Here is a 121,896-nt window from a genome sequence, read left to right on the forward strand (position 1 = left end):
CAACAACAATGGCAAGCCGTTGCCACTGCGCCACCACTAACCCTCCCCCCCCCCCCCCAGAGCTGACGGACAGGGGTAGTAATTAGTTTTACTGGGGCTGCCCAGAAAAGGGGCTGCCCTCTAGAAACTAGAGTTTTGGAGACAGGCAGCAACTGTCACAAATGCTTTGGCAAAGCAGGAGAGATGGGGGAAGAAAGGTCCAACCCTTCTCTCCTGCAAGTGCCTTCCATTGCACAAGTAGAAGCCAGTCTGCAAGGGAGCGTGGGTTATGCAGTGAGAGCTTCCCAGGACTTGTGCCAGGGCAGAAGAGAGCAGAGAAGCAGTGCGGGGGTGGGGATGAAAAATAATCAGCAGGACTTCCATAGCAAGAGGTACCTAGGTGGATTGGGATAGGCAAGAAGTGTCCAAGGATGAACCACGGATGCAGATATTGTGGAAGGACAGCAGTGTGTATCCTGCGTAAGGCCATTGGCACGTGGAATTGACAAGCAACAAACAAATCAGAAACAAGCTTATTGTTTTTGAGGAAAATACATTGCTGAAAGAAACCATAAGCCCGGTCTTGAAAACTTTTGATTGTAAAAATCTTCAAGCTTCCAACTTCTCAGAGGGCAGAGCTAGGGACTGCAGAAAACAATAGGCTAGGTCCAAGGTTTATTTCCTCCACTACCGAATAAGAGCTCCTCGCAAGACCCACCCGTCAGTACCCCATTCTTGCCACGGATCACTGCCTTCTGAGTTAGCCACACGTCCTTATTCCAAAGCGGAGCTTTTATCTGGACGTCCCATTTAGGTTTGTCCCTGGATGGTGAGCTAGGGGTGGGGTGACAAGGACCTGTTTTTTCTATATTCCCAATATTTCCCATCCATTTTGGATGGAAAGGACCCCATGTCAGAGATCCTGGCCTTAGAGATAGTAAGACAATACAGCGTTCAATATTAGCATTGTCTCCCTTTGGGAGGAAGGCAAGTGGAACTTTGGGGAACAGATAAGTGAAGAAGATTTTAGGCTCTGGCTGGTGTGGCTCAGTTGGTTCAACATCATCCCAGGCACCACAAGGTTGCCGGTTCCATTCTCGGTCAGGATACGTGCCCGGGTTGCAGGCTCGACCTCCGATAGGGGGCATGCAGGAGGCAGTTGATTAATGTTTTGCTCTTGAATTGATGTGGGTTTTTTTTTCCTCTCTCTCTCCCTCTCCCTTCCTCTCTAAGAAACCAATAAAAAAATCTTTAAAAAAGAGAGAACATTTTAGGAAGCTTTGCCCTATATTTTCTCAATCAATTCTCCTTTTTCTCCTCTTCAGGTCTCCAACAAACACTTAGAATATTTTTCAAAATGTTCAGAGATGGATTTCTCCCTTCCCCTAAACAAGAATAGGTTTCAAGGCAGGAAAAAAGGTTGAGAAAAACTGGGTTTACAGAGACATCACATTTATAAGAAATATACCATTAGTAAAGCAGTGTTTTAAAATGAGCATTATGGTGCAGGGTAGAATGGGTCAAGGGGGAAAAAGGGGACATCTGTAATACTTCCAACAATAAATATAAATTAAAATAAAATGAAATAAAAGATTTGACTCTGAGTCTGGATAGGAAATTATTTATCTCCCCCATGTTCTGCTTTCATGAATGAGCCCAGTTTACTCACTATATACATAGGTTATTATATTTATTTTTAACTCCAGGGTATTTACGTCATGTGCTGCAAAGCCAAAGAAAGCTCCAGTGTCCTCTTAGAAAATGCATGCTTGTCCTCTTGCACTTTGCTGATGAGGTGACCCACAGTTGCACTGGCTGAATCACGCCTGCACCTGGCAATCACTCGCTCTTCTGGAGACTGCATCCCATTAAGCATCAACGGAAAAAGAACTCTGGCCAAGTAAAAAGAGGGGCAGAAAATGCAATTCTGGTCTCTGGTAGTGAATGAACATAGATTATGCCAAATCTTTGCCTGGTGTCCCTGGATGTGAAACACGCACAGAAAAGTGGCCAAATGTGTAGCTCATTCTTCCTTCAGAACAAAACTGCAGTGCTTTTTTTCACTGCACAATTTATACATTGCAAGAATATGGGGCACAAAACTAGAGCTCGACGTTCCCCAGAGGAGGTGTAATACAATATGAGAAGTATCCTCCAATAGACAGTTTAGTGACAAAGAACTGGGTCATGAATGTCCCCATCCATGTTTTCTAAGAGTAGGAATACTCTCTCCTCCACTTAATCCCTCAACTGCCTACCTCATTTTGCCTCTTCTCCAAAAGGGCTCATTTAAGTAGATCCTTTCTGGAATCACAACATCACAGAATGTTGACATAGGAAAGCTCTATGAACAATTTTGCTTCATCCCCTTGTTTTAAGTACTGGAATGCTAAGCCCAAGAAGGGTGAAGGGATTCATCCAGGCTCAAATTGCTAAGTGTCAGACTCAGGACTAGAACCCCAGGCTTCCACCTGTCTCCTGGCCCAGCGCTTTTCTCTTATTTATAGATATTTTTCCATTTATATTCAGATTCCTGAATGTTGTGAGACACTTTATCAACCGAATTCAGTTGGTATTAAACTACAATTCTAGATTTGTAATGCTACAGAAAAGATTTGTAAGAGGCCACCTCAATGCTTTATTCATAGGGAAACAAATAGTGCTCCTTGGATTCTTTTATGCCTCGTATCCTTTATACTCATAGATCTTCCTCAAACAATGATTTGTTGCCTGATAGTCTGGAGTGAGATGTATTGACGTGCCAAAAGAAGGGATTTATCCTGAAGAGGGGGAAGTTAGCAATTGTAGGGCTCCACAAAAATGAAAGTAGTGTCATTTATGACTGTTAAGGTTGAAAACTATTCAATTAGTTAATTCATTCTTCAGTCATTTCATATCTATATATTTAGTGCCTGTGATGTTTGCAAGATATTGTTCTAAAATTCATAGAGAACACAAGGTAAGAAAGGCCACGTCTGCCCTCAGTGAGCTATCCTCTAGTCTCCTAAGAAGAACTAAGTAATTATATCAAATAGGGTATTTTGTTTGGGTGGAAGGGGAGAAACCTTAGATGTTTCTGAAGGAAAAGATTAGCTGGCACAGTTTCCCTACATAGCCATTTCAAAAAATAGCTTTATTGACATGTGATTGACAGACAATAAACCCATATGTTTAAAGAGAGCAATTTGATGCCTACATTTTGACATATGTAGGCATCCATGAACACATCACCACAGTGAAGATGGTGAACATAGCCACACCGTGCAAAATTTGCTAGTGCCCTCAATAATCCTACCTCTCATCCTTCCTTGACCTCATTCACCAATCCCCAGGAAACACTGACTGGTCTCTGTCACCATAGATTAGAGTACATTTTCTATGATTTTATGTAAGTGGAATCATAGAAATTTTTTTTGGCTTTTGTCATTCAACATAAGTATTTTGAGCTCCACCTACATTGTTGTGTGTATCAACAGTTAGTCATTTTCATCACTAAGTAATATTCCACTGAATAAATGAACATATATATATATATATCTCACAATTTGTTTATCCATTCATTTACTGTTGGGCTGTTCCCAATTTGGGGCTATTATAAATTAAACTATGAACAATCATGCAGGTCTTTATTTATATGGACATATATTTTCATTTACCTTCAGTAAATACCAAGGAATGGAATAGCTGGGTCATATGGTAAGTGAATGTTTAACTTTTTAAGAAACTGCCCAACTGTTTTCCAGAATGGCTGTACCATTTCGCGTTCTCACCAGCAATGTATGAGAATTCCAATTGCACTACCTTTGCCAACACTTGGTATGGTCCCTCTTTACATTTCGGGCATTCCAAAAGTATCCTTATCGGTCCATTTATGTCCACTGATTTATAGAGAGACTAGTAACCTCTTTAGAAAAAACCCATCTATCATTTGTGTTCAGACCGTAGGCAGAGACAAAACCCACCATCAGGAAAAACCCACCTTCATTTACCATGAAGGAAAAGGAGGTGTGCCAGAAAGAACCAGACTTATAAATGGAGTTGAAGAAGATTGTCAGTCTTGGAACTGTGTGGTAATAAAAGAATTCATCTTGCTCCAGTTTTGCTGGTCTTATATATATGCACAGGGGAGAGAGTTGTTACATCCCTGAAGCCTAAAGTGCTTGAAAGGTGCAAGCAACCATGTTAAGGGTCTCTTTTCTGCCCACATATCATACAAAGGTGTGCTGTTCTCTGTGGCTGAGTTGTTTCCATTCTACCAACATTGGGTGCAGTAGCTTCCCAGCTCCACCGGGTCCCAAGTGGTGGCAGTGGCATTGGTAACTAGAAATGTCCAAGCAGGTTAGTTACCTCCCTGATAGATACACAGATATTTCTAGGGCATGGCTTTTATTTGGCCCGTAGTCAATGCCCAACAGGCTAAACTGAGCCTGGACGTGTGCTCTCACATATAAATGGCACCAATGGTGACAACTGGGAAATGTACTTTGAATGCACACTCCTTAAAAAGGACCCAGGTTCCTGGTGGTAGAGGCTGGTCTCTCTTCTGGATAATAGAATATGTCTCAGGCATAGTATTGAGTTTGATCTGCATGTGGAAATTAGTGTATCTTAGACATTATATTTAATTTTATCTTCCTAAAGAAAATAGTGTAGAAAACCTCAGACAGGGCTAAGGTATAAATATTATATTTCTACCCTCCATTTCCCCTGGTGAATTTCCTATTTCTTAAAGTGAATTCAAATTATTTGCATCTTCTGAAACTCATAAGAATCTTGCAAGGTCAGCAGGGCTGGGTAAAGGGTTATTTTCCTTGTTTTGCACAGGAGGAAACGGAGACTCAGCCCTGAGTGTCCTGCATGAACCCATATGCATTTCAAGCTGCAGAGCCAAGGCCAGAATTCAGGCCCTCTGACTACAAGCCAGTTCCTTCTCAGCTCTGCCAGAGAGCAAATCAACGGGGAGGCTGCTGAACAGCTTCTGGGTTGTCAGAAAGCCGAGTTTGTAAGCGGCTTCTGGAACAGAACTGATGACAGCAGGTGAGACGGGACAGCTGCTTCTTATCAAGTTATAATTCTGTGTTAGGAGCTGCCACAGAACATCCTTCATCTGCCCCCGAGGAGGCCGCGAGACGCACCTCACTTTCACTCACAGGTGAGGTCTTTCAGGGGGCACAGTGTCAGGGCTGCGAGAATGGGCGCTTGTGCTGAGCAAAATGACTCCCCTGCGAGAAGTAACAAAGATAGTAAGGGAGACAAAAACAAAAGAAAGGCAGGCTCACTCACATTTTCATTCTAAGGGTTATTTAACCACCAGAGACCTATAGTCCCGAGTTAGGGATTAGAGACGCAAATAGGAGTAATAGGCCCCAAAGCTGAGGAGTTTGGATTCTGAGGAGTTCACAATCGACTGGGCAAGAGATGAGCACCTGTGACAGGCTCTGCTTTAGAAAGTTATGAATAAAGTGCAGTGAAAGACGAGGAAAGGGAAACGCTGCTTCATGTTTGGAGGGGTAACGTTTGAACTGGGCCTTGAAATGCGAGGAGCTTTTACCACTGAAACAGGAGACACAAGAGCCTAATGAACATGGAGACAAGATGACATCTGTCGTGGCCAGGGAATCTGAGGCAGTTGTATGTGGCTGGAACACGTGGTGCAGGGACTGGGGGTGGTCAGGCGAAGGAGGGGGTAGAGGTGGGGGGGGAAAGGAAAATGGGATCGGGTGTCAAGGCCGAAGGGAAGGGCTGAGGCCTTTGTGCCTTCCCTTGCAGGTGGAGGAGAGGGATTAATCAGGGGAGTTAGGTCTGATCAGGCCTGAGTCAGATCAGGTCTGAGTCAGAAACAATTCTGGAGGCCCCGTGGAGGTTAAACTGGGATGGGTGGGACAGAGTGGGCAGAAAAAGTAACTCAGCAAAAAAGGGCATGCTTCGTTGGTAGCAGAGCTCTTTTTGCATTTCCTTTCCCTTAAATTTGCCTCTGCTCTTTGATGTATTTTTTTTTTTCCAGTAGTTTCCAGGCATTCTGGAAATATTAGTGCTATTTCCCACCAGCCCAGGAGTTACCTCCATTGGTCAATGTGCATATCCATTCATCAGGGACCATAATAACGTTAACCGTGAGTCATCAAACACCAGCCTGAGTATTGGGGCGAACGCTGCCGAGGAGCTCACACACACAGTATTGGGGCGAACGCTGCCGAGGAGCTCACACACACGACGTGACTGCTTTGCAGCGTCCATGACCGGAGCCGCAGCCCTTTCAAGTACGGCTGAGTCTCTGGGCCCGTCACAGGCCACTCCGCTGCGGATGAAAACTGCGGATGAAAACCGCAGGCGCTGTCCCGTAAGATGGCAGCACTGGCTGGATAAAACAGAAAGTGAAAACCAGCAGCCCAAGGATTCTTGACAATTTTTTCTAGTGATGAGCCACAGATAATCAATATTCAAAGTTTCACATTAAGAAGTTGAGTTTCAGGTGGCCCTGGGAAAAGTAAAGATTAGTTATCTGCTTTAAAAAAAAGAAGAAAGGAGGGAGGTTGTTCCAGGAGGCCTGAAGATACCGGTTCAACCGGTTCTTTGGTCCTAATACCATCAATCCGACAGTGTGAGCAGAGAAAGAGAGAAAAGTCACTTGAACCAAAAACTTGGTTTCCATGATTTAGTGTCCTGGATTGAATGATTGGTCTCTGGCTAAAGTGTCCAGTCAGTTCAATGAAGAGCCAAGTTTCATATATAGCCCAAGGCAGAGAGAGGGCATCTGTGATACGTTCCACATAAGACAATGTCTTTTATATTTTTTGAAACAGATCGTGCTATAATTTCTTTCGCAGTTCTATTTTACTTAGAAATAAAATACTTGTTTTATTTATGTCCTTAAATCTACTTAGTCAAAGTTTCATTTCCACAATATCCTCCTGTGTCTACTCTCTAACCGTGTACTTTGGGTAGCGACAATCACAATCATTGCTAACATTTTGGCACTTACCAGTCATTATTCTAAGCATTTATTGTTTATTAATTTGTTTAACCTAAAAAGGTAGGTCTTCATAGAATATCGTAAAATTGGGGAACAGAGAGGTTAAGTAACCTACTGTGGTCACACTGCTATGCATGGCAGAGCTGGAATATAAAACCAGGTAATCAATCTGTCCTTAACTCTCAGAGCAGAGCCTGGTTGCAGGTTCATACAGCATGAGCATGAGAATTTAGTGGAGAATCAAATTATCTCAAGGGCAATGTGTTCCCCTTTTAATGTCCAATCTTATTTATTTATTTGATAATTCAACAGAAAAAATTTAAAGCCATTTTCCACTAGAGTGGAGAACCTGCCAGTTTGGTATTAAGATGTGTGAACAGGGCAACAGGCCAGTGTCCTTATCCCAGATGGCACGTGTGACAAAAAAGATGTCACAGCCAGTGGTGATTTTCATTAATTCTGTTTTACCTGTCTCTCCTCCATGCTTTGTTGCAAAAGATATCTGAGTGGATAGGCATTCAAATGCCACTCATTTAGAAATGTCCACCTTACATGCCATCCTAAATATCATTACAAAACATGAAAAGCTCCCCGTACTCTCTGAATAGCTACAGGAGAAAACAGTGGGGTTACACAATGTCTGTGTGCTCATCTGAGGTAGGGCTTACTTGAAAGTCTGGTAGTGAGGACACCTGTGTCTTAAGGGCCTCGCTTTCTTCCCTTCTGCGTCTAGGACTCTGGTATTCTGAGCCGTTATATTTCTGTGTGTGTGCCCAAGAATTGGAGGCCTGGGACAAGAATGCTTGAGATTAGAAACTAAGGAGGCTCTCTTTGTCTCCTCTCTCCCTACGCTGAGTCCAGTATAACTTGCTTTCTTATCTATTGCCTCATTTTTCAGACCTGAAATATATCTTCACTCAGTGGTTGATATATTAAGGCATTGATAGCTCGTGAAAGATGTGAAGAGGGGAGCTTATTTGGGCATCCAGATCCTAATTCCTTTTCCAGACTCTCTTGGAACTTGGAGGACACTGTCATGGACCACACAGCATCAGCTTGTCAAGAAGTGCGCTTTGGTAAGTTATTTAAAAAATATATAAATCCCTATTCAACATCCTGAGTGTCTGATTTACGCATGTTACATAAAAACCTGGTCTTGGTTCTTTTGCAAAGCATGAATAAGAATGTGAAATCTAGTAGGAAAGTACCACTCTGGCTCCTGTTCTTAACTCCCCACCCCCCCTCCCCCCTCCCCCCTCCCTCCTCAGCACAGCCGCATTCATCTCTCAGCAGACCTTCCCTCAGCTTGCCTCCTCCTGCGCCCTTCTGGGGTGTGCATGTCTTTGGCCACTTTCCTTCATCTGCCTACCCAGTTCTCCCGTTGATACAGCCTTCTATCAACCTTCTCTAATAGAATTACATAAGTAATGTTTTCCACATAATTGTTTGAAAATGTTTTCATTTAATGGAACAATAATTAAATTGAAAAGATAAGTCATATAAGTGGCTGCATTTTCAAGATGTGAAGGGTGGAAAAAATGGGAGCATTACAGGGTGAAAGCACTCTACCGGGCATTCATGGGTCTTGTGGGATATAACCGAATGGCTTTTTGTTGCCATGGTGGTTTTATTAATCATACAGTTCTCCCTTGCCTGCCTCCCTCTCTAAAGGCTAGAAAAGCCAAATACTTACTCAGTTTCTCTTGCAGATAGGGGTGGCCCCTGAACCACCTCTAGTCAGTAAAATATAAAGAAATTTCTGCTAGAAGATTCTAGGAGAGGTATTGGTCTCCCTGTTAAGAGAGAAGTGCAGGAGGAAAAAGGCTCTGTCCCACCACTTTCTACTTGGGAAGGTGGTGGTGTGAGAACATGATGGTGGGAGCTGCTGCAGCCACCTTGCAGCAAGGAGAAGGCCCAAGGAATTGCAGAGCCACTGACAGAGGGACTTGATATCATTACGCTGCCGAAGTAGTCATTCAGCCTCTATTTACTGAATCCTTATTAGGTATAGGCACTGTGCTAGTGCTGGGGATTCATATGCCCCTGCTTACAGGGAGCTTACATTTTAGCAGGAGGAAAGACAGCCAATATTAAATATGTCAGCTAGAGTTAAGAGCTATGGTAAAAATTAAGGATAAAAAAATCTGGAGAGTGATGAGGGTGTCATTTTATATAGGTTGATAATGAAAGGTATATCTGATAAAGTGACACTTGAGAGAGATGAAAGGAGTGAGGGAGCAAGTCATGCAGATATTGGGGCAGGGGGGGCAGTGGGAAGGAGTGTTCCAGGAAGAGGGAACAACACGTGCAAAGGCCCTGAGGGAAAGCATGTTCAGCATGTTCAAGGAGCTTCAGGAAGACCAGAGAGGCCAGAACTGAGCGAGCCACAGGGAAAATGTAAGGGAATGAGAGATCACAGGCTTCCAGATCATTTAGAAGCGTGAACACTATGGTAACTGTTTTAGATTTCATTCTGAAGGACATAAGAAATCGTTGGAGGATTTTGAGTAGAGGAGCAATGCATTACTTAAATTTTACTTTTTGGTACTTCAAAAAGCCTTTAAGGCTGCTGGATATAGAAAACGTTGAAGGAGAGCAAGGGAGGAGACAGGAGACAAGTGAGAAAAATACTGGGAGAGCCGATGATGGTTGGCCATAGTGGAAGTGGTGGAGGTAGAGAAAAACGTTAGATTCTAGATATATTTTAAAGGTCACACCACCAGGATTTGCTGATGGGTTTGATACTTGGTATCAGACGTCTTATGTTATGAAAAAAGTAAACTCTTGTTTAATCCACTATAAATGTGGTGCTCACTTACAGCTGAAAGTATTTTTGATATAGGTGGGAACAAAACTATTTCTTCACATGTTCTTTTCTTTCCAGTTTTACAAGTTCTAACTGAATCATTAGTCTTGAATCATTATAGAGTTTTTCTATAAAGTTTACTTAATTATTAAACTCCATTGAAATATAAGGACATCGAGGCACAGATGGCTTAAATGATTTGATTAAAAAGTCACAAAGCCAGTTAACGAGTATTGAGATTACAACTCAGAGTTCAGATTACAGTAATAATACCAGATGCTAATACAAAATAGCTTCAGCTGTTTCCACACGACTGGGCGGTGGCTAGGCCAGTTTCAACACAGGGCAGCCCCCTCTTCCTCGGTGCTGAGCTGGCTTTGTCTGGCACCGAGGGTGTTTTCCTGGCAAACTCTGGGTCCCGCGTGGACGGGCCTCACTGGGGTTCACGGGGCGGCGCATGGCCTCATTGCCTCTCTAGAAGCAAAGATAAAGGAGAAGAGGTTGGATCTGCTTACTGGGATTCTGCCATGGAGAACTGCAAGGGAGAAAAGGAGAGAAACCTGGCTCAGAACGAGAAGGCTAATTTGAAGCACTTCTTTCAAGTGAAGGCAATCAGAGCTCCTTCTTCTGGTGAAAAGCATGGTGGGTCAGTCACAAGACCGAGTGAGCCTCGCACACACTAAGTGATCAAAAGAGGCCCCTTTGGAGGACTTGGGAGAGTTTCACCAGAGCAGTGCAGGCCAATAGGGGCATAATGCCAGCCACATAGATAATTTTAAATATTTAATAAGCATATTAAAGATGAGGTTATAACACAAAGTATTCTTAAGAACCCATTATAATTTTGCTTGTTTTAACATATTTCAACTAACACACAGACCATTCTAAATCATTAAAATCTAGAATAATATTTGAGAAAGAATATTAAAGGAATATCAAAGACTCGGCAGTGGAAGTGAAAATGGGTAATGCCCATCAAGATTAATATAAGGACTAAATGAGATAACATATATATTTTACAAAATAGAGCATTGTGTGAATATGCCTCTCTGACTAGTATTACTTCTTTGTCTTATTAGAATATTAGTCCTTGTTATATAAAGACTTCAGATATCTGCAGGTGATTCTTTCCCTCCATGTGCTCTTTGCTTTTAAAGCCATTACACATTAGGAAACACTGACCACGAATACTTTATTTTATTTTATTTTTTATTTTTATATGTTTTTATTGATTTCAGAGAGAGGAAAGGAGAGGGGGAGAGAGATAGAAACATCAATGATGAGAAACATTGATCAACTGACTCCTACACGCCCCCTACTGGGGATGTAGCCGGTAACCCGGTCATGTGCCCTGACCAGGAATTGAACCGTGATCTTCTAGTTCATGGATCGACGCTCAACCCCTGAGTCATGCCAGCTGGGCGGGAATACTTTTTAATCCCAGGAATAATCAGTTTGATAAACTGGTGGCATTCTCTCCAAACATTTAAGGAATATATGGATCTGTACACACAGCAAATCTAGAGAGTTTTTAAATGTAGCAGCAAGTGTGGGGGGAGAGAGAAACACTGCTGGTTTCTCAAGCCTTTCTGAATAAAAATCTGATTTAACTCACTGTATTCTGAGAGATATAAGTACATGTAAATATATAAACATGTTCTTTTTCTCCCTAATGTCTGAGATTTCTGAATTTCTCTGTAATTACATTTAGCAGGGAAAACATCCATGCCTGTGATGAGCAGCCCCTGGCAATCTGTCAACCCTCAGAGCATAGTAACCACCAATCACTGGCCCAGCCCTTCAATAAATACTATAGGCCACATGCATGTACACTTATGAAACTTCATGGGTTTCCATGGCTACGGGAATTTTAGAGCTAAGGCACATTTACTATAGCTTTTCTTGTCACCAAGAGTCCTGTAAACACTTGTGCTTTAAGATTTTGTGCAGAAATTTAGCATTTTACGGAAGACCAAGTCAGAATTACCTTTTCCCAAATGCATTGTATAATTTTAGGGAAAAGTCCCTAAAACCATTTATATTTGTGGCCTTTTTTGTGTGATGTAGTTTTATTTATTGGACTAATAAAAGAAAATAAAGGTTTAACTATATTGTCAGTGTCACTTTTAAGTGACAGATATTTGTGCTATGTAAATGTTACAGCGCATAAATATGACAACTTACTGGGAATTTAAAATGGAAAGAGGCAAACATGGCCAGCAGAATAGAAATATTCTGTATATATTTAGCCATTTCTCTTCCTAAATATGGTGAAATGTAAGTGTAATTTCTAAGGATACCCTTGTGTTGTATCTATCAACCAATCATAGTTTGATTTTATTCTTTCTTTTTAAAATATTTTTTAGTAAATTTGTTCAGGTGACATTGGTTAACAAAATTATATAAGTTTCAAGTGTACAATTCTATAATACATCATCTGTATATTGTGTTGTGTGAATTTATTCTTTCTTATATATTACCCTTTTTGCATATTTAAAAGATGTTTTTACAAACCTGTGAAAATGGCAGGCTATTTTATTATTTTTCCCATTTTATACATGTCCCATGTGATGCAGCCAGCATGTGGCAGAAATGGGATTAGAACCCAAGACTCCTTACTTACTGTCCATGGCTTTTCCATTGTCTTTTCCCTGGGCAGAATGCAGGCAGCTTCTTCCACGGAAGGCATAGCCATTTCCTTCCTTTCTTGCCGAATGCTGATAGGTTTCTGTGCCCCTGACCTGGGCTCCATTAAGTCATTCTGCTCTCCATCTGTCCCCTTGACTGCTCCAGAGACTTGGATCGGCTTAATTTACCAAGCTGAGTAACTTTAAATGCACAGAACCATTGGGAAGCAGCAGTCACAGAGATATGACAGAGCCTGGATGTGCACTACATGAGAACTCTATAGGAAAACAGATTTCTAGTTCCAATCATATTGACCAAGAATGTACAAAGCAGATTGAATGGGAGGCTCAAGCAATTTGTACAAAAATCCAATTTGAGAAGACATGTTGCCTGGATAGTCCAGTTAAGAAAAAAGCTTTTACTTTAACAGCATGGATTTGGGGGGATGGGGTTGGAACTATTTGAATGACTGTCTCAACTCTCACTTACTATGCTCATATAGCCAACAGCCTCTGGCACCTCTGGATCATCTCAGCAAATATCTCTGTTAAAGCCTTGAGATCTTTACTATATATACATATGTATACATATATATATGTATATTTATTTATTTTTTGCACTAGGTCTCATTTACCTTGGTGCAGGTCCTTTGTTTTTGTGGGGTTTTTTTCCTTCTAAAATGAAGACTTTGCTTTTACAGTCTGATAAAAGAGGGAGTCTGGGTAGAAGAAGAGCTCTTGACTAAGAGGCTGGTCCTACCCCACAGACCCTGAGTGAGGAGCGCCATGGCTCACGACTCAGAGCAACTGCCAGGACTTGCGTAGTCATGAGTTTCTTGTGAGGCTCAAATGAGATAAAGGATATGAAAATACTTTGCTAACTGTAAAATGAGCACCCCCAAATAGGTTGGTTTTTTTTGAGGACTGTCTAACATTACACAATGCCAATTGGTTTTAGACTCCATGTGCTAAAAAAAAAGCAAAAAATGACTTGGCTTTCCCAGGGCTTTTATTGGAATGTGGACTTTACTCATTTAACAGCAAGTATGACTAAATCCTCTCTATTATGGTTACTTCAATGTTTCAACCCTCTCAACGCAATCAGGCAGCAGCTCAGAGTGCCACTCAGGTGATGCTTCACTTAATATGAAAGCCAAAATAACAGACACTGGTCATTTGCTTGTAATCTAACATTTCCTCCCATCACATACCATGTGCAGCCCTTGAGACCCCAGAATTACAGCTCTAGATTCGGACAAATTTGGCTATTACTGTCCAAGACTAATTCTTATTCTTTCTGAAGGGAAATGTTAATTCTGTGCTCTTCATCCATAGAGTACCTATGAGTGATTAACTTCTCTTCAATCTATAGAAATGTAGGGAGAACTCAGAGCTCTCCTGAACTGTAAAGCTTTGTCTGTTTCTCCTACAAATTTCATTCAGGCATCAAACTGAATTCACTTTTAATCAGATGCATTTTATCTATACCTGGCAAGGACCTAGGAGTAAAAATACAAGATTTATTTCATTTTAATTCTACTGTGATGCATTTAATCACAAATACCCCAAAATGAAAAGACAATTTATCATTTTGCCCTGACTGAGCAACCCTTTTCAGTTGATATTCCTGAATCCATAATGTAGGGAGGAGGCCAGATGATTAAGTGTCTGATTAGAGAAAGCAGATTAACCTGGCAAACATAATAAATTTAGCTCATAAGCAGAAAGGCTTTATAAGGGCTCACAATAAGTCTTCTGTATAAAAACACAAGCCACTTCTTTTAGTGATGACTATATTGAAACAGTTGGGGAACACAATGCAAAATGCATGTTTATGGCTTTCTCTTTGAGACGTCAAAGCAGTCTTGAAAGGCATATCTGATTCAGTCTATAACTAAAAATGTATTAAATAGGGAATGTGTAAGAAAAATAGAAACTCATAAAAAACAAAGCTATGACCTCTCAAGTGTTCTAGTTTCCACCTTACTAATAATTGTATCTAGATCTCACATGCTTTCAGTGTCTCTCTAGGTCCTCTGTTTCCAGCGGTGCCAAAGCCTGTCAGATACACCCTTAATCTTCATAACAGATTCCTTTATAAAAGCTGCTGCGTTTTTAGGTAGTTCTATCACATCATGACAAAACACATAAAATTAGTGAGCTATTTCAGCCTTTGAATTAGAAGGGGAAAAATGCCTTTCCTTTTAGCTGAGACTCCATTTACATCAGAGTAAAAATCTATGCTGGGACTTATTTGAAGAGAAGTCCTGTGCAGTGCTCCAAAAAGTGCACTTGGCAAGCCGGCTGCCTGGCTTCCTCACTTAGCCGGTTAGTGTTTCTGGCCTCCTTTTTTGAGCAATGAAGAAAAGGAAACTCTTCGTGCCCAGCTTTATTTTTAAACTCATGGCTGTACTTCTGGAGGCCCCTGGTCTGAAAGAGAGGCCCTGCTCTGTCACAGGCGCCCAAGCCACTCTGAAGAAGGGACTGCTGCTAGGGACAGGGCAGGGGAGGTGGGAAGGGGAAAGGGAAGGGGCTGCCTGAGAGTCTTGTCTTCAATGAAGGCCCCATCCAGAGCCAGGTGAATTTCCCACTGGGGGAAACTGGTACCTGGAGGTCTCGGGGTACCCTTTCTTTCTGCTTTCTCCCCTCTTCCCAGTCTGAAGTGGATCTGAGGTGGGAGGGCGGGGACAGGGAGGGGTCCCTGTGTGTCCTCACAGCCCCTGGGCGCTGCATCAGCTGACAAGCACATTCCTGCAGGGGCATGTGGTGGAAGCAGGGAGGTTTTGTTGTTTTGTTTTTAAGGCCAGTGCTTTGCCCGCCTTTGCTGAGTCAAAGGCTGAGATGTTTTCCTTGGGCGCAGGGACCAGGATTTTTCCCACTGCGGAGAAGGAGTCGGTGTGGAGCTAGGAGGGGGCGTACTCCCGGTGGGCGTAGCGCGTATTCCTGCTGCACATGGACACTTGTGGGCCGCACAGGCGGGTTAACCGCAGAGCCGCAGCCGTCCAAGTTAGTTGCGCGAGGGTCCCAGTGGCCGGGAGGGGTGTCCTTGGTCGAGTACGGTGCCGGGGCTGCTTTTTAACCCCCGGGTTTGTGGCCGGCTGTGCGTGCAGACTGGGGTGCGGCGCCAACGCTCCCGGGGTGGGGAGGGCGCCGCGTGGGCGGGTTGGGAGGGGGCGGGGGCGCGGCAGGGCCGCCGGTTGACCCGCGAAGGGGACCCCCCGCGGCGGCGCGTGCGCTGCGGAGTCGCCGGGCGGGCGTCTGGGCGCCGCGGGGCTGGCGTTGGCGCTGGAGGTGGCCCTGGGCGGCCGGGCCGCCGCTGTCGCCTGGCCCCCCGCGGGAGCAGAGGGAGTCCGTGGGCGGCCGGTCCGCCGCTGTCGCCGGGCCCCCCGCGGGAGCAGAGGGAGTCCGTGGGCGGCCGGGCCGCCGCTGTCGCCGGGCCCCCCGCGGGAGCAGAGGGAGTCCCTGGGCGGCCGCTAGCGGGAGGGCGCGGCTGCGAGGCGAGGCGAGGCGAGGCGAGGCGAGGCCGGCTACCCCGGGACCCCCGCAGCGCCGCCCGCGGGCGGAGGACCCGGCTCAGAGCGAGGTGCGCGGGGCCGGCAGGGGGGACCCCAGGCTCCCGGGGACACCCGCTGGAGCCGGCTGCAGCAGACAAGGCTCAGAGCCTGCACCTCCCTAACTAACCGCCCCCCTTGAATGGGAGAACAGAGCGCTCAGGCGGAGACTCGCTTCCCCAAGTCACACAGCTGCTAAATGGCAGAACAGGGACTGGAGACCCGGCCTGTTTCCCAAGGGTTTTGAAGCATGCTGTCCTCACTGAAGTGGAGATGAACAATAACACCAGTAGTTATTATTATAAAATGTTAGATTTGGGAAATATGGGTGGCGCTATTACTCGGATATTCAGGACTACGAATGTGATTTCATGCTGGAAGAAGCCAGCCACTCTGTCCCCCTTGGGCTTGATGGCCTGGACCCCTCATTCATGAAACATTTGCTGGGAAGCTTTCTGTGCCAGGCACTCTGCAGGAAACTGGAGGCAGAGAGAGAAACCAGAACAGCCCCCATAGCAAGCAGAAGGAGAAATTCCTCAGACACCAGTACCCGACGCAGGTGGAGGCAATGCAGGGGCCTCAGACAGGGCTCCTGGAGATGTCACCTCTGGCCGATTGCAGGGAAAACTCAGGGAGGGAGCGGCCCCTGACCTGGGTCTTTAAGAGCGGGTCATGTGGGGACATTTGGAAATGGGCAGTGTTAGCAACAACACCCCAGGTGAGTGAGAAAAAGAGTAGTTTGCTTTGCCTAGAATGTAGGGGTGAATTAGGAGGCCACACTATAGAGGGGACAAGGTGGGGCGTCGGTAGTGGGGAGCTTTGGCGGGATTCCAAGCAGAGAAGACAGTGCAGTGGCTGCCCATGGTTCATCTGGTTGGAGGCGAGCCCTCAGCTGGAGTGGGGGTGTTGCATCAGGATCCTGTGGCTCTGAGGGTCTGCGAATTGGCCAGCCTGGGAGCACAAGGCTTCAGGGCCACCTCAGTGTAGCAGGCCTGCGGCTGAAGCATGCGGCTGGAGTGGCACGGGGTCCAGCTGGAACCAGGAGACTGCTGGGCTGTGGGGATAGCCCGTGATAGTGTTTGTGACTTCCATAGCGTTCTCGGGAGTAGTTTGGGAAAAAGTGCCGTTAGTATTCCTGTAACACAGGTGGCCTCGTGGACACGAGCAGCAGTTAAGCAGCCTGTCTCTCTCTGTGCAGTGAGCAGTTATTTATCTATTTTTTGATGCATCCCCAGGGACCAACAGGGAGCTATAAACAGGGCAGCCTGTTTGGGCAGTTGAAAGGGGAAATTGGTTGTACAAAGATTACAGATTCACCTTCGTGCCACTCTTTATTATAAACTCTTCAAACAATTCTGTGCAGATGAACTGTTAAAATGAAGTAATTGTCTTACAGGTGAGACACACAGAGCGCACTAGAGGACTTTATAAATGTATCTTTAATTGGTTCAGTGTTATCTTTTATGAAGCACTCCATTACATAGTAGCGCCTGAATGCGATGGGTAGATGCGGTCCATGTAAATCAAATTACCCAAGCCAGGCACGTTATAGCCATTTCCCTAAGGTATGAGTCTGGGCATCTTCTAGATGCTTCTGGCCTCACCTTGACCCCTCACCTGCTGGAGAAGAGCAAGGATTCCCCAAGGCTCTACTTCTCATTACTCACTGGTTCCATATGTGAATGCTTAGAAACGTTCTGTGTGTTATATGAAATATATATTCTGTGTGCTTTGCAGCTTCTCTATCTAATGGGTATTTGGGAAGAGGGACAGGATGAAATACTGTTTCGTAGCAATTCCTTTGGTGAATGATGTTAATCAGTGGTATAAGGCAGGGACCTGCAGTCTGGAATAAGAAAACAGACCTGGAATTGAAATCTAGTTCCCTCACTAACTACTTGTGTGACTTTGGGTCTGACCCTTAACTCATCTGAGCTTCCGATTCTTCATCTGTGAAATGGTGATCATAACAAGCAGCTCGCAGTTGCTAAGCAGTCTAACAGCATGAGAGGAGGGCTGCAGAAATGTCGGCCAAGGAGGCTGTGGAGTGTATGGGGAGAAGCAGTTAGGATTAGGAGCCTGACCTTGGAGGTAGGCTAACCTGAGCCTAGGTGTGGGTTCTGCCCTTTCCCGCTGTGTGATTTTGGATGTGTTCCTGAACTGCTGCGAACATCAGGAAATAACCATATCTATTTTGTGTTGATTTGAGGATCATACCTAGCTCAGTTTCTGGACAATAGAACAAGAGAACATTATAATTGAAAGGGACTTAGAAGTCCTCATTACTCTAACACCACCCCACCCCCCATCCCTGCCATGGAAATTTTATTTTTATCAACCCTGACTGTGCTTAAATATTCCCAGTGACGGAAACTACAATCTGCACAAGGTGCTCCATTCCATTATTGCATCATCTTCAAGGAAAGAAAATAATCTTTCTATATGGCCCAAGGCTGCCTCAGTGTAACTTCCACATATTGGTCCTATTCTGTGCTCTGTGTTTTTTTAAAAAATAAAACATTGGTCTTTTTTAAAAAATATTTTTTTTTGAGGTAAGTGTAGATTCATATGCAGTGGTAAGAAATAATACAGAGATTCTTTGTACCTTTACCCAGTTTCCCCCAGTGGTAACAACTTGCAAAATTGCAATACAAGACCACAACCAGAAGACTGACATTGACCTGGTGGAGATGCAGGACATTCCCATCACCACCAGAATTCCCCATGTTGCCTTTTTATAGCCACACCCCTTCCCTCTCATCACTTCCTTAACCCCAGGCAATCACTACTTGTTCTCTATTTCTATAATTCTGTCATTTCAAAAATGTTACACAAATAGGATCATACATTATACAACCTTTGTCATTGTTTTTTTTTTCACTCAGCACAATTCTTTGGAGATTGATCCAGGTCCCTGCATGCATCAATAGTTTGTTCTTTTTAATTCCGTAGTAGTAGTAGCCCATAGTATGGCTCTACCATGATTTGTTTAACCGTTCACCTATGGAAGGCCATCTAGGTTGTTTCCAGTTTTGGGCTATTATGAATAAGCTGCTATAACATTTGTGTACAGATTTTTGAGGGAATATAAGTCTTCATTGTCTTCAATGTCTGGGATAAATGGCTAGGAGTGCGGTTTCTGGATCACATGGTAGTTGCAGGTGAAGTTTTCAGAGAAATCGAGACTTCTTCCAGAGTGATTGTGCCGTTTCGTATTCTCACCAGCAATTGATGAGTGATCCAGTCATCCTGCACCCTTGCCAGCATTTCGTGGTCACTGTTTTTTATTTTAGCTATTGTGATAGGCCTGTAGGGCTATCTCATCATGGTTTTAATCTGCATTTCCACAATGGCTGATGATGTTTAAGGTGGCTTCCTTCACATTTGTGTCTCTTCTTTGATAAAATGTGTCTTTGTGTGTTTTGTTCAAGTTCTAATTATATTCTCTGCTTTTATATTGACAAGTTTTGAGAGTTTGTTACATGTTCTCATACGAGTCCGTTCTTGGATATGTGGCTTGCAAATACTCTCTCCCACTTTGTAGTCTGTCTTTTTGTCTTTTTCACGGGTCTTGTACAGGGCAAAAGTGTTTAATTTCTGATTGTCCGTCTTTCCTTTTATGGGTAGTACTTTTGGTATCGAGTCTAAGAGCTCCATGCTCACTCTAGACCCTGAGGATGTCTCTCCTGTGTGTTTTTTGTCTGTGATTCATAGTTTTACATTTTACATCTAGGTTTCTGACCCACTTTGAATTAGTTTTTGTGCAAGGTGTGAGAATTAGGGCGAGGTTTTTTGTTTCTTTGCTTGTTCTTTCCCTGTGAAAGTCCAGTTGCTCCAGCAAAACGATTTGTTAAAAATCTTGTATAAAATAACATATAACCTTGGGCAAGACTAATTATGTACCCGGTTCTCTTTCCTCTGTCTTAAAAGTGAGGGGGTTGTATGAGGGCTGGATGGGTGTCATTCAGGATCCATTTCTGGAAGGCCTGGGGTCCCAAGAACCTGGGTAGCAGCAACAATAGAGCAGATGGGGCTCTCATGCCCCTCGCTGACTTCATTCAGGGCAGGGCTGCTTTCTATGTTTTATATTTTTAAGGGTCTATCTGATATTTGATTTGATAAGGGCCCCACTGCTCAAAATAAGATTGGAGAGCACTGAGTTAGATAAAATCTGAAGAACCTTTCCGAGTGTTCGGTGTGAGAAATCACTTTTCCCCTTACATATTAGCTTTCAGGCGCCACTCTGAGTTTCCTGAGTGCTTACTCATATGAAATGTTTTCCTTGTGATCCCGTCACCCCTCTTTCTAAATATGACAGGCTTCATGAAATCAGTGAAGTTACATTTCATACACCAGTTTACAAGTTGCATGTCAGAATTTAAAATGTGTTCAGTGTATTAAAATTGTACAGTAGAATCATCCACAGAATTATCATGGCTGAAAGAGAGGAAAGAAGCTAAAATCACACATAAGCCACGAACCATTCGACCTTTACAAACAGCTGGCCCTCTCCTGCCCTGCGCCTGCCTCGCTCTTGCCGGTTCACAAGCTCTGGCCAACAGCGCTCAGCCAGGTCCTGAAGGGTTATTCGCACGGCTTTTGGAGATCAGCAGTTCAGCCAGCGTTAGGCCTTCTTGTGCCTGACTTCAAAACCACGAACCTGAGACTCAGGCCCTTCGAGTGGCTTTCCCAAAGGAACAGAACTGGCAAGTAGAAGACCTGAGACGAGCTCGTATTTTTAACACCTAGTCCAGTTTTCCTCCCCTCTCTTTATTTTATCATATAAAGGCTTCAGTGGGTACTTTCCAAAAGTTGGCATTTTCTGACACTTTTTATCAGTAAAATGGGTTAATAACAAATGAACTCAAGATAGTTGGAGGTTTTTAAAAAATGAAATAGGATTAATTGAGTTAGAGCACTTTGAAAATAAAAGTTGCTCTGCAAAGTGCTCCCTGTTTAAATGATGGTGGTTATTGTGAGCTTGGCTAGGTCTCTGACTTCTAGCAGGCAGCTGCTGCGCTTGCCGATCCCCATTCATTGGAAATGTGTTTGTTGATATTGTAGCATATTATCTGTTTTTCTTTTTAGTACCCACGTGGCCAAATTGTGAACTGCCATATTAATAAGACTCAAACGTATTTGAGAGGGTGGTTAGACTTAATGGTTTCCATAAAGTTGTTTTCAATAGTTATTTTTCAACAGATGAGCAGCTGTAGGCCACATTTGTGTGCCAGTATGATGATTGAAGTTTTCAACAGATGGCACACAAATACTTGGGGAAACACCCTCCCAATATTAACTGTGGTATAAAAGACTTGAAGAGTGCCAGAAAAATGATAGTTTGTCTTCCCAAGTCCTTAACTTCTGCTATTGTCATTATAATTTGGATGATTTGGAAGTTTCCCTTTCTGGCACTTGGATTTATTTTGTAACTGAGTGAACATCTACGTTAGATGATGAAGGACCCTCTGTTGTCAATTCGATAGTCAACATGTATTTAGCATTAAATCTCCTTTTGATTATTGATGGATGTTCATAACTTCCTCTTGCTGAGTCATTCGACTTCTGTACCATACATAAAAACTGTAACCTTCCATAAAAATAAACTGTAAGAGACTTTTATGTTCTTTCTGAAAAGTATTGATTTATAAGGGAAAAAAAACCCTCATCAAACTTAGAATTTTCAGACATGCTCATCAATATGAAATCCCCGACCTTCCAAATTACCCCACTTCAATGCTGACCACTTTGTACTGGTTCTGGGCTCAGTAAGTGAGGAATCAGACAGTAAGCAGGGCAGGGGGTCAATGGGGGGGGGGAATCTGTGGGGGTGTTTGTGTTGTCACAATGACGAAGGGCATTTACTGATATATAGTGACTGCGGACCAGAGTGCCTAGATGTGCACAGCACAGTTTGACACAAGGGAAAATTGTCCTCTGTCCTACTAGATGCCTGAATTTCTGGCTGGACGCTCATCCGAGCCTGGAGATTATGTCTGCTTAAATTAGCTCATAGAGTAAGTTTTGCAATACTGTGTTTTTCTCCACAGAATATTAGCACCCACCCATACCTCTGCTCTTTGATTTTATTATGCTGTTGTATGAAAGATTGAAAGACTTCTCATCTTCTGGTTTTGAATCCTGACTTTTTCATGCTCGGTAAGTGCAAGAATATAGATAATTTATTATGTCTTTTTGTGTAGTTATTAACATGGTAAAACAGATATTAATATAAATGTCCTTCCCTTTTCTATTCCAAATTGGGCATCACATTAATATTTTTGAAATTTTGTCTATAGGTAAATAATCTGTGAATTTCTGGATTTAAAGAGAGAATTATAAGATGCTTATTATAATAAATGGGCTCTAGAGTTGCTTCAGAAAATGAAGCAAAGTCTTTCCCTACTTGTCCACTTTTACACACATAAGGCAGTGTTGGAGTCATTCAAAGAAACAGACAAGGGCATGAGTCTAAGACTTTAATAAGGAGTGAAATCCCAGTAAATTCTATCTCCCTTTGCTTCTATGGATGTCTTAAACTGATTTTCTTCTGGCAAGTAGTATCACCTAGATTTTCTTTATGTCTGTCATTACAGATGGCGTTTAATGGTTGCTTTAGTTTGAAGTATCCTGGCAACCCCCGGCCAGGAGACTTGATTGAAGTGTTTCGTCCTGGCTATCAGCACTGGGCCCTGTACTTGGGTGATGGTTATGTGATCAACATAGCACCTCTAGGTAACGTTTGATTCCAGCAGCTCCTGGGATCTTTTTAGTTTTTTTTATTACAAGAAAGAATCATGAGCGGAATCAGAAAATTCAACAAAATAAAATGTAGAAAATAGATAAATAAAGCTGATCTAGGCTCAGGGAAGAACATTTTAAGACCAAAGTGGCATTGAAAAAGTCACAGAGGCCAATTAACATTAAAATTTAATACTTCTGGTTAAAAAAAGAAATACAAGATTCCTGGTCAGGGCACATACCCAGCTTGTGGGGGTGGAGGATAGGGTGGGGGTGGGGAAAAAAGAAAAACACAATTAAAAAGTAAACAATCAGTTGGGAAAAATATTTGCCAAAAACATAACAAGAGTCACTGTTTTTATATAGTACACAAAAGAATTATTTCAATTCATTCAACATCTATTTATAGATTACCAAGTATGTGCCAAATGCTATTCTAAATGCTGGGGATACATAAACCAGTGCCTGCAGGGTAGAGCTTACCTTCGGGGGGGGGGGGGGTAGAGAAAGAGGGAGGGAGGGAAAGGAAAGAAGGGAGAGAAATAGAGGGAGAGAGCAGATAGCAATGTTAGAATAAAGGTAAGTAATATGGAAAAAAAAAATCATAGAAGCAAGATAGGAAGTGCTAGAGGGTTAGGGGCTACTATAATTTTAAATGAGGTGGTCAAGAAAATCTTGTAAGAAAGTAACATTTGAGAACTTGAAAGAGATGAGAAAACCAGGAAGATGATATTCAGGAAAAGAGTTTCTCAGGCCAAGTGCACAGCAGACACCCAAATCCCCCCAAAACCAAATAGGTAAAGAGTGATGAACAGTTTGTAGAAGAAGAAAGCAAAAGCCAATACCCAGCTTTAAAGGTTTTAACTTTTTAGTCATCTAAGAATTGTCAGGTAAAATGACAGATTTTATGCCTATCATATTAGCAAAGGTTAAGAAATGGTAACGGTCATTGTTGATAAAGGTATAATGAAATGAACACAAATATATTATTGATAGAAGTATAAACTGATAAAATATTTTGCAAAAACAATAATATGTGTTAAGAGTATTAAGAGAGTTCCCATGCTCTGACCCTATGACTGTACTTCTATGAATCTATTCTTGGGAAATATCTAAGAGATATAAACTAACATCTGTATAAGGGTGTTCACATCTATCTCACTTGTAATGGCTTAAAAAAGTAGACAATGGCTTAATGTTCAATAGGGCAATGGTTAAACAAATTATTATTTAGCCACAAAATATTAGGCATCTGTGTTTGGCAGTTGCAAGTGGAGGAAATCAATTTCAAATTAGCTTAAACAAAAAAGATAACTCATTGTTTCACAAGGGAGAGTAGAAAGGCAGAGATGGTGCTGGCCTCAGGGATGCTCAAGAGAGCTCTGAGCTCTACCAGGACTCTGCCTCACATCTGCCTTTTTTCCTACCTGTTGTCCTCATTCCCCACAGGCTATGTCTCTCTAAGAAGCCGAACTGATGACCATCAGCATCCTTAGGCTCTTATTCTTACAATCTTGTGACCCAACAGAAAAGACAGCTAATCCTTCGCTGTTGCAGTTAGAAAAATCATGGAGAATGACTCCAATTCATCCAGTGGGGGTTCCCTACCCCTTGCTGGACCACCACGATGCCCAGGAGAATGGGACACTCGTTGGCCTAGATAGTCTTTTCCAAAAAGAAAGAAGCAGTGATGAGATGAGTGGCTAGAACCAGACAGACAAAACAATAGCCACTATAAACCATTAAAGATCTCATTTCCGGACATGTTTAATTGCATGAGAGGTGATCCTCGTATGATATTTATTTGAAAATTCCAGATTAAAATGCAACATGTAATATAAAACCCAGTTTGCAAAAAAATAATATACACACACACATGAATACACACACATACATGCACCTCTACGTGTGTTAAGACATACGTATATCAAGATAATAGCAGTTATTTTGGGGTGGCAGAATGGATGATTTATGTTTATGTGTTTATGCTGTATTTTTCTATATTTTCTAAATGTTTAGAAATGAGCACAAATTAATTAGGAAAATATGCAGATAAGTAGCCTGGAGTATTTTTTTTACTCAAGATACCTTTGAAGAGAAGTGTTTATAGGCATAAGTCTTACTATCTTGAGAACTTTTAATGAAGTCATTTTTGCAATATTTTGAAATAGTTGCTGCTTGTTCTAGAATATTGAAAATAGAAATGGCAAATAAAATGACATTTGTGATCCAGAGCTGCTAGGTTCTGCAAAGGCTGGTGACTAACACTTAGCAACTCTTGACATTATTTCCGTGATTTTTACATCTGGAAAACAATATGAGATTTTGGTGCTGTTTCCTTATTTTCATGTCATAAGTTTCATATTAATGTGGTCCATGCACTGAACTATGGTTCTCTAGACTGAATCCCCGTTTATGTTGTTAACTACTCATGTGATATTTTGCAAGTCAGTTTACCTCTACAAGCTTCAATTTCCTCATCTGCAAATTGATTACATCTAACTAGTAAAAAAAAAAAGTTTAGTAATTCTAACTAGGAGATACATGCTCTAAGAACTTGTAGTATATAAGAACTTTCAATGTGTAAGATTTGGAAATGCTGCTCCAATGAATAGGAGGTTGGCAGATAGAAAAAAAGAAGAGTGGAAAAGAAAGTTTGCTTTCAGTCATCACTAAAAGGAAAAGAGTCTAAACACTGGTTATCTAGACACCCTTCCTCTCGTGATTTATTGGAACAATGGCCAGGCGTAGCCGTCTTGGACAGATAGAGAGGGACTGGAGGCTGGTGTTAGAGCTGAACACTGAGGAATTGCCTGTCCAGCCTCAGAGACTGACTGTGGCAGGCCAGGACACGAAGGTCCCTGGCAGTCTAGGCAAATACTTACCCATAGAGGCAGCTAAGACGTAGTGACAGGGGATGAGGCATTGTAACAGGTGGGTAAGCCACCGCATGAGGCCACATGTAGCAGACAGTCAGGTTCAGGTTTAGAACTTGGCCAAAGAAACTGGCAAAAAAAAAAGCAGTGACTCCACCTAACCCCAGCTCACCCCTCAGAGATTTCAAATTGGACCCAAACTGAAACCTGGTTGAAAGAATAAATGTAAAATAATGAAGTATGGGTAAGGAATGCAGCTTAGGCGCTAGGGCAGCCCTACTGACCATGATGCACTACTGCTAATGCCCAACAATATTAGTTGGGAAGGGTTCACATGCTGAAAAAGAGACTGATTTATAGAAAACACGGGCAAAGGTCCCATCTGTACCATGTTAGAGACATACACCAAGATATCTAATAATAATACCAATAATACCAACTGATAGAGAATTTATTACTCAAGAAGGGATACAGTTTTTGTACCCAATTTACTCTTGGGGAGATACAAATTTTCCAGTGTTTTCTTGCATTCTCATACAGTATTAAATAAGTGTATTGGTAAGTTACAATGAGTGCTTGAGGCTGGTAAGATTAAGTGATTTCTGGTTTAGGGATAAGTTGGGAACAGAGCCGGGTTCAGTTATCCCAGCGCTTTCAAAGTCTTCGGGTGGCCTTGGTGTTCACTGGGCTGGCTCACTACATCTTGCTAACCAGAATTCTCCTTCCAGGGGATGGCATTCCTGCATCATTTACAAGCGCCAAGTCTGTATTCAGCAGAAAGGCCCTGGTGAAGATGCAGCTCTTGAAGGATGTTGTGGGAAAGGACACATATAGAATAAACAATAAATATGATGAAACGCACCCTCCGCTCCCCATGGATGAAGTCATGCAACGGTCAGAGTTTGTTATTGGACAGGAGGTGGAGTATGATGTGCTGGTCAACAACTGCGAGCATTTCGTGACTTTGCTTCGCTATGGAGAAGGCGTTTCGGAGCAGGTGAGTTTTCTTTCAGTGCTATGTAAGGAGTTGCTTACATTGGGAAAGTAACTGTTGACTATGGTAAGGTTCCTAGGCCTCATACAAAATGACAAGAACAAGAAAATATGAGAACATTGATAGACAAAGCAGGGAATCGAGTTGTCCAAGGCCACGCAGCAAGTTAATGACCAAACTGAGACTAAACATGAATGTCATAAATTTGGGGTAGAAGGGACTTGAAACAGAATCAAGACCATAGTTTTCTGTTAGTCTGTTGCCTTTTGTCTTTCAATATTTCTCCCCATGATCCTGCCTTACATCAGACTTAAATCAGTAATCTTACATACTGAAAAGAATATGCTGAAAAGATGGGTGACTTTTTTGAGTGGGAATCCATTTGCCAAAAACAATGGTAATTGTAATAGTCTCTTTCATTACCTGTCAGAGGAGGCCAACTGATGACATACCTGGGTGGGTTTGTAAATGTTTTCTATCTCCTTGCAATACAAAGTTTCAAAGACATTTTTTGCTTTTAAGTCAATGCTGTGATTCATTGAGATTTCAGATTATTTTTAATGGAGTAACTGACCTTATTTTTAAAGTAGCTTGCAACTTTGTCATTTACCTCCACTATTTTGTGCTATGGCAAACTTCTAACTAAAAACATGCTTGATTCAATTGCCTTTTTTCTACCTATCATCCCACCAACTCAGTTCCATCATTGATATTTTAACCTAAAGGTTTTTTAAAGTGTAGAGAATGAATATAGAAAGGCTTCCCGTATCTTGAAATGGTGGTTCAGTTATATAAACATCTATTCTAAGGAATGACGTTAAAATTTTTCTCATGGAAGCTTAGGAAAATGGAAGATGAAACATAAGAAAGGGTACATTTGTTTTCATTAGGAAGTATTTAATTGGAAATTCATTTTTATTGGGAAATACATTAAGGTAATGAATGTATTGCCTACATGGAACAATAAATTGCTTCTGAGCCAGAACACAGAGTATATACACACAAATCACCTTTCATAGCCAGAACCAAGACCCATGAAAAAATTAATCATTCCTCAACAACTAGTAGAGTGCTGCTCAGTTCTGATGAAGATGGTGCAATGACAGCCTTCAGAACCTTCCTACGCTTTGCAGTCCTGCTGGCCTGAGATAGAACTCCATCTTCACCACTTACTAGCTGGGTGACTTTGGACACATTGTTTATCAGTTTCCTAATTTATAAACTGCAGTTGTTTTGTAAATTATAGGAGATATTTGAAATTTCTTAGCATTCTGTATTTTTTTATTTTGTTTTTTCCATCACCATTTACCCCCTCTATACCCCCACCCACTCCCCTCTACCCACAATCACCACACTGCTGTCCATGTCCATGAGTTCTTTTTTTCCCCTGAACATTCTGTATTACATATCATCCATATTAATAAATGCTGGATATTATTCTTAATTGACTATTTTAGGAAGTTTATAGATTATTGGCACTCTTTAATAAAATCTCTACTGATCTAACAGGAAATACAGCACTTGAATAATTATTTTTATTACTGTCAATAATCAATAGTCTTACTATTAGTAATAGCTACTCTTAGATTAGTTTTTTGAGCCCCCTTAAGCCTTAGGGGGTTTGAGTTTACAGTGGTTTCCTTGGGAAATGACTATGTATTTCCTCCAATTAAAAACACTTGTAAATGCATTTTTTTAACATGAGAAAGGTAGAAGGATTGCGGCCCTATCTTTTTCTTCTTTGTGCTTTTCTGGATATTATAACCTTGCAGGTCAGATCCCATTGCATACAAATCCAAGGGATTGTTCAAATTACATGGGATTTTACCATCTAGACTGCAACTTGAAATAAGTGTTTGGGATCTGGGGAAATGAGTGCACTGCCTAAGTGGCTTTAGTATTATAGTATCTGGCCTGTGCAATCTTTGGTTTTGGATCCCTTGGCCTCTTAGATTTATGGGATTTCTCTCACATGTTGTTTTTCTAAGTGGCTGAAAAATACCCAGTGAGTTAAGTCTGCATCTAGCTGGGGCCCCCCTTACCCACAGGACCCTGAGTTTTTCCAGGGCTGGACCCTGCTGTCATTTGACACCTCTGTTTAAAGACACCAATGTCACCTTCCTGTTTTTCATTGTCTGCTACGTTTCCCTGCATCAAACCTTTGGGGGGGCTGAGCATTTGCCTGGAATTGTATGAGGATAGGGCTTGATTTATCTATGATCCCTGTGTGATTATTGGTTCTGCCCGTCTTTGGAATTCTGTCCTGTACCTTGTGTCTCCCTGCTCCTTTTAGCACCCCATGTGCTATGTGGGTTGCTCTATGCTCTCTCCTGGAAAATAACTTAGGTAGCGACTAATTAAAAATTACAAATAAAATAACCAACCAGAAATAAAATTAGAATTGTAAACTAACATAGGATTTGTCCGTTGTTTGCCAGTACCATTCTCCCTGGCAACCAGGTGGCAGAGCAGGGAGTTACAATCTCAGGCCTTGTCCCTGCAGCCCTGAGGGTGGTGGCCTGCAGTGAACACTCCTGTCATGCACTTCTTTCCTGGCCCTGACTCTTTCTGCCTGTTCCCAGCTGGGAGGCTGCAGCTAGAGAGGCAGCCTGTGTGAGTACCGTAGGGGTGGCAGGCTCAGGGAGGGGGAGGCATGGGGTAGACTGGGCATGTGCAAGTGTGAGCTGGGTCAAGTTTTCCAGCATTGGGGCTGGTCTCCAGCGTCACTTGGGGAAAATATTTTGTCTGAGAGCCTGATTCTTAAATTCCAGAGAACAAGTGTTTTCAGAACACTTGATACTGAAGTATCCAATTGTGACCTTTGGGTCACAAAATTGCACTCAAACCCATGCAGATGGAAGACGATATTAGCGGAGTACCATGAAAACCATGAATATTCACTAGATCCCTCAAGATCATGATGATTAATACCCTTAAAACTATAACTGTCTGAACTCCTTTATGGACAATTGAACTTGAGAGTGGTTTATTTTAGTTTGTCTACATGGAAAATTAAGTTTTGACATGATAATTAACATCAGTATTGACTTCTTTTCAAGTTTATCAGAATACAAATGGTATCTACCAAATAAGAACTTACGGGTATCTAGCTCAGATCACATCTTGAATTATTTTGCTAACAGACATTCTTGAGTCAGGGAAAACACACACACACACACACACACACACACACTTCACCCTGGTATAGATCCAACCAAACCAGTGTGTGTATGGGGTAGTGTTGTGTAGAGGGTAAACATATGGTTCAAGAGTCAACTTATAGCTAAACATTCTGGCCTTAAGACCTCGGGCAAATCACTTCTAACTTCTCAAGTTTTGCAAAACAGGAGTAATGCTACCTCCAGGGATACTGTGATGATTAGTAGGGGTTGTGATAATGAGTTTATTAATGGGCAGGGGCTATAAAAATATGAGGATTATATATATGTGTGTGTGTGTATTCATCTATATCTTGTCATAATTATAAAAATTATAAATTTGTTCCTTCATCTTCAGTCAAAATTTAAATTTTGCTTCGAGCTTTAAATTTATCTGTTTACATTAAGATGGGTCTTCGGTTTAAGAGGCCACCTAAAGGTTGGGTTTAGGACACTGAGACGCCTTTAGAATGAAATGTGTTTTTTGTTTGCCTGTCATTTCTTTGTAGGCCAACAGAGCAATAAGCACCATTGGGTTTGTCACAGCCGCTGCTGGTGCCTTCTCGTTCCTGGGCCTGTTTTCAAAAAGACAAAGAGCAAAATACTATTAACAATTTACTGAAGAGATATTGGAACTGAAGACATTTGTGAGGAGGGAAAAGAAATCGCTGGGATAAATACTTATTTTCAATGCATCATTATTGTTTCAAACTCCAGTGATGGATGGCCAGCTCTTTAATAAATTGCTTACTGATATTATCTCATCACTGAGCCAAGGAAATGTTTTTCCCTACGAGCATAGATTTTCTGTGGCAGCTTGAACACGAAGCAGTAGCCTTTTGAGGGAGCCAGCGGAGGATCTTAACAAAATCACATTATATTTTATCTTCTACTATAAATATTATTTTCCTTTTCCCTAAGGGTGGCTATTTTGTATTTGCCAGAGGGAAGAACAGATTATATGTGATATTGAAAAAAAATGATAAGAGCTCCAAATTGTTAGGGCTGACATCTAAATTCATACTCCTTTTCTGGCCAGAAAAGAAACTGGTACATTCAGCATTTGGTTGGGCAGTTTGGGGAACCTGGGTTAACAAGGCATTTGAAGGTGCGCGGCCATCTCCCATGTCCTGTGGAGATGGGCGGGGAGAGGGATGGGTGGGAAAAGGGGCTCTTTGCTGCAGCGTTTCCGACCCAGTGATTTCCCTGGAAACAACTCATTTATCAGAAGTCTGTGACAAGCAAGAATGGGCTGTTACTTTTACCTACGTTGTTCCCTTTGGGTTTTGAAGTATTTCAAGGGTTTTAACCTTAGAAAGAGATCGTTAAAGTAGGTTCAAGGTGCCATATTTAGAAAACAATATCCCACATCACTTTTTAAAGGCTTTTACTGTAAGTCAAGGAGAGTTGTGATTTTATTGATTATATGTTGAATGAAACAAATTACTTTTTAATACCTTTCCAGTAGAATTCTTGTTGGCAGCGGGTGGAAGAAAATGGTTGCAGGTCTCTTTACCCTAAGATTTTATCAGACATTCTAACATTGCCCTACAAAAGACAGTAGCAGCCAATGACATCCTTCAGGTGACATCACTGAAAACATGGCATTAAGTAAAGGGAATGCTCAAGTAAATTTTGAGGGGTGTGTGCAACGAAGGAACTACGACTATGGTAGATAAGGGAACAGAAGACTCAAGGAAAGACTTGGACCTATTAATGCAGGGTGAAGAGTGACAGCAGAAGGGGTCGTGTACCCCAGCCAGGGCCAGTAGAGACCTTACCTCTCTTCCCAGTTCCCCGACTTTTCCTTTTGCTTTCTTATGGTGCCAGCTCGGCTTTCCAGATAACCCCAAACCCTCTCTTCTTCATCCCTGGACCTCTGAGGCGGTATGGGTGTCCCCTCCCAGACACCGTGATCCAAAAATACCCCTTTGTTCTGATTCTAAATTTAGTTAATTTAGTTTCCTGTTTCTTTTGTGTCCTGGTGTCAAGTAATAGTTTAAAAAATGAGCACTTTTCTAGTATTGTCAAATCAGTGTGAGATTGATGGCAGTTTAATGTGTTCTCTCTCCCAAGATGTCTTTACCTTTTAATAAAGGTGACTTCAGAGGGCAAATCTTAACCCAAAACTGGAGACTCGGGTGTGGTGGAATCACAGCAGTGGCTGATGGGGGCAGGAGCAGAATGGAGGAGAGACCTTTTGAGAGTCCTCATGTCAAACCTCTCTAAATAACTCTGGACTTCTCCACTCCAGAAGACAGTCCTCGCTGTGCTAGATAATATCACAGATGCACTTTAAAATTAAATTCATGGATTAATTTTTCACATACATAGTGTTCCAGGTTCCAGTAATTTTCACCCTTGAGGGTAAGCTCACAAAGTTAATCATCAGCGTTCCCATAGAAATGGCCACTCCTGCCCTGGCCGGTGTGTCTTAGTTGGTTGGGCGTCTTCCCATGTACCAGGGGGTCCCCTGTTTGATTCCCCATCAGGGCGCATGCGGGGTTGCTGGCTTGATTCCCAGTAGGGTGAATGCGGGAGGCAGCTGATCGATGTTTCTCTCTCTCCCTTCCTCTCTCTCTAAAAATCAATAAAAACATATATTTTTAAAAATTGCCATTCGTGTTGATGGTCAGCTTTAGTCAGTGAGTTTGTTTTTCTGTAGGTCAGCAATTTTCAACCAGTGTGCCGTAAGAATTTTTAAGACATGCACTACCTGACTATTTAGTCAGAGGAACTGACCTCTTTTCCCTTAGATTGTCAAATAAAATGACAATAGGCCGCACAATACCCGTCAGTGTGAATGAATGAAAATTATACTTTTTTTTTGTCAGAAAGGCAAAAATACATTTTTTGGTGTGCTGCAGAATTTGAGTAATTAGTTTATGTGTGCCATGAGATGAAAAGGTTGAAAATCGCTGCTGTAGGTGATCATTTGACACGTGGCCATGCTCACTGTGCTTTTATAGAATGTTTTTTCCAAGACTATTAAACCTTTCTCTGAGCAAATGTTCAGCAAAGTTAAGTATAGAGTTCAACTTAGTCATGTTCCACCTCCACAAAGGTATGTGAAATAAAGATTATCACCTATCAGACACCAAAAAGGTTGTTTGAAAAACTGGGGCAAAAAATAGGTGTACAATTATTAAATCAAGAATTTAAAAAACCTTTTAATGCTATCTAAATGTCACAGGCTATCAACTGACTCTTCTTGCTCCAAAGGTCAAATTCCTAAATACAGATATAACAGTTCAAGGTACCCAAGTTACATATTTTTTATGTTGGCATATTTTTTCATCATAAGATAAATCTTTTTATCCTTTATTAGGAGCCACTAAATTAGACACATTTTGAAAATTATCGCTCTCCAAGAGCTGTGCACACACACACAAAAAAAGTTAAAAAGCATATAAAATGTAAATATACAGGGTTTTTTAAAATAGAAATTTGTATTTATGCTGTTGGTTTGTGTAACAAAGTATATAACCCTATTTACAGAAACAAATTGCTGAAATGTTAAAAAAATTGTTTTCAATTCTAAAGGTTTCAGAATTGTAAATACATTATCGAAGCCATAGGTCACATTGTTCTGCACATTAATTGTCGCTCACCGATGGGACTGCTTACCTAATTGCTTACGAACTGTTAAAGGTCTGTTAAATTAGCAAAATTAGATCCGTTGTTACAAGTAGAGCCTAGTAGATAATATACAATATCCACTAGGGATAAATGTCCTCTCAAGGTCACAGTGCGGTTGATATGTACACTAAAGGTAATAATGTACACAGTATATTTGTAAAGGATGTACCCTTTCTTGTGGTTACTAATGTGCTTCAATAATTGATTTGGATAATGAAAAGATGAAGTGAAACTTAAGGTGGTTTAGTAGCCTGATAATTGTCATGCTGTAGATACAAACATTATGGGTCCCTCCTGTAGGACTGTGTTTTAAGATGAGCAATGTGGAGTTTGGGACACCTTTTAGAATTAAAAAACAAACAAAACTTGAGGATTTCACCTGTCAGTAATAAAGAGTAGATACAGGTGCTATGCTTCTTTTACTTAAAATAGTACATTTTAACAGTTTATTTCATTACCTTTGTGATCTACTCTGGATCTAGCTCATTGGCCCCCAAACAGTCTGTTTTGGGAGATGCCATCTTCAGTGGAGTTTGCTCAGACCCTAGCTGTGCCCAAGCCAAGGTTATATGCGATGAACAGAATCCTCCATCATTCCCTACTCCCACACAGCTCCAGCTTACTACACTTACAGCTGAATTTTCTGAAGTAAATGTCAATTTTGTTTCTCTATTACAACCATACAAAAAAAGCAAAAAGAGGAATTTTATGACCTTGGAAAAATATGTGTAAATAAATGTTCATTTCAAGTGAATATAAGGTTAAGTAAACTTGTGACAATTTATTGAGAGGTTTATTTTTTTTCAGATGCTTTTCTTTCTCTAGATGAAAATAAAAATATATATGTGAAACTTTCAAAGACCGAATTCTTTTGCAATTTCCCTTTTATTGATGTTCATGCTATTAATGTCACTACTGTGAAAAGTTGTGCATTTTAACCAAGATGATGCTATATAATGTGAATAAAGATTATTTTAAAAAAGATAATCTGGGCAATGTATTTTTCCTCAGTGGTAAAGGATAGGAAACAGTAAACATAAGCACATTTAAGTTCCTTTGTTGCAAAGCTCAATAGACTGAGAAATGTGCTTTGACTCCGCAGCTGGAGACAGAAAAGATAAAGGTAAACATTCTCACTTCCCCGCAGTGCTTAGGTTTCTGGGAAAAGGGGGAAGCTGTTAAGCATGTGCAACAACAATTCTGATTACAGTCTAGTCCAAAAATGCTGTTCTGGGGCCCCGCCTCCCCATCTGAGCTTTCCCCTTGGAATCTGCTCGGGGCTTTCGTAGCCTCGGTTGACGTAGGATCCATTTTTGCCATCGCCGGAATAGTCCGTCTTGTTTGTGGGAGGCCAGGTGCAGTCTTCTGCCAGCTTCTTTTGCCAGTTCCTATACTGACTTTTCGAATAGAATCCAAATTTTTTTTTGATCAATAGCCAGAGCTCTCGATTTTGAAGGATGACATCCTGGAAAATCGGTGGAAAAAAACCCCAACCATCACCCACTCCCCCCGCTGCCGCTCCCCCAGCCCCCCGAGACGGGCTCACTGCCGCGGCTGTGCTCACGCCTCCTCCCTGCAGGCCCAGGAAGCCTGGCCGGTCCCCTCCCTTTCCCTTGGGACGCAAGGGCGTACTTGTGTTCACAGAAATCTGCTGAGAGTACATTTCATTTCCACAGATTCCTAGTTGAATCCTGGCTGTTGATTCACTTAGAATTCTTTTACTGCCCGACTGAAATGCTAGCTAGGTACCGTACGCAGTACTGTACTCCAAACCAAGGAAAGGAGACAACCACGGCTACCTGCCCCACGTGCACAGAGGGGCCAGGTAAAGGTTTGTTGAATGAATGACTGAACTCTAGCAATCAAATGGAATTTGTTTTCCATTTGGGGGGCTCTCTTTTTTCTACGTTCACATGCACACAAGTTTTACACATAACAGAATTAGTCAAATTTTGCATCCCACTTTTGTTTATACTAGACTTTCATAGGCAATTCGTAGCTACAGTCTTCTTAATCTTTTTAATGATTGTATAACAATTCTTCAGATTGCTGTATAACTATCTAAATAAACAGCGTCTTTACTTTTGAACACTGGAGCTAGTCTAATATTTTACCACTGTAGTGGTAAGTACTATGATAATACCTTCATACACATAAGTTTTTTTTTCTCATTTGGGGTTTTTAAAAAATACAGTCTCAATGAGAATTCCTCAGTTAAAGGGTATGAGAAATTTTATACTGATTGTATTACACGGAAAGAATATATATATATAATTGGTTGATCCCTTTCCCAAGGAACTTAGAGTACATAAGTCTTTTTTAAAAAACCATCCTTTAAAAAAAAATAGTGCCTGAACCTTTCAGTGAGTAGGCAAAGTGATTTAGTGACACTAAGTAGAAGAGAAATGCTGTAGGAGAAGACCTTCCAGGGTAAGAATTGGCTAGAATGAACAACAGCTTCCCTTCTCTCCTAATTAAGGGAACCCTCCTGAAGACAGCGCTTCACTTTAAATGGCCTCATTGAATTTCTGGGCTGGAAGGTCACCTGGTCTACTCTCTAAGGGGTTATTGAGAACACTAGAAAAGTACAATGCAGCGCCTTCATGTGGAGCAAAGTTAGAGCTAATTTGATGTTTTGCTTTCTATGCTACAGATCCTGAGAGCATTTCTATGCAGCCTTCAAAGAATTTTAAATCACTCTCTAAGGAATTTCCCCAAAGGGTACATGGACAGTTTTTACAAACCCTTCATAACTATCACTAGTGGGGACAGAAGTATTGGCTCTAAAAAATGAGCATCTGTGAGAATGAGACCAGTTATTTGTTTATCTCCCTGGAGGAATAATAGGAACCATACGGAAACCACTTTACCTCTACAAAGAAGGCCACGCAGAACTGGATGAAGGCAGCCACCAAAATCCAAACCCTCCATGACGTTACGGTTGGGATGAACTGTGAAAAAAGAAATACTACTATGATACTTTTCATACCTTACACTTTGAAAAACATATTATTTTATTTAACATATATATTTGTAACAACTCTCTGAGGTTGGAGAGTAGGCATTATTTTCACCACTTTATAGATGAGAGGGTCAGTACCTTGCCCAAGGACTCAAAAGCCAATAAATAAAAGGCAGAACCAGAATTCAAACGAGAACTGCCTGCCTCTTGCCCAATGCTCCCTCCATGGCCTGATGACAGCCATGGAGTAAATGTGCCCTGGGTCGCAGACCTGAGACAGGACACTCTGAAGCCTGTGTGTCTCTTCATTTTTGTCTTTTCAAATAGAGGGAAGAGGGTATACGATTAAATCATTCATCTAATAATCTTATTATTTCTAATTCTCCCAAAGCAAAATCTACTTGAAATTCATTCTTTCAGTGAAATTAACCTATGGGTAAACATAAGAGGGACAGAAGTTTAAGTTTATTTTAATTGAAATGAAGGGAACGTTTTCTGAGCAGATCTTCGCAGCCCTAAATCCAATGGCTTGATGAAAGTCAAACCCACCCAACCCACCTCCTTTTAAGGGTACACTTGTTTACTGAATGAGAGAGCTACAATTTCCCATGGCTGCATCCAGAGCAAAACAACAACAAAAACCAAACCTACACAGCCCCATTTCTGACCCTAAATGGTAGGATATGGATGACTGTGCGTGAGCTGTCTTTAGGACTAAAACTATAGATCCTCCCCAGTGTCTCGACGCCCACCTCTAAATCTCATCTGTTCTCATAGGAGTTATTTCCCCAAGTGGAGGCAGCCTTTTTCTGGGCTGTGAAATGCAGCACCCTGAGTGCCAGGGCTGTCTGGAGAGGCTGTGAGATGCGGAATGAGTCAGATTACAGCGAAAGTCAAGGGCCAACCATTTTTTATTTCTCCCCCAATGCTGGGTCCAAGAAAGGGTTCGCTAACCACTTAATACATCTAACTTTAATCCACTGTGCCCTGGATCAAATGTTGTCCACTGAAATAAAACTCCCTACAGTCAATGTCCGACAGATGGAAAAGCGATTGGCCTCTAGTCTACCTTTTCTTCCTCCTCACAACTACATTATGAATGATTACTATATGTTTTTAAATATTAAAATTGAATTATTGTATTAGTGCATAAAATTTATTATACTAGTATAACATTGAAGAATAAAGTATCCAAACATAATATTTCAAGTGTGAACAGAATCGATGTACCCAATTGATAATACCAATAATATGAAAACAATCAGGGCCTAACCTACGGGAGATCTGTAAATGGGAATAAGTTCATGATATTCAGCAGTCACAGAGACTATGGTAACAACAGAATTTGAAATTACAACGCAAATATGGCCCCATTGAGCATGTGAGTCGTAACGGATGTGCAGATGAGTATCACTTACCTCCATTTCTCGGTATATATCTTCAGAATCAGAAAACAAAAGGAACACTGTGAGGCCCGAGGCAGATATCAGGAGAAATGAGAATATATCTGAAGAAACACCAAACATTATTCTTAGATGCTAAAGGGATGTTTCACATAATTTGGCACACATTGTGGAATCAATTATCACTGTTGGGCAAATACTGAATACATCTTCGGATGTTTTGATATAGCCTCATATGTTTTAAAATATGTTCTAATGCTTACAAGACAAAGGTGGTATCTTTTTTTTTTCTTGAAAAAAATTTTCAAATAGAGGGAAGAGGGTATACGATAGAGGTCTTTATTGATTTCAGAGAGAGGAAGGGAGAGGGAGAGAGAGAGAAACATCAATGATGAGAGTGTCATTGATCAGTTGCCTCCTGCACGCCCCCTACTGTGCGTTGAGTGGGAAACCTGGGCCTGTGCCCTGACCAGGAATCGAACCGCCATCTCCTGGATCATAGGCTGATGCTCAACCGCTGAGCCACGCTGGCCAGGCCAAAGGTGATATCTTAAAGTCTTTCCTTGAAAGGCTGGGTGTAGAAAGCTGCTGACAAATGTATTATAGTAACCTCAATAAAGGAGCTACCTCAGCTGAGGAGTCCTGGGGGGCTGGGACATCCTGCAGTGACCAGCCCATGTAAAGGGTCACAGAGAGGCCCTGGTGCTTCATCACCATGTATCTGTTGAGTCGTGCATGCATGGACAATTAGTCCCCTTGGTAGTACCTCATTCCCTGTGTAGATGATATTCTTACCCTCCTGGCAAGTTCCAATTTTTCAACAAAAGCCCAGTTCAAATGTTACTTCATCTTTAAAGACTTCCCAGTGATCTTTGCATGATTTTCATTTATGTATCAACGAGACTGTAACCATTTGAAAGTGACTTTGTTTCTGCTTCTCTGGGAGTCTGAATTGAAAGAGCAGATGAGAAACTAGCCTGCACATCTACTGGGTTCTCTCTCCCCAGCCTCCCGGAATTGCTTTATTTTTGGAAACTAAACTTCCCAGAATGCAATGTGCCAACATCGCTGTTCTTACCCCCAACCCCATCCACTCCTTTGTCCATCAGAGCTTTTAGGTACTTTGTAGGTGGTGCCTTATAAATGCTGTTTTTATAGAATTAGCACCTTTAGGCCAAAACAGTAGCATTAATCGGTGTTGCCATGACATCAGTGATTGTCATAATCCTCAAAATCTATAAACAAACAGACAAACAAATAAACTAGGTTTTCTCTTATGCTGATTATTCTGGGGTTGAAGAAATCAGAGACAATTGCTCTCTACTGAAGGCCATAATTTTTGAAGCCACCAGAGCTCTGTTTTCACCCTTGTGCTCCCACACCTGCCCTCATATTCACCTAAGCCTCACTTTACACACACAGCTAGAGGCAGCACCTCCTGGAGAATACCTAGGCTTGCTCTGGAAGGGTGTGAGGCAGAGAGGGGGAAACCTGGGGCTGCATCTCCCCAAATTAAGCAATCCGAGCAGCCTCACGAGAAGGCCCCAGGAGATGGTTGTGCGGATTTTTCATTTACTTCATTGTTTACAAGTCCCAGGGACCCAGATGCGGGGAAGATGATACCCAAACGTCCATCCCAATAAAGGCCTGGTGCTCACTGGCAACTGAGTGCACATCACACTGTCCTCCGGCTAATGATCTGAAAAGCAGGCCAGGCCGGTGCACGAATGAGCAGTGTGGAAACAAAATTATAAGGCTCTCTTTTTAAATTCAGCTTTGATTGGAAAACCTAATGAGCAACTGAAATGAATGCTGCCCTCCTTGGTTAGTCACTATTGATGAGGAAATTTAAAGAATGGGGCTCTGTTTATACAGGTGATTTGTAAAGACAAGTCCTGGGCAAGCCATTACAGATTATTTTCAGATAAGTGAATATTCACACCTGTTTTTATAAAAATTTAGCCTGTACTGAGAACAGACTGACAGTTGCCAGAGGGGAGAGGGGCTGGGTGAAAAAGGTGAAGGGATTAAGCTGAACAAATCAGTAGTTACAGAATAGTCCTGGGATGTAGAGTACAGCACAGGGAGTATAGTCAATAATGTCATGATGGCTGTGTACTTGGGTAGGTACTTGGGGCAACAGCGGGGAGGGGGTACCACTCTGTAAAGTGCATGATTTTCTGGCCAGTTTGCTGTACATCTGAAGCTGGTGCAGAATGTTGTATGTAAACTGTGGTTGAAAAAAAAATTTAATCTGTACTTTTTTTATATCTCATAACATAAGTTAATCTTCTATCAAAGGCTAATGTTAAGAAGGGTAAAGACTTTTTTGTTATATCAATATAAAATTGCTTGTATATTTTAATAGTAGTTCCAAGAACTTTTGACTTGTAACCTTGCGAGAATATGATTTATTCTATTGGTTAGAACCTTTTTCATTTAAAATTATCAGCTATGCTTGGCATAGGGGTTTGAGTTTACCCGAAAGCTTTAAATCACTATGATGCAACTAGTCCAGCTCTAAAAAAACTCAATTTAAGCAAAAGGACTTTGTAGCTACAATTCAAATGAAAGTACAAGCTAACGTAATATATTCTTCTTGTAAAATACATGTATCTACAATAAATTAGGACCATAAGAGATTAACTTTAAAACATAAAGCAGAATCTTGATTTGTTGTGACAAGAGCCAAGGGCGCTATCAAGCACTGTTTCAAAATTAAGAAAAATTATAAGAAATTCAGGAAGAAGTTTATAGAAAATTTAAATTAAAAGAAAATCTTAGCATGCTCTCAAAACCTTTGATGAAACAGCTATACAAAAATAAAGGAGGGGAGATGAGAACAGAGAAAATGTGAATATGATTGCCAAAACTGGTTTATCATAGTACTAGCTTGTTTCCAATTTAAGAATAGAAATGAGACTTGACTTTCTAATATCTATGGCTTATTTAGAAAATTAGAGATTAGAGTTTGTGCCTTGTGATGTACTAAACTGTAGTTAATTTTCCAAAGCAGGAAATTTAAAGCTAGATTATCTGATTATGATGATAAAACTAGAAATTACTAACAAAATTTAAATTAAAAATCCCTTCAAACATACAAATTAAAAATAAAGTTCTAAAAACCTGTTGGGTCAAAAGAGCAATAAAGTTTGTTTATAAGATACTGAGAACAAAAGTATCAGGATATTGAAAACTAAATCTTTTTCCACTTGAAAATTAAAAATCACTGTTCTGAAAACTAGTGGGTCAAAGAGGAAATTAAGTCATAATCAGAGACACATAAAAAGGTACAGGATGCAGCCCAAAATACAATTATTCATCCTGAGTGCTTTTCTAATTTTACAAGAAAAAAAGAATAGGTGTAAATTACAGAATAAATTCAAACATTAAAAAATTTCAAGGAAAGTAAGAAATGAGAAAAAAGAATGAAAAGAAACAAAAACAAATTAGAAAACAGAAAAAAATACAGGATTATTAGATCTGAGAGCTGGTTCTTTAAAGACAACCAATAAAATTACATTTCTGGTTAAAAAATAAATAACACACATAAATATTATGAGAATGAGAAAATAGTAAAAGAGTCGTAGAAGCATTAATAATTATAAGAAAGTATCACTCAAAATGCTGTGCAAAGGCTTGAACATCTCAATGAAATGGGGGTTATCTGAGAGGAAAAATGTTATGTTAAAAGCTATTTTTAAAAGAGGATAATCTAAATCAATCCTTAATAATATTTCTTTCAAAGGAAGGATTTGGAACCAGATGATTTTACTGGGTTCTTGCAAACTGTCAAGGAACAGACCATTTCTATCTAAAAAATATTTTTCAGAGGAAAGGAAAATTTGAAGAGTTTTCAGGTCTAATACTAAACCAAACAAATACTACACAAAAAACTTCAGACCAATCCCAAAATGAATGTAGTTATAAAAAAGTACAAAATTTAATTCAGTGAAATTTATAACCCACCACAAATAAGTAGGGTTTCTCAAGAATAAAGATGATTTAATAAGCTTATTAATATAACATTTCTAGCACTAAGTCATAGGAGAACAAAAAGCATAATCATGTCAGGAGGTGAGGGAAGGAGTTTGATGAAATGCATCTCCCATTCTAGATTTTAAAACACACTTTTAGCCCGGCCTGTGTGGCTCAGCGGTTGAGCATTGACCTAGGATCCAGGAGACTGAGGTTCGATTCCCGGTCAGAGCACATGCCCGGGTTGCGGGCTCCATCCCCAGTCGGGGGCATGCAGGAGGCAGCTGATCAATGACTCTCTCATCATTGATGTTTCTATCTCTCCCTCTCCCTTCCTCTCTCTGAAATCAATATATATTAAAACAACAACAAAAAACACACTTATAATTTATTGAAAACAGAAAGGTATTTCTTCACATGACGTAGCCTACCTTGAACCAATGTTCAAAATTATATTTACGAGTGAAAACTACTAGAAGTCTTTTCATTCAGTAGTAGAACTATCTGCTATTAGCACTATTATTTAACATTTTCCTGGACATTTTGGACTCTACACTAAGACAGAAAATACAAATAAACTATAAACATTTTAGCTATGGAAAAGGAAGAATAAAAACTATTATTTGCGGATGATCATAATTATCTTTTTAGAACACTCAACCAAGGGTAAACAGCAAAATTCCAAAAGGGTTCTGGATAGAAAATAAATGTTAGACAGCACTATGCCTTTTACATACATATAATCAGTTAGAAAATGTAATGGGAAAAAGCCATTCAAGATATAAACAAATATACAAAAAACATAAGATTAGTTTCTTAAATAAATGTGCAGGATCTACCAGGCAGAAAATGAGAAATATTTAACAAGAGACATAAAAGGAAGCATAAATAAATGGAGAGACATGACATGTTCTTAAATGCGAAGACTAAAGTGTATAAGCAGATATTTCCCAAAGGGGATTTTTTTAAAAGCTTGACAATTTATTCTAGAGTTTGGCTGGAAGAATGAACAAGTAAGAAAAGTAAGAATTCTTTTTTATGTGAAGAGTAATGAGGATACATCAACTTTACTACTTATTAAAACTTATTATAAAACTACAATTTTTAAACTAGAGTGATTCATCAAGAATAGGCTGGCATATCAATGAAACAGAAAAGATGGTTTAGAATAAATTAATTATATAAATTAATATCTAGTATATAACAATAAATACAATATTAAAACTTACATAATATAAATTATGCATATGAGAAAACAATAAATATATATGAATATAGTATTATAATGGTGGCACTACATTCAATTAAGTAATAAGAGACCAAAAGGAATATTAAATAATAAAATCTTCTGGGAAAACTAGGAACTAGTTGGATAAAGTAGTTTGATTTCTACCTCAAATTATATCCCCAAATTAACATTAGATTTTAAAAAAAAGCATTAATAGAAATTTTAAAAATGAAATAAATGATAATCTGATTTTACAACGAGAAGAAATTGGGCATAAAGACAACTGGAAAAGCTCATACAAAATATAAGAAATATAACAGCAATTCAGTGAAAAAATGAATAGAAATATAAATGAAAGTCAGAAATGACTAATAACATGGAAATATGTTCATCCTCACTGGTGATTAAAGAGATGCAGGGAATGATTAAAGTAACTTCCCCAATGTTATAAAGCTATCACGGGGTCAAGTTGTATTTGAAACGGTTGGAAAGCCTTTTACAAAATATCTTGACATATATGTAGGTGCTTAAAATCCTTCTTGATGGCTCACAATAGGGCAGGACTGGTGACGATTTAATAGTGCCTGTGCTTATCTGCCAGTGAGCAGGTTCCTGCCGTGGGCTCTACCCCCCATGAAAATGACCACTTAGTACTCAATTTTAGACCAATGCAATTGTTTCCCTCTCAGCCAATCACTTCAACAGTGAGTTGCAACTCTGGGGAGGGTAAGGGAATGGAAGAAAATATTAGAAAAGAAAAGGTAGACCTCATATACTTACAGTTTGTGTAGATGGGTTTCCGAAATGGCTTTCCCTTAGAAAAGATAAATGCTACTGTGACGCAGTTGATGGTGGTGATGGGCCACAGTGTGGTACTCTCAAAGCTTAAGATTGAACCAGGAATCAGAGTTGCATTTCCAGTCCAGTTTCTTTCCAAACTCATATTTGTTGAGAAATTACTTTGGTTGTCCAGAAAGCACTCACTACAAAAGAATCACCAGCATTTATGGGACTTTTTATTTCATTTTTCTCCAGCCGGTGGAACAAAACTAGTTTACCGCTACCACAGAACCTCAGCTTTCAAACTGTTCCAGCCAATAACTACCAGGACATAAAGCTCTTGCAATGTCAAAGCAGAAATAAAATTCAGAGGAAGTCAAGATTTGTTCTTTGGCCAGCATTCCACTGAGAACAAGTGATCTGTTTTGAAAGGGCTTGAATGACCATTTTCTATGGAATTCCTTTCAATTCAGAGTAAATGAACTCTCTCTCTCTCTCTCTCTCTCTCTCTGCATGTGTGCTTGTGTGTGTGTGTGTGTGTGTGTGTATGTGTGTGTCTTTCCTGCACAAATGTAAGCCTCATAACTTGGGTCTGGATTCTGAATCTGCCCACTCTAATCCACTCTCTTCACACAACCAAAGGCTCTTCCTAAGGATCTAAACAGAACACTTTCCTGCTTATGAGTGTCTATGGCTTTATTTTGCTAATAAATTAAGTTGAAATCTCTTAGGCAGGCCCAGAAGCCCTTCAGACTCTGATCTCAATGTACCCTTCCAGCCTTATCTTTTGTGAGTCGTTCCATGCTCCTTATATTCTGAACATATAGGAATATTCCCTGTTCCCCAAATATCACCAATTGTACACCTAATTGTACACCTCGGGGTTCATACGTGCTGCTCCTTCTAACATCACCCTACCTTAAACATCTTTATACCTGCTGGCCAGCACACCCAGTGCCCCCATTTCACCCTTTTAGAGCTGCATTTAGCTCCTTATTTTGCAATTACTCCTTCATACATTTTTATTTTCTACTCCTGGCATGAGAGTTTCTTGAATGAGGATTTCTTTGGTTTTCTTTTCTTTTCTCTTTTGTTTACTCAGATTTACAACAAATGCTTAGCACCTAACACAGTGATGCCACATAACATTTGCTCAGAAAAATATTTAAGATATGGGCTTTCCCACCAACTGTTTTTGTAAATGAAGTTTTATGGAATGCAGTCATATCCACTTCTTTACATGTTGTCTGTCTATGGCTGTTTTTTCACCCTAACAGCAGAGTTGAGTAGTTGCAATGGAGATCACCTAGCCCACAAAGCCCAAACTATTTACTATCTGGCCCTCTACAAAGAAAGCTCACCCCTGGTCTTTATGATATACAAACCACTAGGGAGCTAGTACATTCATTCAGTCAACCAGCCATCAGATCTATACCTCAACAACCAATGCAAAAATTTTTTCCCATCCATTCCACATGGCTTACCCCAGAAGTAGAGGCCCATTAGCTGTGTTCTGTGTTATATCTCATCATTGGTGTTTTTCAAGGTGGAGGCACAACTTTTGTTAATTAAAATTTTAAGGTATATGCTCAAACCCAGTTGTGCAATGTCATTGGGTATTCATTGTACCACCTTCAGAAAGGAAGACTAAAAAAATGAACATTACCTGTATCTGTAGACCTCACAGTACCAGGGCTGCTGCTTCACATAGAGAAATGCACAAATCTGCACAATGCAGGTGAAAAGGGTATTCAACAAGACCGAGAGCAGCAAAGGGGGAGAGAGGAGATGTCCTGCGGGTCGATATGGAGCCAGCTTTGGGTAGGCATGAGTTGAACTCACTGAAAGACAAATGCACTTTTCCCAGTTACAGTTTCATTGTTGAGAATAAAATATTGAGATGTGTATTATTTTGAGTCTTGCCTTAGGGCTTAGATTCAGCACATATAAACTGAGAATTTATATCTAGGAAAGCACATTGTCCAGTTGCAGATTCAATGCTATTAAACTTTGCCTCTTCCAGGTTTTGGTTCTACTTTCAGAAATGAAAAGTAATGGATTCAAAAGCTCTATAATTAATACCTTAACCACACTGCATGGTGCAAATATTTTCTCTACAACCAGATTGAGCAGGAAAGGTATATAAGAAAAGAAGGTGGACTTCCACATGGATAAGCATTACTATTACTTCTCAGTGATGATGGAAAAGTGGAGAGTTAAAAAAAGGGGAGAAAGAAAGCATGCTAGAAAATTTTTTTAAAAAAGCACTCATTCTGTTATACATTCAGCCAACATTCCCTGAGCACTTCTGTCTACCAGGATAGTTGCTAGGAGTATGTTCTATTCTCCTGGAAATGTGTGTAAATGGAGAATTGCTAGGGCACATTAGACTCGGTTAGGAAAAGGAGCTCATAAAAAATATTGCTTCCAAATGAGAGCATTAAAATATATTATAGTATCTACATCCTCCTTAGAAGAAGCATACATTCTAACAAGCTGATGAAAATGGAATGTACTTCTTGGGGAAGAGCAGAAAAGAAGCAGGGGAAGGTCAGCGATTAGATACATCAGACTTAAAGGTTTATATCATAGTCATGTTCAGTTCTTGCTTTCCTATCTGTCACACTGTTCCATTTCATAACTTATCACTGATTTCTTTGATGTGAGGAAGTGTGTATGCTTAGGTTTGTGTTCATGAATGTAGGGGCAGGGCGGTGGGGATTGGGTGTCTAGTTTGGGATAACAAAACTCTAAAGCAGTTTTTCAATTTGCTCAATGTTTGTTCTGGGGTAACCATGTTAAACTCTCTGACCCTTCACTTTCTCATGTATTAAGTTAATGTGTTGGAATATCTAAATGGTCTCCAAAGACTCTTCCAACTCATCTATCCTAAAGTTCTATAGCTAAGGCTTTACCTTTACCAATTTAAACAATATTCCCCCAGGAGGGTGCTGGGCTAAAGGCTAAGGGGTATGCAGAGAAGAAGGAATCTCATCTGCCCTCAAAGATCTTGAAGTCCAATGGAAGACACGGATGGGTTGTGTAATGAAGATTTTGTCCCAGATTCTTGGGAGATTACCTCTAAACCCTTAGGATAAAGAATTTGGGTGGTCTTTATTCCCAGTTCCTTGGGTTTTTCTGAATTGATAGGGGTATCTCTGTTTACTCATGGTGGGTCCTGACAGTTTGTGCCAACAAGATGACTCATGGTGGGTCTGAAGAGAGTTTGTGCTAAGGAGATGACATAGGATAGGTTCTGGCCATGCCAAAAAGACCAGCTGTGTGACTGGAGAATTGGGACTTTGAGACTCCTGATATCAGACTGACCTTCAGGGAAAGAAGAGGAGTTGGGAATTGAATCATCACCTCATGGCCGATGATTAAATCAATTATGCCTCAGTAATGAAATTCCCATAGAAACTCCAGACACCAGAGCTCAGGTTCATTTCCCTGCTTGGCTATACTCTACATATCATCACACATTTATGTGCCAGGACAGTGAGGCAAACTGACTCTCCAGGGAGAGGACAATGGAGTGTCATCTTTGGGACCCTCCCAGATCTTGCCCTATAAGTCTCTCACTTTAGCTGGTTCTGATTTGTATCCATTTGCTGTAATAAAGCTGTAATAATATGTGTAGCACTTTCTTGCATTCTGTGAGATGTTGATGTGAATTACTGAATCTGAGAGGGTAGTGAGAACCTCCACATTTGTAGCCAGCTAGTCAGAAGTGCAAGTGGCAAGGGGACCCCTTGACTTATAGTTAGCGTCTGAAGTAGGACAGCCTTGTTGAGGCTGTGTCCTTCATCTGTGCAATTTGGCCTAAGTCTGGGTAGCTGGTGTGAGAAGTCAATGAGTGGCACACAGGAAGGGACACACAGTGTGGGCTGTGGTCAGAGTTGAAAAGAGGTGCAAGGAGACTGTCCTTTGTGGGCAAGGAGACAGCAGGTAGAGGCTGCAGTGCTTGGAGTTCTTTCTGTGTTCCCATCTGCAAGGTAGAATGTGCCCAGAGTTTGTAAAGAGGCCGTAGGTAGTGAAAAGAGGTTTAATTTTATCTGTGCACCTGGCTTCTCCTACTTTGGTCTTCTCTTTCTCAGATGTTCATTTTCTCGCTTTACTTTTATACAGAACTAAGGTAGACTGAAGTATTGGCCTCATCAGGGCAGAGTAGACTTTATCACTCCTTAATTTTGGTTTCACTGAGTGATTTTCTCAGGCCAAAGAAATGTCAGAGGTTTGAGCTGGGCTTGCTCTCTGCTCTCTGTGACCTACAATGAGAACATGCCTGGGTCTCTCCATTCAGCCTGGCCCCAGGATGAAAAATATGGAGCAGACCTGAATCAAACCCACAGCCTGGACCAGTACCAACTGACTTACATCCTAAAACAGAATGGCTCAGCTGAGCCTACCTATATGACTGTTGAGTGGCAGTCAACTTAAGAACCCATGCATGGGTGTTGTAAGCCAATAAGTTTTGAGGGTAGTTTGTTAAGCAGCATTATTGTGACGATATCTGATTGATCTTGAGTCCTTATATAAAGAATATTTTAACTTTTTCCATATTAGAAATTCCTAGCACTTTCTGACAGAAAATTTGTGCACCTGACTATAGATAAGTATAAAAATAATGACTACCATTTTCGGACTCCTGCTAGGTTCAAGAAGCCATGTTGGCATTTTATAAATGTTATCTTTATTTCCTCAAAGAGCAATGCAAAACAGGTATTTTATCACCTATTTTACAGGTGAAGAAACTGAGGTTCACAGAAGTAGAGTCCTTTGTTTAAAGACCCACAGTGTGAGTGACAGGATGGCGATGTAAACTCAAGCCTGTTTCATTTCGAGCCCCACGTTCTCTGCTCTACAGTAGAATGCAGAGATCTCGTGAATTAAAAATGATAAAATGAGGAGCCCTGAAATACAAGCTTGTATAGCAATATTGGTTCTCAGCAGCCAGAAAAGCTTCTCTGAACTGCCCAGTTTTCCTTAAAATGATGGTGTTGATATATGCTGTCAGATTGCATGCAGAGGAATGAAAACTTGTGGAGTGATATTTCATTCAGAATTAATCATTATGTCCTCTGAGTTTCCATAGCACATTACTCATATTGTCACTAAGGTGAGGGTGTCTTGCATTAAACTGAGCTGTTTACACAGGCACTCAGCAGACTACGAGCTCCCTGAGGGAAGACAGCGCATCTCATTTCACTTTCTGTACCTTATTGAGCCCAGCACAGGGCCTGCTGTGTGGGATGACTTGGAAGTTTGCATTCCTATACTCAAAGTAGTTTTTCATTGTTTAGCAGCATTTGGGTGTAATTTAGGTGTGCTTCTCTTAACTAGTTGGCTTACTTCATATTATGGACGTTTCAAGTCATGTAAGCCATGTTTCAGGAGCCTCATGGACTCGCCTAAGTGACATGCAAAATTTTGAGTGTGCGTCATGAGATTTTGAAGGTAAAAAGATCTATATTTTCCATCAGATTCTCCAAGGGGACCAAGACCTAGAAAATGTTAGGTGTCACTGAAGCCCTGATGAAATTTATAGAAGAGTTGTTTTTATAGAATATATGAATTCCCTCTTATGGTCTCCTTTTCTGGACACTGCCTCCTCCCATATGCTGGAATGGTTGGCCTAAATGGACCTGAACTGCATGACCCCACCTTTATTCACAGAAATGATTGACTTAGAAGTGGGCATCTGACCCAAGGTAGGTCAGTAAATTTTTTCTCCAAGAGATTTGCAAATAAGATTCTGAGAGGCTAAGCTAATTAGCTATGGAAGACAAGCAGAAAGGATATAGAGATTCAATAGAGTCACCATTTAGGGTCATTTGCAAAGTGAATGAGTAGAAGACAGATGAAAACAATAAGAATAGAAAGAAGAAAAAAGAGACAAGGTGATCTCTTGGAAATAAAGCAGCCTTCAGTGTTCCAGTTCTCCTCAGGGCCAGGTGCTTCTGAATTTCTGCTCTCAGAAACAATGACTCTGCCTTGAGTCTTTCCAAGTTTCCCACTGAGCCTGCTCTGAGACGAGAGGCTAACAGGCATGAAGGTCAACAGGATATTGCCATGAGAAAAAGTAAAGTAAACCCATTGCCATGGAAGTCAAATTCATAACCAATAGCATGGAATTAAGTGTGTAAAAGTTCAAAATAACTTGCTCAAGGTCATCTAGCATTCTGAGGCAAGGCTAAGACTACCACCCAATGTTCTGGATTTCTAATCAGTCTACTTGCACACAGTCAAATCTTTTCAAGGCCTCACTGAGTCAGGATCATTGCAAAAGAAGAAAGAGTATAGGAGCACATGGGGATATCATTAACCTTGCAATGAGTGCTCATAGTGTGTGCGGTACATTGTGCTACGCACATCACGTGTACTTTTTATCTGATCCTCACAACCCTATGAGGACATTTCCTGTGGGGAAATTATTTGCTTTATAAATAATTTGCCAAAGGTCACAGAGATAGGGAGTGCTGGAGGATGGCAATGGCCTTCCCCTTCAGGCTACTGACTGCTACCTTAGCTTTTGGAACTTTCTGTTGTTTTTTCTTTTTAGCATTGACCTTATTTGCAAATAACTCATATAAATTACTAAAAAAATCCAACATGGCAAGGCAATATCATTGATTCAAAATTATCCAGTTGCATGAATATTAATAACATGTAAAAAAATATTTAACTGGGCTACAAAGAGACATTTCAACCCTGAGAATAAAAACTGATATTACTTGCCTCTCTGATACTTGTAAATTCTGTCATTGGGTTGATGTAATAAATTACTTCAATATCAGTTTCATGTTTTAAGATTCCACATGAAATTCACACGATTATAAATATCCTGCCCTGCCTGATGTTTTACCGTTATTTTTCAAAAACACTTTTATTGTTGAACAAGGAAAAAGAGATGACTGCATCACTCTTTTTCTCTTCTCTCTGTTGAGGCGTTCGCCTTTCTCACTTATTAAGAGTTACTATCAAACCCGAGCTCTCTGATAGGAAATACTGTATCAGTGTCATCTGTAGGGAAGGAAGTGAGCAATAGCTGCTGAAAGCCACACCTTGCTTTTGAGAGAATTTCACGAGAATAAAATGCTAGCATTTGTTCTCACACTTCAAAGACTTAGCCAAAATCTGGTTTCACGTCAACATGAAGCATAGCTGAATAATGGAAAGTGACCTTGGGGTTTTAAAGATTTCCCTTTCTAGATTTCCTGTACATTTTTCTATGTACAAGGCAGAAACCTACGCAGAACTCAGAAGACACTGACAATTTTATGAGGCTAAAACCTATTTGCTTTCAAGATATTTTAATGCCAAGTCTGAGGACTTCAAGCCTCAATTTTTCCTCAACACCACTTTCAAAAAATTCATAGGAAATGAGGTGTTAATAGTTAAGATGCATCTTTCTCTGAAGCTCTTACTTGTATGAACATGTCTAGAATTTCATAGATAAATACAAGTAATACAGCTTACTTTGCTAAAGAGCTTACTTGTTAAACAGACCATCAAGGTAATGGCTGCATCTTGAATGAGATACTGGTAATTCCCAAAGAGCTGTAGTTGCTGAAAAGAAAAGAAAAGTAGGTGTAAGTGTTGCTTCTGCCACTGTAGCATTTGATCATTTCTAACACTTTTTGAAAGCAGTCAGGAAGCAACAGCTATTTTTCTCTCCTCTTTAGGAAGAAAGTGACCTGCCCTAGGTTTTCAGCATCTTGCTGGAGAGAATGAAACCAGATCACTATTTTCCCAGTCTTCAACTTAATTCCATATTAGCAATGGGGGTCTCTCAGTTGGGAAACACCTTCTTACTGACCACAGTAGTTCTGGCAGCTATAGTATCAGCTTGGACAGTTGAAGTCTAACATAAGATATTAAAGCCTAAAAGTTCCTCTGGGAACTTCAAGCTTAAAATTTAAAGTTAAGGCCTTGAATCACTCACACATGTCTCTCTCCATCTTTATTCATGGATTGAGTTTACCCCATAGTTCTCTTAGGTGTCCATTCACTTTCACAAATTGAACAAGTGCCTCTTCCCCAAGTAAGCCCCCTGCAGACTTCAGTCTGGTACACCTGTCTTTCTAAGATTTGTGCAGACATAGAACTTCTTTTACATTCACACTTATGGAGTTGAAGTATTTAAATATAAAAGTCAACTTGATACTCTCTAGGAACCTGCCTTGCAACACCTTTTGCAGCCAGGTCTGTTTATAATTAGATTATAATCTGGCTCTAGGTATTTTACAGACCAGACATATGCAAATGAAAAACATTTCTTGCCTCTTAGAGGGTGAACCCAAGGCCCAGAAGTTTCCAGGTACGGTCCTTGGGGGACATTCCTATTTAGGTCTAGACCATCAGAGTGAATGGCTTCAGAGTGGACTATGATTCCAACTCTATCCACAGAGACTTTGGAACTGAAGTTCTGCTTTCCTGTTTTTGAAAGGATGCAAGTGGTTCTTCAGTGTCCCTCTCACCCTCCAATTCTTCCTCTGTCTTCTTTACATTTCTTTCTCATATCCTTTCCCCCTATTTCCTGCTCAGAATGGTAAAATGATATATAAGCAGGGTGAGGTGAAACGGAGAAATTTTTAAAAGCTGTTTCAGTTTTCATTCTAGGAACAGCTTATATAGAACTATAGAGGGCTTTGGGAATCAGCCAGCCTAACTCTCCAGAGGCAGACAAAGGCTTGGCCAAGGGCAAGATCTAATATTTTCTTAGTGACAGAGGCAGAACTTGAATCTAGGTTTCCTGACTCCCAATCTAGGTCTTGTTTCTATCCACCTGGTTGCCCCTCAGCCCTCTGTGTGTGTGATTCTTGCTAGTAGTAACACCCACCCGATGCTGGAGTCTGTGGCCCTCTCAGTCACCTCTCCCATGCCTCAGAAAAGCAGTAAACTACTTCCCTCCCTGAAGTGGTTCCTGAGCCTGTTGGATCATTTTACTGCAGAGCAAGTTGTGACTGGACTAATGAAGAGTACTTTCAACCTAAACATATTTCTTCCATACAGCTAATTAATTCTTAAGCGTTTATTTGTATCATTTAATTTAAATTTTTATTTTTTATTTTTTAAAGAATGGATCATCCTTTACTAATGACATGGCTAAATGTGCATACTCTGGGCAGGTTCGGAAGTAAAGCTCTGGCAGGGGAGTTTTTCAAGCCTTTGCATCCTTCAAAATCAAATTCAACAACTTCTCTCTCTTTTTATCTGTTCTTAGCCTTTTGCCAAAAATATTCCACAGTTGGTGACTGATCCATTTCCTGCTGCGTTATATTTAGGCTGCTCTGAAGCTTCCTTCACCATCGGAGCGAAGAAATAGAGGCTCGAAGAGGCCAAGTGTCTCAGGTTATCTAGAGAAAAACAACGCTCCTACAAGACGGAGCCGCATCTGTTTATTTCCAGCTCCATGTTTCATGCAGATATACCAAATTCCCAGTTTGCACACATCTATTTTGAGAAATGTCATTTATTTATAAAACATTGAATCCTGTGTAGGAGCTATACCCCATCAAGAATAAACCAGGGATGTAAATGCAATTAGAACTAGAAAAAACATATTTTGGTGCATACCCAATAGAGCAGTGATGTGCCAACAAACTGGATTATGCCATACATGGTCAAGTATTTAAACACCCCAAAGGATGACACCAGAGCAGCTCGGCCTTCTCTGTTTAAGGAAAAATAAAAATGACTGGTTATGCCTGATACACACCTTCCACTCTCCTTTATATTCTAAAAGGAGTTTAATTTTTAATAGCTTGTTGACATTCATTCGCTTAACCGCTGATTCATCTTCTCAACTATTTATTTCATTACTCACTCATTCATTCCCTCCTTTAATCATTTCCTTGCTCATTAATTCATGCACTCACATTTATTTAGAGTTTATGAGGTACCAGAGTTATGCTAAGTGTCATGGAGGATATCAATAAATCAGGCTCAGTCTTTATTTTCAACAAGATTTCAGTGAATTAAGTAGATTAACATGTATATTACAAACACAATACATTATGATAAGGTGAAAAGTGTCAGGCGTTGACTTGACTGTGACTCGTTGCCTCCTAACAACACTTGCTTCCTGAGGACTGAGCTGTGTGTCCTTCAGGGTCCCTTAGAGCCATGAAGCTAAAGGACAGGTGCTCTGGCACTTTAGGAAATGTGGATGTGACCCCAATATTTATTTGAAATGAAGTGGGTTTTGTTGGCTTCAATCCACCAGGAAGAACCCAGGGTACTAATCTGAGCTGCTGGGGGGATCAAAAGAGATAAAGACAACAGTAAAAACTGCAGCTTAAAAAGTAAATAGTCCCCTGTTTAAAAACTTGTGTTTGGGCCATTACTCCTCTAACTGAGGCTCGGCTGGGTGACGGATCACGGCAGGCTGAGGAAGACAGGCGAGCAGGGGTGCAGGAGGGGGTGGGCACTTGGCAAACAGCCCTCCCTGCGGCCTCCTCGCGGCCAGGCAGGAGCGCACCCACACGGCGGCAGCCCGCGTCCTCTTTGTTTCTGCCCAGGTGACGTGGACACCGGCACTGCTCAGGGACTTCGGCAGCAGAACAGGGACCTGAGAAGGAAAACCTAAAAAGCTAAATAATAACCACCTTGCCTCAGGCAAATGAGAACGTTCGGGTGGGAGATGGGCCAAGATGCAGTGGGCAGATACTTTCCTTCAGGTTATGAGGCTCCACTGTTTGTTTTCAGCACAGAGGGTGGAGGGGAAGACAAGCTGAGAAGGGGCGAGCACAGGAAGCCTGGGTCACTTTCTGCCCAGGCTTTGTGGTTCATCTTTTTCTGCAGTTCTGTACATTTATTAAAAAAAATTAATTATAAAAAAAGAAAAAAAAAAAGAAAAAATAGCCCGGCCGGGCGTGGCTCAGCGGTTGAGCATCAACCTAGGATCCAGGCAATCAGGGTTTGATTCTCGGTCAGGGCACATGCCCCAGTTGTGGGCTCGATTAATGACTCTCTCATCATTGATGTTTCTATCTCTCTCTCCCTCTCCTTTCCTCTCTCTGAAATCAATAAAGATATATTTATTTTAAAAAAAAATTAAGACGCATATTCAAAGGAAAGTGAAGAAAAATTCTAAGTAAAGAATACAGGGTGTTTGCATGGACCTCCTGAATTACTGCTCTCCCTAATCAGCATGCATCTTAAGCAGCTCGTTCACTTATTTATGCATCCCACAAACAGTAATCGGATGCTCTGAGGTATCCAGCTCAGTGCAGGCACAATGATACAGAAATGAATAAGGTGCAGTTCTTACCCTGAAGGTCTTGAACTATAACTACAGAGTTTCAAAAGGTAAACGTGAAAACCCATGGGTCTGGACCTAGGCATCTAAAACTGCACCTCATCGCCCCCCGGAGGATGTTTTCTCCTGAATAAGCATGCACCAAGGAGGGCGAGGGTACAATGAGCCTCACAGAGCTGAACCACGTCTAATTTTTACAAATCTATGAAATATAAAAGCAAAGAGTCTCTACCCTGAAGTCTTACTAAACCATCTGCCACTAAAGAAATCGTACATCATGACTTGTAATTAAAAACAGTATGCTGCATTCATAAATGCATCAGGCCACACGTGTAAGAAAGAGCATCTGAAGTTCAAATACCACTGCCTTTTGGATGGACCAAGCAGGCACTTGGTGCACCCATCCAGGAGTTTAAACTCCCTATGCAAGGCCTCCACACCTGGTGCTCCAGCTTCACCTCCACTACTCCCATATGATAATCCACCCAGCCCAATTGGACTATCGGGCCCCTGCACTCTCCAATGAAAAGCCCACTTCTAATCCGGCTCTCCATTCCCCATGCCTGGAATTCCCTCCCTGCTCCTTTTTGTTCACAAATATCCTGTCCATCCTTCAAGTTGAAACTCCCCTGCTAAAGCCTTCCATCTGGCTGGGGTTATCGCACTGAACAACTGGGAAACTGTATTGTTGGATGTTAATTTATTTAGAACTAATTTATGGAGCACCTCTCTCTTATCAGGCAGAAGTTTCTCTGTTTTGTGATTATAACTATCTATATTCTTCACTGGAATGTGGGTCCTCCAGGGCAAGGCTCTGTCCCATTCTTAACCCCCCATGTTTCCAAGCACAATATTTAAAAAGAGCCCCGGGAGTTGTGTTAATGATGGAAAACATGAACAAGGGTGAGGGTCCTGACACTCGTTTTGTAGTCACCATGAAGGTAGTAGGACAAAGGCTTCAAGAGAGTCTCCAAAAGCAGTGAAACATGATGCCTGGTTGGCTAGGGATGAAGAAGAAAGGGTAGAAGGCCCTCTGAGCTTCTGAGCCTGGATGAGGGACTCTAAGGACCAAATTATCCTCAGAGGCAGGGAACCTGGGAGTTAGGAAGAAGAGTGCTTTGGAGGTAGGGGAGGTGATGATGTTTGAGGGTATGGAAGGACACAGGTGCAGCCATCCAGTGTTTAGGGAGATGTGTGACATGCAGCCAGATAGGGGCATGGAATTTCTAGCCTGGCACCTTTAGGTGAGTGATTCCTGCCAGTAGCTGCCCATTCAGATGCACCAAGGGGCATGCCAGAGGAATTTATGGTTATCTTTTTTGTATAAATCTCAAGACTTAATGATGTCTTCTAGACCACGGGCCATCTTTACCCCACAATGTTATAGGAAACAACAGGAGAATAGGACTTATGGAACAAAATATAAAACCTATTATATTATTCTTAACTACAATATGGGTAAAAAAAATTTTAAATTAAATATGAGTAAAGACAACATCAGAAATGTGAGTGGCAGTAAGGGAGCTACATGGGAAAATAAACAGTTTTTAATTCCTTCCCCTTCCCTAGCTATTGCCAATCAATTGTAAACGTCTTTTATGCAGTCATGTTGGATGTTCACTAATTGTTATTTTGGGACATAACACTATTTGTGGAAGCTATCTGATGGAAGTTCCCTTTCTGCTTCCCCACCTATTGTCAACTCCTGCATGAAAGGTTCCAGTAAGCGCTCAATGTACAAAATAAAGGAGAGAAAAGGTAAGAAAAGCAATTACTTTTTAAATACCAACTCTAGCTTTCAAATGTCCACATGACACAGCCATTTATCCTTTAAAGTTCAGCAAAAGTCACTTTTCTGTGGCTTTTACCAGCATTCTCAAGCAGCACTAATGGCTCCCTTATTTGGTGCCCCAACAGCACTTTACCCATAACTCTGTTGTGACAATTATCACTAAATTATATTTGAAATCTGTCCAGCGCCAGACAATGAGCCCATCGGTCATGGGGATTGATGAAGACGTGGCTTACTTGATAAGATGAGGCACACACTCGATGTTGGCTGTTTTTGAGGTGAAAGGTGAGGCCACGGATGCCTCCTGTTCTGACAAGGAAATGCCTGCATGAGCCATTTTCAAAGCCTGGAATGATAAATCCACGTTACACTCAGGACTCCTCAGGCCAAGCTTTAACTTTTCAAACACCATATGGCTATTCTTTGCATTGCAGGGTTTATAACACTGCACCCTTCCACCCCTGGGTCTCTGATTATGTTGTCCCTGGAATACCCTTTCTCCCCTGACCTACAAAGTCACAGGTTAAAGAGGCACCAACTAAACAATGATCCTGACCTACAAAGTCACAGGTTAAAGAGGCACCAACTAAACAATGATCCAGAAGTAGAAGAATGGAGTGGAATGTGTGTGTGTGCATGCCTGTGTATTGGTTGTAGGTATAGACATAATAAAAAAAAATGGAAGCGTTCAATAAATCTATTAAAAAGATGATAGCATTTGGACACTTGGGAGGAACTTTAATTATCACAGTTCTTACACTTAGCGGGTCATCTTGATGAGCAGTAAGGAAAGATATTCAATCCCCACCTTTCCCTAGGCTTCCTGATCCAGCCAACCAGCCAACTACTGGATGGAATATGGGGCATACAGCATCTTCACTGGACACAGGGACTATATTACACTCATCAATAACTCGTACAAGGACATGTGTTGCCTCATTGAAATGAAGGTTAATTCATTTCTCATCAAGACTCAAAACTGTTCACAGAAACAGACTCACAGACACAGAGAAAAAACTGATGGTTGCCAGATGGAGGGGGGTTGAGGGGTTTGATGAAAATGGTAAAGGGATTAAGAAGTACAAATTGGTAGTGACGAAATAGTCATGGGGATGTAAAGTACAGCGTAGGGAATAGAGTTTATAATATTGCAATAACTATGTATAGTGTCAGATGGGTACTAGAATTATTGGGGGAATCACTTAGTAAATATATAAATGCCTAATCACTGAGTTGTGCACCTGAAACTAATATGAAATAATATTGAATGTCATTTGTGATTGAAAACTAAAAACTGTATTTCTAAGAGTAATTATAAAACATATTGCATGAAAATACTTTAAAAAAAAAAAAAAAGACACCCACAACCTGGTTGGGTGTTTCAGTTTGTTGGAGCATCATCCTGTGCACCAAAATGTTGCAGGTTTGATTCCTGGTCAGGGAACATACCTAGGTTGTGGTTCAATCCCCAGTCAGGGTGGGTAAGGGAGGCAACCTATCAAAGCTTCTCTCTCTCCCTTCCTCTCTCTCTAAAAATCAATAAACATATCCTCAGGTTAGGATAATAATAATAATAATAATAATAATAATAATAATAATTTTAGAAAGACTGAAAACTTTTCAGAAAGTGCACAGAGCAGACAGTGACCAATAGAGAGGCCAGCAAGCCCTTGATCCTACAAGAATTGCGTGGGCATAAAATAAGATTTTGTATTTCTGCAGTTCTGTAGAACTACAAAGCACTATGACTAATACATACTAAGTTCATGGTCAATAAATATTAAAATATTTCCTTCTTCCTCTCTTCTTTCTTAATATTTTGCATATCTATCATATAACTTAATACCATCTACTTGATGTTGGGTTATTTTTATACATGATTCTTTGCTCCATCAGACAAGGAACTCTTTAGGGGAAGAGGCTACATCCCTTTTAGCACTTGATTTCTTCAGTTTTTTCTAAACTCCACATAATTAATGGAAATGGGTGCTCATTCTAAATTTTGAAGAGTGGACTAAAAACTGGTTTCTTGTGAAGTATAAGGCAGAAAAATTCATAATCGATCTCTAGTTATGAACATAGTTTTACACAGAACTTTGAAGAAAACACTTAAGAAAGAAGTAAAATAAACATTCAGATCTAAAGTATCTAATAGGCTTTGGAAATACAAAGCAATCCTCTTCACTCCTTGTCCTACACATTAGCTAGTAAAACATTTTCTTATGTACAGATGTCTTCAAGATAGAGTATTGTTTCAACCATACCTTTAGAACTCAGACTATAGAACATGTACTGCCTCCTATTTTGTATGAGAAGTAATCTGCTGAGAATCATCAAATTTAGGTTTTGCTATAGTATATAACAACCGAATAGTTTGGTCTGGGAACACATTGAAAGTGTTACATATTTTGCTTATCTTGGTTCAGTCATGAATTTATATTAAGGCTGCAGCCAACAAATCAAGAGAAGGCTGAGACTCAGAAGGGCAGCAATGGAAGAATTGGGAAAGATTACTAAGAGAAAAGGTGTGTCATCAGAGGCCAAGGTTAAGGTCATCCATATTCTCATATGCCCAGTTACTAAGTACAGATACAAAAGCTGGACAGTGAAGTGGGCTGATAAGAAAACATTGATTTGTTTGAAATATTGTGTTGGAGGAGAGCTCTACAGATACCCTGGACAGCCAGAAAGACTAACAAGTGGGGCCTAGAGCACATTACACCTGAAACATTGCTAGAAACAAAAATGACAAAACTGAAACTGTCTCATTTCAGGCACACCATGAGAAGTCAAGGCTCTTTGGAAAAGACAATAATGCTGGGAAAAATAGAAAGCAGCAGGAAGAGAGGAAGACAAATATAAGATGGATTGACTCCATAAAGAAGCCATAAGCGTGACTCTCCAGGAGCTGAGCAGGGCTGTTGAGGACAGGACATTAGGGGCATCACATATTCATACAGTCACCAAGAATCAGAGCTGACTCAATGGCACGTAACACACATGATTTCATTGAGTGTAAAAATTTGGAGGTAAAATCAACTTTAAAAAACTAACCTTAAAATAGAAGTTTGGCAGGAATAATGCAATTTGCACATAATTCAAAATCTTTAATCATTAGCTTCAAACTTTTCCTTCACTAAGACTTTATCAGCTGTGTGACTTCGAGTAAAAAATGAATTCACTTCCCTGGACTAATTTTCTTATTGATGACATGAGAGATTTAAACCAGCTAGTCTTGCAAAGTCCCCCTGGGTCTGAGATAGGGGAGTCTAAGTAGCTTTCCCTTGTCTTTATTATTCTAGGTGTTGCCAGAAAACAGCTGAAGTGACTCATTTCATTTTACTCTTCTCCACTTCCAACCCACACTCAGGGAGAGTTGAACATAGACAGCAAAATAATGAAGTGATTGTTGGCAGGAAGAAGAGACAGAGCCCAGGGATGTGGGCTCCTCAAGAGGGATGTTAGTGAACTGCCTGCGTTAATAGAAGCAGCTTCTACTCACCCCACAGTCGTTGGCTCCATCTCCACACATGCCCACATAATAACTGCAGGGGAAAGGATAAGAAAAATTAATTGCAATGCCTCACTTGAATAATTTTCATCATAACTAACTCACATGCGATGTGTGAGCGTGGGGGGTGGGGTGGGGAGAGAAGAGTCCTGAAGACATATGGAATCAGGCTTCAGGAAACTAACCCTAAGAGAAATATTCTCAGAAGATTAAGGCTATTGCATTGTTTAAATTGTTCCAATCAATCACATGGAAATGGTAGTGATACTGCAGGACATCTGCAAAGATGATCACACACTTCAAAAGAAGTCCTGTTTGATTATACACATCAAGGCGAAGCTTAAGGGTGCATAGTCATAACCATAGCACTTGCCACAGAACCTAATGCATACACCATAACCTAATCCACCCAAGTTTTGGTTATTGACTGCTGCTGAGAGTTTAGAGTGATGACATCAGGATGAGAAAGATTTGGAAAATGGTTTAACATACATAACTAGAGATAGATATACACATTCTTGATGCATCCTGGAGTGAAAATGAGATAAGATGCCAGTTTGGTGTGCAAACATAAGGATATAAAATAAAAGAGTAAATATTAAAGCTGTTGCCAAAGAAAAAGGAATTTCTGATTTGAAACATACTCTGTCTTCTATTATAAGTAAATAATACATTATATTTATTGATTACTGACACTAATGTTAAAGGCTTAGCTGCAATTTGCCAAAAAACAAACACATGAAATAACCAAATCAGTACAGGGAAAAATAAAGTTTTTAAAGAATTTCCTTATTATTAGTTGACAAAGAAATGACCAAAAGTGGTCAAAAGTAAATAAATTCATATTTGGCTAGTGTAAATGAAAATCACTCTATAAACATTTGTATGTGCTCATGTACACGTCGTAACTATGCACATTTGCTGAAAATGACTTCCTTTCTTCAGTCTCTAATATCTGTATCACACAAGGAGTTTTACATATTCTAGTGTCCCCTGGATTCAGAAAGAGAATCCACGCAACGGCATGCACATTGCCAATGATAAAGGCATGGAGAAGAAAATCGGAAATTTGAGAAGACAGCTCATTCTGAAATAGCATATATGTTCCTGTATCCATTTTTCCTTTAGAGGATGTAGCTTTTTAGCTTTAAGCATTTAAGTTGGCAAGATTTCTCAGGCATTTGAGAAGGGTAAAATGACTTTCATCAGCCAATATTATGTAATGACCATGTAAGTGAAATAGTCATTTTAGACACTGGTTACTAACCCAGATTCAAGGCATTATGGGAGTTACGCAGCAGTTTTTGAAACTCCCCCAAGAATGCATGGCAACAAAAAGTAATAGTAAAAGGCAGTCTCCTAATTTCACCCACTACTTATCAGCATTTATCTAAAGTGTCACTACTCTCTGTTCCTTTTCACTTCTCAGAAATCCACAGCCCAGAAACTGTAACATTCCCAGAAAGTAATAGGTAGGTTTGGTCTCAAGAACAATTTCATTCTGACATGACTTGGTCATCTTTATTTTTGAAGGAGATAAGAAAGGATTTTCTTTTCTTTTTTACTTTGGTCTCTATACCCATTCCCTTCCAGGGCCAGATACAGTGAGAATGTCATTCGCCTCTTTCCTGGAAGATCTGAAATTATTCCAGTATCTTCGAATGAACCCATCTCAAATAATTCTGGGTGATGTCACATGCTTCCCCATTTTCCCCATTCTGAGCTATAAAAGACCCTGCTGTTACTATTCTCTACATCCAAGCAGGCAATCTTCCTCTAAGATATGCCCTGTGGGCCACAGAACGAATGCTCTCTGGGGCAGGAAACTTCTAAAATGGTCCTCAGGGATCCACACCTCCTGGTATTTGTGATGTTGTGTAATGCTCTTCATTGATTGTGGCTGGACCTAGTGACTTGCCTCTAATGAAGAAAATACAGTGCAAATGATGGCATGTCATTTCTGAGGTGAAGATATAAAAATGGTGATCTCCCTCTCTCTGATTCTTCTTCCTTGCTCACTCTTATGGAAACCAGTGGCCACTTCCTTGTAAACTTCCTTGTGAACTTCCTTGTAAAATAACTAATGTGGCAAGGAACTGAGGGTGGTTTTTGTCCAACAGCCAGAAGAAAACAGAGACTCTTAGTCCAAACAGCCACAAGGAACTGAATCCTACCAACAATGTGTGAGTTAGGTTGGTGGCAGATCCTTCCCCCTCAAGTGCTGAGATGATTGAAGTTCTGGCCGACACCTAATTAGAGCCTTGTGAGAAACCCGGAGCCAGCCAGAGAGTCAGCTAAGCACACCTGGATGCCTGACCCACAGAATATAAAAATAATAAATAGGGTTATTCTAAGCCACTAAGTTCTGGGGTAATTTGTTACACAGTAGATAACGAATACACTATGCTTTCATACAACAACACCTACTTTAATTTCTGAAATTCTTCAATGAGGCTTGTTTTTTGCCCAGGAGACATTCTTGCAAAAATGGTTCCATTCACCAGAATCTAAAGAGAAAAACAGCCTTTGCAATAAGATTAGAAAGAAGAACACTTTTAAATAAAAGAAGAGCCCTAAAAATCACTTCTGGCCACTGTTTGAATATAGCATTGGGTAGTGGCCATTAGACCAAATGTCAGGAAAGGGAATTGTGGGATTTAATGCTTTAATATTGAACTTTCACTCTCAGTCCTCCATCACAACTCTATTAATTCTTTCCAGGCCATTTTCCCAAGATGGGACAACCTCTAATTAATAATAACAACTAAAAAGTAACAGAGCGTATGGAATCAAAATGCTTAAGGAAATACAGTTGTTTTTACTAAACCCTGTCCCCACAATTGCAGCATAGACAAAGAAAGGAGCAATATATTGATCCAGAGTTGAAAAGTAATCTTCTATTCTTAGCTCTGTCCTAACTAGCTGCACAGACCTTCAACAAGTGACAACCTCTCTGAGTCTCAGCTTTCCCATCTCTACAATGAGGAATTGGACTAACAGCTTTCTGGAAGCCTTTGGGGTCTAGAGTCTATGGTCCTGGATGGGTAAAATGACAGAATTCTCAAGACATGGCTAACAGATGGTTGCTGCCCTGGGTGTGTGGCTCCACTTATCTCCCTCACACTGACAGCACATCCCTGCACAGCACTATTTTAAAATAGACACACAGGGGACAAGGTAACGAATGATTTTGAAAATAAACCATAGGGCTTTTGTTGCCTACTGCTGTAATTCAAGAATCCAGACAGGAGGGGGAACAGAGCTCATCGGGACATGAGCTGGTGGCTTTTAGAGAGAAGCTTACCCACAAAACCATGTGGAGGTCCTCCCTGCGGAGGAAGCAGGAGGAGGGAGGCGGGGGTTGGACTGGCCACCGGGGGACCGGCTGTACCAGACCCCAAACTCCCAAGAGGAGGCCATGTGCGTGTACAGGACCAGGTGGGCATGGGCGGGCCACGAAACTGCAGAAGGGGTGGTGCCTCTTTGGGGGAGTTTGTTCTTTAACCAAGGCAATCTCAGTGACCTCACCTTCACTGCTCCCATCCCCTTTTATGCCTCACTAATTTGAGGAGGAAAACAAAACACTTCATTTCTCCAGTACTCACTTTTGGAAGCAAGCTGTTGAAGTGCTGAAATAGCACTTGGTATGATTTCCCACTCATTGCAAAATGATAACAGCTCCCCTGTTCTCCAGGAGGCACTGAACTGTTTCCAATGTTAATGTAGGTTTCCTAAAATCAAAAAGCATCATTTCCACGTGGGCTCTGGGCTCCTGAAGGACCCCTCTGCTTCCCTATGTTTCCCGGAAGGAAGGATATTCATGCCCCATAACCACGTGAGGACCAGCAAACACGTAATGTGTAATTTGCCCATGGAACTTATGTGAAGAAGACACTCAGAATGTCTCCCAAAATAACGAGTGAACATGCCATACTGTAACACCATGATGCTCTGGATCCTACCCTGGGAGACAACATGTGTGATGTCATTGTGCCGAGGAAATCATTCGAGGCACCAGGCATTGATTCCAAGAAGAACAGGGACATTCTTACCTCCCCCTCCTTCTCCCCGTCATGCAACCTTTTATTCCCTAAGATCGCTTAGGAGTCATTCCTTCAAAAATCATTTTACAGTCTTCACTGTAAAATAAGCACACGCTTATCAGAGCATAACTTCTCTCAGCCCCTGCCCTCTCCCCACCCCGGAAGGGCTTCTTCCTGTCTTTCACCTGTCAGTGTGCCCCGTCACTGTGTTCCTGCCCCACAGGAGAGCATCCGATGGATGCCTACGCACTCCTCATGTCAATAGGTGATGATGGCTTTTCATGCGACATTCTCAGAGGGCCTAACATTTGCATAGGTCTCTAAAATTCAAATAGCATAAAAGGTGAGAAAATGTTATTCATTAGAGGAGTTCATCTTAGGGACTGTGCTTGGAAGAAAAAATAGTTTTATGTGCCAAATTGGAAGGCAAAGTGCATCCCCTTCCAACCCTCATTGTGAACCAGCCAACAAAAGGCATGCTCTGAAGCTTTCCACCTGAGGCAAGGACAGGATTGCTTTTGCTTTACTAGAATGTGGGGAGAGAGAGTGTGGTGATGGGGAGCCAGAGAGGAGGAAAGCCTGAGGCTGTGATGTGACTTCTCCCAGCAACGACCAAAATGTCAGTGAAGGTATTAAATTCACAAATGGGTAGTGTGAGTGGACTATTTGTTAAAAATTAGTGAGGACCTGAGTTTCACCATACAGTGAAATTGAGGCCACATAAATTGATGTAGAACTCTGCTGATGGAGAAGAGAGAGCTGTCATCTTTCACAGCCCATGCAGTGGGGTTTGGGCTAAGTGAAGACGCCTCTTCACAGGGTAGGGCAGGACCACCCTGTGCAGTTTGTATACTGAACAAAGGCCTACTCAGCACTTAACAATCCAAAGGGCTGGTCGGCCAACAGAAGAGAACATCTTTGTAATTTATCCCCGCCAGGCCCACCTCTTTGAATTCCCATGAAAAAAGAGGTGGTCCACATCGTGATGGACTGTCAGGAGCAACCATTCCCTTCCCATGAAAAAGCCATCCTGTCACAAGTACACAGGGCCCTTACTCTCAAGAGAAGTTGACACCTGTTAACTGCATGTCACAGGTACAGCACAATCTAAATGCCCATGACCTGGGTGGAAACAAACAGACCTGAATTTGATATCCTGCTCTGCAACTTGCCAGTTGTATGTCTTGGACAAGTGTGCCTCCCTAGGCCTCAGTTTTCTCACTTGTAAAATGAATAGTTTGTCCAACTGTATAGGGTAACTGTGAGGATTAATGGGAATTATGGATATAAAGGTGGTTTTCAACCACAACTGAATGTTGGAAACAACAGGAGGAAGGGCTGATGCCAGCTCCCGGCCCAGAGGTTCTGATCTGATTGATAAAGCCTCGGCGTTGGAAGCTTAATCATCTTCCAAGTCACTTCTATGTCCAGCCAGAACTGAGAAGTGCCAGTGGAAATGCTAAATGCTTAGCAAAATGTAAAGCTCTAGACAGATGTGAAGATTATTACTGTGATGACTTGAGATGCCAAGAGAAGGCTGCCTAGGGCCAGCATTGTATCAGCTCAGGCCACAGAGGGGCCTTTTAACATTTGCTCACATTCTTCCCAGGTCCATTCTCTTGGTTCTCTACCAGCTTCCAGGTCACAAAGGCAGGAACAAACTCTTCTGGTTCGTTGGCTTCGACCAGGATCACTTGGCTCCCTTGAGGGACCATTTCAGAGTTCTTTGCAACAGTAATGGCTGTTTGCAGGTTGTCACCTAGATGACAAAGAAAACCAGTTTGCTTTATGTATATACCTCTCAGCAATCAGAATTGAGCTCCCCCTCTCCTGAGTGTCCATACTACTTTGTTGGTGTTCTTTGGGGGCATTTATTGCTTTCTGCTTTATTTTATAATCATTTATCTTCCCTTCTGCTTCAGTCTGTCTGCCCTAGTGGTCAACTGCTATGCCTGCATTTCCCTCCCACGGTAGTTAGCATCCTGGTATCCTGAACATTGCATATTTCCAAAACATGCACAAATGAATAAATAAATGTTGGTCATTTTATGGCTAATCCTCAGGAGACTGACAGCTCTTAGTGGTGAAAGTAATCTGATGGCATAATACCGTCCTTGGGCTCTGGATTCCAGTTAAGCAGAGAAAAGAACACAGTGCTGGACCATGCTTGGATTTGGTCATCACGTGCCTTGCCTGTCTCCACTGCCCTGAAGGACAGTCCAGCCGAGGCTCACACCCTTTACAAGGAGGTCTTTTTAGGGTTATTGATGAAAATACATCCGTTCTTGTGTTTAAACCTTTACTGTAAGCTTCTTAGCAGTGTGCTGCTAATCGTGGGTAGGAAGAGTGGGCATTAGAAAAGGAAAATAAGATACGCTTACTGCCTCCAAAACTCATGGTGGTGTTGGGGGAGGTACAAATTTTTCCAGGTAACTATACCACGGGGTAACAAACTGGACAGCAAATCATCTTTCCTTCTGCCTCAGTCATGTGAACTCACTCAGCTCACATGGTATTTTTCTTATGTCTGGGAGACACTCAGCTTATCAGGCCTCCAGAAATACATACCGGTAATCATCACAGTCCTGATGCGGGCCTCTCTCAGTTCCTTCAAGACTGGTTTGGTTTCCTTTTTCAAGCAATTCTCCATTATGAGAAGTCCCAGAAATGTTAACTCTGATTCCACCTTCTCTCTTTGGATCCAAGAGAAAGTCAATATTAAAGCTTATTTATATAGTCTCAAGAGTTGGATTTATTTCTTCTTTTTAAAATTTCTAAGTTTTATCAATGTAATATATGCTCATGTTTAATAAATCAAAAAGAACCCAAAGCTTACAATGAAAACCAGAAGACCAGGTCTTCACACTACCCTCTACTTCTCAGAGGCAGCAATCACTTTTATATCTTGTAGCTGCTTCTAGTTTTCAACTTTATTTTTTAAAACAATGTGCTTATCTTCCAACTCTTCTGTTGGTTTTAAATATATTGTTAATCATTTATATTTTTCATTTCCAAGACCTTTTTCGAACTTAATAAAATTTCAATTCATTACACATTTATTAAGTACATACAGCACACAGGATAGTCTAGGAATAGCTGAATATGCTGTCATTCATTTCAGCTTCTATCTGTAACCTCCAGTAGATACATGATATCAGCCAAGGGTCTGAATAGTTTTCAGAATTTGAAATTGGAGCCTTGGAAATATAATTCAAAGTTGGATGGGAACTTATCTCTGTAGTAGAGTCTAAGTTGCTTCATCCTTCATTTAAAAGCCCATTTACTAAATAACCACTTTATTTTAGATCTTATATTAGGCACTTTGGTGAATACTCAGATAAACAGATATAAATCCTGCCTTAGTGATCTCAGAAAACATCATGAAAGAAAATGTGCCTTAACACAGAACTTGTTAAAATCCCATCATTTAACTTCATGAATTTCCATTATGAATTGGATTAATATTTTCTCATTAACTAGAACTAAAAGAAAGATCCAAAAATCTTCTCACTAATTTATTTTGGTTTCATCTCTATTTTAGAACTCTTCGCCTTGTTCGCAGGCACTTTGGCCTCTTGTGGCTCAGCATTTCTAGCCGAGTCCTGCATCCAGGCCCTTGCTCCCCCGATTCCTATTGCCTGCAATGCTTTTCCTCAGGTATCTGCATGCCTTCCTCCCTTACTTTACTCAGATCTCTGTTCAGAGGACTTTCCTGACTATCCCAGGTGAAATGGCGTATGCTGTCATTTCTTAAAATCCTCTCAAGCTGCTTTATTTTATCCTTGAGTGCATTTATCACTACTTGACAATATTGTATAGATATGTTTTATTATCTGTTTCCCCCATTAGCATTTAAGCTGATGAGGGCAAGGATTTTATTTTATTCACATCTGAATCCTCAGAGTCTCAAAGAGCATCTCACAGTCAAGCTCAACAGAACTTTGCTCAACCAATGAAAGGGGAAATCTTGGTAAAATATAGGATGTCTCCCCCAAAAAGTATATACACACTTTGAATAATTATAAAGGCAGTGTTTATTAAAATACATTTCATTTTCAAAATTGAGCTATCAGCTGTTAAAGTATGTACACATTTTGGAGGGACACCCTGTATTTCTTCTGTTTTTTAGCTTGGGTTTATTTATTTTTTCCTAAGTCATCGCATAAAACTCTTTTACTTCCTTTTCTGATGGCAGTTTTTTAGAACTTTTTTATTTTCTAATTGGAAAACTTTGCTAAATATATTTTGATTCTAAAAAATATCAAAATCCTATTCCTTTACCCTGTTTGAAAATAGTAACTAAATTCCAAGAAGCACAATAGGCTCCTGATATTCTCTTAGGAAATTTGAGATGGCTAGAAATCTAGCACATTTTATCCTCAGTTTTTCATTTTGGTATATTTAGAATAAAATCTATCTCACTAGTGGCTTTTAAATAAGAACATCACAGCTGCATTTGTCTGTGGCAGCTGGGTGGCGGCTACATTCCATGTCAAGCTACATAAATCTTCTCTTCACACATGATCTTAATGTACGTTATTAAAATTTGTGTCTTGAAAAATTACAAAATCTTGTGTGTGATGGGTCTCCATGCTTGCTCAAGAATAACTAATACCTTGAATGTTAAATCTGAAAATGCCATTCCTATATTTCAAAATGAGCTTTGTGATTCTATTTAGAAGATTAAAATGTCATGGCTAAAAGGCTCCTTAGAGACAATCCAATCCTACATTTTATAGATAGGGGAAAGTGGCACTATAAGAAAGGGGCAATGATTACTGATTATATTAGAGTAGGTGGAGTTAAGTTGTAAATATTAATGTTGAACCAAAAATATCCATTTCTTTTTCAAGGGAGCTAATTTTACATAAAAGTATCTCTTTATCAGTCACACAAAGTCAAAGACAAGTGATGCATAGATAATTCATTATTTGGTTTTTCACAGTATTTCTCTACTTCTTTGTCATAGACAATTAAAAACAGCCTTTAAAAATTTAGAAACATTGAAGAAAAAATAATCTACAGATTATCCTCTAATGAAGACCATTCATCCCCTCAGTGTAATTAAGGACACTGAATTCTCTTTCATGCAAGGAACTCAGTTTGCACTCACCACCTCTCCAGATCTGAGGGAGGTGTATTACTGAGTCCTAAAAGAAGTCAAATGTAAAGGATTCTGTACAACTGTCAAGGTGCCAACTGTCTTCTTCCCTCAATCCCTTTGTATGTAGGTCCCTCAAATCAGTGATCCACATGTTCCAAGGTTGAAGAAAGGTTGGTCACTTTTGGTGGGATGATGGAATTCAGGGCAAAGAGAACTCGCTAGCATCTGGGAGTCAGAAAATCTCAGCCCCCATCCTTATTCTGCCACTAACCAACACTGTGACCTAATCAAGTCCTCCCAGTGTGACTCACAGTTAGCCATCTCTGAATTAGGGGGCTGAATGAGATTGATTCTTCATCTCTAAGAGCTTTCTTAATGATTTCAGCTATCCATCCATCCATCCATCCATCCATCCATCCATCCATCCATCCATCCATCTCCTTCATTCACACAGAGCTGATTTCTGAGTTTCTTACCTGGATAAACTCTCCACTTCTGAAAGCTTCCCCATGCTCAAGGCCTTATGAGCAAGGGCAATGACACGGAAGCCTTGCATTGTGTAATTCCTCAGCTCTTGTGGGAAATTCTTGGGCACTGCCAGGAGAGAAAAGAAGGGTAAATGAAAGGTCACACTGAAGGTCATCCAACTCCTAAGCAAGACTCTGGGATGGAGTCACTATACCTTGTTTAATTTTTCACTCCATAAAAATGCTTTAATTAAAAAACCACAGCTTCAGTTAAAGGCCACAAACAACTTCATAGAGTGTTCTTATTACTCTGACAGAAATGAATGGCAAAGATGTTCTGGTCATCAACTGGGTATCAAATACACTGGCTGGGTTCAGTAAAGACAGACCTCAGGACTATGTCTACCTGGACGAAATGAGGGAAATATTGACTCTCTAGATCAAGGGTCAGAGAACTACAAGCCAAATTTGGCCCATTGTTTGTTTTTGTAAATAAAGTTTTATTGGAACACAGTCATGCCCATTTATTTCGTTGTCTGTGGCTGCTTTTGGGCTACAATGGCAGGGTTGAGCAGTTGAAACAGATACCAAGTGGCCCACAAAGCCTAAGTCATTTATTACCTGGCTTTACTCAAAAATATTTGTTGATCCCTGCTTTAGATAATGGATGACACAATGCCAACATTTGTGTATTTTGACATGGTAATCATTACTAATGTTAGTATACTTACATAATCTTTATGGTTTATAGTATGCCTAAAAAGCTAATAGAAAAAAAGCATAGTATAATGGGAGGTGTGGTGGCTTAGGTAGCAAAACACCTGACTTCTAGTCTCCAGTCTACTACCAACTAGCTCTCTGATCTTGGGCATGTTAAGGTTCTTTTCTGCACCTCGATTTTACAATATATAAAAGGAAGGGGTTGTGGCTTTCTATATGCCCATTCAGCTCAGACTTTCTGTTATTCTAAAATAATCTTTGGAGGTGGGGATCTAATTTCAAGGAAGCTCCTACCTCTCTATTTCTTAAGTACAGGGGGGAGGGGGGATCACTGACAATGTTATTAGCACATGTCAAGGACCAGAGTTTAGAGCAATAGGAAGAATTGGAAGGGTTACCAGAAGAAGAGGTGGCAAGTGACTCCAAACCTGATGGAGCAGGGGCAATAGTTACCGGTTAAAATGTCAAAAAGATACTTATATCTGTGTGGCAGAAAGAAACAAAACAGCAAAGTATAAGCCATCAATCTGTAAAGGATAGAGTTAATGGGAGCTTGAAGATTAAAGTCAGAGAAAAGGGGGCACTTCTAAGATACAAAAGACTCCAAGTTGAGACAGAAGTTAAAGCAATCATTTGCCAAATCAAAAATTCTGCACGCAAGTTGATGGATATGAGCAATCATAAGGAGAATACAGAAGAAAATCAAAAGAAAAAGGCCTATTTTATCCAAATGAACTCATCTGAATGCAACAGCATTCTTATAAATCTGGGCTGCTGCTTAGAGGGTGCATATGTTTATAAGACTAGGAAACAATACAAATCAGCTCAAAATCTTGCCCAGAAAGATGAAATTATTGTGAAAATGAGCAGTCTAATTTATTCTAATCACTGTTTTTTTCTAAGAGATTTATCTTTTCTATGTTCTTCTTCTACCAGTGTCTTTGAGGCCCCTTAAGTGGTGCCAGCTCCCCAGGAAATGATGGAGCACCCCTTCTCTAGAATTGGTCTCGTGTCCCAACCTATCCCTTTGGTTCCCTCTTCCGAGTGCTCCTCACTGTCGCCCACCCTGGTTTTCTGAGCCCCGTGTAGCTTTCTATTCTGGCTCCTGACGCTCACTTTACATCTCCTTCCCTGATACCCCATTGTGGTTGGGCTTCCTGGCTGGACCACAGCTGGGTATTTACTCTCTGCCTCTTTGCCTTGAAATTATCATGTCTGCCTCATCAGATCTACCTGTCCCACTTCCCTCCCACTGGGAAAACAACCACCTCCACATTTACTGAGTTAGGCTTGTTTGCTTTCTGTGTTAGGACTTTTAAAATACTGTCTCTCCTGAAAGAGAACTGTGTCAGTTAGTACCTGTTTCAGATCTGCAGAACTTGGCTAGCATCTCCGGTGCGCCTTTCATGTAGACATGGAAGTGGTCCTCCCCTGCCAGCTGAGCGACCACAGACATCCTCTGCAGGCCCGAGGAGAAAGGAAACTGGCGCAAGATGGTGATGGCTTCCACGGGACTCTGAGAGTAGACCCAGAAAGGGGCGTTTAAGAACCTTTTAAGTGAGATTTAGCAGATGCACACCAACAAACAGGGCTTCCTCTGCAATGAGCTCAGGGACATCATGAAATGGTGCACTTGTCATAACATGGGTATTTTTCTGGCTGCCTCTAAGGAGATTCCTTTATCAAGCTGTCTGGTCTGCAAGGCCTTTTCCTGTGGCTGCCTAGAGAAATCCTCCTCATCTCCCAGGTCAAGCTCACAGGTCGCCCCTCCTTGGTGTTGCTTCTCTCTCCCAGAATCAGTATTCACTCCCGCCTCTGGACTCCTGCAGAGCTGTCTTCGGCCTTTATTATAGCACTTGGAACATTGTGTTACACTTATTTGTACCTCTATTGATTTTTCTACCAGCCCACGTGCTCCTCCAACACAGAGCCCGACATGTCTAGCTTTGAAATCACTCTATCCCTTAGCACCTAGCACAGTGCTCTGGCCTATACAGGTGTTCAGAGAGTGCTGAGTACATTGATGGATAGATTCAGGAATCAAAGAATGTGCAAACCAACTCTGGGCACTGTTAGGATAAGGCAAAATAATAGGAATATAAAAATGTGTGGAATTCAGGGGAGTTTCATCAGTTTTAAGGGGAAAGAACTATATGATTTAAAGAAACAAATCATACCCGACTGGCTTTCGGTCCTGGTTTTATTATTATGTTTGAGTCTGACATCCTAAATTTGCAGTAGTCTGCTTTGCAATCTTCCATTATCTGTTTTGAAATACAAACATTCATAAGATTCCTTAGGGGAAAATAATAAGAAAGAAATTTCTCTCATTTGCATAGCACTTTAATCTTTTCAAAGCCCTTTTCACATATTTTCTCTTCTAGGCCAATTATCTTAATACTGCCATTGTCAGATTTCTGTTGTGTTGATTTACATTAAAGGATCTTATTGTTGAATGTCAAAGGGCCAGAAATATTGTGACTGCATTTTAAGGAGTAATTGACAGAAGAAGTGCAAGCTACAGGCCAATGGCTCTTCCTAAGTGGTATGTCTAGTAATTGAAGGGAGGCTTAAGTGGAGATTTACTCTCTAATAGAGCTGAGCACATTAGCTCTCAGATGAGTTAGGACTGAGTCTTGAGATAAACATGAGACTATGTCTGGTGCTATATCTATGCTTCTCGCCTAATTGGTTAGCTAGAGAGTTAGCAAGTTAGCTGGCAGCAAATTAGAAAGCATATTTTTAAAAGGTTTGTATTTTTTGGATATTATAACAGTATAAGCCATACCATTTAAGAAACTAATATTAACCTAAAATATAGGAAAAGCAATCAGATATACACATAGTAGAGGTCAGAAAATAGGGAACAACAGCTGGTCTTTGTCACTTATTTAACCTTAGAAATATCACTTCATTTTTACAGATCTCAGTTTCTTCTAAAAAACACTCTAACATCCCTTCTAGTGCTAAAATTCTTAGTTTATAAGGACTTTTTCCTTCCCCCTTATGTTTAGTGAAAGGCTTCTAACTACCAAGAGATGTTTAACTCAAGGCTGCTTCTCACCCAGCTTTAAACCCGATGAATAATAATCTTGCTCTTTTATGCTTTGTTTGGGGTGGATATAACTGTTCTTAAAGGCTGTTCTTACAGAGCTCATACTAGAGGTTTATGCTCCCACACAAGAGCCTAACTCATCTGTCATTTGTGCAGATAGTCAACCCGCTTCTGATGGAAAAGGGAGAACTACCGGAACCAGGATCAAAGTCACATATAGTAACACGTGCCAACTCTAGTGACGCTGGTAAGACATTGCTTGTAATAATTACCCTGCTTCCCCCTAAGATCCAGGAAAGTGAGCACTGTTTTGTCTTCATGTCAAAAATTTCTCCAAAACAAATGCTCTAGTTATAACTTACTGATATCAGAAAGTTCCCTGTTTATCAGGCTTCTTCTTTTATTACTTTGGCCTCTAGAAAGCTGCAATTTTCCTACTATACAGCTTTAAATTAACCTTTTTGTGAGATGTTCTTCATGTCCCTACCATCATTGTTCCCTTTTCTTTACAACCCTGTTTAAATGCTGTCCTGTATTTGATGTATCATTTTAAGTAGATTTAGAACATTTTGGGGGGAGGACAGGAGAATGCAAGTAACTAATTCATTCATTCATTAATCCCCTCCGTGTGTTGGGCCCTTTTAGGCTCCCAGTCTCAATGCTCACCGTAAGTCCCTGAGGGAAGCTTTGTTATTTCAAATGCACTGATGAGGTACAGACTCAGAGTCTCAATTCTGAATTTGGGGTCCACATCTAGAGAGTGGTGGAGTTGAGAGATCTTCCCATCTTGTCACAACAGCTGCCCAGATGGGTTTTTAACCTTCAACTGGCATTCACACTCAGCTCAGAAAATTGAACCATTTGGACTGAGAGCCCTCCAGTTTGGTGTGTAACTTGTGCTGTCTAATACGGTAGCTACCAAACACTTGTAGCTATTTAAACTTAAATTTAAATTGAAGTAAATAAAATAAAGCATTTAATTCCTCAGTGGCATAGCCACATTTCAAATGCTCATTAGCCACATGTGATAAGTTGTTACAATATTGGACATCACTGCTTTAGTCTACTGTTTCTTCAAGGAAGTTTTAGAGAATTTTTTCTCCAAAACATGTTTTGGCCTCTCAATAAGGTTTCTGTGATCAAATAGATTTGGGAAATGCGGCATTTCATAGTCTCTCTTGAATATTCACAATGTACCACAGTATATTAAAGAAATCTTGCAGTCAAAATGATTTAACTTTGTCTAAATAGCACTTCCCAAATTCATCCGATCATGGAACCCTGTTTCTTGTGGGGCTCATTAACAGAGTTCTTTGGCACAGAGCTTGGGAAATTCAGGTAGGATCAGGCTTCATTTGTGCATTATCATGAATCTTTTCTGGGTTTCAAACAAAGTTAGAAAAGCTTTAGCATTCCCAGTAAGGATTTCTTCAAGTTTTCCTCATTCAGTTGAAGCAATACACTATTACCTTACCCAGGCAGTGCCCTCAAACATCTTGAGATCCAGAGGGTCTCCCTGGATGGTACCATCCAGAAGGATCAGAGAGTGGCAGCTGGCCATGGCGGCACACAGTGGGCCCCAGGGCAAAGCCTTGCCCGAGGCAAAGCTGTGGACTTCCTGAAAACTGGTAGAGATGATTGATAAGTTAAGGTCTTCAACAAAATTATTTTGCATCTGTGCTCCTTAAATCTTACTAACATAGAGCTTCAATAATACCTAACCCCTATGCTGAAAACCTTTAATAGCTCCCTGTGTCCTATATGAAAATGTCCAAACTCCTGAGCCTGGTATTCAAGGCCCTGTCTGCTCCAGTTCCATGTTATCTTACAGATTCTACTCTTACTAGTGTACTCAATGCACAATTTTTCCAGAGTCAAGTTAAACTTCTTGCTATTTCTATACTTGTGTAGGTATTTCCCTGCCCTTGAGCGCTTGGAGAGTTTGCAGGTATCAGCTCACTGGGCTTCCTCATTTTCCAACTGGAGTGTTCTGCCTACAGATTACTCTTCATAAAACTCTCTTTTGAGATGGATGTGAATTTCCTTTTCAACAGTTTACCCAACTGGTCAGCCAATGCTGGAATTTCAGCATATAGAATCAGAGGGACTTTCATCAGGGTGCTTGCAGCCAACCCACATGATGGTAGAATCGAGCAAGGGAAAGCACCTTGTAAGGCTCAAAGTTGATTCCTGCAAACTTCCCAGAGCTGGCCCTAGAAAGGCCACACACTCCAGGCAAAAAGTCTTTAAGCTGATGAGGTAGCGGGGATGAAAAGGATGCCTCCTTGCTGTCCTAGTGCCAGCTTTTAGCTCATGTCTCTAAAGATTGTAGCCATATACCCTTCAAAACCTACTTTAAATGCTGTCTCCTTCAGGTGATTTTCCTCAATCCACTAATTTTTAAAATTAATTTCTACCTTTTATCCACTATGCGATTATAAAAACCACGACTGTGTATTACATCAAGCAATTGTTACTTCTCTATTCTGATATTTGTGCCTTAATGTTAACTCTTTTCACAGCCTGTGTTGTCGACTGAAGGTGTGCACATTTGCACCTTTTTATCCCACGAGAACATGACCTCTAAGGGAAGAGATGGAGCTCTTCTTTTCTGGATTCCCCACCACACTTGCTGTCCAGGAAGTCCTTGCAGTTTTGAACTAAGCACAGTCTTGATTTCACTCTTTGCTTCTCTGTTTCAGTCATTCAGCTTCTTAATCATTGACCTCCTTCTATTCCGTTTTTCATGGGGAGTCTGAAGGCCTACATTCCCTGTCTGATTCTGAAATTAGAACTCATTTAATTTTTAAAAATTAGAATCACTGGGAGCTGGTTCCAACCAATCATTATACATATTTTATGTGACATTGATCCTTCAACACTGGAAGGATGGATTGGAGTAGCTCCAAGGTAGCCTGACCAATCACACATTCTTTCTTCACAAAGGTGCCTACCAATTGTTAGCAGTGGGGACAGTCCCCCAGAGGTCCAGCCCATCTTCTGTAAGAGTGCCAGTCTGGAAAAAAAAAAAATTGTTATTAGCATAAGATTTAGAGCTTTTAATTATATCATGACTCACATAAAAACCAAGTTCCCAAGAAATTAAAATAGACCTAGTTGTCCAAAGCCTTCTCTTTATAAGCATCAAATATTAAATCAGAGAAGAGCACCTGAAAGAAAGGTTCAGCAGGTGACAAATGATTCCCAAAAGACCATGTTGATAATTAGATGATTCTAATTACTGACCATTACAACAAAGTGGAAGTGATTTGTTTTTGTTTGTTAATGTTTTAACTTGTTAAATGAGAGAGACTGGGTGTGTGGATATCTAATAAGAACCAGCTTTGACTCTTAGTTGGCACATGTTATCTTTCTGAAGCAGAGCTCAGAATTTTCTTCTTTTGTTTTAAGACAATTTAGTTCACAGGCTGCCATCTGGGTCCACACAATTTTTAAAAACACGGGCGACATGGTGACTTTCCAGTTTGGTAATAAAATGTCATTAAAGGGCTTTGAGAATAAAAAGAGCAACAGAGGGCTAAACAAACGTTAATTAATGTCCATGAATGGGCTTATTGTTAATGTAACAGAGAATTCAAAAGAGAACTGAGTACGATCATAGCACTTTTAATTTGCTCATTGTTGCACAGTCCGTCACTAGCTACAGATCCCAATGTCTTCAGTAGGTAGGCTAACAGCCTTGGCCTGCTCAACACCATTCAGAGTAAGGAGCTGGGACTGCAGTGTCAACACTAGGAGGCAGAGCAGAGCACTACGAGTGTTGGGGGATAATACCCTGTTTCAACACTGACGCCAGGCCTCTAACAATACTTTTTAAAGGTCATCTCAGTATAAGACTCTGAATTTTCTAGCTTTCTACTAAATGACATCTTCCATCATTACAGACCATCCCATCAGCATAGTGCTTTACAGTGAAATGCTTGCAGTTCTTACAACTGAGTAAATAGGGCAGAGACAGTCTCAGGCTACAGGTGAACGGAGCAACCTCGGGGCACAACGGCCTGGAAACTGGAGAGGAAGAACCAGCGTTCAGTGGTCTAGAGTCTTCTACTAGACAACAAATGTAAAGTGAATTCGGCAAAGCATGTGGAAGGACAAAGCCCAAGCTGACTTCTGAAGAACTAAGGCATCTTTGTTGTAGTAATTCATTTGGACTTTAGAGAAAGCTAACGTGCTCGTGTGAGTTAGCCCTTGAAGAACAACATGAAAAGCTATTTGCTTCCTTTCCCTCCTACATTTTATAGGAAACCCTATCTGCTTGTTTCTAAATCCCCTTGAGTTGTACCATTCCAAAAAGACGTAGCAACTCAGTCCAAATGGAGATGTTTTCCTGGTGATTAGATTATGTTTTTAAGCATCAATATTTTGAACATGAAAACAGAGATGGCAGGGCAGCAAACAGAAATGGGACCATGTTATCTATCTGCGTAAAAATGACCATTATACAATAAAACTGACCAGAGAATAGAAAGAAACCTAAATTGTAGTTGTGGTTCTGAAGATAATAAAATAGATAAAGAAAAATTCTTAGCATAAATCCTAGCCCAGGCTTGGGCTGAATTAAATAGAAAAGACAGAACCTGTTTTAGAGAACTTACAACAAACCAACGTCCGCTCAAGATGTACATGGGAATAAATGTACTCAGAAGCTCACTGGTAAATATCTTCCAAATTGAAACAGCACTAGATGGAAATTCAATAATTCAATTAATTGTAGAGTGCTTTATTCCTACATCACGATGGCAGAGCTTTATAATGTGAAAACAAGAAACTTAAAGATAATTGCAGCTCAATCTTCTTATCTCAAAAGTCACGCAGAAAATGAGTATCAAATTCAAGATTAGGTTGCTCATTTTGCTGATCCCCAATCAAGATTTCTTTGCACTATAACATGCCATCATGCCACCAAGAGTTTGGCCAAGCTTGCTGAGGAGTGGTCCCTGACACAGACTAGCAGAGGAGCACAGGAGGATGGGGAGGGAAAGCTTTACATGGAATGTAAGACAAACACCCTGTGTAAAATTAGCTCTCAAAATAGCCAAATATAATGAACATATTTTATAAATCTTCCTCCTATATTCTAGATACTAGTGAGGCCATTGGGTAAGTAATAGGAATCCCTATCAGAAAATATCCAAAGGGCTGTTATCCGGCCCTGAATCGAAAAGAAAGCTACTGTTAAGTTAACCCTACTGGTTCCCCATTGGTGACACTAGAGGACTTTCTTTGCCAAAGCAAATAAAAAAGAATAGGACTAAAGCAGTCTGATGAATTTCAGAGGGAAGGTGAGGGTGGGGAGTGGGAGGTGGGGAGATTAATCAAAGAACTTATATGCATATATGTATGACCTATGGACACAGACAATAGTGTGGAGAAGGCATGGGGGAGTGAGAGGGGGTGGGATGGCAGGTGGAGGGGATCAATGGGGGGAAAAGAGGGAGACATCTGTAATACTTTCAATAATAAAGATAAATTAAAAAAAAAAAAAGAATAGAATGATCTAAGAGCTATGCCACTTCCAACTAAGGATGAAGACTTGTCAAGTCTGCACATGGTGTCTCTCCAGTTTGTCCACTACTCTCCATTCCTGCCCCAATTTTGGTCTAGGGCAATGAGTGAGCTCTTCAGTTGCCCCCAGATAGCCTCCTGCTTCAGCCCTATCTCCCTTCTATCCCTTCTTACCAGTTCTCCCACTGTAATGACTAAAACACACCTATTGAAATGTCACTGGTCTTCTTAAAGAATGAGAAGGGCTCCCATTCCCTTCATGACAATGCCCCACTCCTTCATTTGGCACATCAGACCCTGAGCAATTGGGCTTCTCCTCTCCAGCTACATTCCCTACCGATAGCCCACATTCCAGCCACACCCCAATGAACCTGATCCCCCCATGCTCCAGGCCCTCACATTCCTGTGCTTCTGAGCTGCTTGGCTCTGAGCCTAGGACCCATTCTGTCTAACAACCAAAGCCAAGCTCAGAGGTGGCCTCCCACCTGTGGCAGGTAACTGCACCTCGATTCTTTGTTTGTACTTGTATTAAGCACGCATCTCACTGCATTGTCGTTATCTGCATTTCCATTTACCTGCTTCCTTAGCTGGACCATGAACTTCTCAAGAGCTAGGAACATGTCATTAATGGGGCTCTTTGCCAATGTGGGTTAATTAAAAAGTGGCCAAGCCTTTATGGATTATTCAAATGCAAATGAACTGAAGCCCTGGAAGGAAGAAGCCAGGAGCATTGCATAAGAGCAGTGAAGCTGGCCTGCCTGAGCTGAGGGCACCAACTGAGCGTCAGGCAGCTGACACTGAAGTCCCTCCAGGTCCCCTATAGGAGAAAGGAGTGGTCTCAGGACCTGTTCAGCATGTCCCATCTGAACTTACTCCTCCTTTGCCACCTTTCCAAGGCCCTAAGCACGGAGACAACCTTCCCTTGTCCTGAGTCGTGATAACCTGGGGAACAAAGGAGAAAAGATAGGCCAGAGAGCATGAGTGGGGCCATTGTCCACTCCTGCCCTCTCCTTAGAAGAAGAAGATCAGGAGAAGCGAATATGTTCACTTAAGCTCAGGATGAAGCACTGCAGGGAACCGACATGCCCCTCATATTTTTGCTCTAAAACAGCCAGTCCCTCCTAGAAGTTATTACAGTAAGAGATTGTTTTGAAACCCAAAATAGAAACAAAAAATATTAAATTTCACAGGACTAAATTCATGATGTGATGACTAATCCACTTCCTCTGGACTCAGTAACACAGGCTTCTAGAACAGCCATTTTCAACCTTTTTCATCTCATAGCACACGGGAGCTAATTACTAAAATTCTGCGGCACACCAAAACATATTTTTTGCCGATCTCACACACAAAAAATAATAGGTATAATTTTGATTCATTACATCAGACGGCTATTGTGTTGGCTGCTGTCATTTTTTCTTTGGACAGTCTAAGGGAAAGAGGACCCGGCCCTGACTGAACAGCAGGCAGTGCATGTTTAAACATCCTCGAGGCCCGGCTGGTGTGTGGCCACTCGGGATCGCGAGCTCACTCGAGCCCACTGTGCGGCCTTCTCGGGCCTCAGTGCTCCCATCTGGGAGATGAGGGCACCGGACTGCACATCCGAGGCCCTTCCCAGCTGTGCTGTGCCCTGAAACCATTGGCCTCCAACCCGGAAAGTTAGGCTCATACTTTGTCAAAGCACACGAGGTTTATTTGCCCGCACATATTGATTCTCTGTGGGGAGATACAGAAGATTTTCTTTTTCTTCAGCCTCTTCTGTGCATACACGACGCCTGTGGTCAGGGCAGCTGGCAGCACCGGGGGGACAGTCACGGTGAGGAGGATCAGGGCCATGGTTGCGGTTTCTCTTGGGGAGACCTGAAGAGGGGAGGGACATCTGGGTTAGCCCAGCAGAGCAGGCCGGCCCCCTTCCTGGCACCATCTCCTGCAACACCACAGGAGCTCTAGAAACTCAGAGTATTCCCAGCGAGTGAGCTCTCTCTGTGGGGCCGAGTGTTCTCTTGGCTGTGCCTGATGAATGAACAAATTGTCTCCCACTGCACCACAAAGGAGGCTCTGGTCCTGACCCCACATCCTCCGTGCCCTTTCCTGGCTTGGTTTCTCTCCACTTAGCATTCCTTCCGCTAAGAGTGTGCATCCGTTCTTGGCCTACCCACACACCCTCTGGACTTCCAGGGCTCTGGGACTAGCCTTGAGTTGTAACATTTTGCACAGTGACTTGACTCTTGGATTATAAATCTCTCTCCCCCTGTAGCCTACCGACTCCTTGGGCGCAGCAGCTGTGGCTTGGCCATGTTGAATTTATCTTGTCCATCTCTAGACAGAGAGCTTAGCACAGTTCCTGACACCGAGGAGGTGCTCAGCATCACAATGAATGAACGGCAACTTGATGAAGACTATGATCAAGATTCTGCCAAGACCTCAGCAAATATTATCTGCTACAGGGAAGCCAATAATAAAAATAGCTTGTTCTCACTGGACACACACTCTGGCACAGGCACTGTGTTAGGCTACACACATTACTTAATTACTCCACAATAACCTCATGATGTAAATACCATTATTTTTCCTTAAGCACTTAATAAAAGAGGAAACCAAGGCTTAAAAAAATTAAAAACTTTAACAAGGACACATGCAAGTTAAATGGTGAGGATCTGAGCTCTAGTCTGTCCTACTCCAAGGCACAAATGCGTAACCAATGTGTTTTACTATCAAGCCAATTCTCAAGGAGCCAAGGTTCCAGGCAGGTCTGAAGAAGGGCTGATAAGGGCAGGGCCAAGATCAAATCACAGAGTGGCTTGTTTCATTTTTCACATACCCTAGGTTTTTATGAAGTTAACCATAATTTTGGCCATAAGGTCTTCTTTTGAGTACTGAAATCACAGATTCAATTTCAGTAGCCATGGCTGCTAGATACATCTTTGGTCCAATCTCAGTTTATTGTGAAATCCATCATTCCCTGCTCTTCCCTTCCCCAGCCACAGAGGAGTTTTGACCCTAAGGACTCAGCCCTGCCTAATCCTGAGCTGGTGAAGAGAGAAGCAGCCAACAGCTCCACAGGTTTTGACCCACACGAAGATAGGGTCTGCGAATAGCTTTGTTGCTTTGGTGCATATTGGATGTTGAGTCCTGCTTAAGAAACCTTCCTTCCCCATCACTGCCAGGACCTCCTGGTCCACAGGACAGGGCTTTTTGCTTATTTTTCTGCTGAACACTCCTGCTCCCCAGATGAAACTGGTACATTGCCTGGAAGTTCACCCCCTCTGGCTTTGATAGTCTGCCTTGCTCTTTCAGGGTCCATTCTATTCATGCCAATATGACCTGGCCTCCTCTAGATGTGCAACCTGGGGACTTATTTCATATTGAAATGACCATTCAGAGATCAAGTGAGAGCATGAACATCACCTAGAAATTCTTATAACTGTGTCTTTGCCCATCAATATTCACCCCTCTCCATCCCAACACACACACAGAATGTGCTTGATGCTACCAGTTGGGGCATTGTAATTAGACCACCCACACTCAGTTTCATACCCACGTTAGAATCCTTATTTCTTTTCTTCTTCCCTGTGAGCCCACACTGCTACCATCTCAGCATGTCTCACAGAAAAGACAGCACGGCTCACAAGAGAATCAGGCCCTCAGGACCAGAAAAGCCTGAGAGGTCAACTGTGACAACCTTTCCCTCTCCAGTCATCACAAGTATTAAGAGCGTGACCTCCAAATGAAACAGACACCCTGAAGCTTAAAAGGAAGTGGGACTCCATGCACCATGCAGCTCTGTAAAAATAGACATTGTATTTCATTTCAGAACCTAAAAAAAACACACAGGGGCAACTCACTGACTGTATGGTATGTTGGGTATGCCCTGGACAATGTATACACTCAAATATGTCAACACTCACAAATAATCCAGACTTTTAGGCATGGCACTCAAGATCTCCTTCAATCGGATCTACTTCTATCTTGTTAGACTTAATCTCTTAATTGCTTGCTGGTGCCAGAGGAGCTGTGTGCATTTCTTCTTGGTGTTTGCTCACTCAAATTAGTATGCCCTGCCTGATCTCTGCTCTGATTAACTAACCCTCCCCATCGCATCAGGCTTAAGAAACATGTATTTCCTCTGAGGCTCTTTGGCTTGGGTATCACCAATGCCACACATCAGTAACCTCTCATTCCCATCCAAGTGGTGAAAGGAGCTGTGAACTTTGCAACTTTTTACATTTGCACCGTCCAATATAATTTTTACTAACCACATATGGCTATTTAAATTTAAATTATTTAAATAATTGAATTAATTAATTTAAAATAATTGATGAAAATAAAATAAAATTGAAAATTCACTTCCTCAGTTACACTAGCTATACTTCAAGTGCTCAATAAGCATGCACAGTTAAGGGCTACCAAACTGGAGAGTGTCCATATTGCGTAGAGTATTTCCATCATCTAAGCAAGCTCTACTGGACAGCATTGATTCACAGAATAATGGGACTCAGAGGTAACCTAATTTAACCCTTTGAGTTGGGTCCAACTCCTTGAGAAAACTATGCTATTAAAAAGCCTTACCCCCAGTACTTACTCCATGGTACATGTACACACCAAGGGCATAGAAAAAACCCACAACTCCAAGGAAGGCCAGGAACACTATGAACTTGAAGGCATCACTGTATAGTTTGAAGTTCAGAGGCCGGGGGTAAAGGATGGATCTCACCAAGTCCCCTTTGGCTGTATTGTAACCTGCAATACAGGTGGATAATCACAGGTGGAGTAAGGCCCTTTTATACAGTTTCCTGAAAACCAGAAGTGGTTTGCATTGAATTAGGGGTTGGTTAGAGGGTCATTTGAATATGGAATGAAAAGAGCATTGCTGTGATGTAACAGTGTATTTACATTTATTCTTCTCACAATTTACAGGAAACAGTAAGTAGCATTCCCTCAGCCCAACTCAGTTTCTGTTTCTCTGGGAGTCGATGCTTCAGGGGCTCACACTGGAGCTCCCCACTCACACGTGGGCTTGGGGAAAGAAGGAAGCTGACGAATGTGGTGGCCAGAGAAGACGAGCTTCCCAAAGAAGAAGACTTTAAAGCACAAATGTGTCGAAACTAATAGAAAATTAAGAGCAGAGGAAGGCACAAGGCAAGCAAGTTCTTGAATATATATGTCTCTGATCATGTCATTTCAGTTTTATGCTCCAAAACCTTCCAGGACACCAATTTTTTTTTAGAATAAAGATCACATTTCTAGGCTTGGCATTTAATGTCCCTTTAAAGCTGTTCTACTCTTCCTTGCTCAACGTCTGTCTTAACCATCACTGGTCCCAGAAGACCCCTGTGCTTTACTTCCTTTGTGTTTTGCAGACACAAATTAACATGTTTTTCCAGTTCTCTGATGTGATCGGCTAAATCCTTCCTATCCTATCAGGCTTGGTTCAAAATGCCATTTCATCGAATAATGCCATTTCAGAGTTCTGTTTTTATACTTCATATCAGAAATATTCTCTGCTTTTTGGAGTCCCTGTAACACTTGGTATATGGCCCCCATCACTGCTCTGTGTTTTAGTTAGGTATCAATCCATCTGTCCCCCCGCACCACACCATAAATCTTCTTTAAGGGCAAGGAGTACCTCATGATTTTTTTCTGTAGCCCTCAGTGTAGCCAATAGCACTTGGTAGATATTCATTAAGATCTAAGTTATTAATATCTAAGGTTGACTACTATATATTCTAGATATGAGTCAGTATCATATGTATGAAATTTGCCTTAATCCCACTACTTGACGAACATCTGGTCTCCTGAAGCATGGCTTGGCAGGCTTAGTAGAAAAGAAGCAGAATTTCCTCTAACCTGTCACCATAGCATTTTATAAGCTCAGATCATGTGGTTTCCATGATCTCCACCCATTAGTTTCTGCGTATCAGCAGGCTGAGAGATGTTCTCTTGCCCACTGACTACTTTAAACAAAACTTAATGTTTTTAATTTGAAAAAAATCAGGTATAACAATTGAATCTTAGCTTAAACTAAGGCAGAGAGATATCAAAGTGCAAGGTGTGTTTTAGGTCTGTGACTAGGTCAGGTGGAAGAAACACAGCTCAGGGGTGACCACCAGAGCGGGGACAGGTCATAGAAGGTGTCAGCTATGTGATGTCATGTGAAAGGCTGGGACTAATTTTAACAATCTTGAAAAATCCTTGAGCATAATGTGTGTAAACTGCTTCAAGTTATGTTTTATAGATGTGGCTTGGTGATAGATTGAGGAATAGGTTAGAGAAAGGTTGAACGAAATTCAAGCAAAAGTACTTGAGGTGAAGGTTGAAAGGGAACAGTCGAAAGCATGTTTCTGTTGTAATAGTTCAGACAGGATATGGTGAAGCCCTGGACACAATGGGGGTGAAGGAGAGGGAGACAGGACTCAGGAGGTGTTTGTGAAGTGGGCAGGATGTGGTGCCCTATCTAGTAGGGGAGAAAGCGAGGAGTTACGATGATATGAAGACACTAGCCAGACGGTGATGTCAACAGAAAGAAGTGATGGGGAGGGTGAGTTCACGTTCAGATGCCTTGACTTGGAAGTGTGTGTGGGGAACCTGGGTGGAGATGTCCAGCAGGGACCTTGACATAACAGCCCAGCAAGCAACTCTGAAAGAAAAATGCCCTCACGTGATAGTGGTTGAAACTGTTTTCTCGGTGCTCAGAGTGGGCAGAGAGAAGAGAAGAAGCTCTTGGACACAAGGAAAAGCAAGGACGCGTTTTTGCCTTTGAGGACATGCACTTTATCCCTGTGTTTGCTGCACCATCTACAAGGGCTTTAGCAAGAAGCATTCGTTGGACAATGGTGGCAGCTCAGAATAATAAGGGCCTGCTTGGGAACAAGTGTGGCTGTTATTTCCAGAATGTGGCAAACTCCGTAATCACAAACAAGCTTTCCCCCAATCCAGCCCCCCCACCTTCAATCAAAGACTAAGTTTATGAGAGTGGAACTGACTAACCTGTTTGCAAAACGACTGCTCTCACTGGGCCCTGCGCAGAGGGCTTGACTTGGATCACTTCCGTGCCACAGAAAAGCACGTGTTTCCGATAGTCCCCCGAGCTGTGGGATTTCCAGGGCATGGTATTCTCCGTATGGGGCAATGGCGTCTTTGTGACAGGTATACTTTCTCCTAAAGAAGATTGCATTTGGATTCGGTGTGAGCTCTAGTTATTTAGAGCTGGTGCTCGACAGTTTCAAGAAAGTACACAAGCCACAGCTAGCCCGTCTGAATGCCCATCCACTGAGTCAGATGACTGTTCTTAGGGATGCTGGCGATGCAAGGTGTGGGACACTGGATTATATTTGCTAAGTGGCTCACAGAACTCAGGCAAACACATACTTACATTTATCAGCATATTAAAGAATATGATAAAGGATACAGATGAACGGCCAGGTGAAGACACACAGGGTAAGGTATGGAGGGTCCCTAGTGCAGGAGTTGGGGTGCATTACCCTCCCACAAGTGGATGTGTTCACCCACTTGGAAGCTCTCTGAACCCTGTACCATTGGGATTGTATGGAGGTTTCCTTGCATAGACGTAATCAATTATCAACTCCATTTCCAGCCACTCTCCCTTCTCTAGAGGATGGGGGTGGATGGCTGAAAATTCCAAGCTTCTAATTATGACTTGGTCTTTCTGGTCCATCCAGGAGCTCACCCAGGGTCACCTCATTGGAACAAAAGACGCTCCTAGTGCTCTTAACACTTAGGAAATTATCACGAGGAGCTTTTTAGGAGCTTTGTAGGAGGGTGATGCACCCCACTTCCAGATGAAGCCTATCCAAGACCCCTTTTATCGTCTCATTTTTTTTCTGAAAACTCCTTAGGCTTTCCAATTGTCATTACTAATAAACTTCAAACATTTTTGCTGGATTGTCACAGCCACCACAATCTGAGCCTCACTGGCTGTTGTTCCCTACCCCAGCTCCAGCTAAACCAGGCCACTTGCACATCCTGTCATGACTGACTCCCATCCTTTGCCAGTACCATTCCTCTCCTTTCTGATGGCTGTGGAATGGGATATTTAAGATACAAGGCAAATTAGCTCAGAGTTCAAAAAGATACATTTCAGAGACAAAATAAAAATGTTAATAATACTTCCTGGCTGTCAGATTTAAAAAGCACTAGAATGAATTTAAATTCCATTAGTCTTTTGCTAAATGTTTAATTAACAAGAAAGCATGTCTTATTTCTAATTTGAGAATACTATTATATTGATTTATAGTTATCCAAATTTAGGTTCTGTCTCTCCTTCTATGTAATAACTGAGGGCAAGGACTGTGACATGTATAACTTTTTATATTCTTCATTTTCCCTACTGGTATGTAACAGGTTCAAAATACATATTTTTGCTGAATGCTTAGACTGATAAAAAAAACAATTACCCAGGTTTTTCTATGATTGGTTTTTCAAAACTAGTTTTCCACCATGGTGCATTTAATACATCCGAAGGTGCAAGAAGCAGTAAAATGTTTAATATTGGTCTTGCATATTCTTCAGGAAATTCCTTTATCCAAGCACTATCCGTAAGTCCTTTCCTTTAGAACAGTTATGATATCCACTCATCGTGTGGATTTGTCAGTTGCATTCTAAATGGCTTTGTAAAAGGGATAGAATCTGACAAATCTCCAAATTGCTGTGTCACATTGTTTTAAAATCAGCCTTTGCAAAGGCAGATACTTATAGAATCACAAGTGTTTTTCTGCCTTTGGATCATAGAAAATTAATCCACAATTTATAATTAGACTAATATTAATGAGTAGATTCTGCACACACAACCAACTTTATTGGAAACAGGCAGGAAGCTATTCAGTCACCAGAGATGGCAGTCATTGGACGTAGTGTTCCACAGATAAGGTTCAACTCAGACCATTTTACACAGAGACGATGATTTTCAAGTCTCTCTTACCCTGTTCACATATCAATAAGGAGTCTCGCACTTGGGTTTTCTTGGAATCCCAAGAAAGAATGGATCTTCCTACAAAAGTTTGGAGGCCTGAGTAGAGGGTTTCATCATGAATTTTAGAGTCTACTTAAGAGTAAGAACAAAGGCTTCCTGTACCCCATGCTTTTCTTCTGCTACTTTTCTAGCTAAATAAAAACCCCTGGACTGGCAGTGGAGAGAAAATCCAAAGGAATCTTAGATATTGTGTGTCCCTGGGAGCAGGGTCCTGCACCAAAGTAGGGTATGGGAGCTTTCTAGGAGTCTGTGGAAACTGAGAGCCAAAGGCACCTGGGTCCACCTCCTTTTCCAGGTAAAAGGCCTGGGACGTTCCCCAAGCCCAGATTGAAATGGGGACACCAGAAAGAAGGGCTGCCCTAGACTAGAGCCCCCTCCACGATGCCTTGCACCACATCAGGCAGCCAGGCTAGAATCTGGAGCACCTCAAACCGATGGGGATAACTGTCTGACTTATACCAGACTCTTCACACTGCACACCTCCAAGAGTGGCAAAATTTGGAGCCAAAATAAAAATTAAATGTAGTTATAAAATAAAGTGAAGTTTCTTGCATATTTGAGCTTCATGAAATAAGATGATGCTAAGGAGATGGGGGGGAGGAAGGTCTTACAACAGGCATGTGCTATAGATGGGAATGTCGGGTTGAGAGACAAAGATGAGGCACACAGAAACTACAGCAGCAGCTCTGCTCGCCTCAGCACCCTCCCCCTCACTCCCAGGGTCCCTCACGACTGGGAGCAAATGCCACCTCCAATTCTAATTCGCTCACTTGCTAGCTGAGCAGCCCTGATCTCTTTTCACTTCAATGCCCTCATCTGTAAATTGGGTATTATAATAGCTCTTAGCCTAATTTGTTTTATACCACAATGAAGTGAGATATAAAAGTTATTTATAAAATATAAACTGCTCTATAGGTGCTAGGAGTATTTGCTGTTCTTGTTTTTACATATATAAAGACTTCTATATATGTAAAGGTCTATTTTGCAAATAGAGAAAAGATACCTGAGTCACATTTGTGGACAAATGCTCTAGGAATACACTTTCAGTTTCAGGAATTTAACCCTAATCTGTTTGTTCAATCAGCATCCTTTCCACAAATAAGCACATGAGTGGAAGGATCTATGTAGCCTGTGTAAGCAAGGATTTAGAGGATGGTGGTGCTTAGAGCTTCTTGAAGAAATGAATGAGAAGTATTTCTGTGTTATGTGTCTGTCTGTGAAATTGACTTTTACCAGTATTTAGATTACATAGATATTAACTCTAGTGACTTTATTTTCCCAGAAACAGACCCTAGAAAAAGCCGTTTACCACTGAAGGTCACTTTAGGCCAGTTTTGCACATCTGTGGAAAGAGAGTCTTGTTTACCATTTCTGCTTCTCTGAGACTCTCTGAGTGTTTCTCAGAATCAAGGCAGGAACTGTGCACCTGAGTCAGGCCCAGGTGAGTGAGTCCTGCTTCCCGCCCTCCCGTTTGCTCACAACCACGCTCTCTGTCACCGGTGAGAGAAGCCAGCCTTCGCTGGCAGGTTGCTGGGAGATGTGAGGCAGGTGCTGCCTCTGAGTGAGGAGGACAGTTCTGGGGCTTGGGGCTTGCACATTGGGTACTGTGGCAACATTCTGGATGAAGGATATGATTAGCATGCAAATCCTCATCAGTGGCATTATAAGAAAGTTAGATTTCAGCACATTAAAGGGTATTTTGCAATTACACTGAACATATTTGTGTTTACCACATTTTCTCGCCTCAATTTTAAATTAAGCAGACTCATTTTTAATTTGAAATCTGCTTGTGTTTTATAATTTAGGAAAAATAATGATTCCCTTTACATTTAGGTGATGTTAAAAAAGTGTGTGTGTGTGTGTGTGTGTGTGTGTTCCTGTCTTTAGCTACTTGGAAACAGAAATATGCAACAATTTGTAAGCACAAAAGACAAATAGTTTCTACTTTTGTGCTGCTATAGAGCCTCTTCGTCTCTCACTAGGATGTTCTGTGTTGTTGTTGTTGTTGTTGTTTTTGCCTAAAGAAAATTTTGCAAGTGGTGCCTTACTAATTGCACAAATTCAAGTGGACTTTACAAAGTACAAGTGAGAACAAGGACAGTTTAAACCATAACTAGAAATCTGGCTTCCTGCTCGGTGAGCATCTAGAAATATGATTCTAAAGAACAAACCTGTTACACCGCCTGTTACTTTCCCCGAAGGGTGAGCTCAGTCTCTTCCCAATGACACCTGGGACCTGGTCGTCCATCTATAGAGAGCAGGGCTGGATATAATCTCTGCACCCTGCTGGATGTGAGTGTTGGTAGTTTTAGGTTGTGTTTTGTTTGGATAGAAATCAAAACCACTCTCATATTATGAACAAATTGTGCATCAAACTGTGTAGTGATCCCACCCTCCTCGGAATCCAAAGCACCCAATTCACCCCCCACCCATGAAGCAGTCAATTAATCACATGTTGTATTGGACTTCTTTTTTCAGTATTTATCGTGGCTTGATTCTTTTACTGTGCAATGTTTCCTGTTTGCATATTTTGTGTCTCCCTCAGCCATGCCTCAGTGCCTTAGCAGGGGCCGGGTATAAGGCAGGTGCGCATACAGTGACCTGCTTTGCCAGCACTCGGCCTGGTGTTGCACAGGAAAGAAGATGCTCCGTGGCAATGCCTACCTGTGAGCATGCCTTCGTTCACCACACAGCTTCCGTCAATCAGAACAGCGTCGCATGGCAGTGAACACTTCCCTGCAAGAATGAGGACATCTCCGGGAACCAGGAGACGGGATTCCAGCTCCTGCAAGCCTGCACAACAGCAGAGTTTTCATGACTAGCTGACCTTTTCCTCAAAAATGAAAGCGACTGACAAACTCTTGTCAACCTGTTGACAAGCACTACCCTGAACGTTCACCCTTTCCAGCCCCTTCCCACTCAGTCACAAATTCCCAGGAACCAGGATTAGGGATTTGATTTCTGGGCTAGAGCAAAGAGTTAGCTCAGCCACAAGACTCGACGTCGATCCTCGTACCTGGGACAGTGCTCTGCCCACAGAAGACGCTCGAGGGCATTGGTCAAAGGAAGACAGACTGCCCCTCTACCGCTGCTTATTCTCTTGGGCTGAGTTCCTGACCCCCGGTGGCACACTCTGTCCTTTGAATGAGACCTAATGTCAGACAGCTTCTGCTGCCCTGGGCTACAGCCTCTGGTCCCTCACAGAGAGCCATGGCCGCCTCCCACCCCCGGGGCTAGGTCAGGAGCCAATACCAGTGTCCAGCCAGCCACCTACAAGCCTCATTCAGGCTTGTGTTCTGGATAACAGATTAAAGTGCGTGATGCGGAGTCTGTCTGGAATGCCTAGTTAGGGAAACCAAAAAGCCATAAGAAGGCTTACCTAGTAATATTTAAATTAGGGAAATACGGAGGGCAGAGGAAATTTGAAGTAACCCATACATTGGGTAAGGCTGGTTTAACCAGGGCTGGGATGAGGGTGAGCCATGCGAGGTACCTATGGTAGAAAATTCAACAAGGTTCTCACTCTCAGGGTTGCTGCAGGTACAGGTCAGCATTTGCATGGCCTTGCTTTCTTAAATTTTGCATCTCAGATGCCTTATTTGCCTCACCTTAGCCCCAGTCCTGGGTTCAATCAGAAAAGCCTTTTCTGTCATTGACTAATAATAATACATGAGACTGATTCCACCCTGAAATATTAGGGTGCTAAAGATGGCAGAACACACATCACTTACCTTTGCCTTTTACGATGATTGTAACCTGGACTTTGTTGTGGTCTTCCACAAGGTTGTGCAGCTTAACTGATTGCTACCAATTGAAAGTCAATGTTTAAATATTAGATTGTCCATAACGCAAAAACAACTTGTTCTCAATGCAGTAAATACCGAGGCTGCTGTCACAGTCAAACAGATTCTTAGCAAAGACTCAAGTTCAACTTTGGACGCTCTTGTTTCCCTGCCTCAACCCCTCCTCTATCCAACCTTCTATTTGCAGAAGCAAATATGCTCATTAGTTTGATGCTATTTCAATCCCAGGACAAATAATGCACAGCCACTGCCCCCCAGGGACCTAAGCGAAGCTGAAGCACAGATGCTTCACTTCTGCAGGATGTATGGTTAGACTGGGGAAAATGAGATCACAAACGGGTCACTTCCTCCTCTGTGCCTCTGTTTCCCTGCCTGTAAAACATCAAAGCTGAATGTGACTTGTAAGTGAATTTTCCTTGTAAGAGTCTGTGAATACTTGGGTTGTGTTTTAATTGTATGTGGAACAGTCATCCCCTCCTTTAGGAACTGCTGGATTTTCATATTGGGTAAGTCTACAGTCAAGTCACACTGCTTTGTTGGAATCCTGAAGCTGCCACTTACAAGTTATTTGGCTTAAGTCCTTTCCTTCAGCTGAAAGTGAAGAGAACCATAGCTATTTTATGGGGTTGTTTCAGTTAGTTGATTCTTGTCTTAATTGTTCCTTTGGATAGTATGGACTACTATGATACGAGCTCAGAGAGTGTTGATGATTAATAAGAAGTTGTTGGGAAAACCGTTGTCTGAGTACACCAGCCAGAAACATTGGCCTGAGGTGGAATTCACTGAGATACGACCCTGTGCAAAGCAGCCTGGAGAAGTGGACGCAGCATCTCTTAGCTCAAGAGATAGGAAGGCAGAGGTGAGGCTGCTATGCTGTCCACACAGTTTCCCCCATCGACTGTAGGGGGCGCCATCAGCTAGAGGGAATGGGATGCTGCCCCCCTGGGGCATCCCTGGAAGGCACTGCCCATCTCTGTATAGATATCAGTTACTTAGAAACCCATAAGTAGAAGAGTTCTGAATACTGTCAACAGTACTTAAACACAGCTCAAGCTAATTCAAATACAAACCTTTTCCTTTTCTATGTTAGAGTAAATTATTTTTACCTGTTCTGTGGGTGATTTTTGACATTACCAATGTCACCAGGCTAAGACAAACATTACACACAGTTATGCAACTCTCCTCTTGAGAGGACATAATGAATTCTGTGTTAATATTTATAGACAATTTATTATTTACTTCAGTTTTGCATGAAAAGCTAAACTTCAATCATTTGGACCAATTGAGTAGAAGTGATATTACTGTTTGGCATGTACTCATAGCCCTAACTTGACATCCTGAGGCCCGCCTGTGGGGCAGCCACTTCAATAATGGGTAACAGTGAGAAAGTCTGCGGTGGTTCCGTGGCAAGAACACTGGATGTCGCCAAGGTTTCTGGGTTGTGGGCCAGGCTTCCCCACTAACCAGCTATGTACCTGTATATCAGAAATTTCATCAAATAAGTTAGTTGCTTCCTCTATAAACAAATGACATTGAATTGGATCACTTTCAAGTTCCCTTCAAGCCCTAAAATGGCATTGTACTGATCTATTTTGTGTATCAGACATTTCTTCAAAACCTCCAAGGCTTCCTAGAAGAAATACCCAGGGTATATTGACTCAAATTAGTGTTCTTTTGAAAACGTTATGCAACTGCTTCATGCCAGGCAGTGTTATAAGCACTTAGAATATACTGCTTGATTTTTTTTTTTTTAATTTTTAAAGTAATCTCATAATAAAAAGGTTATTGTCTCCAACGTACATATAACAAAACAAAAACAGAAAAACAGGGATTTGAAAATGTTAAAGTAAGTTGCCCACAGTCATTTACTTACTAAGAATTAAGATTGACAATCAAACTCAGGTTCATCTGGCTCTAGAGCCTTTTCTGTGGATGAAAAGTGCTTGGAAACAGCTCCATCTCCTTTAAGAAGATAAGCATCCTTCATGATAAATTTCCTTCAGTTACTTTCTTGCTTAGCAAACCCTTTTAGTCAATGCTGTGGTAACTTCCACCGAGTCAAGACGATGACAATCAACACATTTGGAAGTGGTAAAGCATGAGTTAAGAATGCTGGACTGTAATTCTCAAAACTCATTCTGGCCTGAAGCTGGCTTTGTTGGTCAGACTTAGCACTCTGCGTAGCTTCCACGCCTCTGCCAAGCTATTCCCTGGAATGTTCATCGCAGTGTCCTACTAGCAAACTCTTTCTCATTCTACACAGAAAGCCCTGCTCAAATGTCACCTCCACTCCATAAGTCCCTACCACCCCCAGGAAGAATTAATTGCTCTGCTCTCTGTGTTCCCACCTGTATCAGTGTACTGATCACATTCCATTACAGCCATCTGTCTTCTTGTCAGGTCTCCCCTGCGAGTCAGGCGGTTCAAAGAAGGGACCGCGTATTCACCTGCGTATCCCCTGAAGTCCCTCACATAGTAGGCCCTCAGCAAATATTTATTTAATAGAACTGGATTATTCCGCTTCCCCAGCAGCACTGGAATAGGGTAATGTAAGCATCCTCTTTGAGCTAATGTACTCAGAAGCTCTACAAACACAGGTTTCTATGACAACCACCCAGCTAGGAGAAAGCGAGTGCTGTGGTGCTTGCCACGATTTTGAAGCTCGCTGCCTGATTTTCATTAGGCCCCCTCTGGTTCTCTAGTCCCTGTTCAGTGGGACCAGAATCCGTTTTCAAGCCTAATTTGCATACTGTTATTATTCGGCATCTGTGCTATGTATCATCCTGGTATTTGCTGTGGCTGGATTTCCTCCAGCGATAAGTAATGACGGCATGAACTCAGGTGTCTTTTGAGCCCAGCTCAGTCATGAATGAAGCAGTATTGGCCAGATACTCTCAGCGCTATTTCTAGCAGCCACCCGTGGAGCCAGCAGTGGAGTGTGCAATACAGTTCAATGGAAATACAGTTGAGTGTCAAGGTTTGCCCTCAGACCCGCACCAAACTTGTTAGAAAGGGGCTGGACAGGGTGTTTCTTGCTTTGACAAGGTAAAATATTTCTGTGTGGCATGATTTAGGGCTACTATAGATGCAGGAAGATGTTTTATTCCACTCTTGTCAACACCCCCTTCTTACAATTTTTAAAAGCATGTGTTTGTTTAGCATGACAGAGGATGGCAGTAGATGCTCCTTCTTTCATTCCTACCAACATCTGCTTCTGTTATAAAATTATCAAACAATCATTTACTACCCCAAGGAGCTCACAGGTCTCTGAGATTTTGCTCAGTGGGATGGGGTGTTGTTCTTGACTGAGGAGTCAGGAAACCTGGGACGAAGGTCTACGGCATGAGCAAGTCACTTCACCTGTCCGAATCCCCTCCCCTCTTGCTCAGGTGGGGAGAGGTATAGCAATGGTACGTGTATCATTTTATGTTTGCTGTGCCCCACACAAGCACATCCATTATGCATGCGGGAGCCCTTTGAAAACTATAAAGCGCTAAACAGATATCGACTATTGAGGATTTGTGATTTAAACTGCAAAGATGCAGTTTCAGGAAACTGGCCCATTTTGTATAGTTACAAGATGCCTTACAGGTTGGGTCAGATCAGCTTTCAGTAACAAATACTGACTGCTAATAGGATTAGTGTCTTTTTAAAGAAATCTTGCAATACTGCCATCAAATCTGAAGTTCCTCTGTTAGTCACTGTTTTGAGCAAAGGCATTTAGGAATGTTGTTAAAATGTAAAACCTAAATGTTTAAATTCCATTAAGGATTTTAAAATAAATATTTTAAGGATTACAGATAATAAAAAGAGGAAACCTAATTTTGGAGAAGACATGTTTAGAAGAACAGGAAAAACAGAAACCATAAAGAAAAGGAAAAGATATTTCATTAGACACATTTTTAATATCTGATAAAAGTCAAGTCTAGAAAAGAAAAATAGGCTAAAAAATAAAACCTTCCCACATATATGGTGGATATAAAGATGCAGTAAATAGAAAAAAATAGAAATCTTTATCAGACAAAGAAAATTTATCTCTTTTCTCTAGTAACTGGGAAAATGTAAATTAAAACATCAATAAGACACAATTTTTAAAAAGCATATTAGATTGAAACATATTAAACATCAACATATAACACCAAATGTAGGTGAAGATCTGTGGAAATGAATACTCTCATATGCTGCTGATAGAAGAATAAATTATTTAATGTGGAAAAAATAGTATCAATATCTATTAGCATCTAAAATGTACATATCTTTTCATTTAACAAGTGGGATTTTGGTTGCTTTGCTAATATATGTGTGTGTGTGTGTGTGTGTGTGTGTGTGTGTGTGTGTGTATGCACACACTAATATGTAAGGGCACACCTATATTGTAGTTATGTTGAACTAAACATATTTGTGGTAGAAAAAATGGAGAGGAAACTCATTTTTCATAAATAATAAAATGATTGAGTAAACCATGGTATGGTAGCATGGAATAACACATCATTATTTTTAAACAGGATCTAGAAGTATTTGCTTACTTGGTAGATGATCGTTTTATATTTATAAAGTGAAAAATACAAGTTCCAGATTAATGTCCCTGGTAAGATCCTTCTTTAGTAAAGCAAATTAACAAATACATAAATGAATCTCCATATAAACTTGGAGTTGCCTCATGATTCAGTCTGATGAATCCTAAATGAAGTAGTAGAACATTTTCTAGAAAGATGCTATAGAAATCTGAGACCTAAAGGGGCTGTGGAGTTATAAGTAATATTAAGCTAAATACTATTTCAGAATGGGTTGGTATGTGATTTATAAGACTGTGTGTGTGTGTGTGTGTGTGTGTGTGTGTGTATGTTTTAAAGGAAGATTTTAACTGGCTATATAATGAACAAAGATGGTAAGAGAGAGGGAGAGGTCATAAACTATAAACTTACTATCACCAATGAGAAGTTTGCATTACACAGGAATCTGGGAATTAGCAGGACAACCTAGGAGGGTCTTCAGGAGTGAAGAGAAATGTGAAGCCCTTAAAACCCATGTTCTGGTTAATAATGCGCATGGAAAACATACAGCTCCTAACAAAACTAAGTTGGAGTCACTATGGGAGAACATTTAGTCACAAAGGAAAATAACCTATCTTACAAGACAAAGGAACAAAAATTGAAACACTGAGTTAAAGGAGCTCAAAGAGAGAGGGTTTGGAGGCAGATGAAAACAAGTGGCACTGCTGTCCCAGCCGGGGACTTTTGGGACATAATTGACAGGGACATTGGTAAAGAAGATCTCTCTCTTCATCTGACATCATGAGCCCTGCAGGGAACATATACCTGCAACTGCTGTGACCATCTTTGCCACTGTGTGGAGAGTCTCTATCTGGGTGTAAAGACCACATATAGTAAAACACTTCTCAAGCCATGATTTGTAGAAAAATGATCACAGGCTTGAATGTTGGGACAAGATCAAATTACTATAAAAAATTCATAAATATCTACTCTTGAGTTCAGTAGTACTTATTAAATCACAGATAATGAACAGTTTGCAGACTAGCTCCAGTCCACAGACCATACTTTGAGCAGCACTCTGGTAAAGCAGGGTGAAGAGATAAAGAAAAACAGATTCCTATTCATTGTTTGAGTACTGTGCCTGGATCTCTCCAGGCCCAAATAAAAACAACCCCAAAATTGTTTACACGAGTTCCTTAATTTAGGTCAAGTTGGGTTTCTGTCACTACAAAGTTGAAGCAGTCTTTACTAAAACCCATGGCTAGGATGCTGCCAATCGTTCTCTTTCTAAAACTATGGCTCGCATCATTAATCCACCACAGCCTTCATTCCCATAATATTCAGACACAGCCTAGAGTCCTTTTGAATATAGTATTCATTGCAGCCTTCAGTCCATAATCGGAGTTTCCAAAGACATTTAAATCTACCCAGTATTCCTGCAGCCCTCCTCCTGAGATCTCACAGTAAGTAAGTTCTTGCTTTTTTCTTTGTTTTGACATATGTTTAACACAGCAAGTACTTGCTGTCAGTGGAAATTTCATGGATTTTGCTTCTCATATAACCAGGAATGAAATAGAATCCAACTGTGACTTCAGTTCTTACCTGTCGTAAATCATACACACTTAAGACAATGGAGATGATGGACAAGATGATGATGGCCACAGAGTATTCCACGTAACTCTGAGACAGCCACAAAGTTAAGGTGAAGGCTTGGAACACATAAAACGGATTTAAAACCTGCAGGCACAAAAATAGCATTTAGGTCACTTGTAGTCAAGATGATGTCATTTCTTTATAGAACAGTATTTCCCATTTTTTACATCCAACAACCTCTAATATTTAACAATGCACTTAGCACTCCATTAACTTTGGTGGAGACAATGTCAAGCACATAGAATGTAATATGATCAAAACTAAATTATTTTAAGCACTCAAAGGCATGGCCACAAATTGATCATTCTTATTATTTTGAATCTTCAAAAATATATTCCAATAACAAAATTCAACAACTTACCTTTTTAAACAGATTTACCCATAGTGGTAGAGAAACATGAAAACTTCAATTTTGAACATTTTTACTGCAGGTTTTTTGGGGGGTTTTTTGTGTGTGTAATCACATGCTATCGAATAAGTCAAGTTGTGCAATAAAAATTAAAGATTCTACTTTGATCCAGGTCATTGTAAAATAATATACTTTTGTGTTAGAAGTCTGGGCACGTGCCCAGGTTGCAGGCTCGATCCCCAGTAGGAGGCGTGCCGGAGGCAGCTGATCAATGTTTCTGTCTCTTCTGTTTCTTTCTCATAGGTGTTTCTATCTCTCTCTCCCTCTCCCTTCCTCTAAAATCAATAAATACTTATTTTTTAAAAATGATAATGGGCCCGGCCGGGCGTGGCTCAGCGGTTGAGCATCAACCTAGGATCCAGGTGATTGGGGTTCGATTCCCGGTCAGGGCACCTGCCCAGGTTGCGCATTCGATCCCCAATCGGGGGTGTGCAGGAGGCAGCCGATCAATGACTCTCTCATTATTGATGTTTCTTTCTCTCTCTCTCTCCCTCTCCTTTCCTCTCTCTGAGATCAGTAAAGATATATTTTTTTTTAAAAAAATGATAATGGCAGCTGAAAGGGCAACCCCATGGAGTAGAGCTAGAGATGGCCATATGACGTTCACAGGTGGTAAGAATTAAGGAGCCTATCTGAGCAAAGCAAGGACTCTTTTCTTGGTGAAATGCTCTTTATGATGATTATAAATTAGATGAAATATCTAAAACTAGTGCCATTTTTTCTTACCTCTACTTTCTATAATCCTCTAATATATTAAATACACTTCTACTTTAGTCCTAAAAGTGAACTGATATCTGACTAATAAGCTAATAGGCTGTGTCTTAAGAGTTTTTTAAACCCTTAGATATATTTTGTACATTAAAAAAGCAGACCTTTGGGGACAGAATGGATGAACCTGGAGAATATTATGCTAAGCGAAATAAACCAGGCAGAGAAAGACAAACATCATGTGATCTCATTTATATATGGAATCTAAAGAACATAATAAACTGATGAACTAAATAGATCCAGTGACATGGAAGCATGGATCAGACTGACGATTCTCAGAGGGAAGGTGGTGGGGTGGGGGAGGAGAGATTAACCAAAGAATTTATATGCATAACCCGAGGACACAGGCAACAATGTGGTGAAGGCCTGGGGAGGTGAGTGGGTGTGGAGTGGAAGAGGCCAATGGGGAGAAAAGGGCACATCTGTAATATTTTGAACAATTAAAAAAAAAATTGTTTAAAAAGTGTTTGTTCCTTAATGATTCTTATCATTTCCTTTGCACCATGCTTTTCTTACACATTATAGCTTTTCTGGTCGCTTGGCATAAAATGCTCTAATTGTAGAGTATGCACTAATGATAAGATGATTTCCAGTTTATACAAACTCAGTAGAAAATTGGTTAAATACTCCTTGTAAAAGAAGCAAAACCATCATAATTAATGCAGTTCCCTTATTTAATATTCTTCTGAAACCACATGTGAACAAAACAGTTTTACTTGCTTTTCTTATATTAAAAGCCTGGTAAGTAGGTGCCAGAAAAACTAGCACTCCTTTCAAAATAGACCAACTGACACCTGGGAGAGTCTTTGGCAATTTGAAAATGTACTTAATAAGTTTGAAAAGCAGCCTCCTTTTTCAGAGTGGCAGGGACTGTGTATATGTGGGGACATGGGGTATATGGGAAATCTCTGTGCCTTCCACTCCATTTTCCTGTGAACCTAAGGAAAAGAGTCTAATAAAAAATTTATTTTGTAACAGATAAGACCATGCTCAAAAATAAAATGACCATCTTTGCGGATTAGAAATAGACTAGAAACATGCAATTGAGTGGGGACTAATGTGATCACCCTACTGAGTTCCAGACAAAGACAGAAGAGAGATAGATAGATGCTCAGTTCCAGTGGGAGTAAGACAGAAAGTGCCCCATAAGTAGCAGGAGACAAATTCCAAGCTTGCAGAGAAAACAGGGGTAGCAGTGGGGATCCCCTGCCCAAGAGCAGAGGCTGAGAAAAGTCACAACAAACAGTGGTTCACCAGTGGAGAGAGAAGTAGAAGAGAACAGAGCTTGTGTTTCAACTGTGAACTTGTCCACACCCCAACGTGGCTCAGCGTCTGTATCTAACAGATCCCCAAGGGACGGAGTCCAAACCTCCAGTATAGGCCCTAGTTCTGAACTGGGGACCTGAGAGGACCAGTAAGAGGCAAACACAGAACCATTAACGAGGGAGAGTGAGCGCAGGAAAAAAGACAAAAACGAAGAGGGGAAAATCCCACTTGATGAGAGTTTAGCAAAAAGATAAAATAACTTCAAAGCACACAAAGAAAACACTCTAACAAAGAAAAACCTGCTAACAAAGGAAGAAGTCATTCTAGGAAATGGAAACAGCAGAGCAATATGAAAAAGACCAAAATAATACATCTAAAATCCTCAAAAACATCATAGAAATCATAATATTGCCCCCTCCCCCCCCACCATAATCATCACCATCAAAAATTTAAGAAAACAAACAGGAGATGATGAGACTGGACTCTTCCCTCACACTGGGAAGAGACTTTTTTAAGTGGATTTGAATTTAAAACAAGTAATTATTGAAAAGAACCAGTTAGAAATCCTGTAACAAAAATATATGTTTATTAAAACTTTTTTAAAAAAGGAAACTTCAATAGATAAGAAAAGCATAGGCTAAAGGCAATGGGGAAAAACAAAGCAAATTTACATGAAACACAGACTTTGTTCACATCAAAGTGCCCACTTGTTGCTTAAGAATCCCCTGAGCAGCAGAAAATAAAAAGTAAAGGATGGGATAACAAGCGACAGAATTGAGTGTTTTGGAAAGACAGCCAAAGTAAATTGCTTACAAGAAAAAAGAAAAAACAGGCTATTTTGATGGTTCATTTTACATGTAGGCTTGGCTGGGCTGTAGTGCTTAGTTTGGTCAAACACTAGGGGAGATGTTGTTGTGCAGGTATTTGTAGATGTCATTAACCTTTACAGTCAGTTGACTTTAAGTAAAAGAGATTGCTCTTGATGATGTGGGTGGGCCTCATCAAATCAGTTGAAGACCTTAGGAGCAAAAACTGAGACCTCCCAGAGGAGGAGAAAGCCTGCCTTAAGACTGTAACATAGACGTCCGGCCTGAGTTTCCAGCCTACTACCTGCCCTGCACATTTCGGATGCAGGACTGCAACATCAGCTCTTGCCCCAGCTTCTGGACTGCCTACTGCCCTACAGAGCTCAGGTTTGCAACTCCCCACAATGGTGAACCAACTCCTTAAAATAAATTTACATCTATATCTAAAAAAAAAAAAAAAAAGTAAAGTAAATAGTTAGTTACCTGTTTAACAAGCAGCTTCCATATGGGTTGGACTTCAACCTCAATGGCATTGGGCCCGCACACTAGTCGTCTGCAGGGGATTGATCATCTATTAGCATCACACCTATGAACTCATGAATAAGTAAATACAGGTCAAACTAAGCAGAAGTCACTTCTCTACCTTTTTGGGATTTTGTGCTTTCAATTAAAAATGAATGTGTAAGTCCTAAAATACTAGTATATTTTAAAAATGAAAATCAGTGCCTGATGAACAAAGCTGTTTTTCTGGTTAAAAAATGTCTTATGTTCACTACAACTCAAGAGCCAAGTGATGTTAGAAAGGAACTGTGAGTTACTTTTAAAATAATGTGATTATACTCTAAGAGCAGCTAAAAAAAAACAAAAAAAACCCCACAGAGATGAAGATGACTAGAATGTTCAGGCGTCCAGATTGCTCTTGATGTTAGAGATCACGTCTGCCTTACCCTGGTATCTCCAGCACCTAGGACAGGCCCTTAGTGCATGAACTCAACAAATACATGAATGAATGGGCCAACAGATTGGAAGATCATATATGGCCTTCATGACTAACACCTTGTAAATCCACGCATATGTACATTCGAAAAAGAGCCCTCATGTATTTATAGCATTGCACAATTTGCAAAGCTCTTACAAAAGATTGTCTCATTTGATTCTTACAGTAGTCCAAAGAAAGGGCTAATATCCCCATTTTGCCAAAGGGAAAAACCATTCAGTGTGCATGTTTTGCCAACGGGGCATAAATCTAACATTAATCATGGCAATGTGGCTTTTAAGCAGAGGTGACAGTGTCAGAAACTGCAGTGAGCCTTTTATACATTATCTCCTTTGATCCTCACATTATCTCATGAGATTTCATCTTTATTTAAAGATTACCAAAGTAAAGAAAAACTAAGTAATTTTTCCAGAATATCAGAGTTAGAAAGAAGCAGAGCCACGCATCACAGCATGGCCTCTGCGACTTCCATTATTCTGCCTCAGGAAGTCCCCGAGGTCAAAATCTGCAGGTGGGTCTTTGGCCTAAGGGGTAAGAGGGAGAAAGCCCAAACTGGTCTGACTTCTAAGCCTTGTTGCTCCAAGTATAATGATTACTTGCAATGGTCAGAGAACTCATTCCAAGCCTTCTGACTCCATGCCATGAACACATTGAGGTCCAGGGATGTTGGGAAGCAGAGGGAGGTGAAACTGCACGTGCTGCTATTTGCCTTTACAAGTCCCTAACCTCACACTGGAAAGAGACCACAACTCAAGTCACTTTGGTGCTCAGGATTTTTTCCCCAGAATCCGTGGAAGTAACCTGTTGTTGGCCAAGAATAAAAGCTTCTCGGGGTCCTGAACTTCGTCTTCTCTCATTCTCTCTCTGCTTAGAATGCCCGCCCCAATCCTTCACTTTGCAAATGCCTTCTCAGCCTTTCAGAGCCAAACCTGACAATAGAACCTAGAGGTCGAAAAATTCGAGATCTAACAGACCTGGGGTTGAATCCAGCTAAGCCTTTGCACTTGCTGCTTCCTTCACATGGAACCAGTTTCCCTGACATCTTTGCTCACTTTCTCATTCCATTCAGGTTTCTGTTCAGGTAACACCTCCTCATTGGGAGCCTTCCCCAATAATTCTATTTAAAATTGCTACCCCATCCCCCAAGTCAGATTCTCTATATCTCCTCAACCTATGTCATTTTTCTTTAAAGTGCATTTGATAATCTAAAATTACCTCTTTATTACATGTTAACAAGCATGTAAACAACAGACTGTACCCTCCACTACCGTATAAGCTTCTAGAGGACACTGACCAACCTGAGTGCATAAAGCAGACCCGAATTCAAGAATTTTTTTGTCGAATGAATGACTAGGTGAATGAGGAGTGAACCTTGGTTCCTTGTGTGTGAAATGGGCTTCCTAATACATGCCTAGTAAAATTGCTATCAATAACATGCGGGATAAATACGTAGAGCATTTAGCATAAGTGCCTAAGACATGACCAGCTCGCAATAAGTAGCAGCTATCTTCGAAGACTTCCCTACTCCTTTAGGCACAATGAACTGTATTTTTCTCTCCTCCAAAGAACCCTTCTTTTCTTAATAGCAGCACGTAGCTCCTTGAATTGTTACATACAGTTACATGTCTTTCCCCTTAAATTTCCTAGACACTCCTTAATGGCAGGGATGAAGCTTTTTCGGCTCCGGTTTTCTAGCATCTAGGGGCACAGTGTCTCACACAGAGGGTGTTCCCTAAATATTAGACTTAATAAGTGAGGGCCTTTGTGACCCCATGTCTAGAATACCCTCTCCCCTAACAGGGCTGAAAACCCAGCAGCACACAGGCTGGGGAAATTCAGTGCAGAGAGGAATGAGCCAAGGGCCTGGGGCACTTCCACTTTCCCCGCCTGGTGAGACGGTCTCTGATGTTACTAGTAAGGGAGGGAAGCTGGGTGCTCATGAGGACTGAGATCCAGAGGATTAATACCTGCCTGTAGATTATCCTCTTTAGGGCTTATCTGGGCCATGTTTGAGGTTTTTGTGTATTTCCATTTCTTTACTTCTCATATTATACCCTTACTTTTCATCAAGCAAGCTCAAGGCAATTAATATCACTCAACCAGTCAGATTAATTTTTTTGTAAAAGGATTAGTTTTACACTAAAAAATGAGGGGGAAAATTGGGGCGGGGGAATGCTTCACATTTTATTTACTGTCTTTACCCTCCAAATAGATAAGCTTATAACATAAAATGTGCCTATATGTTTATAAGTAGGTTATCGCCTCTGTTCTTCATATTTGGAGAATTATATGCTCTGTCTTGTTTATTAGATTGTCAAGTTCTTTATTGTGTGGACCAGATTTAAATTTAATTATGTATGATGTTTATCAAAGCCTGCCACTTGATAAATAGGGACATGTGAGGTGGCTGCCCTGATGGAAATCTTCCCTGCAGAAATGGTTTTCTATACTGTATATCTACATTTGTATAAATGCCCCAGGTCAATCTTTTAAAGTCTTGTGGTTAATGCTATTAAACCAATATGTTTTAATGACATAAACTCTTTGCATTTCAATATATTAAGCATTGCATCTGAAACCTTATATAATGATACCGTTCCTAAGGCTTTTGCAATATTGTCATAGTCTAGATGTTTGCTTTATCTTTTCATAGTGTTCAGTCAAAGAGAAAACTTAAAAACAACAGATCAGTAATTCTCAGACTTGGGGAATATAAGAATTATGGGGGTGCCTGCTAAATATGCAGAGTTTGTTCTCTCACCATCATCCCTGGCTTCTACCTACTAAATCAGAACGGTGGGAGCAGAGTCCGAGGACCTGTATTTTAAGTACCTAATTGCGTCTCAGCTTGAGGATTAGTGTTTCTGCCTGACCACAAAGAAGGTCAGGCAGGGAGTGTCCCTAAAATTGGGTAAGAAATGAAGCTGATTATTAAAATTCTGGGGAAGGCTTACAATAGTTTTCTTTCAGATTCACCAGGATTCACCTCTTCAAGTTATAGATGAAGAAAGCAAGGACCCTAATCACTGTGCGTTCACACATAGCATAAGCATCTCCTCTGCCACTGCTCTTCTTAACCTATGTGTCCCTAGATCTATTCTCACAGTTTCTCTCTCCCACTCGTCAGTAGACGTCTCTGGGATGATGACTACGTCTAATGTATCTTAACATCCCTAGTGTCTTGCAAAGCGCCCGGCATATTAGAGGCATTTTGTTAATCGACCATGAATGCATTCATTTACTTGTTCACTCCACAAACATCTGTTACGCTCCTCCCATGAATCAGGCACTATCCCGGGTGCTGCAGAGACAGCTGGGAATGACACAACGAACCGAACAAACAAAGCCCTCGTTTCCAAGGGCTGTTCTTGAACGTAAAATGCGATCATAATATTGTCTTTGTCTCTCTGAGGATTTGGAGGATTCAGGAGCTGATGTTTACTAAATGACTCAAGATGTTTTTGAGAAGAAAATTAAAAAGACAACACAGAGAAAACTGTTGTACGATCCTGAAAGAAAAGATCGAATGTTACTTGATTGCATTGTTCTTTTAGTCTTTGCTTTTTAATAACTTTGCCTATGATGTGAACAATTTAGAGTATGTCTTCTGATGCCAGGAAATAAGCCGGGGTTATATGATGTTGATGAAGCATTATGCCAACAATTCACTGAGCACCAGCCCTTTGATATTTCGCTTCCTGCTGGCAGAGCTCGCCCTGGGAGTGCCCCAAACCCTACCTGATGGCCTGCTCTTCCCGGGTCAGACCCAGTCCGAACATGTGATGGATGTCGTGGCAGGAGTGGCTGTCTTCCAGCAACCTAGGGTGTGGTCAGGACAGGAACCACCCTTCAGTTCATGGCATGCAATGAATAGGACTTTTTTCTTTATATCTCAAAGAAGAATTGAGAAAAAGTCGGACTTACCCCACTTTCTGAAACCTCTTCGTCAAGTTGTCCCAAACATACCTGATTTTCTGCACTTGGATACATCGTAGCTGCAATGACAAGTGTGTTAGGCCGTGTGTCATTCACAAAGTAAAAAGGGGAGGCTTGTTTCATGCAGGTCTCCACACAGCTCTCCTCCTTAACACATAGCTGGAACTCCCAATCCAGCAGTGTGATAGTCAAACTTTCATCTAATAAACACATTACTTTTTTTTTTTTTTTTTTTTTAGAAAAAAACATACCATAACAATGCACGCTTAAAATCACTTACTTTTAACTCTGGCTTCACTACGGCTTGGTTTATGACAGAGTGGTGGTCAGCTACCAGCGGCTGCTCCGGGTTCTTGCTTATAGGAAACTTTAGTGCGGATAAGTGGAGGCAGATCACCTTTTTCCTCATATATCTTTGAAACTCATCCTAGAAAGGACAGTCCAGCCTGTGAAATTCTCCAGTGTTATCCAGTAAGGCACTCCATCAACCAAATGCCTGCCAACTGCTACCCAGTGGTTCCCAAAGTTTGGACTGCAGACAAGAGCATCGGCATTATCTTGGAACTTGCTAGAAATGCAAGTTCTCAGCCCCACCCCAGGCCTACTGAATCAGAACCTCTGGGGTTACAGCCAGCAGTCTGTACTTCAAAGAGCCCTCCAAGTGGTTCTGACTTGCACTAAACTTTGAGAACCACTGTGCTGGGCAGTAAAGAGAAAAATACACTTTTCAGGAAAACTTTATATTTGGAGAATAGTTTCTGGTTATCTTAAAAATCACATCTAGATGTTTTAAATGTGTAATTTCCTTTAAAACACATATTTTTGAAAAATTGAATGATCATTCCATGATAGGTTTCTAACAGTTATAACACCAATAGCCACTGTTCGTGTAATGGCTAAGAGCAGTGCCAACTAGCTTGATGTGGTAGAAGTGTCCCCAGTATGATATGGAAGAAATGGCCTTCATTCCTGGGTTAAAATAAGAGATGGCAAACAGATTGCAAAGCCAGTTTTGCCATCTCCTATTTGGGGACAGGAAAATTCTTTAAATAAAGGAAGCTCTCCCCTCTGGAATGCTAGCCAGCCATCGGTCGTGCCACAAAGGCGACACAATAGGCCACGCACCGTCGTCCTTAGCAAAAAAGTATCTGCTTCTTGCAAGGGGCAGGGGATGCAGTTGGCCCACACCCTCCACCGGGGCTTCCAGTAGAACAGCAGCAGCAGGGCCCCACAGCTCAGCACCGATGCTGTAAGGCAGAGGGCTCTGCGCAAACTCCGGGTCTGGTAACCGAACACCTCCTGGAGAGAAAATAAAACATCACCCTACTTTTCTTTTTTCACATAAAGATATAATTTTGTTCCTAGAAACAGACTGTAGATGCGGCGATGTTGACGGGGAGGAAAATCTGGCTATGGCTGCTTGAATCAGATTGATTGCTTACAGCTGTCAGCTGATAAAATAAAGAAGAACTCATCTCACTGCCCTGGCATATGGAGCTAAGACATTAGCCAGGAGAAGCAAGGAAGGGTGAGAGTTGTTTGGTTCTAAATACCCTTGAGAGTCACCTCATAATTTTATAAAATGCTTCATGCTTTGGACCAGTTCTACTTTCTTTAAGTATAAATTTTTTTTAAATTGTTAATATGAATTTACTGGAGATGATAACGTGACAGACTATGATCCACACTTACTTTCTAGCTTTATTCGAATTTGACATTGATTAATAATAACAGGATTGAGAAGAACTGAAAGTATTAATAACAGTACTGCATTCTGAACCAGTAGGATGATGTAAATTGAGAGATTATCTGTGGACATCAAAGACTTCCAAAGACAGCTTAAAGGTATTTACCCAGAGAGTAACATGCTGGAATATAGGGTGACCCCCCAAAAATGTATACACACACTTAAAATAATTATCAAGGCAGTGTTTATTAAAACACATTTTATTTTCAATATTGAACTATCAGCTATTACAGTGTGTCTACATTTTTTGGGACACCCTGTAATTCTACTTTTAATAATCGGCTAGTTAATATTTGTCATAAATTGCATAAAGACTTAAGATGACATTTTAGGGGAAAACAAATAGCCCAAAATAATATATTCATTTATTTAAAGCCAATTTATACTTTCCATCTTCTACAATGAAGATTCACGGTATTGGGTTTGGTTTTTTTATTTCAAAAACTAGATTTTTCAGACAATAAAATGGTGGTAACCAGGGGGTTGCAGAGTGGGGAGCAAGAGTGATGACGTCTAAAGATACAAACATATAACGAGCACTGAAGTAGCCATAGAGATTTACTGAACATAAACAATAATATTGTACTGTAAGTATGTAATGCAATAAATATCATTACATCAGCAACCATATTGCAATATATAAATATATCAGAGTAGCATGCTACATCTTAAATTTACACAATGTTGCTTGTCAAATTTTTCCAATAAAACAAAACTAGCTCTTCAGTGTATTTGGAAGGCCCTAAGGGATGTTGATTATAAGTGACATTATTACTATACTATGATTTTAGGTTCTGTTCTTATTTTTATGTTTTTTTTATGGCTCTGAACTCCAGATCACAGAGCTGTAATGTCAAGAAAATAGTTTTTTACTGAGTTTCTATAGCACTTTCAAATAATGGAATCTTCTGACTTTTACACTAGTTTAGATCATGTTATAATAAATCTCTTGGCTTTATTCTTTGGAAAAGTTTTCATCTTCAATATGGCTATTTTCATTATGTTTTCCTAATAAAGAACTCTATGGTAGATCAAGATTTTAATAACAGTTGTTGAAAGTAATCCTTAAACATAGTGGAGAGGTCACAAGCTTAATTAAGAAGCAAAGATGTAAACTTGAGTCACTGGTCTGCTAGTTACCAGTTATGTGAACTTAGGTTAATCATTTCACCTCTAGAGAATTCCAATTTACTCCTCTACAAAAAAAAAAATTAGAAATATGTGCCTTACAGGGTGCTTAAGCTCAAATGAGATAATGTTTCCTTAAACTGCAAGGTAATTACAATGTTAAGATTTCCCTTCCCCTGTTCCTCGGCACTATCCTCCGCCTGAGGAAAGATGTTCATGAGGTTTAGTGATGCAGCTACTGCATTTTGAGATTATTCACGCTAAGGGTTAAACGTTACTTAGAAGCATGTGTACATTCTGCTTTTAAGTGTATTTTTGGTTGGTCTCTTTTCTCCCTAATCTTCTCTCTGATTCTATAAACCTATTTTGGTTTTATTTGTGAATTTACTTACTTATAGTTTTATTAGACTCAAATAAAATGTATATGCCAGTTCACATATGATATCATAAATATGAATCATTTTACTAAGTGATTTACAGGAGCTTATTGCCAAAGCCCAAGTATGTGCAAAACAGATGCAGAAGAGTTAAGAATTTTAGTCCAGCTTATGGCGGAAATGACATTCGTCAATGACTTTCCCACTTTCTGTTTACATACCCACAGCAATGACATTGGTGATCATAATTTTGATTCCTTCCCATTCTTTTTTTATGCAACAATTTTTTTTATTAAAAAAGAAACTCACAATGCTAGCAAGACTGCAAGGAAATCACTACAGCTACATACCGCTGATAAGCTTATAAATTGGAATAATTCTTTAGGAAAAGCAAGGTGACAAATTATATCAAGAATTATAAAGGTGTTTCTATTCCTCAAATCCATAATTCCACACTCAATAACATACCCTAGGGAAATAATACATAAAGTAGAGAGTGATGTCTGTAAAGATGTTTGGTGCAGCGCTATCTGTAATAGCAAAGTTATTGAAAGAACGAAATGGCAGCTAATGGTGCAATAGGATGTGACACATCGGAACAATGGACTGTTGAGGAGCCGTCAAAAACAAAATGCGTGAAGTCAAGGTAGACACATGGAACATTGTAAGCTGATTGTTCTAAATGATTAGTTTTCTGATGGAGTCAGAGTCACTGAGATTTCTTCTAAATATTGAAACACCCCTAGTAAAACCCATGAAGAAAAGCAGAGGAGAGGAGAAAGCGTGGAGCAATATGTATACTGCGCAAGAGGGAGGCGAGTGGAATCCAGAGCCTCGTGAATGTGAGGATACTGGGAACGGGAGTGAGAGGGTCAGAGCTCAAGCCCGTCACACATGCCTTCTGCTGGTAAGTGAGCTTTGTCACCTGTTTGTTACCTGTGCGACCTCAGGATTTACCTTCGCTAAGAGTGTGCTTATGGGATTTAATAACACAGCTGGAAGAATAATGGTGAGGGTTCAATGAGAGGTGCCACATGCGGAGCGTGAGGCAATCTCCGGGGCAGTGTCAGCAGGTGGCTTGATGACAGGCCGGTCAAGGAGGAGAGGGGACTGTTCCGGGCCTGGGCTGGAATGTCCTGAGTCAGGGCTGCTAATGCAGACAGGCTGGGCTCCCCGAGGACAGGAGCCCAGGGCTGCCACCGCCTGCGAGTTGAGTAGAACAGCCCAAGAGGCCGTGCCCACCTGCACGGAGGCTGGAATGGCATTCTCTCGAAGCAGCGATCTTCCCTCACTCTTTCATTTCCCACTAGAATTCTGTACCCAGGCACCGGGAGGTAGCGGTCCTAACGACCCTTTCCTAAGCCCAGAGCAAAGCAGCAGCAGCATTAGGAGCAACGATGAAATACAGACAGGCCTTTGGACAGAGGTTGCCTGAGGTGAATGTAGAGCCCTGTGGGGGTCTTTCAGCAGAGCCTCTGTTCTTTGTAACCCTCCCCCTTGCCTGCTAGAAGTTCTTGCTTCTGTTTCTTGCTCCATCACTTACTAGTTAATGTGATCTCAGTATATGACTTAAATTCCTTAAACTTTATTTTTATATTTGATGTTTTAATTTATCTTTATTGTTAAAAGTATTACAAATGTCCCCCTTTCCCCCCTTGGTCCCTTGCATCCCCTCCCCCCCCAGGCCTATTGTCTGTGTCCATGAGTTATGCATACAAATTCCTAGGTTAATCTCTCCCCACCCCGCGTTCCCTCTGAGATCCCTCAGTCTCTTCCATGCTTCTGTGTCTCTGGATCTACTTAGTTCATCAGTTTCTTTTGTTCATTAGATTCCACATAGGAGTGAGATCATGTGATACTTGTCTTTCTCTGACTGGCTTGTTTTGCTTAGCATAATGCTCTCCAGGTCCCACCATGCTGTCTTAAAGGGTAAGGGGTCCTTTTTTATTACAGCTGCATAGTACTACAGGGTGTAAATGTCTGAGAAGATGCTTGATATGATTTCAATCTTCTTGAAGTTGGAGAGACTTGTTTTGTGTCCTAACATGTGGTCCATCTTTGAGAATGTCCCACGTGCACTTGGGAAGAACCTATATTCTGCAGCTTTGAGGTAAAATGTCTTGTAAGTGTCAGTTAAATCCATTTGATCTAGTGTGCCATTTAGAGTGAAACTCCCTAAACTTTAGATTCCTCATGTGAGAAATGTGGCTGGTTGTAAAATGCAACTGAAGTAGTCTGGTATAGCAGTTCAAAACTGGGCATAATGCATGAAAAGACCAAATTCAAATCTTTACCATGCAGCCCCACCAGCATGGCTCAGCAGTTGAGCATCGACCTGTGATCCAGATCGAGGTTTGATTCCCGGTCAGGGCACATGCCTGGGTTGCAGGCTCGATCCCCAGTGGGTGCTGTGCGGGAGACAGCCGGTCAATGACTCTCTCATTATTGATGGTTCTGTCTCTCCCTCTCTCGTCCTCTCTCTGAAATCAATAAAGATATATTTTAAAAACAAATAAACAAACAAACAAATAAATAAATAATAAAAATGAAAGCAAAGTCGATTTAAAAAAAAAAATCCTCTACCATATAACTACAAAAATGTCCCTGGGCAACCCACTTTACTCCTGATGATTCAATTTCCTCCTCCCAGAGTGAGAATAAAAACAATATCTTCTAGGGTTGCTGTGAGAAACTAATGAGATAATACATGCAAAGCATTTAGCTCAGTTCCTGAAACATTTTGAGCATACAATATGTGTTAAAAGTTAATATTAGCTTGGGTAATATACAGTTCAACAAAACTTCAAGCCATTGTGAAATGATTTGACTATAGGCAATATTCAGAACTAAATGTTATTTACCAAAACCATAAGTTATATATCTAATAGTGATTGGTCCAATGGTTTACACAAAATTTTTGCTTTTCCACAGAGCACAAATTGTCAAAACTGAAGTCAAATACAGGCCCGAAAGAACACTGCTCACCTTTGTAAAATGTGAAACTCAGAAAAGGGCTTTAAGATAAACAGCAAACTGATTCAAAGGTTAACTAGATGCCATAACTATACATATGAGTGTGCATGCACACACACAAGCACATGCGCACACACACCAGCACAGTCATTCTTCATTTGTACAGAAGTAACACAGTGTCATAGAACATCCTCTGATGCTATGCAATGTAATCTTGTATATGTTACTAACTGAGCCTCAATCTCCTCAATTATAAAATGGATATTTGAGGGGCTCGCTCATAGAGATTAAATGAGAACCTACATAAATTTCTAGCAGATAAACAGTACTTTTTCAATTATTATTTTTTCTTTCTTTTCTTTATAGGTAGCTCTTACAGTTGCCATTGAAGATAGAACCAATTGGCTAAATTCCTCAAGAAGAATTGTGGGGTGCTGCTTCATCTAAACATGCTTTCTCCCCCCAAATTCTCCTTTGGGGATACTCTTGGTCACATGGAACCATCCCCTTGGGTCTCCTCCTGTCCCTGCTCCTGACTTTTCACTGCATCTGGAGCACTAGCACTTAGGAACGACTGGTCTTGTGAACAGGTCCTTTTTAGTATTTGTAAATCCTTTTATTCCTATGTTCACTGTTCACTTGTTTATCCATCAAAACTATTTGTTGTGGACCCACCAGGCACAGGCACAGTAGTATGTGCTTCAAATCCTTGCAATGGGTATTTAGGGTAACAGTTCATAACACTTACTTACTCAAACAAAGACTCTCACAGCAGCACAAGGTTATAAATTTATTTACTCAAGACATAAATAACTCTCAGTATTATAATTATTTCCTGTGAATGGCAAGGCCAGTTTATTTCTATGACATGTTAGGCTTTTCCATGAGTGAGAAGTTCCCATAACCTTAGAGTAAGTCAGCTTCTTCTATGCAGGCTACAGATTTCAGTCCCTTGAATTAGGGCCAAGGAAAGATAACTTCTCTGTGTCCTTTCATGAGACTAGAATTCATCATGTTTTAGCTTCTTTCTTTTTAAAAACAACCATCGCAGCACCAAGTTTCTATTCATTATTCACAATCTACCCTTTGTTCTCTTTATCTGGACATGTCAAATTGTGTTCGTTTGTGTGTCAGATAGGAGTGCATTCTTAAAACTCTGCTCCCTTATCTCTAACTCTGCCATGTTTCTAGGTTCTTTTCTTTAATGCAAAGATAATATTGTCTCTATCAATGGTCCCTGTTAGTGTGGTCATTATTCCTCACCCTCTATTAGCAGCTTGGGTTTCGCCACATGTAATAATTTGTGTTAGTTTCCACTAATTACTAAGCATTGTTAATTATAGTTTTCTATATTTTGCCCTGCATTCATACCATGGAGTGCCCTTTGAATGGGATAAAATGTCTTGAATTACTTCCACTTTTGTCTGTATTTGACAATAAGAACTAACTTTTCTAGCATGGAGACTCTTGTGGGTCCCTGGACCCAGTTCCCACTACGTGTGCTCTTGGGTGTGTGTTTGTGTGGCAGGGAAGGGGTGGGGACTTCCCACACAACACAGAATATATTCTGAACACCAGGTGGATGTTGTACAATTCAGCTCAATTCTGACGCCATTTACCTGAAGATAGCATCAGATGCCACAGGTTGAGGGATCAGTACCATAACGCTGCCTCCCCCCAACTCCAGGCAACAGTGGCAACTCCAGGTAGCCACCTATACTTCTAACCGACTGGCTACAAATTGGAGATTCCAAGAGCCCCCTGCTTGAGTTTGATTAACTTCCCAGAGCAGCTCATTGAACTCAGAGAAACATTTTACTTAGTAGAATACTGGTTTGTTATAGAAGGATATGATGCAGGAGCAGCCAGATGGAGGAGATGCATAGGCCAAGGTATGGGAAAGGGCACTGAGCTTCCACGCCCTCTGCAGGTGGCCACACTCTCAGCACCTTCACATATTAACCAACCAGAAAGCTCTCTGACCCCAGACCATTTAGGTTTCTGTGGAGACCTCACTACCTAGGCATGACTGACATTGGCCATTGGCAACTGATTCAACTTCCAGCCCCTCTCTCCTCCGTAAAGTCCAGAGTGGTGGGACTAAAAGTTCCAAGCCTCCAATCCCATGGTTAGTTCTGACAACCAGCCTCCACCTTTAGGGGGAGTCCAAAATTCACCTCATTACCATAAAAAAAGGCACCATTGTTGCTTTCATCACTTAGGAAATTCCAAGTTTTTTAGGAGCTCTGTGCTAGAAATGATGACCAAGACCAAGGATATATTTCTTTTTTTAATTTTATTTTATTGAATTTATTGAGGTGACTCTGATTAATAAAATGTTATGTTTTAGGTATACAGTTCTATAACACATCATCTGTATATTGTATTGTGTTTTCGCCACCCCAAGTCACCATTTATCCCCCATAACCTCTTCTGCCTGTCCCCACCCCCATTTACCCCTGGTAATAACCACACTATTGTCTGTGTCTATGAGTGAGTGTGGGTGGGTAGGAAGAGATTAACCCAAAAACTTATATACGTATGTGTATAGCCCATAGACACAGACAATAGTGTAGTGAGGGCCTGGGCCCGGGGGGGGGGGGGGCGGGCAGGTGCAGGGTAGAAGGAGTCAGTGGGGGTAAACAATAAAAGCCTGTACAGTGAGGGTTTCTATCGGTGGGCTGTTGTGAGGGTGACATGAAGTACTGTGTGTCAAGTGCCTAAGTCAGTGCCCCATGCAGTAAGGATTAGCTGCTCCCCAGAGAACAGCGCTCAGGAATGACAACGAGGTTCAACTCTGGAGGCTAGTGCAATGCCTTAGGTCCATGCTGAGCTCAGCAAAGTGACCCTGAGCTGCACTTGAGTAATCTCACAGGCCCACCCTACCCAATTAGGTTCTTTGTGGGTGTTTGATTGAAGGAATTTATTATGTGCCCGAACAGTGTGTGGTTTTCACCACAGATCCTCTCACACAATCACAAGTGATTGTTCACTTGAAATGATGAATGCAAATAGAAGTCAGGGTGGGCCATGGGGAACCTTTGGGAAAGTAAGAACAACTGGGCAGAGGTTGTAAAAGTCAGGGACTGACAGCCTCCAAAGGCTGGGATTAGACTATGCCCAGGTTTAGTTTGGCCTATCGATTAGCAAAAAAAATAAAATAAAAATTATTTTCCAAAATTTATAATAAGGCTATTTCACACAAGCATACCAATTTCTGGCTTCCCTTTCAAACTCTGAAGAGCTGACAACACTGGGCCTGAGACTGGGTAACAGCTTCCTCTTAGTCTATGCACCTCTGTTCCCACCAGAGCTACTAACTCACCCATGGCTCTGATCCAACTGAACAGGATTTGCATCTGTGCTCTGTGCCCAAGCTCACAAAGAAGATTTATGAAGGAGGAATCTGTAGCCCCCTCCTCTTCCCCAGCATTCCCTGACAACATGACATCAGTGTAGTGGGATTCCTAATAGATTTTTTTGGTGGGTGTTTCTAGAAGTGTTTGATCACCAACGAAGAAGTAAACTGTGGCGCCTGGCCTGTTACTTAATGCTTTGATACCCATGCCTCCTCTGTGATTAAAAGAATTATAATACTAGGCTATGAGCTTTACAAATAGTGAACCTAGAGAAAAATAAAGAGCAGCCAAAGACTTTTATGAACACTCATCTACATGTTGAAAAAAGTAAGTACTGGCACAGAGTTGTTTGGCCATGAACACAGGTGAATAGATTTTTATTCTGTGAATTTCTCAGTCTGAAGATTTTAAAGTACCTTACCATTGACAAACATATGGGAGCCACACTTGTTATTTAAATTTCCTAGCAACCACATTAAAGAAGTAAAAAGAAGTGAGTGAAATTAGTTTTTATAATATGTTTTATTTAATCCAACAAATCCAAACATTGTCATTTCAATGTGTGACCAATGTAAAAATTATTGAGATATTTTACACTTTTTTTACTAAGTCTTCAAAATCTTGTGTGTATTTTACATATAGCACTTTTCATTTCAAACTACTTTCCTAGTGCTCAAAACCCACATGTGGCCAGGGCTGCTGTAAGGGACAATGCAAGTGATTAAATCACTTATTTTCTTTAGGTTAACTAACAAGGGTAAATGCATGGATTTCCCACAGAATTCATAGGGAACTGGGAGGCCAGGCAGGAAACAGACACCCTCCTCACATACGAACCCTACCCACTGGGTTCTTTTCTGCCCCCAGGGCACCTTCTCTATCCCATCCCCCTCTCTCTTTGTTTCCTTTCTCATTACCTAACCAGAGACACTATTGCAGCACAAACACAAAGGATCTAAAGAGGAAGGAGTGGGCTGGATGCCTAGCCTGTCACCTGTAGGTTGATGACCTTCTACGTTATTCAGACTCCTTGGAATCAAATTTCTTTTCTATGAACTAGGATTAATTTCTTCACTGAGTTCTGCAGATCAAATAAAATAATAAAGGTAAACTCTTCAGCACCAAATAGACACTGTAGGAGTTTTCAAGCTTTCACTGATTCTTTTTCAAGATTTATATATGTTTGGTGAAAGGGGAGCAGGGGAAAAAGAATTGCAGAAGTAAGAACTTTTTAAAACATGCACTAAATCCCACACCACGCTCTATTCCTCCTTCAGTACTTGGTGCTTCAAACCTCTCTATGCAACTAACGTGACTTCCACGCAAAGCACACTGAGCCTAAGCTATACGTACATACCAAAAACATAAGAACGATAAAAAGAATAGTTTCAGTTTTTGCCTGTTTGTCCAATTACATTAAGACCCAGAAGATAAAGAGGGAACACCTCAATGAGCACCATGTAGGAGTGCACCTGATGCTCTGCAAAACGTCTGAGGAAGCTTCACGCAGTCTTATGCCTATTAAGATGGCAAGAGCACCATCATCTAGAAGACACACTTTCTCGGACCCTTAGGTTCCCCCACTATAAAACTGACCTGGGATCTCAAGGAGCCTTACAAGGCTGAAACCTGTTCAGGTTCTAAAGCCAGCACCTACTCAACAGGCCCTGCCCACAGCCCCGGGACTTTGAGAAGACTATAATGAAAAGAAGGGAAGACTCACCAGTTCATTCTCCTCTCCTCGGTTGAGCAAAGCCCAATGGTCTTTCTTACTCTTCTCCTCCATCTAAACTGGACCTCCTGGCTAATTCCTTGGGGAAATGCTAAACCTGCAGAGGCTTATATGAACTCCGAACAGTTACTACTTATCATTGCTGTTCTCAGATGCTTAAAATCCCTCAGCACATACCTCACCTATTATGCTAACAAAGGAAAGAGAAGAAATACTTTCCTCAACTGCAGGATTAGTCTGTTAATCTCTTTGCTTGTGTGGGTTTTTTTCCTTCCTAGTACTTACTCGCTGAGCTAGATGTGAGTGCCTCCAGACTTAAGCTGCTGAACTAAATAGGTAATTTCCTGGGCTGTCCATAAATGTCTCAGCCAATGAATGGAAATGACCACTTTGCTAAAAACCTGAGACAACAGGATTAACCAGCAAGAAATGAATAAAAACACCATGGATTTTGAAAAAGGAATGGGCATATTGGGAGTGAAAATAATTGAAGGAAGAGATGTTGGCTCACAAGTGGGAATGTAGGAATCATTTTGGAATCAGAAAACTCTGAATTCTAATCCCTGCTCTACTGATGAACCTGGACAAATAACTTAAAATCTGAATTCTAGGTTTCTTTGTAAAATGTCAAAAATAGTTAGAGGTGATATAATTTTTAAGATGATATTTATAAAAGACCAACTATATGTCCCTTCACACTCAATGAGATAGATCATCATCATCATTACCATAATCATAACACTAATCAAGAAGAGACAAGCTTTTAAATAGTAACCTATAACAATAATTTGATTTTTTTCCCCTTTCCCTTTTTAGTTTACAAAAGCTTTCAATAAGTGAAGTATATGGAAAGAAGAGGAGCTAAGAGGGCTGAATATTGGGGGTGTCATCTAAATTTCCACAATTGTATAATCACCATTATATTGGATATTTTAAATTGGATAAGTTCATCAAAAATTAAGTATACTATGATCTACTCAGTGGTTCGATTAATTTGTTCATGATAAATATTTTGTCATTTTATTGCCTTTTTATTGTATCCAGTATACTTAACAAAATCCTTGCCACTTTGGCCATGGAGGAAAATTCACTAAAAATCAAGACTAGTAGAGAACATACTTGACTTTCCATTGCCTGAGATAGTCCTTGGTTGCCTTGAGGGGGAACCAGTGCCCACCTTGAAGTTCAGCAGAAGTCAATGTGCTTTCTGGCCCAGAAGAAAGTGACAGATGAAAAGAAATAAATAATTACAGCTTTTCGTGCCAGAGAGGCTAACTGAGATACCCACACTAAGGAATAAATATGCCATTGCAAATGTTGCATTTTTAAGTAGTACCAATCTAAAGTTGTGCTCCGATTTGGAGAAAAGAATCCTGGATTTTAGAAAAAAATTAATAAAAGACTTGAGGGGCAGTCATCATTCTCTTCTTACTGATCATGTATTCAATCATATTTTTGCTAAAAGAACACTAACTTTGGGCAGAATGACTTAAAAGCACCAAGGATGAATCATGATTTGTCTAAAAGTGGGCATGTGACCTAGGTCTCAACCATAAAATACAAAGGAAAGGCAGGTGGGGGCTGGCGTCTTCTGGGAAGGATTATCCGACTGATGAGGTAACTTTTTTCCATCCTTTATACTCTTCCTTTCTTTCAAGGTGGTGTGAGAGGAGGCGTTGCCTAAAGCATGGCAGCATTCTTTAGATCATAAAGAGGATGGAAACTGTCATGTTAAGGACAGTGGATAAAAGAATAAAAGACCTTAGATTTTGATACCACTGAGCCATGGAACTAGGCCTAGGACTCCCTAGCTCCACACACCTTGTTAAAGATATAATTAAATGTTCTTAATAAAGCCACTGTTGTCTGCAACTCCATTCAACTTTTCCTCAACAATTTTATGGTCCAGGCATTATGTTAGGCCTTCGGGATTCAGTGGTAAAAGGAGAGTCACTATCCTAAAGGAGTTGACAGTTACTTGGGAGAGACAAGTAAATAGCCTCTTAAGTAGGAAAGACATTGAACTCAGACTTAATGGGATAAGAGCAGCTTCCTGAAAGAAGTGACATCTGTGCGGACCTTTGAAAGATGAGCAAGAAGCGAACCAGGGGGAGGAATGAAGGCAGAGGCAGGTGGTGAGCACACTCGAGGCCTGAGAACAGAAGAAAAGAATGTGTGAAGAGGTTCAAGGAGGTGATAAAATGTAGGGGTATTTGGGGTATCAAGAGATATGAAAGTAAGAGTTGAGAACAGAAGGAAAAAGGGAGAGTACTGAGCCATGGCACTGGAATATAAACAGAGATGTACCCAGTCATAAAGAGCTTAAAAACTGGGGGGAGGAAATAAGATGGCGGCGTGGGTAGCAGCTGCACCCCCGCCTCCCACAACCACATCACAATGACAACTAAAACACAGAACCACCGTCACTCAGAGCCTCCTGAGATCCGGCTGCACAGAAGCCCGACAACCAGGGAGCTGAAGCAGCACCGAGACCGGGAGGAGGGGCGGAGACACGGGCGGATGGGGCTGGATCACGGTGACGCGGCCGCGGGCCCACACCCGGTGCCCCAGTTGAAACCCGGGAGGGAATCTCGGCGGTGGGGGTTTCCCAGAGGAGTGAGGGGTCCCAGCCCCACAGCAGGCCCCCAGCCCAGGGCTCCAGGGCCAGGAAGAGACGTCCCCACAACTCTGGGCTGTGAAACCAGCGGGGACTGTCCCTGAGGGTCGCGGAGGCTGCGGGAGCCCCAGCAGCTCCTCTAAAGGGCCCGGCACGGACTCACTCGGACGCTCCCTCTGAGCCCAGCGCCGGGCAGCAGCCTGAAAGGACCCGGGACACTCGGGGGGGAACTAACCTGCCTGAGATCCGGGCGAGAGGCGGAAGGGCGGCTTCCTCTCAGGCAGAAGGGCTGGCGGAGGCCATGGCTCCTTTGGCGAGTCCTCCCCGCACAGCCGGCAGGCAGGCGCCATGTTTGAATCTCTAGCACCTGCCTCACACCTTTGGCCCCGCCCCGTGATTCCCGGAGGCCCCGCCCCTCCCCACCTGCAGCTCATCCAGGCCATTTCCAGGGGCTTTTCTGTGCAAGTGGCCTCTCTAGCCTCATGCTTAGGACTTTCCTAAAATCTCTCAAACAAGCAGCAGCGGGCCCCATACGGCTTGATAAGTAGCCCCAGGCCTGGCACTAGTGGCAGCCTGCATTGGTTCACAGCTTGGCCTCTCCTGGGCACCTCCAAGCCCAGCACAAGTAGCAGCCAACTACGGTTTGCTGTGTAGCTCATGCTGGGTGGCCTGGGAAGGTACTGGCACAGGCTGACTTTGCACCTCCCGGGAGGCCCCAGAGACAGTGCACCTGGTGGTCAGACTCGACCATGCTGGAATACATCCCTACCACATCCACGAGTGACACACTCAAGGGGCACACTCAGTGAACACCAAAGCCCCACTGAAGTAAATCCTGCTCCATAGGGGTGTCTCCAGCACAGCAGCTCTTTGGCTGTAGTTGCAGCTGGTCCTCACAGCTGATTGGCCTGGGGGTCAATTCCTCCCAGTGATGCCAACAGCAACCAAGTCTCTACTACAACAAGACATTGCACACAGCCCACACAGGGGAACACCTAGAAGACCCAGCTCAGGTGACTGGGGAGGCTGAGCCACTGGACCCTACAGGACACCTACTACACAAAGCCACTCTACAAATTCCAGGAGACATAGCAGCTCTACCTAATACATAGAAACAAACACCTGGAAGCAGTCAAAATGTGGAGGCAAAGAAACATGTCACAAAGGAAAGAACAGAAAAAATTTCTAGAAGAGGAACTAAATGAAATAGATCCAAGCAAGCTAACAGATACAGAGTTCATAATTTTGTTTATAAGGATGCTCAACCATATTAGAGTATTATGAAAATAACTGAGAAAATCAATGACACAATAAAGGACCAATTTGAAATGAAGGCTACAGGAACTGAAATGAAGAATAATTTACAGGGAATCAACAGTAGAGTAGAGGACGCTGAGAATCAAATCAGGAATTTGGAACATGAGGAAACAAAAAACACCCAACCAGAAGAGCAAAAAGAAAAAAGAATCCAGAAATATGAACATAGTATAAGGAGCCTCTGGGACAACTTCAAGAGGCCCAACATTTGTATTATTGGGGTGACAGAGGAGAAGAAAGAGAGCAAGTAATTGAAACCCTATTTAAAAAAATAATGACAGAAAACTTCCCCTACCAAGGGAAAGAAATAGACTTACAAGTCCAGGAAGCACAGAGGGTTCCAAACA

The 121,896-nt window shown here is 41.1% G+C and overlaps 2 protein-coding genes across 9 annotated transcripts; one reads left to right on the top strand and one right to left on the bottom strand.

Annotated features, from left to right (window-relative positions):
* The first annotated feature begins 4,921 nt into the window (after nt 1-4,921).
* Nucleotides 4,922-34,320, top strand: PLAAT1 (phospholipase A and acyltransferase 1). Of its 8 annotated transcripts, none has more exons than XM_081138456.1 (6): nt 4,922-5,131; nt 7,961-8,028; nt 21,987-22,095; nt 22,533-22,671; nt 26,282-26,550; nt 30,215-34,320. In XM_081138456.1, the coding sequence occupies exons 4-6, from the start codon at nt 22,533-22,535 to the stop codon at nt 30,314-30,316; spliced, it is 510 nt and encodes a 169-aa protein (XP_080994582.1). In that variant the 5' UTR covers nt 4,922-5,131; nt 7,961-8,028; nt 21,987-22,095; the 3' UTR covers nt 30,317-34,320. The 8 variants fall into 8 exon arrangements, 6 of the variants coding, with proteins under 6 accessions (XP_080994582.1, XP_080994583.1, XP_080994581.1 ...); XR_013998884.1 differs by lacking the exons at nt 4,922-5,131; nt 7,961-8,028 and adding exons at nt 14,860-14,963; nt 28,986-29,160 and having other exon boundaries at nt 30,215-30,468; XM_081138454.1 differs by lacking the exons at nt 4,922-5,131; nt 7,961-8,028 and adding exons at nt 15,133-15,391; nt 20,438-20,642.
* A 228-nt stretch (nt 34,321-34,548) lies between these two features.
* Nucleotides 34,549-117,669, bottom strand: ATP13A5 (ATPase 13A5; the record flags this gene model as incomplete). The annotated part of the gene is made up of 30 exons (XM_081137650.1): nt 34,549-34,809; nt 36,215-36,295; nt 37,725-37,813; nt 43,696-43,898; nt 45,362-45,536; nt 51,192-51,264; nt 53,275-53,371; nt 56,987-57,096; nt 60,253-60,295; nt 62,689-62,768; nt 63,867-63,992; nt 65,903-66,063; nt 66,873-66,997; nt 69,885-70,002; nt 71,955-72,111; nt 72,773-72,859; nt 75,125-75,275; nt 76,605-76,666; nt 80,851-81,039; nt 83,762-83,919; nt 86,167-86,337; nt 90,833-90,961; nt 91,900-91,972; nt 98,067-98,201; nt 101,850-101,919; nt 106,102-106,182; nt 106,288-106,358; nt 106,580-106,726; nt 107,425-107,598; nt 117,607-117,669. 30 exons carry the CDS (start codon nt 117,667-117,669, stop codon nt 34,549-34,551), a joined length of 3,660 nt encoding a protein of 1,219 aa, XP_080993776.1.
* Nucleotides 117,670-121,896: the final 4,227 nt, after the last annotated feature.

Source organism: Miniopterus schreibersii (assembly GCF_964146895.1).
Source record: "Miniopterus schreibersii genome assembly, chromosome: 5".
In the NCBI taxonomy this organism is placed as follows: domain Eukaryota; kingdom Metazoa; phylum Chordata; class Mammalia; order Chiroptera; family Miniopteridae; genus Miniopterus; species Miniopterus schreibersii.

Excerpts from the sequence above, each read along its gene's own strand:
- PLAAT1 (XM_081138456.1), top strand. The coding sequence starts at position 22,533 with ATGGCGTTTAATGGTTGCTTTAGTTTGAAGTATCCTGGCAACCCCCGG. Across the intron at positions 22,672-26,281 it reads GATCAACATAGCACCTCTAG|GGGATGGCATTCCTGCATCA; the intron begins GTAACGTTTGAT and ends TTCTCCTTCCAG. Across the intron at positions 26,551-30,214 it reads GAGAAGGCGTTTCGGAGCAG|GCCAACAGAGCAATAAGCAC; the intron begins GTGAGTTTTCTT and ends ATTTCTTTGTAG.